At 37.9% G+C, this 144,179-nt stretch overlaps 2 protein-coding genes and 1 long non-coding RNA gene across 23 annotated transcripts; 2 read left to right on the forward strand and 1 right to left on the reverse strand.

Annotated features, from left to right (window-relative positions):
- The first annotated feature begins 3,592 nt into the window (after positions 1 to 3,592).
- EPB41L2 (erythrocyte membrane protein band 4.1 like 2) lies at positions 3,593 to 107,098 on the forward strand. 21 transcript variants are annotated; one of them, XM_071806546.1, is made up of 25 exons: positions 3,641 to 3,680; positions 4,639 to 4,677; positions 7,680 to 7,757; positions 45,146 to 45,627; positions 46,962 to 47,174; positions 53,939 to 54,043; positions 58,642 to 58,684; positions 67,584 to 67,659; positions 69,145 to 69,363; positions 69,825 to 69,912; positions 71,477 to 71,629; positions 72,771 to 72,868; positions 76,964 to 77,136; positions 80,350 to 80,531; positions 84,920 to 84,982; positions 87,753 to 87,899; positions 89,261 to 89,365; positions 92,262 to 92,405; positions 93,434 to 93,487; positions 93,696 to 94,259; positions 96,133 to 96,255; positions 96,756 to 96,854; positions 97,907 to 97,987; positions 101,642 to 101,780; positions 105,840 to 107,098. In XM_071806546.1, exons 4-24 carry the CDS (start codon positions 45,160 to 45,162, stop codon positions 101,747 to 101,749), a joined length of 3,306 nt encoding a protein of 1,101 aa, XP_071662647.1. In that variant the 5' UTR covers positions 3,641 to 3,680; positions 4,639 to 4,677; positions 7,680 to 7,757; positions 45,146 to 45,159; the 3' UTR covers positions 101,750 to 101,780; positions 105,840 to 107,098. The 21 variants fall into 21 exon arrangements, with proteins under 21 accessions (XP_071662651.1, XP_071662646.1, XP_071662655.1 ...); XM_071806547.1 differs by lacking the exon at positions 3,641 to 3,680 and adding an exon at positions 6,008 to 6,235; XM_071806550.1 differs by lacking the exons at positions 4,639 to 4,677; positions 84,920 to 84,982 and adding an exon at positions 84,671 to 84,703 and having other exon boundaries at positions 3,593 to 3,680.
- Positions 107,099 to 113,336: 6,238 nt separating this feature from the next.
- On the reverse strand, positions 113,337 to 117,802 carry SMLR1 (small leucine rich protein 1). The gene is made up of 2 exons (XM_065835628.2): positions 117,561 to 117,802; positions 113,337 to 114,174 (listed from the first exon to the last, which is right to left on the reverse strand). Exons 1-2 carry the CDS (start codon positions 117,691 to 117,693, stop codon positions 113,978 to 113,980), a joined length of 330 nt encoding a protein of 109 aa, XP_065691700.1. The 5' UTR covers positions 117,694 to 117,802; the 3' UTR covers positions 113,337 to 113,977.
- A 20,276-nt stretch (positions 117,803 to 138,078) lies between these two features.
- On the forward strand, positions 138,079 to 143,932 carry LOC139827583 (uncharacterized). The gene is made up of 2 exons (XR_011738385.1): positions 138,079 to 138,166; positions 142,413 to 143,932. It is a non-coding gene; the product is annotated as an uncharacterized lncRNA (long non-coding RNA).
- Positions 143,933 to 144,179: the final 247 nt, after the last annotated feature.

Raw genomic sequence — 144,179 nt, forward strand, 5'->3', positions numbered from 1 at the left:
AGTCACAAAGGCCCTTAAGGTGTGCTTTTTCTTCCAGCGATAAAAGCGAGCTTCTTTTCTTTAATGGTATGGTCTGACAATCAACATCTCCTTCTTTAGAGGCAACATGTCTTAACTTGAGGACAATCCTCAAGTCAGTATAGCAGTAACCAGCAAGAATCTTTGCAATTCAGAAGGTGCACTCACAAGAAAGAGTACTTTAACCAGTAGTGTCTGCAAGAGTGGAATCCTAGTAATTCCAAAACCCCACAATTACATTTATCAGCTTATAATCACCATATAAGAGCTGTCAGAGAAGGATTGCGGCATTTGCACCACAGCTGGAGTGTGAGAGAACTCATGCCTTCACACTGCAGCGATATCAATTGTCTCTTGGTTTGGGCTGTACCTGATGGTTCAACACCTGAGGCTGGATTCAAAATCTCTAAAATGGGGAAATACTTGCATACAAGAAGGTAGAATGAGTATTTTTCCCTATGTCTTGTTTTCTTTCAGCATCAAGTAGTTTATAATTACAAATGGATATTCTCATCAGAGGTGTCCGAGCCTGTCTAAGGAAAGGAGCAAAAAGAGACAAGTCTCAAGCTGTTTCTTTTAAAGTCTTCCTGAATTTTCTAATCTAGGAAAATGTCACTATCGGCATTTCCACTGGTTTTAGCAACACAGGGAACCTTATTGAAGACAAGATTGTTGCAAGCGCAGCTGTTTTTAGTCCTGTGCCAATTAAACTTGCTCAGGCCAATGGTATTAAATACTGGCAGCCACACAAGTACTAGCAATAAGAAAAAGCAGTTTGGATGGTGCAAACTCAGGTATGCTCAGAAAGCTTCAGACACCAAGTGTCTCCTGTTGTGGTTGTATATGAAGCCTTTAAAAGTAGTAGTTACTGTTTTTATGAAGGCATGTGAAGCTGCTCTATTATTTTGGTTTTGAGGAACTGGCACATATTCTGCTGTCATTCCTTCACGCTTAGAGATGTTAAAGCATCTGAGGAATGAAACAAAGAATATCATGCATAGAGTTTTAGAGACTGTTCTGCATATAAAAAGCATCTAAAGGTAAAATCCTAACCCCGTTGGTGCTGTGGTAATTATAGCATCTACTATATAAAAGAAAGAACCACAGTGACTGGTTTCGCTGAAAAGAAAAGTGATACTCCATTTCCTCTGTGAAAGAGTTGAAGGTTTTTAAAATGCTGGGTTTGAATGTGGAGCAACAGATACTGAAAATACTTCATTAGCTCTCTTTAAATAATACACTATAATAAATGAAATGTGAAGATTACAACATCAAGCAATATAGCTAGTCAGAATTAAAATTGTTTGTGCACATGCATTATAATTCCTTCTTTAACGATTGGTCCCTAGCCTCTTTCACTGGATGCAGAATGAACAATGCTGAATTAAGCACAGATATCTAATACTGCCCGCTTTCTATTCATTGCCAACTCATTGCTTCTCTGTGTGCTTACGTTAATTTCCTTTAACAGCACTCCCATGAGCTGCGGGCTTGTTTTTACTTCTGAAGCACCAAGATTAAAGAAGATGTATTCATCAGTGTCAAACAAGACTTGATTTCTTTATCTTACACATTATGAAATACCCAGAGTATTTATGTGATACTGCCTGTTGACTTCATTTTCAGTAGTAAGCTACTCTAAATGAGACCTCAGCCTCTTAAGACTGGAATTATGAAAACATATTCCTCAACCCCTTCACAAAATCAGATTCAAGCAATGTAGCGCATGGCATCACACATTTTTAATAAAGAAAACATAATCTCTTACAATTTCATTAGAATTCTGTAAAGAACACTCAGCAGCCTCAGTCATGATCCTTCCCTCCCTCCCCCTTCTAATTTTCATAGAAATGACACAGGGCTTACATGGAAAATAGCATATTTTACTGCACAGCTCTGCTCCAAAGTAGAAAAATCTATTCTGTGCACTGAAAAGGCATGGCTTAGTGTGCATGTGACAGTGAGACAGGAAGTCTGTAGTTAACTTTAGGTTACAATGTATAAAAGGGATGAACTGAACTTATAACTGAAGTTATACTGCATGCTGGATTTTGCAAATTCAGTATGACTTCATGTAATATAAATAATTTTCTTAATGAGAAAAGATCAAAGCTAAAAGAGGCCTCACTTTCTCAACTAGACAGTTGTTTTGTTGTTTTATTGTTGAGTTCTGGTTTTTACACCTGTTAGTACTACATTTCTCTCCCAGCTTTTTCTTTCCTTCTTGTGCATACACGCACAAATTGCAGGTCAGACCATCATGTTGTGGTCCAAGATTTGATACACCTTTCATATGCTGGAAGAAAAGTTACAAAGAGAATGAAAAGGCTAATACATGGTTTAAAGGAGGGCACGTAGGGTTAGGGTAAGGCGGTTGCCCCTGGGTGGGGAAGGTGTCACACAGCATTCCCAGGGCCTACAGCCCGTGCAGCACAGCAACTGCCCTTACACTCCGTCAGGTTTTTCGTATCCAGGCCTTTCAGCAGTCAACATCTGCAATGGCACCTGAAAGGTCTTTAGCCAAGTGGAAGGCAACCCCCATCAAGATGGTCAATGGTCAGAAAATCCAGGCTGTAAAGAGCTCTCTGGTCCAACCTCCTGCCCACAGCAGGGCCAGCAGCATGGTCAGGCCAGGCTGCTCAGGGCTGTCCCCCCTCACTTGTAGAAAACCCCTGAGGAACCCGCACAACTGCCTCAATGTCCTCAGCATGAAAAAGCTTTGTCTTCCACCCAGCCTGAACCTCTCAACTCAAACCTGTTGTCCCTCAGCCTCCCACTGTGCAGCACAGTGAAGACCCTCGCTGCGCCTTCGTGGCCACCTCCCCATGGGCTTTGGGGCGGTTCTGCTAGCCCCCCAGTGTGGTCTCTTCCCCAGGCTGAGCCAGCCCTATCCCTCAAGCCGCCCCGCACAGGTGGGGTGGCCACCCCTCTGAGATCCCTCCGGTGTGTCCGTGTCGTTCCTGAGGGGGGCGGCCCGGCTGGGGGCAGCGTGAGCTCTGGGCTGAGAGAGGGGGAGTCTGGGGAGCTACGGGCTGAGAGAGGCAACCGCCTCCCCGCAGCTGCCACTGCGCTTCCCGCCCTCAGAGTCGCGGTGTCACCGGGCTCCTCCGCAGCTCGGCCAGCGCTCCTCCGCGCAGCACCAGCGGGTCACGAGTCTGCGTGGAGACGCCGCTGCGACAGTCGCTGCAGGGACAGCGGCATTTCACCGCCCGCACGGCCAGCACCGTGCCCGGCCAGCTGTCTCCACAGCAGCGCTCCCAGGCAGCCACCCCTCCAAAGCGGGTGCCCCCAGGCCCACCCGCCACTTGGCTGCAGCTGCCGGCCAGGCGAGAACCCCGGTCCCTGGAAGGCAGTGGCGGTTGGAGACGGCTCAGGAAAGGGGGACGGGGGCGAATCGCCCACTCTGATTATTGACGGCTGCTCCAGCCAATGGCAGCGGGGCAGGGGTCGGCGGCGACAGCGTGGGCGGAGCGAGCAGCCGACGGGCCGGCGCCGGGGAGGCCCGGGCTGAGGAGGTGATGGGGGCGGGGCGCGGGGGCGAGCGGGGCGCGGATTGGCTGAGGGGCGTGGCCGGCGGGGTTTTTCCCGGGCTGGGCGGAGGGCTGCGGTTTGGCCACTTCAATTTCGTATGTGAGCGCGAGCGGCGGGTGTTTGGGCGGCAGGTACTGGTGAGGAGCGGGCGGGAGGGAGGGAGGGAGCGGGGAAGCGGGTCCCTGGGGGAGTGTGGCCCGCAGCGAGGCGGTGGGGAACGGGGGTTGCTCGGGAGGGTGGTGGGGAAGGAGAAGGCGGGGGGCTCCGGGCCACCGCAGCGCTGCGGGGGCGGGCGGCCGTGCGCCGAGGGGGCCGTTTTTCACCGGACCCGTCCGGCGTTTTCTCCCTCTCTGCGCTGCGGGCGGAGCCGGGCCGGCCGGTTGTAACTGCGGTCGGAGCTGCCGTCTCTCTACCGGCCCTGAGCGGCTGCTGGGCGGGCGGGAGGTCGGTTGGGGGCTGTCAGAGCCGGGGCTGGCCGCGGGAGGAGCGGGGACGGCAGGGGGCGGCAGCGGCACCGAGGAAGCGTGTCCGGAGCGTCGGCCGCTGCGGGGGAGATCCCCTCCCCGCCGGAGCCCCTCGGGACAGTGAGGCCTTTTTCCTTCTCCTCGGGCGGGCAGAGGTCTCTGGGCGGCTGACTCCTTCCTCCTTTCCGCGGGGGTTTGTGCGTTGGTCTCGGCGAGGCGAGGCCAACCGCCCGGAGCTGCTTCTCGCCGCCCCTCGCCGCTCAGTTTCAAATGTCCCTCGCGCGGCGGCCGCCGCGGGCGCTGCCCACAGTCTCCGTCCGCCCACCCTGCCGAGGGGCGGCTCGGCAGTGCGCCCCGGCCGGGGCTGGACGTGCGGTCACCGCGTCTTCCGCGCTTTTGCGTCTTCCACCTCCTGGTCTGAGGCGCGAAAGAGGAGTGCTTTTCTCCGAAAATCTGCCCTGATTTCTGTCGGTTGCTGTCCCGCACCCGTCGTGTGAATGCTGTACGAGGAGGGGTTGTTGTTGTTACTGTGTTTTTTTCTTTCTTTTTTTTTTTTTTGTCTTAAAGCACCACTTCTTATTCTGATAACTTCATCTGTTTGCATCTTGGGCTGTTTCTTTCTTAGAGCTGGAAGTGAGAAACGGCAGAAAAATGAGCTAAATAGGTAAAAATAATTTTTACTCTACTGAAATATGCACGTAGGAAGCTAAAATGTAGACAATTTGTTCTTTCAATAAGTAGAGTTATGCTGTATACCACAGATGTAACCATTAACAATCTAAACAATTTAGATCCCTTTCCTGACACTGAATCTTTCAATAGCCCCAAGTACCTGCTCTTGTCTACATTACAGGTACATCTTTGACCATTTCATTTTGTTCCCTCCCATTTTAATCCTTAAATATACCTTGCACAGAAGTTGTCAGTAGTCAGGTAGGGGGTGAAACTGAGGAAGACTGTATATTCCTAATTTCCTTTCTCTTCTGGATTAGAATAAAAATAATTGTAGAATCCTATTGTATGTTCTTTATCTGCTATTTAATAAAAAATAGTCTACTGTTTGAAATGGGGTGATCTGGCCTCTGCCTGAACACTGTGCACAGAAGTCTTTAAAAAACTTGAGATGTTATTTATAACTTTAAGCTCAAAGTTCTTTTCCTATTATTGTTCTTCTTAAAGCTTTGATTACAGTACTATGAAGTCTGAATACTCTCAGAAGAACTGTTAACACTGTGGTAACATTTTTAGTGCAGCAGCTCTCCACAGGTGAAGATCCCACTAAGTTGAAGATAATCCCTTTTGATGTTAACAGTATTATGCATACATGTGTATGGCTAGAATGGACTTAAAGGAGGTTATGTTGTGAATGATTGCTGATTGGCATAAAGGGAACTGGCTAGAGAGTTTGTCATCTTAATGATTATGATTTCCAGAAACTGCCACTGAAATAAATCAGTGCCAGAGAACAAGTAATAGCCAGCTAGGGAGTAAGTTTAGGTTAAGGTGCTTTGATACCAGTAATGACTAGTAAGCAGTTCAATGAGGATGTTTTTTCTTATAAAGCTGTCTCAAGACCCATTTTTTATTAGAAACATGTAATTTATAGATTTTTTTCATTGACATATAGTGCTTTGCTTAGCATTACTGCCTTATTTTCTTGTCTGCTAGCATGGGTGCTTCCAGAGTGTTAGTGAAATGCAACAAGGACGTAATTTTGCAAAACCTAACCTTCAGCAAATTCTCATAAACTTGCATATTTCTAGATTTGGAGAGTTTAAAATGGCAAAGTACTTTTTAAACAGGAACTATCTAAAAAATAAAGCTGGATCCTTTGGTATAATAGTTTAAAGTTTCAAACAGCACATAAATTTAGTCCCTAAGCTACAGAGCCAACTGGTTATAGAACAAACCCAATTCAAAACCTGTTTTGTGTCATGTTGGGTTATGCAGGAGCCTTTGGGCTTAGAATATGGCCTTCCATTCTGTGTTTTCAGAGGTTATGGATCTTGAAGATTATGTCAACAGTTTGTACCTGTGAAAAACAAGCTTGACTTTAACAATGTTATTTGGAGTGATCTAGACAAGGCTTTCAAAATGTACACATTCTGTGTACACATGTGTTGAAGAAAAGAGTTCAAACTTCTTAACAGCCAAGGCCACATGGAATAGACTTCCAGGCTTCATTCCTTTGGAAATTTACCTTTTGTTCCACTTCTAATTTGGTAAGTCTTCAGCAATTGCAGTCAATTAATAAGAAATTTTGAATTTTGTTACCACTTTTTGGTATAACTTAGGAAGTAGGAGCAAACAAGGGCAGGGCTCTGAAGCTGGTCAGACTTGCTGATGTCTGTTATGTGAGTTTTAGGTGGCAACACTATGGACTGAATAGTTCTCATTTGGGGAGGGTAACCTGAAGAATAATTGTATTACTTATTGGATTCAATCTGATCTGAATCATGTAGTGAGTGTGGACATAGGCAAAATATGCATTTTTCATTTGGGCAACTCCAAAGTCGTATGTTTAAGGATGAAGAATGTGGATCATAGGCGCAGAATAGAAAAATGTTCTGGGAAGTGCAGACATTTAAAGGAGGTATTGTGGATTGTTATTAATAATAATTTGAACATAAGTTGTCTTTAAGTTGTCCAAAAAAAACAAACTAGGTTTATAAACAACATAAAATATAAGATAAAATCTTTCTGTAGTTGGGGCTTATGGAATTCCTTTTTGAATTCTGTGTTAACTTTCAGCATTTAACTTTATAAAGCTGATAGTAATAAACTGAAAACATTTAAAATGTTACAAGAACTGGGAAGCATGTTTCACTACAAAAGATTGATTATTTAGGGACTAAAAGGAGAGGAAAAAAAAATTGTGACATATTTACCTGTAATGTGGACAAGGGCAGATAATAGTGGCTATGAAAGGATTCAGTGCCAGGAAAGGGATCTAAATTGTTTACGTTGTTAATAGTTATGTCTGTACCATACAGCATTACTCTATTGAAAGAGGACAAGTTTTCTACATTTTAGTTTACTATGTGTAAATTTCAGGAGGGTAAAAATTATTTTACCAAAGGTGGTTGTGTGTAGCCTATTTGCCATTATATATTTTTAAAGCAAGATGGAATGCTTTCCTAAGATACGCTATTTCAAATGGTGGTTTTGTTCTGGAGCTGATCATAAGTTGGAGGGAGCAAGAAGAGAGAAGGTGGGCTTGCTTCCTCATCACAGGCAAAATTAACGCAAGCAAAGCAGTGTTGGAAAACTCTCCATTGTATTCTTGCACAATGGTTGGACACAAGAAGGGATGGGAGCAAGAAAAGGGGATGTGAGAGCGTGTGATTGTGTTATAGCCTGGGTTATACGAGAAGTCAAACTGCATTGTAAGCGGTTATTTCTGGCCTTCTAAATTGGAAGAAAAGACTCCTCTTGACTTTAAGAGTGTTAGACTTTGCTATAAACAGCAACACTTCTACTTTTTAAAAAGAGATAAAATCAAAGTGTAATTTAAATGATTGCAATTTTTTTTTCTCCTATTTGGAATGGTGTTCACATTTAAAAATATGTTACTTGTGTAAGCATAGTTCAATTTCACTTACCTTTCTAAATTTACTTGGATAATTTTTGGTGTGATTTGACTTCAAATTTATGTCTTTCTTATAGGTAAAGAAGATATTGTGCTGTTATCCAGTTGTAGTTGGTTGCATTCTACTAATCTTCAAGACTTCCATTGAGTGAAAGGTAACTCGTGATTTTTTTTTTTTAATAACAGAAAATTCACTGTAGGAATTCACTACATAGGTGGAGTTCTGTGTTCTGTTTCACCTTCTCAAAATATTTTTGCTGTTGATGTGATAAATTTGCTTTATATTACAATTTTGTAATATTATGCAGGAAAGAACATACTGATACAGTAAGTATTTTTACTTTTAGCAAGTCTTAAATTATTAAAAACTTTGTGATATGAACTCTTCTGTGATGGTAGTTTTACTAGTAACTCATTTCTTTCATAGAGTTCACCTTGTCTTTAAATGCTTTGTAAAGATTTACTGACTAGGTGAAGGCCGTGCCAACAGAATATGGGTTAATTACTATTGGGTAATTGAAATTAGCCATTGTGTTTGGCTAGTGAAATGAGAAAATTATGTTCTGTGTACGGTATGAGATTATAGACTTTCATATAATGCAAGTGGGACAGCTCAGCAAGAATTCCGGCTTGTTTATTTTAACAGACTTGGGGAAAAAGAAGTTTGTTTCTGTTGCAGTAGTGTCTGATGTTTTAGTGGCCCTATACAAACACGGCATTACAGCAACTCTGTAAGTACTGCTACCTCCCCAACAAGCTTTATAGGCATTGTTGACAGTAATTCTGGATAGCTTTCTCAAATTTCAGTTTACAGCTCATGGCTTGGTTTCTCTGTTTTATATTCTTTATGTAGTTCTCTACCTCTGGCATACTACCTTGAAAATAGAAATAATCTTAAGAAATCTATGGACTTTATATGTAAAACTTCAAAACCCAACAAAACTGGAATCCTGTTTCTATTCCCAAGTGATTCGCTTTACCTTCTTGTCTCTATAGTCCTGAAACCTGGTTTTTTTTTTTTTTTTTTTTTTAATTTTTCCCAGCTCTGGAGGAAAGCTGAGGCTAGGTCTTTTCTCATTCTTTTAAGACTAGAGGACTCAATTATAGGTAATGTTTATGAGGTCTCCTAAAGGAGAATTTCAGATGCCTACCCTTTCCCCTCTGCACATCAGAACTTTCTTTGATGGCATTATGTTTTGTGGCCGGACTCAAGTATGTGATGCTTTGAAGGCCTGACTTTGGTTAAGCTGGCCTTTTGTATAAAAACTGATTAGCTGGCTCTGGATGTTCTCAGAAGCAGATAGTAGTGTTTTTCGGGGAGTTTTTTTGGCTGGTGATTTTTTTTTTTCTAATGAAGATAAGGTACTACTGCTGTTCATCTCTGTGTAGTGCTTTTATTAATAGTAGCTTGGCTCTTCAGAGACCTTGTGAAGGAGCACTGCAGGAGGATCTTCTCTTTAACGCTGGAGGCTTCTTTGTCAGTGTCTAGGACATTGACTGGATGTTTTACTTAACATCTGCAATGGTGCTTGTATTTGTCTTTGCCTTATTTTGTCCTCCCTGGATTCTTGCTGAGGGGTGTGATGTGACCTGTCTTTTAACTTACCTTGCTGTTACTAAGTGATGCAGCCTGTGCATTCTATAAGGTCATTGTTAAAAGACTTTGGCACTGTATTATAAAATAGGGTTAGCTAAGGACAGTTTAAAGGAATCTATGGATTGCCTCGGTGCTCTAGGTTTGAATCTTTCTTTTTGCTTCTGACATTGTCTATGTGGTTTGCAGTTCGCAAAGCAGTAGTTCTGGAGAAATGTTCTGTAGGAAAAGATGTTCAGTTACTGGAAAATAAAAATAGACTCTAAAGAAGAAGTGTGGACTCTCTGAAAGATCAGTTTCATCTTAAATTGCTTGCACTGATGACAAAGCAGAGTTTAACCAAATATTTATTGTTGAAATTACTCTGTAATTAGTAGTGTTGTACAGCTAAATGTAACACCAGATTTTACTGTAAATTACTGCTATCCCATTACTGTGGCTTGAGAAGTATAGACTATAACTGTGGTATTCTTTTTAGTGGCCTGGATAAGAATTTGACTACAACGTTTTAAGAACATAGGTTTTGTATTTTTAATAACATTCTTCAGTATGTTTTTAAAATGCATCATGTGCTCTCTTACCACAATGGAAAATAAGAACAGCTTTCTCTAATTTGAAATACTCAGTTATCCTGTATATGGGATTTAAAATATATATTCGTATTGCAAGCCTTTGAATTCATACTAGGCAGACCTTTACATTCTGGTTGACTCAAACCAAAATTAAAATTTTATTATAAAAATATGCACTTGGGTTTCACATTTGGTGGAACATTTTTATTGCTTCTAGCTACTCCCAAAAGTAAGGATTCATTAATAAAATAATTTCAATATACTGTGTATGTCCTGCAAAGTCCTGTGAGTTTGAACAATTCAGATTTGGATCTGAAAGTTCTTGTTCAGTTTCCAAATATATTGTTTTGTCCTTTGTAGACATAGCTTATAAATGAACTATTTGCTGTTTCCTCAGCTGAAAGAAGCTGTTTTATCCCATTTGGCTTACTCCTTTTGAAATTGTTCTTAAATGCGTTACTTAAATAATACTGTAAATGTTCCATCATCAATCAGTTAAAGAAACGTGGCAAAATAACAAGCCTGTGTATCATTGACTTTCCCTTAGAGGACTGGATACTTTTTTCTTATATGGCTTTTTGGGTGCTTTTCCTGGTAGGATATTGCATTATTGGACCATGAATCTGAAGCAAATCCAATGTCCGGAGAAAAGAGGAGGCGGGGGAAAACCCAAAGAATGTTGTAGCATAAACTTTGTACTTAAGTCCTTGTTTGGTCTGAAGGCTGCTTTGTCCTCTCTTTGGTCAACGCTTTTGTATTGCAGTAATCTTTTGTCAAAGAGACAGGTTAGCTACATAATGGTCAGAGGCAGCTGCTCACATCAAGGCTGGGATTGCTATACATCAGTGCTACTACTCCTTTTTTCAAAAACTGCAATTGCAAATGACTGTAGTATTAAACCTGGTTTGGACCTCTAGTTATGTCATGTTAATTAACTTCAACTGTTGGATATTTGGGCTTACTTTCACAGTGTAGTTTCTCTGCTTATAGTATTCTTGAGGATATCTTATAGAAAGCATTAATGTTTAATGAGAAAAATTGTAGAGGAAAAAATTGTCAGATAGGTGAAGGGTTAACAACTTTCCTGCAGTTCAGAGCGAACAGGAATGTAAAAAAAACCAAAGTATTAAAAATCTTTTGTATTGCCTATTTTGTGGGTTGTCATTAGGAGAGATGGTTAAATAATATTTTTATTTAAGAACTTAAGGGTAGTTTGGTTGACACAAAAATGGTGTTGATAAAAACTTCTTATAGAAGATGCAGGAAACTTCATAAAGCTTTTTTTTTTTAAAAAAATTGTTATTGGGGTTCTTTTTTGCTTTGTGTTGTGGTGTGTGTGTTGTTTTTTTTTTTACTTCGCATGGTCATGTTGGAGGTCAATTCTTTTTCCTGACAATACTCTTCTGACATTTGATCAACTGTTACTTCAGAGCTGAAATTGCTGTATTTTTAGCAAAGGCAAAAATCAATGCAGAACTGAATTACTTGGATTTAGTGTGTTAGAATTTGTACTACATATTATATGAAGAAGTGATCATAGTATTTGTGATAGGAAAAGTGCTAGGAGCTAATGTAAGATGTTGTTATAAAATCGATGTAGTCATGGTTTTTTGTTGGCTTCTGACCTTAGTAAAGATGTATATCTTCTTTCATTAGGAATTAATTGTATTTTCCTTGAGTGCTATTTTCTTTTTTCTACCTTCTGTTTGTTTGTTGGATGCTGTTTTCTGTTAAATTTGGTCCCTTTTTTAATTGAGTTTTGCAGTTTCTTTTTGTGAGGTAACTTTTTAGTGGAAAAGGTGCTTGTTTATTTGTTTGTTTGTTTTCCTGTGTGTGTGTTGTGTTTGGTTTTGTGTGTTGCTTTTTTTAAAAAAAATTTTAGTAAACTTAGGTGATTGTTAATATGTACTTAGTTGAGCTGAAACTTAGTAGTGTAGCAGGCCTACTGCACTTTTAGAGCATCTTTTAGAATAATACCCTGTTTTTTATAAATCCTTTTGAATGACACTGTTAGGTAGTACTAATATGTTGCCAGTGGTTTCTGCGGTTTGTCACATCTTGCTTGTTCTTCCCTCACCCTTGTTTTTTTTTTTCAATATAAAATGGAATAAAGGAAATAAAGGAAACAAAGGTGGTGTGTATGATGTGTCTTATGTGTGTGTGGTGGCTTTTTTTTTGGTGGCTGTAGAGTTTTTAATTTCTTGCAGAGAAGCACAGATTTTGCTGACTAGCTTCAGGTTCTACCTGCCAGCAGTGTGCTGGAACCAGTGAGTTACCTAGAAGTCTGTTGCTGCTCCGTGTGTGTCTGGGGAGTGTTTGCAGGATGGTGCTGGTTTGTGATGGTATCTGTTTGCTGTCAGATGACACTTCAGTTCTTGAAAGTATCTTGTCCTAATTTGAAGTAGAGGGTTCCTCTATTCTTGCGCAAAGCAATGGTGCTTCATAACAAATATGACTCAGATGGGTCTAATTTTCTTACACAGATGCAAAATGTCTGATTTTGTGCAGTTAAGTCTTTTTCCCAGATGTGTTTAGGTATAGTATTATTCCCTGATAGTTCAAGAATGTAACTGGTACTTGAATAATTGTGTGGAAATTCTCTTACTGGAGATTCTTGTTGTAGGGGCTTGAGTAACTTTCTTACATGACAGAACAATATTAGTTTGATTTCTATACAGAAACAAAGTTGGAAAGTTTTGCAGTGTGTGCTTCCTGTATAAAATGAAAAATGAAACAATCATAGCATAGCAACTTTGAGTCAAAACAAAACTTAGTGGGTATTATATATTTTTATTAGAACAGCAAGATTCCAGTATAATGAGAGTTTCACCTGTATCATTGTTATTGTTGTTTGCTATTGTTAGGGTATTAGCAGTTATCTTTTTATAGATATGCCATTAGATTTTCTGCAGACTTGATATTATAATTATTTCTACTTTTCAATAACATAAAGTAAAATTACAGAAATTTGTTTTCTTTAAAGATATTTTTGTGGAGCATTATTAGTCTGAAATGGTATGTAAACTATGATGGCATGAGGGGAAAATGTACCACTGTGTAGGAGTGCATTAGATCTGGAGATACTTGAGACATTTCTGGCTGTGATTCATTATTTCTTTGTTCTGGTTTGGTGAGCTTAGAGAGTAGAGTGTGACTTTTGTACCTTTGATCATATGTATCTTGTATGTGCAAACCTTTGAACAGCAAATTTGGCCAGTAACTAGGTTGCTGTTTTTTTTTTTTTCTTCAATACAAAATTTGAGCTAATTAAAGTCATGGTATCAGTGGGCAACTCCATGGATCATTCAAGGACACTACTTTTGAACAATTGTTCCTATTGTGGGACCTTTAAATCAAGAATGTACTTACAGCAATGCCTTTAAAGTAGGAGGCTGAGTATCTGTAGTCTGTATGGAGGTTAAATTAAGCAACTGAAGTCGGGCTTCCATTTTCAGCAGATGTTTTGAGTATGATTTCTTTTCCCTCTGCTTCTTTTCAGTTTATCCTCTGAAGGTGTGGTTCCCTGCATTTTTTTCTCCTCTTCATCCTTTCAGCTCCAAGCAAGCCCTTTGTAACTTCTCCTCCCCACTTCAGTTTCTTCTGTTCTCTTGTCTTTTTTGATCTCCCCTTGAATTAAGTGTAATCACTACAATTGTTTACAAGGTTTCGTACTACTGAAGAATTGAAGACAGCTAGTCATCACTAAAGAAACATTTGTAGTGAGTTGAAAGTGGTCTGATGGTGATACACTGCAAAGGTATGCAAAACTTTTTGTCTCTGCTGTAAGAAGGAAAATGTTACCTGAGCCACAGCTGGAATATTTAAATGTTACACTACTTCAACATGGAAGGCTTCTTGTTGCTTTATATGAAGGTGATCACATTCATGGTTTTAGCAGAAATTGAAGCAGCCACCTCAAAATTCTGTGTTTAAAATAGGCAACGTAGCTGTTACTGCAAATGAGGTAGTCTCATATAGATCTTACATCAACATGATGACTGTATAAAGATTATTCTGCAAAATCAAACTAAGCTGAATATGCTCTCATGCAGTGCTTCTAACCTTTTGTTTTGAAAAGAGTTGTTCCTTCTTTCACCCTGCTAGGCAAAGGGATATGCTGTGTTGTCTTTTAAGGTATGTCTTCCTTTGCCTGAAAAACCTTTCCATTTACTCAGCTGTCTCTATGCTCCAAAAGCACTGCCATAGGTTGCACTTACTTTTCAAGAGTATGCAGTCATTCACATGATAAAACTGTCTTTGATGCTGATACCCTGAAGGGCTGGTCATTCTGCAAAGGGCTAAACTGTTCTGCAAGAGTTTTGCCAGCAATTTGGTGCTTTTCAGTCAAGAGAGCATGTATACTACATTCAGTTTTCCAGTTTGATCAACTGATTTGGTTGTAGTTACTGTTTTGAACCATTTCCATGTTTTGTTGTTTTGCTGCTATTGTTCAAAGCACACTTACAGATTTTACTGTAGAAGTCTGGAGGAACAGAACAGTAAGATCCAGCTCTTCTTTAAATTTTTGGCTTGTTGCTGCATAGGGAGAAGTGATAGCAAGAGAAAGTCACTAATGCATGTGGAGTGCATAGATACAAGCTCCTGGCTTTGACTTCTACTAGTTTTCAGTTTCGTATTGCTGTGCTAAGGGAGGCATAACATTTGGGGTGAGGAGAGAAAAGGAGGAATCTAAAAATGCATTTTTTTTTTTCTTCTGTTTTGTTGTGTGTGTGTTTGTGGTTGGTGATGTGTTGTTTTTTATTTGTTGTTGTTGTTGTTTGTGGGTTTTTTTTTTTAATTCGAAAGTCACCTATTTTTTTTTTTCCTCCAGCTTTTCTGCCCTGTAAGGATAAGATGTATTTGTTCTACCTCATGGGTTAATGTGGCTACTATTTTCCTTCTTACAGATAATGCGCTTTGTGGCTATTTGTCTAGCATCGTAATGCAAGTGGTGATATTCAGAGGTCTGACTAGCAGCTAATTCCTAAATAGCATAAAGTAGAAAAAGTGAAGAGACTTGCAGTCTGATGTAATGCAGTGACTCTGCATTATTGTGGTTTTGTGTTCATAAGATATTTGAGTCAGCATAGCAAAGGATGATCAGTAAGATGCTACTGTTTCCTGTGAGTGGTTTTATTTCCTCTTAAGTAGGAAATTTTGACTTAAACATTTAATTCAATCTATAAAGCTGAAATATTTCTAAAACATCTTCACTGACTGTTGCTGTTGACTTAAAGGATGTATAATAAATACAGGAACATTAATTAACAGAACTAATCTCTTCTGGTTATGATAGACTGTCATTGCCTACAGTAATATCATATTTTTAAGATGTGTGACTTCTCAGTTAAAAAACTTCTTGCATCAAAATGGTTAGTTACGGTGACTTTCTAAAATCACTACCAACAGTTTGCACAAGAGAGGGTGTTGAAATATAGCAATCCTTAGGCAGAAAATACCTTTTAGGGAGGGATTTATTGTAGTGAAAATTATGATTCTTTTGCATCTTGAAAAAGGAAAGACAGATGTATTAAGAGATTTCTGAATGTTTTCCAATGATTTTATTTTTTAGTGATCTTATGACTATTGTATCTGTGGTATTCTGTAGCTTACATAATCATTGGGAGTCGAGAGCGTTATTAAATATGAGGTATCTCCTGACCTTTTGGAAAAGGTTGACATGCTGTTATGAGAGTTCTAAATCAGATCTGCTGAGTTCTTGTAATAAGATGCCAAAGACCCTTCACATTTTTCTCTTCCCCATAGAATCTCAAGTATATTGTAACTCTATTTATACTTTTTTTTCTCTTCTTCCAAGTTAAGAAACTTCAGTAAGTAGCTTAAGCTCTACACAGGCTGCAAATGAACTTCAGATGTATTTTATGATAGATACCTCTAACATACCCTACTGAACTTGGTATATCCTTCAAAAGAAAAATACATGGAAGTTGGTAGAGTCAGTTCCCTGGGTGAGACCGAAGTGCTTTCGATTTTGGCTATATGTGAAGATGTCTGTGTCTAAACCGTCATTGCAGCTTGGAACCTGTCCATTAGTGTTCAGATCAGAAGTAGACAGACCACCCAGCTGCGAATAAAAGTAACCTTTTGTTTTGGGACTTTACGCTTCTGTTTCCATACATGGTGGTTGTGCTCTCTGCTTCCAGTGCAAGAGGTCACCATGCCCAATACAGTAAACTGCAACAAATTCTGTGACCTTGTGACAGGGGTACAGAAATGATGCCGTGAGTTATTTGTAGTCTGAGGGACTGCCGCTGCCAAAATTCCTAGACGAATGTAAAAAGTTTTGTGAGATTTGTCAGCTGTAACTGTTGAGATATGTTGATAATCAGCATGAACTCTATTTGAATACTTGCAAAACCATAATGGATATATGGCCAAAATTATCGAACTCGCAATTCAGGAGACAGGTACTTTTTAATCTACATCATCCTCTCTCCATGATCAGTTCAAATACCTGCAGCAGGCAGAGATTCTAGCTCTTTTAGTGCTTTTATCATTAGTTAACTGTCCATGTGTTCCTGAGTGCAGTTTCTTTGGGTTAAAGGCATAAATCAGTTTGCATTCTGAGTGTAGTGGTGGATGGGGAAAGGATGGAAGAAACCCAGAAACTCATGATGAGAGTCCTGCAAGCTGAATAAATTGGATTTAGAGACCTCCTCTATCTAATATCAGCTGAAATCGGCTTATGTTGCTGGATTTCCTTTTGCTAACTTATTTCAAAAACTTTTTAATGAGTGTGGTAATAGTATGGTTAATGTAGGACATAAGCAGTAGAATTTCTGTGCAATCAGTTTTTCATGTATTTGAAATATTGTTCCCCTCGTGTTCTTTCTCCTTTTTCCTCCCTTCTCTGCTCTGGTGCTCCGCTATACAATATTCAATAGCAGCTGGAAGTTAGTAATATGGGAGTACTGAAATACTAGTCTCTCTTAGCTAGTGGTGATAATATATATTGTTGATCTTCTTGTAATCCTCCTCAGAATTAATTTCAAGTTTATCTGAAAGCATCAGGACTTCAGATATTTGAAACTAAGTTCTAATGGAAGAACTCATGAGACATGCTAAAGAGTAAAGTTAGGAGCCTGAATTTTAGGAAAGCCATCTTCCAGATCTTTACGGAGTTAGTCAGCAGGATCCCCTGGGGAACAGCCCTCAGGAACAAGGGAGCAGAATAGAGCTGTCAGATCTTTTAGGACACTTTCCATAGAGCACAAGAGCTCACAATCCCCAGGTGTAAGAAACTGGGTAAGGAGGGCAAGAGGCCAGCATGGCTGAGTTGAAACCTGCTGGTCAAACTAAAGGGCGATAAGGAAATACACAGGCAGTGGAAGGAGGGACAGGTATTCTGGGAAGAGTATAGGGACATGATTGAACCTGAAAGTTACTAGAGAAGGATAACAGATTAACAGGCAGTATTACTGCACAGGTCTTATTTCTTTAGGAAACCAGGCCAACGATTGTAATGTTTCAGTGTTCTTGTTGGAGTTCAAAATAGTCTTTGTCATCCTGTTCCTAGCTCATCTGATGATGGTCAGTATCTCATCTCAGTTTGGCTAGATTATTAGCTGGGTTGAGGTAGGGATACTAGTTTTATTTTTGTGAAATACTTGGCATCTGTCATAGGAGAACATAAAGATACTCTTGTCTTAACATTTCTTTATTTCCTGCTTCCCTTGAAGAGCATGATTAGTCATTTTATTTGTGCTTGGAGTTACAGAATTGTTGAGGTTGGAAGATGGAGATGGCCTGGTCCAATTCCTTCTGCACAATGTGGGGTCACAGAACCTTGTCCAGTCAGGTTTAAATACTTCAAAGGATGCAGACTCCGAAACTTCTTTGGGCAACCTGTTCTTGTGTTTGATGATAGTCAAAGTAAAGGATATTTTTTTCCATCTCTTATGTTTAAGTAGAATTTCCTTTTTTTTTTGATTTGTCCATATTGCTTCATATCATTTTACTAGGTACCACTGTGGAGAGCCTGGTTCTGTTTACTACCCTCCATCAAGTCTTTATACACTGTGATAAGATCTCCTGACCCCAGACCTTCTCTTTCCCAGGCTAAACAATTCCATCTTTCTCAGCATCTCCTCATACGCCAAATGCTGTAAGCCTTTAACCATCTTTGCTAGATGTGTTCCAGCACATCCTTACCTCTCTTGTACTGGGGAACCTAAAACTGCATGAACCTACCAACCATAATGCGCAGCAGAGACACGGTGCCATTCTACCATGAATCCATAGGCATCTGTTAGATATGGCAGAGAGTCCTACCAGTCTGTCTTGTAATGTTCTCTCACATGTGGTATGTGTACATTTTGCCAAAGATTACCTTGGCAGTCATTATAAGAACATGAGGTTTGTATTTGATTCTGGAGACCATCTTCCAGGCTTGTATAAGGTACTTCAGATGGTGGTAATAGGGTAGGAGAGGATTAATCAAAAGAGTCTAAATACACAGGATGGGTTTTACTTTTAAATACGTATGTATGTACATATGAAGTTTGCCTAGCTTGTTATTTATTAAACTAATGGTTAAAAATTAAATGATTTAGCTTATAAAGCAAAGGCAAGAAATTTCTTCTCTTTTGTTTGATTTTGATCATTTATTTGTTCAGATGCGCATTGAGGAGATGTTGGATGGGGCTTAAGTTCTGTATGTGAGGCACAGCAGTTAGACTTATGGCAGTCATGGAAATGTTATGACTGGGAGACAGAAGGTAGTTTCCAATTTCAGTTGAGAGTTCTGATTTACTTTAGCAGGCTTTCCCTCCTCTGAAATATTTTACACTTTAGCCTGCTTTTTACTTCAATAATGGTTAATACTACTTGTAAAACTGAGTATTTGTAGACTGCCTTTTGGTGTTGGGTGAATCTTGCTGCTGGACAAACTTACTCTGTGTGTTGTTGACTTTTGTTCCAAAAGCCACGTCAACTTTTTTGTGATATCCTCTGTAGGCTTTTAAGTGCACTCAGCTGCATAGATCGTACTTAGCAACTGAAACCTCTGACAGCTTGTCATGAGTAAAAGGTCTTATTTCCTCCTTTTTTTTTGCAGATAGGAAAAGATGTTAACTAGCAGAAGGATGTTGCAAATTGGGGAAAATAACGTCATGATCTCTACCTTAGTAACACTTAAGTCATTTGCTTGGCATCTTTCTGTACATGGATGACTCTTGTGTGTTAGAACTAAATGACAACTGATTCTTCTTCTTTGGAAGCCTTATTATGAACGTAAGAATTTTCTTAAATACATTGAGATTACTTTTGACACAGGGTTTTAACATGGTTATTAATACCTTCTTCATTCTTGTTCTTCAACAAGATCTTTTGAATTTGTTAGCTATCCTTAATTTTTCCTTAATGAGGACTCTTGAAACCCTAGCTTTGGTTTGTCTAGTGCTTTACTTGTATTACTCATATGGTGTTATACTAAATTAATTACTAGAACATTACCATGCTGTAATAGTGAAGCAAACTAAGTGCCTAGGCACTGTAATGCTGTCTGTTATTTGATTCCATGACACATGTATTTTGCTTTTCTGCTTACTATCTTTCTGTTGCTTTTTTAAGCATTGCAAGCTATCCATCAACTGGTGTGTATCCTGTTGTTTAATTAAAACGTGTGGCATGGAAAAATTGTAGCAAACTTCCTTTTCCCATGACTCAAGTGTAAAACCCATAGTCCTTCACAGGTATTCCTTTGCTGTTTCAGACCAGGAGAGAACCTACTAGTAGACCACTCAGTAGAGTAGGCCTGACAACAAATGGGGCCATATTCACCAAATAATTATAACCCTGCAACATGTCTTCAAATGTTTAGTGAGTGATTGGAGACAGAGACTGTGTTAGACTCCAAAACTTGACCTGGTGGTTGTCATCTGAGTTAAGAAAATATAGAATAAGCTTGATCAAATGAAGTGAGTATTCCATGCAGAGAATTAACTGAGCTTCTTTAAAATGTGGAAGCTATGCTGCTTCTTGTTCTCTGACCTTAAGCACGTGGGAAAGAAGATTCTAAGCAAAGGGAAAAGGAAATTGTCTCATATTTATTAAATCCTTTTCCTATCAGGAAGTATGCATCAGGATTATATGCTTGGCAAGCAAGAGTACATATTTTGGCACATAGTTCTCTCTTTGTAACTTCAACAGCCTGCCAGCATTGCAGGCAAATCTAGCAGCAGCCTGTGTCCCAGACAGTTTTGATTATAAATCCCACTGCCTCCAGCAGGGTAGAAAGCTCCATGGGGATGGGTACTATTGAATCTCCTTAGCTCCTTTTCCTTCCCTAGTGCACGGGGAAAGAGAGGGTAAGGAATAGCTGGAGAAGGCAAGAAGATGGTCATGCTGGCAGTTACCTTCTCTGCATCCCAGTTAAATATCCTGGGAATATTGCCTAAATTTGAGGATGTTTCAGGCTTGTGATGGAACTAATGGTCTGCAATCTAATTGTATCTGAAAGATCTTCTATAAACCATTGTTTGAGTGCACCAACCCCCAGAATTACAAATGCCATTGCCTACACAGGCATTCCAGAAATTTTGTAAGCAGTTTTTTCTTGCTTATAGAATGTCAAGTTGGTCATTATTACCAATTTGTAAGAATGTGGCTACATCTTTGGTAAAGTCCCTCTGGTGCCAATCATAGTGTCCTTAACTTTAGTCCGCGATCAGTGATCAGGTGTGTATTGATAACAGTGCTGTTAGATGGGACAGTGGCCTCCCCATTTGCACAAGAACAGGAGCAAAAATAGTTGAGCATAGTTATGTTTTCTGTTAAGATTTTGTGACAGTGATGATGATGCTGTTAAAATAGCTAGACATTTAAATGAAGTAAAACTTGTGTGTAAAAGTGTGAAGAGAGGAAAATGAAGAGAGTAGATGCACTTGTATGGGAAAGATTCTGAGGGAAAGCCTTGATGTCCAGTATCCTTTGGTTTTCAAAAGGAGTTTAGTACCAGTTTAGCTTAGTACATGGAGGCTTTTATTTTTTTAGAAACTTCAATTTGTTAACATAAATATGTTTAATAAGGCTTAACAAGGTAGCTAAAGTGTTATGTTAACACAATTTGAGTATTTTATGTAAATTTTTATAATCCTTCTGTGGAATGAATATGAAGAGCACCAAATAATGGAATGGTGTATGTCTTTCTAACTTTATATCTTCAAGCAAATTGTATTTTATTTGACTTGCTTTAAAATATGTAAAGCTTACATCTTAAAATCTAGGATATTCCCTTTAATATTAAAGCTAATTATTTGGGGGACTGGAGACAAATGTGCAAGGAGTATTTTGAATAACTTGTTTGACTGTAAACTGCTTTTAGGGAGCAGTTAAAAATTTTTCTGATTTTGATTAAAATGTGTTTTTTTGCTTTGCATTTCTTAAGGAAGATTTTTAAGGCCAGTGGATTTTCTCGAATACTAAGAAGGTATTTAGCTTTTGAACAGTATCTGAACTTAAAATGGAAACTACTGACTTTCTTTTAAAATTCATGTAAGTGATGTAATGTGGTACATTTTCATGGCATGTTAATTCTCTATCTACGTATTTGGTTGTGTGAAATGTCTGACAATAACAAATTGTTGGTGCTCTTAGCTCAATTTTATCATATATCTATTAGTCTGTGGTTTGATATCAAATGTAGCTTTTTAAGTCTGCAACAAGGAAAGCTGAAGCTATGCAGAGTAAAAACTTTGGTTATTGTGTACAGAAGCTACTCCATTATTCAAAGGAATTGGATTAACACAACAATACATTTGTTAATCTTCAAGGGAGCACTGAAGTGCTGCCAATAAAAGGACTGTTGAAATAACTGTAGAGTCTTCCATATTTTCAATTATATCTACCACATGCAAAGTGTTTTGTATCTTATTATAATCAAGGTACTAAATGCTACTTAGTATTATAAAGATAGATAAAGGAGAGGTTGTTTTTATCTGGTGTGAAGTGTGAAAGTTGAGTCCATAACATCACTAATGTATCTGTTTCCTGAAGATATTCATAAGACCACATTGCTCTGTACAGAGATTAAAAAAGTTGATTCCCAAAGCCAGGACCACAGATTGTGAAGCCTTGTCTTTTGATACCTCTCCTGAGTTAAGGGTCCTGAATCTCAGTTCTGATGACTTGGTATTTCACAAGAGATCGTAGCCATAGACAGGACAAAAAATACATTACTATTAGTACTTGTGTTAACCATATCATATAATTAATTAATTAAGTTGGTATTAATTAGCAGAAAAGTGTTATTATTGATTTTTGTAGATAAGGTCTGTGTTGTCTTCATAGCATAAAAACAAACAGAAAGGTTTGATTACTTGTTATAATTCCTTTGGCAGCAATTCTTATTAAGGAAACTTCTGCCACTGTACACACTCTTCCTGTATTACCCTTTTCCTGTACCACATAAGCAAGTGCTTCTTCAATTTTCTCCACATAGCCTATGAAGACAGAGACGTTGTCCCTTGTTTATTTTAGTTAGCTGTATAGGGGGCTTCTCCCTAAACCAGGTATGTGACATTGTTCATTTTAGACATCAGCTGGAGAAGTGCGTCTTAAACCAAAATCATAATGAGTAATTGTAGCTTTACTAGGTGGTACCTAACATCCTTCTTCCAGGCATGGAACTGGTGTTCATTCAGTTTGTTAACATTTAACTTGGTTAGGAATGGGCACACTTGATGCATGATGTGCACTGCAATGAAAAGTTGAATGAAAGAGCATTGCAACTTTTTTTTAGGGACACCAGATGGTGTAAGATTTAACTGGATGAGTATCATAGTTTAAAAAATGGTGCTTTCTTACTTACCAGAGCAATGATACACCTGTTTGGTATTCCTTAATGGAAGTAACAATGCTTGTTACTTTACTAAGATGCAAAAATAACTCTTTGAAATTACTATTCCAAATACTTATGGCATAATTCTGACTAAACTACAAAGCTCTTAATGACTGACATTGTGGAGAATAGTTTTTTTAAACACTTAAGAATGAGCCTACGACTGAGAAGTCCTGGCAAGTTACAGATATTGCTGATACTAAGAGCAGTATTGAATGGAAAATGCAAATGTCATAAAATATATTGCTTCATTCTGTGTAAAATGTAGGTAGCTGATGGCAGCAGTTCAGTTAGGTGTAGCTGTAAACAGAGGGACAGCTGTAAAGGGATGAAGAATTTATAGTATAGCTTTGTAGAGTTAATTGCAAACTTAATGCAGAAGAATGTCTCCTGAGGCACTTCAGGAGGTTCCAGTGAAATAATTCACTGTAACAATTTAGTTATAACTGGGAACAAACTCATTTCTTTTTGCTTCAGTAGTATTGTTAGCCTGATTTCTTTCCCTACCTACCCTTGTCTGCTGACAAATGTAGTTCAGCTGAAATGCTGAATTTAAATTCACCCCCTGTGAGAGCTGAACTGGGCAGATACCTGGAAAGCTGTCAAAGGCTGGAAATTTGGACAGAGGAGCCAGGAGCCCTGTATGAGGGCAGCGGGGCTGGAGTCAATGTGCAATGAGCTGAGGTGGGGGTGGTCACTGGGTCTCCTAAACTATGGGAAGAAGGTGGAAGTGGGACCTACTACTGCTGCTGGAGCAAACATGAGTTAGACTGGAAAAAGTTAGTCTTGTCAGTTCTGCTGAGAAACCTTGAATTAGCACTGCTCTGTCCCTAAACTTTCAAATGAATTAAATGGTTAATAGGTGACATGACTGGTGCCTTTTAACAGAACAGACAAATCTTGAACAACTAAATATCAGCTATGTTTAAAAGCGTCTTTGTGATTTGCTTTCGAAAATGTGCTCATAGTAAGTGATAACATGTACCTCCACTAATAGCTTCACTTTTCTTTAAAATGTTTCCGTTTAATTCTTTGGCATATCAAGATGCTAGAAATAAGAGAAAAGGTTGAAGGAATCTTGAAAAGCTTCAGTGTTTCAATAATGTGTACAAAACTTAAAGCTAAGGTAATCTGAGAAATGTGGTGCTTGACCTATGCTACTGCTTTAACTTGCTGTTGGAATCAGATGAACTAGCCAAACCAGTAAATCCGCTGTGTAGAAAACAGTATTCTGGAAAAAGACCACCTTCAACAAATACTTTGCAAATCAAATAAATGTGTTAAGTAGCATGAAAGTCTTTAGTTTCTTGGAAGAAAAGAAGTCAATGCAGAGTAACTAGTTTAATACTAAAAATTTCACTTGTCAAATTTGTTGCTTCTTAATAGTTCTGGATTGTTCACCTTTAAAACACAATTTATTGTGCCTGTTGTGGTAAACAGGGTTAAATTCAATTGGTAGCCAATCACAAATGGTGTCATATCTAAATATGATTGCCGTATGCTTAAGTCCAGAGACATTTCTGAAAAACCACATTACAATTCAGATTTAATTCTGAAATTCAAGACTTCTGTAGAAGTGGCAGCTGGTGGTTTCTGAGATCTTAGAGATAATCTATATTATATACTGCGTTAAGGTGTATATAGCAAGATACAGAGTCTGGCTGCCATCAGGTGCTTTCTGAAAGGAAACAGCTTGTAGATCAAGGAGGTAGCATGGGCACAAAGTTAAAGTTAACAAACAATGAAACCCCACCTTTTTTGAAGAGAAGCCTGATAGCCTAATTTTGTGTATGAGAGTCCTTGGGCAGATTTTTGTGTTGCTTTGTCTTGTTCAGAATTTATATCTATTAATTGCCAGGTGGCAGAATTGTATTTTCAGTGCATGAGTCCCAAACACGTTTCTGAATTAGAGATTCTAACCATGGTAAAATCTTGATGTGTTTACTTATTGAGGTGCTAGTGTGTCTGACTTAATTGGGTAGTAAATTTGAGCTTTAGTTCTCAGCCTTTTCTGAGTGCTCAGCAGATTTTAAAACTGAACACTGCATGAAAAATTCTTATTGACTCCTTTGGAAAATTCAACAATAGTAACCTTTGGAGCCTGAAAGGTTTCCTGTAAAATATTGTCTTGAATTCAAGTTACCTCACTTCCTTCAGGTAGTTGCACTGTTGCTCTATTGCTTTACAGTTTTAAAACCTACAAGTTGAATGGTATAGTGATTTGTTAGCTTAGTGAGAAAGTAAGCAGGAGTTTTGCTATATCGATCTTTTTTGGCTTATAAAGAAATAGTGTTTAATTTTCAGTAAACTGGAGAAAGTAATTTCATGATATCAAACACCTCTAGAGGTCAAATTAAATCTCTTTAAATGAAGGAATGGGCATGATGCTCTTGATACCAGTTTTGATGTGTATATGTATTTGCTTAGATATCTCTGACACACTATGGATTTCTTATGGAAGTCACTTACTAACTTTCATTGTGAAAGCAGTTGCAGTCAAAGCAGGTTTTCTTCTAGCAGCCAAAAATTCACTTTAAGACAAGAAATACCTAAGCATTTGCCTAATACATTGACTCAATTAACTGGAGTGCATTGTATTAAGTGATTGAGTGTCTGTGTGGAAGATTAATTATAGTCTGGCTCATAGTCAAATCTTAATGCTATAAACAAGAAACTTCCCCTGATTTGTCTGGGAATCTTTTCTGGCAAAGTTAGAGAAATATCTGATATCTGAACACGGTAAGAACTGCATTGTTGTTTTGATCAGGTATGTTATGGAAGACAGTGTTATACAAACCAGTGAGAATTCCAAATGGTCAGCATCTGCAGTTCTTCTGCAACTTTTCTCCAGTTAAGTACGTGGGGCTTTGGCAGGATGTGCAGTGACATCTGCCATGTCTCTCATGTAGATTACGCCATAGCATCATAGAGCTGCCAAAGGGATGGGTGGGTGAGGCCTCTGTAGTCTGCCAGGGACCTTCAGTGGCTGAGCGCTCACAGTGGTGCTTCTTTAGCTGGGTTTCTTTTTAAAGTGGTAGACCACTTCCAGATTTATCTGCATATCCTGACTGAAAATGTTAACACTGAAAATTTGGGCTTTTTTGTGTTGTGTTTTTTTTTTTTTTTTACCACTGTGTTTTTAATTATATGCTCTTTTTAAAATGGTAGACATAAGAGAACTTCAAAGAACAGGGCATTGTGCAGGTGTTCTTCACCAGCCAGGATTCAATTAGTTACTTTGTGTGAAAATATTTTTAACCAGTCAATTTCAACAATTATCATTTGAAAATCTGTGCAAAGCTTTATGGTGTATAATACTATGAATGATTTTCTGACCAGTCTCTGTTATTAGAGCAATCTGTTTGGTGTCTCATGTAGGAAGATATTTCCTGATGAATCCTTTGCTGGTTGAGAGAGATAAGACTATAATACACATACATGTGTCTGCAAACATTAAAGTGTGTAAGCATGTGTTTCTTGTGCATGTAGCTTCTGTAAAACTCCTCAGTCTGTTAGTTTGGATTTCTTAGCACCATCTCATAGCTATTACTTATATTACTTGCATTACTTCATTAACCTGTGTGAGTTTGGCTTGTTAAATGTGTGCAGGTGTACTGGTCTGGCTGCTATTTTGCAACTCCTGATTGTTGCTCAGCGTGGTAGCTCCTGAGCCTGAGTGTGCCTGTGGCATCTCCAAAGAGCTCCTCCACTTAAACTGGCAGCTATGCTTTTGGTCTCTCAGCACAAACAGCTATACTGATTATATCAGAGGACTTCTCAACTACTATTAGGATATCAAGATGACATTTCCTTCCATGAGGACCTGATTTGAATGAGATATTATTACTGTAATTTAATGTTAAAATTTGGAGTTGTAATTAGCTTATTGTCAGTGTAAGCATGTGTTAAAGTAAACCCTAGAACTATCACTTGAAGGCTTTCCTTTGTTTCTCCTGTGAAAGTAATATGAAAGTCTGTGAGACTTCTAGATTTAGCCTATGGATAATCAGAGCAAAGCAACTTGGTTGTTCACAAACTTTCCAGCAGCTCTGTAATAGATCTCTCGTGGCTGATACATGTGACTATGTTGCTCATAAATTGACCATGCTTGAGTGCACTCATGATAAAAGAAATGAGTGGATTATTTTTCACAATAGGCTGTTATGACTGACAGTGATTAAATTATGAGAGATTGCAGAACACATTCTTTGGGTGGCTACAAAGAGAGTTGTCTGTTCAAAGCAGCAGAGAAAGTACATCGCGTTTCTGTGTTCCTGTTCTGAAAGAGTAAAATTGTGTATAAAGGAGATGCCGAGCACTGTGACAGCAACGTAAGTCATCAAAGTCCTAGTTTCAGTTTTGGTGAGTGTTAGGATGTTTGAATTTTTAGTTGTTAAAGACTTGGAATAGGTTCCCTGGGTCATCAAATTGAAAGTCAACACATCAATTGTTTCAGTACCTTTGCAAGTGCTGTTGAAAGGGTGGTTTATTCACCTCACTACTTTTTAGGGAAAGTGGCCCCAAAATCTCATCCATTTGTTGTATGAAAAAACAATTAACTTTTAATATAGTTCAAAAATTTTTACCCATTAATTTTTTGTATCAGAATTTTTCAATTAAATTGTTTACTATTTCTTTTCACTGTGGTGTTATTATATAGTTCGGGTTTCCTCATTCAGTGATAGTGGAGCTCTGAAAGCTGTTGTAGCTTTTGCATTCCCACAAAGAAGCAATTGTAATGCATGTGCGTTTATAATGTGCTTTTATGGTAATATAACTTTTATTCAGAAGTAATGTGATATAGAATATTCTGTAAGTCAAACATATTTAGAGACTTCATTAAGAATTAACATTAGTTGCTTTAAACATCTTGAGTTATTTTGATTTTTTTCCCTCTTGTTTGCATAAATAGAATTTGCAGTTTATTTTGGGTACTACAATATATAATCTGCTAATTAATACTGATTGTTGTTGTGGTGATTAGTGGAAAAATAACATGGCAGTTACCATTCATCCTTTACTTATATGTTCTTATTTGCTTTTCCCATGAAACTTATGGAAACAGGGCAAATGGAGTTCTGCACAAAGTGGGAAAACATTGTATCCTGTTAGTATTTTTACTTTGTAGAGTATTACATGGGCTAGGGAGTAGACGTCTAAGTTGGTTGGTAAAGGTTTACCCAGAGTAATAATATTGGAACAGATGTAATGTAGTTTGTCTTCTCAGTAAGCATTTATAAAATCCTTTTCCTCTACTACTATGCCCAGTAACCTAGAAGATGGGAAGAAACCAAACAGTGCTTGCATACGTTTCTATGCAAAAATGGAGGTATTGACTAAAACATGAAAAGGACTTTCTTCATGGGGAATTGCTTCTCCAGTGCGTTTTCTGTCAGAGTGAATAAGCATGTTTTATGTACAGTTCACTTTCTCACAGGTCTTTATCTGCTATTTTATAGATGCTGTTTAAGCATCAGGCTTAATGTGTTTAGTGAACATAATATATTACTTTTTTCCTGTACTGGATCTTGTGCAGACTGACACAAGATGTGCCTCCTGAAATAACTATTCCAATTTATGGGTATATATTCAGTTCAGACTTGACCAAACAATGTGGGTCAGGAAAGCACGCAGGCCTGGCTCAGCACTCCATGTGTTGCCTTGTGCTGTGGGTCAGCCTCTGCTCTCCCCAACACCTGACTTTTCAGCTCCTGCAGCAGAAATGATGAAGCAAGAAGTGGGCTATGCTGCCCCCACCCCTTGCCTTTCTGCTTTCTCATGTTCCTTAGCAGTAGAGTGTAGTTGTGGCAGCTGGTGAAGTGCAGGGGCAGAGCGCTGCGGTGCGGAGAGGGGCTGCAGCCTTGGCAAAGGTTGTGTTGGAGTCAGTATCTCAGGATACTGAGGTGATGTGAATGGAGGAGGGGAGTATAGGAAGGAGAAAGGAACACTCACCTTAATGAATTTTTTTGTCTAAAATGTTTGTTATTGCTAGTTCTTATGTTTTTGAAATATATTTTGATAAAACTGTCAGGAAAGACTTAAATTTTATTGCACATTGTTAGTAATCAGGGGACTAATCTTTGTGTTTTTCTGCACTGTGCAGAGCACTAGAACAGTGAGGTTGCTGATTCTTCTAGCTGTGACTATTTGATCTGCAAAATACCCAATAAATCTTAATGGTAGTGAGAACTGAGAAAATACCAGCTTAAAATAAAGGGTTGCTGTCATCTAGGCTAAGTTCATACTGTAGTTACGTAGCTCCAGTACAAAGGGAGTCACTTGTTTATGAAGTCTTCTGGCAAGATGGAAATACCACACACTTGCTGGTGGACAAAATCGCTGCTGATTTACCCCTATGCTATTCAGCTGCACAAGTTGTATAAAAAGTTTACTTAGAGGGTTTATGATCCTGAAATAGTAAAATACAGTCTATAAGTTAGAAGTTTTACTGAAACTCCAACCTACGTATTGAAACACTTTCAGAATGGATAATCTGGTTCAGTAATGGTCTAGTAATTGTTTCCTTTCACAGTTTGCCTGCTAAGAGTGCATACCTGATTTCAAGTATGAAACTAAATCTACCACAGACTTTTCCTTAAAGTTTGGCATAGAAGAATACTGAGATTTGATAATGTATCCTGTAGGGATCAGGACTCACTGTATCTTTTTTGGCGTACATAATTTCCTACTGGTGATATCTAGGCTAGAGCTAGGCAGGGTGTGTTATCTGTATAGCAGTCATGCTTTTTGTTCATACTGGAACAGATCTGCTGGCTCACTGAGGACATCTTTCACTCAAGATTTGAGTCACAATAATCTTATTTCTGCCTAGAGTTAATCTCATTGCCTGTTTGCTGATTACATATTTGTAATTTCACAAGGTCAAGGAATATTATCTAAGTTATGTAAGGGGAAATACGTTTGACAGAGCTTCTTTCCAGTGGCCATGTATACACTATTTTTGGATGTTTTTAGAATGTGTTTACAGTCAAAACTCTGACTGCAGCTGCTATTGATGTAGTTAGGTGAATTGACTGAAATGCCAAAAATGCTGAAACTCAGGCTACTGTCCCCAAAATGTAGCAGTTGTATCAGAGTTTTACAGTTCTTCCTTTATAACCATTGTTAGCTTCTGAAGTAGTTTGGGTGTATACGAGCACATACTTGCTGATTTGAGACACTGGAGAAAAACAGCTATGAGAATATATATTTTCTAGAGATCTATGATTTTAAAAAGGGAAATTTTGGATAAGCAATCTTTGGTTTAGCAGTACCTTTTTTTTTTTTTATTTGAGATATGCTTAGGTCAACAAAAAGTGTGTGGAGCATTGGTGCTGTTCATCTAAATACAAGTGTGTTCAGAATTGTGGTGTAGCATTTTCTGTCTGAAACCATATGTAGTTTAGTTTGGGAACTAAGTGGTTGTTGTCAATTATTGACACGAATATAGATACTTGGGCACAAAACTTAATTTCAGAAGAGGGATAGCTCAAACTCCTTTTGGATACATCTGTACCAATAAGCCAACCCATGTCAAGCTTCTACCAAAACTGGTAGAATCTGTAATAGTCCATCTTTTTACCCTTCAAAATAGGGTGACAGGCTGTTAGTGCAGTGCCAGGGCTGTAAAGGAGCAATGGAATTACCTGAGAGGTGTTCAAGAGACTTGGAAAGTAGGAATGGGGAAAAGACCTTGCTGCTTTGCATGCTGTAAGTAATTGTATATTAAAACACAATCAGCACTTCCAGTGTTGCCACTTTTTAAAAGCATGCTGAAAAGTTCAGAGAAGAAAACTAATTTTAAAGCTCTTACATAATGGTTCTCAAGGATTTGACCTGTTGAGTTTATCAAAACTAGTTTACCAACAAGACATTGAGATGACATGATTTCATATAGAAGTATGTTAACAAGGGAAAAATAGTGAGGGCCTATGGGCTGTGTAATTCCTGAAGAGGAACATTGTCTTCAGAGTCTGGTTAGAAGCTGCATCTGACACACTTAAATTAAAAAGCTGGTCGCTGTTTTCTAGCAAGCATGGTTGGTTTTGAAATCAGATTTGAAGATAGCAATGCATTTTGTACACACAAAGTCCCTAATCAAACTTGAGTGTCTTTGCAAAATTTTTATCTCACTGATGTAGTTTTAGTGTTCTGTGCCATGTTTTGAAAACAAATTGTAACTTCATTCTAAATAGTGTGAGGCATTAATCACAAAAAGAATTATTGCCACTCAATGTCATAAAGTGAAAATTAAAAATAAGTATATAGTAAGATTAATAATAACTTGAATGTGTGGGTAATTGCTTGATTATCACAACAGCAATGCCAAAGGTAATATTAGCCTTGGATTCTGCTGAAATAAATCCATTTTAACAAGTACTGAACAAAAATAAATGGATGTTTCTTGAGAAAAATCATGAAAACATCTGTGGGCAGGCATATACACACACAGCTGAATAGAGCATTACTGACAATCAATTGAAATCAGATATATTATTTTAAGGTAGTTTTATATTGAAATTAGTAAAACTTGTGTGTTTAGTCAATCCTAAGAAATAATGCCCTTCCACAGGCTGTGTTGACTTTGGAGATAACAAGTTTTTCATCCCCTTATTGATGGACTTGAGCAATGAATAATGGCTCCAGGGCAATTGATTTAAAAGTAGGATGTATAATATATTGGGATACTTGTTCTAGTTGTTCAAGAAATAAACAATAAATTCTGTTTCAGTCCATAAAGTAGTCAGTTCTAGCTCTAATTAGAACATAACTCAAAGTTGACATCTAACCTTGATTTTTTTCTTGCTTTGCCATGCATAGAACTTTATGGTTCCTGGTTATCCTTTTCAGAAAAACAAACAACAACAAAACAAAAAAGCATACCACTACAACAACTTTATTCTTCAAAGATTAGACTGAATACTTTAGAAGGGCTTCACAGATGTCTCAAATGACAGCTTTGAACATTTTTAGAAAGTGGCTTTCCAGAATCTTATGGTCACTCCATTAATGAATTTGGAGATTTTAATATTTTAAAACGAGCTGTCAGATCTGTTTGAGCACCTGTGACTGAAGCAACCTAAAAGAATTTTAAAAACACAGATAGAAACAGAGCTATTTCTTAAAAAAACCTTTTTTTAAAAACATTCTAAACAGTGTTCATAAATATTAGCTTTTTTCTATCAATTTAATTTTTAAATTTTAAGGGCTTTTCGTGGATCACTGTCAACATAGTGCTCAGAACTTCAGAACAAGAAGAAAAGTTTGTTCCAGCACAGCTTCTTAAAATTTGTTTGCATTCCTCTTATTCTTGCTGTGTTTCGTGAAGGGATTAAACACTAAGTGGAAGAAATATTGCAGAGCTTACAAGAGACTTCAGTATTCTTTCTTTTTCCATAGGCCCGTAATGCTAGGAATTAGTGAAAAGACAAATGGTGTCTCTCCTCCTTACAGTTTTTTTTTTTTCATTTTAATTGATTTTTGTTTCTGCTGGGTTTAATTTCATTTACTAAAGTATATACTAAGGATTAGTCAGAGCCAATTCTTGAGATAGTGTCACAGTCAAAATTGAGAAGAAAAAGCATGTGGTAATTTTACCATTTCTGCATGAGGTTTGTAAACAGTAAAACCTGCTCTGAGTTGAGTAATGCAGAATATATATTTATTTCCTGAAACCTTTATATTCATTCTTTGAATTGGAAAATTTACTCCTTAAATAAACACAGTCCTCAATTAGAGTGAAGATGAGGGATATTCTTTCCCTGCTGGGCATGAGCAGATTGCAGCTTTCCATGTATTTTGACCTGTAGACAGATTAATGTAGCCCATGCAGCACAGCCTGCTGCTTAAACCCTGGCTCAGATTGAGCAGTCATAAAATGGATTGGTGACTTAGGCTATTCATCCCAGCCATGACAGTTTAAAGGAGGTCACTGACAACGTCAACAGAGCGTACAATCCTTTTCTTCGAGATAGGCTTTGCCTTGGGTTTTTTGTCAGGCAAATTCTTTCAGAAGTATTAAGGTGTTCCACTTTCATCTCCATTAATCAGGGGCTGTTCTGGAAGAGATTCCCTATGAAAGGAGCTCTAGTGTTGGTTTTTGCCTCTAATCTCTTCAGTTAGGGAATGTGGAGCTCTTCATAGACTATGGATCGGTAGTGTAATCAATCAGTGTTTTTCAGAAGATGATACTTTGGGAGATTAGAACAGAAAAATCTTGTGGGTTATACCTCTTTCAGATTTGATTATATCTTAGTTTTAAAAAGAGTTCTGTAATTTTCCCAGTTACTGTGTGTGTTGAGAACATTAACTGGAGCATATGCTGTGATGCACAGAAAAAGACCTGAATGCCCGATATTTCAGCCTCCTAGCACATCTTTGTGATGTACTGCCTATGTTGGTTTCTAGTTGCTTTGGGCAGAAACAAATTCACAATACTAGCTAGTTGTATAGTTCTACTTCAAAAAACTAGCTGCAGAAATGCATTCTCTATTTCTGAAACTGTTGAATTCATATTAAATATTTGACTATGGCATAATTTGTGACAAGTTGAACAGCTTTTAAGTACTACCTTTGATTTTTTTGTTTGTTTTCATCAGCAAATAAAGACATTTACATAAATTTGTAAACAGCTTATTTTGTCCTCATGTGGATGTGATTTGAAAGAAAAATCCAGCTTGCATATTGAATTGCTTATGTTCTTTGTTGTTCAGGTGAGATGCTAAACCATCTGGATGTAAGCCAGGCTTTTGACACAGTTTGGCACCCTGGCTTTCTAGCAATGGTGATGGAATTAAGAATGGAAGGCATAGGACTTAATTGATAATCAGGAAGATACTAAAAAAAGTAAATAAGATTAAGTGGAGGTACAAGAGGGGAGGGAGAAGAGGATGAAAGAGATGTTTATACATGAAACTAATATGAAGTGAGAAGGGTATCTGTGTGTTGCCAATAGTGAAGCCCACACATCACAGCTTAAAACAGCTTTGTTGATATGTCTCAGGAGTTTTAGGGAATCTGTTTCCCATTACAGGATTATGGAACATTGTGCTCGACGTAATTCTCTTTTCACAATTTCCATCTACATGTCTCTTTAGCATATGGCTCTCTCTATATATTTAAAAGGCTTATCTGTATATCTTAGCATGGGGTAACACAAGCTGGTAATACATTTTCAGAATAAGAATTACATAAATAGCTGTTCAACTTTTTGGAAGTATTTTTGAAATTTTATTTGATAGCTTAGCATACTTTACATTTTATCTGAAGTATGATACAATATTTTCATTCATATAAGCTTTGTTGGATGAAAAATTTTGTCTTTTCAACCATTTGAAACTCTTATTTAATAGTCACACCAAACATGCTGTATTATGTATCTGTATATCTTTAAAAGGAATGCCTTAAGCTACATTTCTCCGATTTACTTTTCAAGTAAACTTACTTTAATCCTCACAGTTTTTATCTCAAGTGTTGCAGTGTACTTGGTAGATACGTGCAGTCTAAAATCCATTCTCCTTTGTTAAAGAAGACAATGAAACATTGCTTCAGTTGGCATAAGAAATGTATGAGAAATGCTGGAATTTTTCTTGGCAAAGACTGCATATTCATTTTGCTTCAAATATTGAATTGTTTCTGTATAAATGTGTTCTTGGTGATTAATGAAGTTGCAGAGAATCACTTGATGACAGCAGTACCTCATAAAAGGAATCTGCCAACACAGAATTCCTTCTTTACCTGATGTGGATAAGAATTTGGTTGATTTGTGCATAACTGTGGTGAATTCTAATTCTGTTGCACTGGAATATATAGTTAGTGGTGTCTGTCTCCTTCAGACTCAGAGTTGACCTCGGATTTTAGTCATGTTGTACAACCATGAATTAGCTTGGATTGTTCAACAGGAAAATATTACATCACTTGACAAGAATAAATTTTAGCTTGTATAATAGTTATTTCAGTGGAAATTGAACTGGGACTACTTCTGTTCCAGGTTATGATTTTAAAAGCAAAAAAGCTTATTTAATAACTTTTTGCGGTTTTTGTAACTCCCATGTAGCCCAGATCTGACACTCCAATTTTTCAGTCAGTCTGTTAGACAATAAACCCCAAGCATTTGCTGCTTAAAGATAAATACAAACATAATTACAAGTGCAAAGGAAGAAGCACTTTGTTTAAATCTTATAGTAGAGGAACATGTCATGAAATTAACGTACAAAAATGAATAAGCTACTGGAAAAGTCTTAAAAGTTTTGCGTCTTGTGAGACACTTGATTGCACAAGAAAGAGATTTTAGGCTCTTGAAAAGAAATTCTTCTGCGTAAACAGTATGTCATAAGGGCAGTGGGTTCAAGGGTTTTGTTTTTCCCAGTCTTACAGGTGTTCGTGTGCCCTTTCTTGCACAAATTCTTCTGTGGTTTAATAACTTTACTGGGCAGGATTTTATATGAGGAAGAAATGGTAGTTGCTGAATCTCCTGCGGCCTCGCTCTTGAAGGACCAACACCTGGAGATCTTGTGTTCTGTCTGGTGGCCTCTACAATAGAACTTAGCCCGCACCACAATTCTGGTGTCTTCCCACCCTTCCCCCGTCTCTCCTCACTGCAGTTTTTTAGCTCTTACACAAATCATGACCTTTTTTCCTGTTTTGTCTTCAGCTCTGTTTCCTGTTTTCTCCTTCCCGCCCCCACACCATTTTTTTTACTCCTGACTTTCTCTCCAGTGCTGTCTTTATCTTACCATTATTTGTTCTTCCTAAGCTTTTTGTTCATAATAAAAGGAAGAGAGAATTGAGAGCTATAACATCAGTCCTTCCCTTTTAATGTGTTTCTGCATCCACCCTTGTTAACGAATTTACTGAACATCAATTTGCATGTTGTTCATACTGTATCTCAAAACAAGTCTACCGTATGGATGTGTTTCTCTCCTCCTAACACAGTGACACAGATGTACGCATTTTCTCAGTGCTAGGAGTTTTCAGTTTTTGAGGATCATTTGTTTAGGCAGACTTCTTAGAGTAGCACATCCCAGACTTATATGGACCAGAGCTCCAGTTCTTGGTCTCTGACATCTCACTTTGGGAACTATTGTCTAAATGATCTTGATTTCTGAGAGAACATGATGTAGTTTTAAACAAGAGTCTGAGTTCTTTTTGTTTCTCTGTGCTTTGTATGGCTTCCACACAGGAATATGCTCTTGCAGAAAAAAAAAAAAAAAAAAAAAAGTACAGTTGTTAACCATTACAATGTGGTCAAGAAAAATAAGTTTGGTCTGTTTATATGCTTATGCCAATTTTTCTCATTGCTTTATATTTCTAAATATTTCAGTGGTGAATCCAGAGTTAAGGAAAATTTAGATGGTATGGGGGGAGTCCACAACTGTGAGCTCAAACGTGGTCTTGGATCTAAGTTTAAAAGCAAAAGAAGAATAACCATAGCGAACAGCAGTATACTTGAGGATAAATATGCGTTCAAGCATTTGTTCTGTCAGCACCTAAACTGATGAGCCCAAAAGGAGGCAAAGAAACCCGCACACCTATGCAGATTAGGAGTTTCATTTGAACAAATAAGTTTTTGGCATGGAGTTTATAATATTGTGCTCTATGTGTTTGTGTAATAAAGCTATGAGGTGATAAATTGCGGTCAGCTTGGATTTGTGTTTTCCTAGGACTGTTTCAAAGCTTTCAAACTTCTCTGGATATATAGGATGAGAATGAAAATGTGGCCCAAAAATGCAGAATAAAGCCTCTACTTGATTTGGCTTGAAAGCTTACTGTAATAACACACCCTCTCCATTTGTATGTGGTGGTTAAAAGGCTTTTCTGCAATGGGTGAGGCTGCTTTGGTAAACTGCAGTTTGTGATGTATATTTATATGGGAATGACATTGCAGTTGTGGTTTGGCAAATCATTGTGTGTTTTTCCTTGTCTGCAGGACAGTTCGAAATATTCCTCCTCACCTCATTCTTGGTCTTCACAAATGAATTATTCTTTTAAATCTTTCTTATCTGTCATCTTTTCCTAACTCTCCAAAGAAAACTTCGTTTAAATAGTTTCTCCCTTGGGACTTTCATGCATATCCTGTTATCTGTTTTATATTACAAACTTTCATGCTGGGAATGTCCCTCCAAAAAGCACAAAACAGCTAAGGCACTTAGATGACTAACAAACATGTTGAGTGCTGAAGTCCAGGCACAAAACCAGCATTATTAACATAAAATTATTTTGCCGTTTTGTTTTCCCCTATTATATTTTTGTACTTGTTCCTGCGTTCTAGGGCATCATTTCACTTCGTGTAGCCCAGAGATGTCACAGAGATTGAAAGGGTGTTAATGTTGAAACCATTGCCACAAAAAGCAGGAAACTTTTAGAAAGTTGCCGATATTTTCACTCTTCTGATCAAATAGCAGCATTCAGAAGAACCCATGGGAGTGATGAAGTTTTGGCTGCCAATTTTATTTGCTCAGCTAACAGGCATCTCTCTTTCACTAGTTTTTTTTCCTTTTTTTTCTTCAGGATTGGCAATGTTATTCTCCCACAGGAGCAGTAGATGCATACTTTCCCGAAGAGCAGTATTATCTGTAGTTTCAATACATTGTTATATATTTAACTAAACATAAGTATGTAGGAAAATGTTTGCAGTGTCCTGCTGTACATGAATCATTTTAGGTGCATTATAATTATTTGAAGGAGGGGAAACACTGAGCAAATTGGTTCTGCTCTTTCAAGAGAATACGTCTGTTCTAGTAGCATACGAAAGACTCGGCTAGCTTGTGCTATCTGGAAACACAGGAATTGAAATGCCAACACAAGGCGTCTTGAGTGGCTAACTGCTGAGGCCTGTGGAATGTGGGGATAGCTGGCCGGGAAAATGGGACAGCATTTATTCATTGCAGAAGCAGTTGTGAATTATCATGGTTTTAACTATTCTTTTTTTGTTTGTCTGTTTTTCATAAAACATGCTATACAATTAATAGCCAGGATTTATTTACTTACATGTGCATTGAGATTTCTGCTGTTCCTTCAGCAGTTGATTAGCTGGTAGCAATGCACCTAGTAAAGCGACTACTGCAATTGACCTGCAGATATCCAGCAATACTTCACTGTATAGTTTGAAACTTCCTACTTATTTGGAACTTGGATTAAGCTTAAGGTTAATTGCCACAGATGGCATTTAACCATGTATTTGAAACTGGCTTCATTATCAGCAGGAAGTGGTGGCAGTATCAATTTTTGTATTTCAACTTGCACCCTGATTCAGGAAAATTGATGTAAAAAAAATAGTAAAAGAAGATTCTACACCTGTCACCTATATAAAATAATTTTTAATTTTAATGTCACTTTTTTCCAAGTTTTTGTTTCCCTCAGTAATGTGCAAACATCAACCAGTATTGTTAAACTGGTTCGCTAAAGAGAACTGTTCTCTCTATAGTGCATGTATTTAACAATAGCAAAAATGATGAAGTGCACTTTATAGTTGAAATGCAGAACTCTTGTTGCTGACAGAAAAGGCACTTGTGTGGCTGTGTTTACAGCCTGAAGCTTTGTAAACAACATTTATCTATTGAACTCTGTTCTTGTATGTAACAGAGCAAACTGTCTTAATGGTTTCTGGCCATTGTTCCTAAGTTGGATTAACTAAAATAAAAAGCTAACGAGTATTGTCAATGTGATCTCAGTAGTGCCTGCACCCTTATGGCATTCAGCCACAACATAGTGGTGAAAAAAATTTAATGGTTATATCTGCTTATGAAAATTACTTGCAGATTTGTTTGTTTCTAGTGGTCTGTGACTAGTATTCTACCAAAAGCACAAGTTAGTTGTCTCTTATTTCTTTTTCCTGACATAGAATGCTGGTATTGTGGTTATTTCCTTCTTTTGCATGCCGTTATACATTTCCTAAACATGCAAGATGGTAATAATTCTGTATATGACTTCCACTGAAGAGGAAATTAATACTTGTCAGAACAATGATGTGTGTCTGCGATTCCAGTATCCAGAAGGTTTATTACACTGCGGACTCTCAGTTTGCGGTAAAAAAAAAATTGTCGTGTACTAGCTTTGATTAACCATGTTATTCTGAGTGCCTTGGAAGTGTACTTTATGCAAGAATCAACTTAATGTTCAAATTATGAAGAGAAACTGGTTTCAATCTTGTCAATACATTATAAATAGGCAGAATGAAGGTTGGAAATGAAAAATTTATTGTGGCATCTGGAAATCAAAAACTTGCAAATCAGAAGAAGCTGAATACTTTACAGAACCCAAATAGATTTCCCTTTCCTAACCAAAAAAAATGAAATGTTTGCCTGTGCTTCAGTGGAACTGTGGCACTGTTACAGAAACAGTGATTTGGTGATGTCTCGGATGGGGTGTAAGGAAGGTAATGGAGATTGGAGGGACAAGGTTTCCCATAGCAAATGATTGGTCACTGCTGTTTTTAATCTCTAAAATTGTGGTTATTTTGAGGGCTTAATATGAACAGTTGAAACCCTCTGTAAACTTGCAATGTTGATTTTAAAGATAGGGCAGAGATTTTTCTCAAACTGTGTTGTTCTTAGTTTGTTGGACAGATAACAGGAAAACAGAGCTGTTTCTTGACCCATGTTCATTTTCTGACTGCTGGAATGAATTTGGCACCAAATCCTGGTTTTCCACTGAGCATGCCCTTCTCTAGCAGTGTCAGGGCTTGGGTGGGGTCACTCTTCTTCAGTACAGCTTTTCAAAAAGGCGCTTGGATTCTCATTGGCTTACAACATTTTTTCAGTGCTGAGGAACAGAACAAAACTACCTTCATAGAAAGATTATATGTGTGCATATGTACTCTGGCAAAGTGTTTTCTCAATTTGAATTCAGTTGTTCTTTGAGATTCTTCTTTTTTTTTTTTTGCCTGGATATATCAGAGTATTTGTAGATTGAAAATATAGGAGGAGCGGATTCCTGTCATCTCTGGATATGATATAGATAGCATTGAGAGCGCTGCAGGATGTATATGTGCTTAAATGTAATCTTAAAGAAATGTTGATGTGGGCATTACACCTTGGCTATGTGTAGCACCTGAAAGGTATTTCTGTTCTGATTTTGTTGAAATTTTGGGGGTTGTTGTTTGGTGTGTGGGGGTTTGGATTTTGATTTTTTTCTTTTTTTTTTTCCTCTTTTTTTTTTTTTCTTTTGTAGGGTGTTACACAAATGATACAATCCTTAATGTGGTCCATTTAGTTTGCAAAACAGCACTTGCTAATATTATTTTTGTTTTACTATACGTTTTTAGGCTGCTACCTAGTGTCAGGAAAGAAATTTTAACAAAATAGTGTTGAAAGAATTCTCACTTGTTTTCATATCTCATAGTATTTTCTTTCCTTTCTGGAGAGTTGTATCCCTTCAACTGAATTAGCCTTTAACACTAATCCTTTTAACTTGTTTATGGATTTAAAGTTATTCACCAGACAAATTAGAGATCGCCTGCAGCAGGTGTTTCATGAAAAGCTGGGAGCACTTGAGTCACAGAGAGTAGATATGTGGTGGTGTGCTGCTTTAACAGGTAAAAGATTTTTGGGAAGCAGTCATATTCCTGGATTCTGTTTTGACTTTACAAAGAGTTGAGGCAACTTCCCCAGAGTTGCTTTACAGAAATTTGTCAGCATAATAGTTTCATGGTGAAAATATTGTCTAGACTGCATGCTCACTTTGCAGTTCTAGACAAATAGATTTCTTGGTCTCATTTCATTTGTTGTCTAAATCCTTAATTTTACTTATTTGTCTTCACAGTGATCTTCAGAATTACTCTAGTATTTGTCTTATATTGTTGTTTCAGAAGTATCTTTAAAGTTTGCACCATCTTATGTGTAGGGACTTGTCAGTGTTTTTTCTGGTGATTCCTGTATATATAGTCTGTGTATTGCAAGGACTGATGACACGTTTGCAGTAATTTTCTAGCACTGCAAAAGATAGTTCTAGAGACTTGATATTTTGGTATTTGTGTAAGGACAAAAATGTTTTCCTAATAATGCAGGATGGGTACTGCATTTGGGAGGGAGGCATTCTATGCTTGCAAATATTCAGCTGTGTGACAACATGGATATAAACATGAAGCCTAACAAAATACTTGTTATTTTGAATAGTGATTTCACTATCTAGGTAGAAGGGTGCTTATGTGTATAGTTGCTGTTAACTGAGAGTTTGCTAGCCACCATTATGTTCCTGGAATTCTCTGGAAACTGGATTTGAACCATTTTGTGCCATTTCTGCTCTTGGAAATAAGCTTAGATATATGTGAATGTGTGTATATACTTAGATACAAACATGTTCATGTATACATGTAACTAATTTTTATTGTCATGGAGTAGTAATTCACTGTCTGGCTCTGAAGTTATATTTATAAAATTGTTATGGTAATACTTCTGTGAAAACATCCAATTACTTGGCATAACTTGGGAATTACATTTCAAATTTGAATATTGTTGCAGTTTAAAGTTTGACCTTTGAAAAGTGCTACTGAATTTTAGAACTATTATGGCACCATCTGCTGACCAATGTACAGACTGGCAATGACAGTTTGCTCACCTGGTTACCTCCTTGCAAATGACCTTCCAGTTTAGGAGGCCCTTGGGACAGAATCCTAAGGAGAAAGGGTGATTTTTAGTTGGATTGTGTTTGTTGTGTTTGCAATAAATATTTTTAGCAGGGACACTATTACATTGGCAAAAGTCTGCATTGTAGCACAGCTTTAGTTGTCTAGTTACTTGGATTATTGCATAGGGCTCTTCCACAAACTGTGACGCTTTATTTTTTTTTTCTATATGTGGCATAGAATTATTCTTGGTATTTTGTTTATCAATGTGTTAACTTCTAAGCGTACACAGAAGAGCTGTGACATCATGAGATCAGTTCAGGCCCTGGCTCTGGTGGCCTTGTCACAGTGTGGGGAACTGATGGGCTCTGACAGGCCTCTGCCCTGTGGCTGCTGTTGAGACTCACGAAAACACAGAGTCTGCATTGACTTTAGTCTCATCTGTTTTTTCAAGAGTGTGCTTAAAAATGAACTTAATCCAAATTATTAGATTCAATACTCAAAGTATATCTGGTTTTATATACAGTCCTCTGGATGTATAAATACAGAGAAGGGTGCAAGTTCCAATGGGAGAACTAGGGCTTTCTTGAGTTGATGTTTGACTGCAGATGAGTTTTATTAGAAGGTATAGAATGTAAACGTTGTGGATTGATGTAACTAGGACAATTTTAGGGATGATTTTGCTTCCTTAAGGATCTCAAAGTTGAAAACTATATTCTTTAGTTATTAATTTATTCCTTTGTGTTCAGAGAGTTTCATGTCATTGTGGGTGTAGTAATCAACCTAAATAATGACTAAAAGGTGAATTTGGATTTACATTATTTTTGTCTGCTAATAGAATGTGTGCAGGTTATATTGGCACCTTCAGAAAAATGATGCAGCACAGAACTATGTGATGCTGTGAGTTTTCTTGTTTACATACTGATGATAAAATACAAGTTTTAAAATTTAATGGAAATGTAAAAGTAAGTTCTTTTTTGTAGGTACACTTAAGCATGATTTGGAGTATAAATTACTGTAGTCTATAGAATTGATTTATGCTTTTGAACAATCTTATGGGGGTAGTACCATGTTCTTCAGGTATTACCTGATGGTTAAACCAGACCCTTTTACACTCCGTAAAATTCAGATGACTGTTCCAGCTAGGAGTTTACTACTTCATGGCTTTCATGTCAACAAATGTTATGTATTGAAACCAGCAAGCATATTGTTTGTAAAGGAGCTGTTCTAACCAACTCTGAAATTCAGAGCAGTCTTTTGTGCTTCAAATCAATAATACATCAAGAAATAAAACACTTTCTTCAAAGCAAACCCACAACAACTCCCAAATAAGTTGTTCAAGTACATATGACCTCATTTTATGTTTTCATGTATATTTTTAAGAAGTTTTTTGCTCTCTTTCTCTTTTTTTTTGTGTGTGTACTTCATGTGAATTTTAGTATTTGGAAGTACAAGTGAATAATTGCTTAATTTTTAAGAAGATAACAGTTTAAATAAATTATTAATAACATGGTGATCCAGAAAATTGCATGACTTGTACAGACACTCATGTTGCCTTTAGTGCACTGAGTTGTAATTTATTTCAACAGAAGTAGGATGATTTTTTTTTTTTCTTCTATGACATGGTGGTTCCTTTGTGAATTCTAGTAGGGTGATGGAGATTATAAATATCAACGCAATTTTGATTTCTTGAGTTTTCTGTGAATTTCAGTGACAAACTGAAAAAGAAAAAAAGTTTAGGATCGCCTTTTCTGACTTTTAAATACTCAGAGCCTTGAATCAGTGAGTATAAGGGAGGTGAGTGCAGGGAAGGGCAGGTATACCTGATTGTTTCTTAAGGAATGCCTGATTCTTGTGCCAAAATGAAATTCCAGAAAAAAGATATATATCAAGCTCATGTGCTACAGAAAGTAGATACTTTGGGAAGACCATCACTTACACTCTTGGTCAGTGCCCTTGTTCAGTAATTTCATCCATGTCTAACAACTCATTCAGAAGTGGCTGGGAGTATAAAGCAATCTAGAGGCTTAGGGAAGAGGTGTGTTTTGTTTTGTAGGTTTTTCTTCCCTCATTCTTTTTCCCTGGAAAAGCACTGAAGTTACAAGCTTGTGGGAAATGGAGCTTATGAAAGAAATCACCTCCTGCTGTGGGCATCAAATGAAGGCATTAAATGAACGCGCACAGACCTATTCAAACAGGGTCTGTTACAAGTTTCCCTTGCTTTGGCAATATAAAGCCAAGCTGTCCTTTTAAATATAACTTCAGTTGTGAAAAACCTGGACACTTGGCGGTGCAGATCCTTTTTTGTTTCACACTGCGCGAGTTTGTACCACCCACTGCTATCCTGCCTTAATTTAATCAGTTAAGATGTATAACTTGGTGTCCTCAGTTCTTTTTATTGTTAGAACAGTATAATAGGAACACGTTTACAGGGCCATTTATTTCACTCAGTACTAAGGAATTTTCTGGAGAGGCCTGCTATTTGACTGTATAAGCAAAATATGATCTTAATTTTAAGAATGGTGTATCATTTTTATTAGTATGTACATGTATTTCATACATTTCTGCAGATTTTGAAAAGTAAAAGACACATGCAGGAAATATAGTGATTTTTTTGTTCCTGTAGCTTCTTTGAAGATTATAACCACCATCTCTGTTAATAATGAAACCTCCATTTTGACTTTATTAAGCAGTGTGGATCGCTATTCTCTGATCAGCAGAATTTTGTGGATTTTTCTCTTGCAGAAAGTTGATTTTGGTTTTCTATATAGTGTTGATTTTGACAATAAACTTTTACATTATTACTAGGATTCATACCTACCATTAGGAAAGAATAGCAGCAATAAGATAAGGTGGTAGCAAAATGTAATTTGACTAGTAGCAGCTTTAAAACAAACATGCCAATATAAGGCTTGAAATAGCAAATTATTTAATCTCAACAGTCAGTCAAATGGAAACCTGCCTTTCAGAGGTCTTTTACTTCTAGGATAAATAATACATAGATAAACATGAATACTCTATCACAACAAATTTTATTAAAAAATCAAAACTTGAAGGTTTTATGAGAAGTGAAGGAAATAGCTGCATAACTGTAATATTTGAACTTGAAATGTATTCAAAAGTCTCTTGTATAGCAGCAAAGAAACTAACTTTTAATTTCCCCATTGGTGAATGTTTAGGTTTAGGTACTGAAGTTTAAAATAAAGAACAAATTACACACACAACGTGTAGTTACTTTTAGTCTCAAGATGCTTTCTTAGTATGAATTTGCTTGTTGATAGTTCTAGTCTCTGTCAAGGCTTCTTACTAAGACAACTGTCAAGTTGTCTCCTTCACTCTTTATTGCCCACCTCTTTTGCCAGACAGACTTCTCTCTTGGGCATTTATTAGTTTCCTCTTTTTCTTCTTCTTGTCCTTGGGAATGGCTTAGTTTAACTTTTTCTAACTAGGGGCATGTGTTACTGCTGCCTTGTGATGTAAACTAGTTTCTAGTTGACTTCAATTGCATTTTGAAGTGTTGTGGGAGTTCAGTGCATCAAGCCTGAACTAGATGACCTTCTCCTTGACTCTTTTTTTTTGAGCAGGGGTGTGGACAGCTGTAGCTGAGTTCAGCAGGAGTCCTGAACTGTTGATAACCTCCTGACTCTAATGGCAGGCATTAATGGCATTTTAATGGAGAGGGCCCAGTGTTTTACTTAGAAATGTGATTGTAACTAACCTGCTTTTGTTCAGGCCAGACAAACAGGCCATCAGTTTAAAACTAATTGTTTTAAGAAGGTTGTAAATAAATACCACTGACTTCTAATGATATCTAACCATTTTAAACCAGTATTTCTTTAACCCCAGTAAGTTTAATTTAGAAACTCTTGTAGATTATTACTACAAATTACTGCAAAGATGTGTGAGTCGGTAAAACCAGTGATGCTACATAATAAAATTTTTGTTGTTTCTTTTAGTGTAAATTGTGACAATGACAACTGAAGTTGGATCAGAGACTGAAGTAAAGAAAGATTCTGAGCAGCTGGGACCAGACAAAGCCAAGGACAAGCCTGAGGAAGCATCAGAGACTCCAGAAAATCAGAAGTCTACGGAAACATTCTCTGAAGAAGCTCAAGATTCTTCCTCTGTCCCAGCACCAACTAGCCAAAGTAGTCTAAGTAGCCAGAAGAAGGAAAAATCTTCACCTGAAAGGAAGGGTATTTCTCGCTTCCTTCCCCCCTGGCTTAAGAAACAAAAATCATATACCTTGGCAGAGCCCAGAGATGAGACCAAGAAAAGGACCACAGGGGAAGAACAAGCAGTTCAAGAAAGTGAATGCCAGACGCCAGAGGGGGTGGCTCAGCCAAAAAAGAGTGTAAAAGAAGCAGCAGCTGAAAATCAGCATAATGCTAAAGCAGATGACGAAGAAAAACACTCTGTTAGTATTGCTGAAACACAGGTAGGTGTGGGAAGGCTAATAAATGCTTTGGAGTGATTTTAATGAGACCTGATTTATGTAATTCATGTAAAACTTGGGTAGGATCATATCAGGGAAAATATGACAGCTACTGTCTGGCCTTTTGTGCAGTTGGGTTGATGTAGTTATGAGTAGCATAGCTGCTTTTCAAAGTTCCTGCTCTGTGACAGACCATTTTTCACTCCATTCATTCTAGATGTCTAATTTTAGTGTAACCTCACACTTTGGCATAGCTCAAAGGAATGTAGAACTGTATTGTTGTAGAAATGAGCAGGGGTAAGAGAAGCTTCTGAAGTTAGATTTATCTCTGAAGGCACTGGAATACCTCCTTAGTGACTTAACCACAACAAATAACAAAAGGATTATCTCAAGTCTTTCAGTACTCAATTTTTGTTATCCTTTATCTAGAAACCATGCTTGTGGTCGCTGTCCTTATTGATTCATTCTAGGAGGTTGGTGCCAAGTTTCAAGGTGAACACCACCTACTGCAGTGCTCCAGAGTCTTGGTTTTTGAAAAGATGCACGCCAGTTCTTAACACTCAAACCTCACGTTCTAGGCTGATGCAGATGATTAGAGGAATAGAGAATCTTTCATATGAGGAGGGGCTGAGAGAACTGGTACTGTTCTGTCTGGAGAAGAGAAGGGTCAAGGGAAATTATCAATATTTATATACACCTGAAAGGAGGGCATGAGGAGCCAGACTCTTCTCAGTGATATGCAGTTAAAAGACAAAAGAGAACAGGCACAAATTAAAAACATGAAATTCCATCTCAGATCACCAAAAAATCTCTTTTACTGTGGTTGGTGGAACAGGTTATCCAGAGACATTGTGGAGTCTCCATCTGTGAAGATATTAAAAACCCAACTAGATAAGGTCATAGGCAAACTGCTCTAGGGTGGCCCCAGAGGGGCCCTCACATCATTGCACTACATGATCTCAGGTTTTCCCATCCAACCTCGGTCATTCTGTATGGCTTGAGTTTCATAAACACTGTTATTTAGTTTTGTATAAATCATGGAGCTTCTTGTTAAATGTGTTTCTGTTTGGGGGGATGGGGGGAGCCAATAAAACATTTACAAAAATTATCTCATTTTAAGGAAAGAAAAGACAGACACCTTCTGTGGTTTGAGAGCAAGAATATCTGGTCCTCAGAGGAAGACCTTAATGGTTACACTGTTTATTATGCTTCCAGTATCTGAATAACTTTAATGAAAGTTTGATGTTGTATTTATTAGAGGCTTATAAAAGAAATTAACAAGTTAAAAATATCTACCTTCCTGAGTTTCAATAATTGTTTAACTGTATTTTATACAGCCTACCAAAGAAGATGGTAAAGAAACAGAAGTAGAGAAAGTTCTAGAGGGAAAGGAGGAGAAACAAGAAGAAAAAGAAAAAAGGGAGACAAAAGAAGTGCAGACAGCTGAAATTAAAACAGAAAACATTCCTCAGAAGTCTCCCAAGAAAATTAAAACTGTGCAGTGTAAAGTGGTGCTTCTGGATGGCACAGAATTCAGCTGTGACCTAGAGGTAAGGCATCAAGTCTCTAGTAAATACCTGTCTATATAGCTGCTTTAAAGTAAGAGTTCTGCACTTTAATGTTAAAAGACAAAATCATTGTTTAACACACATTAGTGTTAAATTTGGGGATAAAATAGAGGTTTGCCTGCAGATGATTCACATGAATATTTTTTTCCCAAGCATTTTCCTCCGAGACCCCAGCACAATTAGTCAGGTTGACCTTCAAGTGCTGGAATAAGAGTAATATAATTTGCTGAGGGAAAAGTGCAGTAAGTCTGTGACAGTAACTTGTAGACAGAGACAGTAAGTATATTGTGGTTGTCTTGTGAGCTCTTCTGTTCTGTGGTTGATTTGTTTTGGTTTTGTTTCTGTAGCTGAGCAACAATTGCAAAGATGTTCTGGTATTTGGTTTGATCATGGAGCTTCACAAATACATTGTGAACGCCAATGTAAAACTTATTCCCGTTTACACAGGAAAAATAAGAGTGCTCTAGGGCTTCTTACCCCAGTCCCCTGTAAGCAAGGGTTAATACTACATTATCATCAGCTTAAAAGGGTGGAGGGAGAAGTAGGTTTTGCATAAGGGCATCATGTATGATGTCACTCTGTCACTCTACCTTGGTTTTTTTTTTCCCTTTCTGGAATCTTCAGAAAGGAGTTGAATGTTAGGAGCAAATATTTATACGGAACCCTGAATCTATGCACTGGTCAAAAACAACAACAATGAAACACACACACAAAACATGAACAAACAAACAAAAACAAAAAAACCCCAAAAACACAAAACAACAACAACAACAGAAAACAATAAAACAAAAAAAAACCAAAACAACTCACAAGTAGAAGAAAAAAAAGGACAAAAAACCCAGCAAAACTTGCAATGCAGTTGTAAACTTGGTTATATCAGTACAAAATTTACATAGATGTGTACTTGGTTCAAACTGGAATTAATTTAGTTTATTTTGAGTGGATTAAGGACATGTGCAAATTTAGCCTGTATTATACTAATAAAATTGGGATTTTTTTTTTTTTACAGTTTAAAGTCTAGTTAACATTAAATTTTACTTAACTTCTGCATATCGTTCTTGGAATCTATATATTTATATGTGACTTGCAGAATGCACAGAGATATTTCAGAGTAAAGAAGAGTTCGTTTCCGTGACAAAGTATTTCTGAAAGCTAATTCCTGTGTCTTCTCTTTAACTTGTTGTGTCATTTGTTGGTGAGTGCTACAGGACAGAAACTGATAAATGCTCAGAGAAAAAACAATACCTTTAACATACTGAGACAGCAAGCTTATATATGAAATTATATGGGGGGGGGGGAGGGAGGCAGTGGAATCACTCCTGGGAATCAGCATGTTTTTACTGTAATATAGAGGCATCTTGGCAAACAAATATAATTGAATGCTGTTCTTTTATAGTTCAAAATTTGTCATCAAATGTTGCTGTAGGATTACAGGTACATTTGTACCCTCCTTGTTTTTTTGTCATTTATATATTTTGTATATACTTACTTTAAGTTCTGGGTTTTTCTTGCAGCCACCAAGTGTTGTTTGACCGTGGAATTATTTCTCTGGCTTGTTTTCACATGTCTTTCCCATTGCCCCAGGCATGCCTGCCATGGCTGATGTTTGGCTTCCAACATAAAGCACATCTCAGATACGTCTCTTTTTTGAGAGTTTCTTTGTAAATTAATTTATCACCTCTGAGAGTAATCTGTTTGTTCTTTTGCCCTTAGAACTCTTTTATTTTGCCTTAATAGGTCACCTGACTGGTGTCAGCTTGCCAGTTTGAACTTTAAGTCAATAATTCTTTTTCTACAGGACTGTTTCAACAGATATGTCATTTTCTTGTGATTATTCCCGTCAGGTTTTTTTCTCATCTGTCTTTGTACGTTTATTGCTTTGCTTTTGTAAATGCAAATTCGAAAGACTTGGTTTATTGTCCTTTCCTTGAGCATAGCTTCTTCCAAATATGCTTGCTCTGAATGCCGATGTAAATGCAACATTTAAGGTACTCCTCTGTTGCCCAGAAAAGTCCATGACCTGTCTGCAGAATGAAGCTAAGCATTATAGAGAGTGAAGCCTATTTCCTCAGTTCATTGTAACTTGAAATTCTTACTGTAGTGTTTCATGGCGGATTGTTTGTTTTTTGGTGGTGTTGTGGGTTGTTTTTGGTGGGTTTTTTTTTTTTTTTTTGGTTGGTGTTCTTTCCCCTTAAATGAACTGTAGTCAATTCTGCCATCAGCATCTTTGCATTGGTATCTTGGATAGTTGATAAAATATATATTTGTTGTCTGTAAGTGATTCCTCTGTATCTTGGGTAATTGCTCTGAGAAATTAAGAACTTTTAAATGCTAGTAGTGTTATGAACTTTGATACCAGGCACTGTTCAAACTTACTTGATTTTGGTTTGAGGGAACCTGGAAAGTTTCATAAGGAAGAAGACTAACCTCCAGTGAAATGTTATATTTAAGCCCTTTAACTTTTAATCTAAAATGTATAAAGTTCTTTAAGTCCACAGGTTCCATATTAACAAAACAGTTTTCTGTGTTCTGTAGTTTTAAAGTAAAAACATTCAAAGCTCTTTATCTCTAGGAAATTTCTGAAATATATTATGACATAATATTTTATGGATTATACCAAAGGTGAGTTATGTGTACACAATATGCGCATACATAGACAACATGAGCAGTTAATTCAATTAATTAATTTTAACCTTAAAACTGCTGTAATCCTTAAAGTCCATGTAGGCTCATACTCTTCAGAGTAATGTGTGAATGCCTGAAGAGGAAGAAACTACTGTTTTAATAGTTCTGGAGAAGTGTGACATAGAACAATTTTAACAGGCAGTGAACTGTTAGGAACTTTCAGTTACATTTTATTGCTTACTTTAAAGAGAGTTCAAGTCACTTATAGGGATAACAACATGTAAATGTATCAGAGAGACTTGTCAAAATATGTGAGGATGAAAGATGTTGACTGGTATTTGCCAAAAATTGTAACCGGCTGGATCTTTGTTCTTACTTGAAGTGACAGAACCATGTTAAAGGATAAAATAACTTAGGTTCATCATTCAGTAGTGTAATATTTCTGAGATGTAATGGAAGTAGAGTTTTAATAGCCTGAATGAGCTGACTGTTGGAATGTTTGAGATTTAATTTCTAGAATAATTTTTTCAGTTTTTTTAGCACAGTGCAAATCATGTAATTTTGACCTACTCCTTTCCTTGTAATTGACACCTGTGGGAGCAGGTGTAAGTTATTAATCTTCTAGGGTGATCTACATGTGTGTCTTTAATGAATGGGAGTCAACTTGTTTTTTTTCTCACTTTGTTCTGTGGTTTCTTAAGTAGTTGAGAGGAAATGTTGTCATTACATTTGGGATCTGCAATAAAGACTTGTTCAGATTTTCTGCTTTAAATATAATCTGGGTTTTAGTAGAGGATAAACACAGTTTAAACAAACAAAAAAGTGCTAACTGCATAATGATTACTAGTTAGAAGCAAATGAAGATCCTGTTGGGTTTGTTTACTGCATTCAGTCAGTGGTCTAATTAAATATTTATAACAAAAGGCATTTAAAGGATGCCAGCATTGACTGTGTTTTATGCACGTATGAACAAGTGAAATATATTGGAGTTGACTTAGGTTCTGTGGTTATTTACAGTTTGCTAACACAAAGTAAAAATGTTTACTTAATGTACAATTAAGATCAGTTTTTCACACTTAATTAAGAAAAATCTGAATGAACTTGATACAGAACAGATGTTTAATTGTAGTTGGGTTTTGATTTGCAAGTCTTTATTTTTGATTGCTCAGTTGTGTAGACTAATGCTTGAATAAAGCTAAGTGATCTGTTTAAAGTATGGCATACTTTATTTAGAAGAAGAAAAATAAGTATGACATTAAATTGGACATATCGAAAAAAATATTGGTGCAGACTGAATGTACACCACTGAAAATAATGGTTGTGTGAAGTCCTGTCAAAGCCTAAAGATGATCTCTGCATCTCTGCAAACTTCACATAGAGGGAATCAAACCCCTTTCTTTCACGTCTGGTATCACCACAACTAAATGTATATGGTATAAATGCCCTTATTAACATAGTCTGAATGTACCTACCAATTTTGGCACCAGCATACAAAATGACAAGAATAGTACCTTCCTTTTTCTTTCAGTACTCAAAATACTAAATCCTGAAGGAAAAAGAGATTTGCCAGGGTTCTGATCTGAACATTTTCCCAAAAATTGAAGTAGGCAAATGACTCTCAAAAAGGTTAAATACTTTTGCAGATTTTTAAAGCTATATCACATTATTGAAAAATAATGAAAAATTAGGAATCTTTTAATTTTACAAGTAGGATTTTATAACGAGAACTGCTGCTGATACCGAGAGGCTTCTTTTGGTTTTGAATCTGGAACAGAGGTCTGTAAAGTGTAAAAGTGTTCAATTTGCAAAAACAAACTTCTCAAGTGTAATTTCTTTGTAATCCCTTTGGGAACAGGGATTACTATTCAGTTTAAATTACATGATAAAACATGCTGTAACTTCTTTGTATTGTCCTGCTGCCTAGAATGTAGACTAATACAACTTGGCCTTCATGGCATAGTGGTGTTTTTCTGTATGTGGAAGAGTTATAAACTTACCAAATCTTTAAAGATACAGTGGATGTTGCCAGTGTATCCAAATTCTGTGTAGACTTTGAGTTCCTAAGAAGAAAATGTGCGATATTTTACTGTTATATTTGGAAAATATTTCCTGCAGATTTGGCTGCATTATCTTTCTGTATGTCAAAGACTTGATATTAACTGTAGTTTTTAGTTTATGAACTTCATGAAAAGCTACCTAATTAGTACTGACTCCAGATATGGCCTTAATGATAGCATATATTATTTCTGCAGTACTCTGTAGGTTTCCTTTACTGAAATATATACCTGGAACTTGGCTTTGCAAGGTGTGATCCCTGATTTATGGAGAAAAATTAGATCTATTGTGTGCATGTCAGCAGTCCAAGGTTCTTCAAACCCTCTTTTGCTTATACTTTTCTGCTTTCAGTTTAGCTCTTCTCTATATTGCTGGTTTTTTTTTAACTGAGCTGAAAGTGAGGCTGTCAAGAACAAGTGGCTACTTCACACTCTTGGGGGAAATAGTCATCTGTCTTTCGGTAGAGTAAAATTTCTGAAAGTACCGAACAGACTTAAGATTCCCAGCTCCCCCTTTCAAAAGTGACTGACTTTCAGTTTCCACTGCCTCACTGTGATGCTCATACTGTAAAATGTGCTCATTTTTATCAGTGTTGCTTTGAAAATTTTCTGATCTTTGGGACTGTAACGCCTGCTGAACAATGCGATCTTGAACAAATAAAGCTTTGGATTCTTGAGGAATAAAACAACAATGCCTTTACTATTTGCTCAGTGCGTACCTCCTTTTCACCCCTCTCCCCCCCCGGCCTTAATGTTCTGTGCCATGGGGCTGAGCTGCAGGCGAGCGCTGAGCTGGGGCACGTTGCGAGCACCCTGTGCTGTCTGTGGGGACAATGGCTGCAGTGTCGCGATGGCCTTTCAGTGGAATTGCAGTGGTGTTGGTCATCTACTGAAATCTGTAGGATAAGCAAATGCAAAAATTCCTTTAAGCTGCCAGGCCTCTGAAAATGCCATGTTGTGGCCTCATTGATAAATGCCACAAATAGTAGAACAGTTGTGAAGAGGTTGGTTCGAACTAGGAGACTGCATACCATTCACGTTCAAATTTTGGCTGTGGAAAGAAATTCTCATCTTCCCCATGCTTGTGTATGTGTCATGAGCAGTCTGCTCTAAAACTTTGTCTCTTGTCAGCTGCCATCTCCAGTACAATAAATCTTTTCCCTAAAACCTTGTGCATGGAAGCAGGGCCTTGGTCTGCATTTCATTACCAGCAATAGGAAGATACAGGATACCCTTGTTTATGTTCCCTGTTCCAGGTACAAGAAACACAGATAAAAATTCAGGACTAATTGCCATTTGCTTCAGCTGCAGTAATACTGAGCTACTGCAATCAGCCTTTTTAGCAGTATCTTTAATTACTTCTATAAACTAGCAGACTGCAATATTAAAACTAACCTTAAATTAAAATGTGATTTTTTTTTTTTTTTGTTACTGACTTCCTCGAATATTATTTTGAGGAAAACTAAACTTCTTTAAGACTGGTTTTTATTTTTGAGTATTTGAAAGAGTTCATAAATCTACAAATAGAGGGCAGCTCTCTTATTTTCTGCCCCTCAGAACTTCTGCAGTATAGACAGCTTGACATGTTGCTTTTGCTCTGCTTACACTGTTATGCTACTTCTGCTGGTCTGAGGACCAGCTTTAAGTGGTCTGCTTGTTCTTTTTGTCTCTTGAAGATGATAACGTGCTTTATTTTTCTTGGAAGTTCATATCACATGATTCAGATGTATGCCAAAATGCTAGAAATGCAAAAGTTAACAGAAATTAACACTGTTGTAGGAAATATTTTAGTCTTTAGAAGATAATAATATAGAAAAAATTGGATTACATGAAGAACTCCTGTTATTTCAAAAATAAAGATACAGAAAAAGCTAAGAACTATTAATGGCGCAAAATATTTCAATCACTTTAGGTACTGAATTTTCCTTGTGCATTCAAGTAAACTTCTTTGATGAATTTAAAAAAGTGGAAATGTCTTGTTGGTTGTTGTGTTTTTGTTTGTTTTTCTTTTTTTACATTTTCCTGATTTACTGATAGTGCTTTAATTTTTTTTTTTTTTTTTCCTAGAAAAGAGCAAAAGGCCAAGTGCTGTTTGACAAAGTGTGTGAACATCTCAATTTACTGGAGAAGGACTATTTCGGGCTGTCATTTTATGAGAATTCAGAACAGAAGGTAAGCCTGTAATGGGGGGGGGGGGGCAGTGAGTTGAATAGTTTAGTGAGGCATGTTGTATTAAATGTACACCATTAGAAACATTTGGGTAAAATATTGCAAAATATCAATTCTAGTCTGCTGTAAACTAACAATAAGTGCAAGATACTGATGTGTATGTTGAGATACCTAACAAAATGTTCATTTATTATTTAGAGTGGAGGAATATTTAAAATATCTACATTTTTGAGAAAGCTAATTGAGTATTTGCTAGGCTTTATGGTAAAACAGTAAATATCCCTGCAAGTGAAGACAGGGAATTTTAACTAATTTCTTTGCCTTAGATGTCTGACAACTCCCCAAAGTTCTGGGTGCTTTCATTTTTCATGTTTTTTTAAAGAAACAAACAAAACAGACTTTGGATGGTAAATAATAATAAAAAAATAACCTCCTACCTGACTTTCCAGTCATTTTACTGCCTTTTCTCTTGTATTTGAAAAGGACCATGAAGGAAATCTTGCCCTTAAGTAACTATTAGGCTTCAGAGTTCCCTTTTTCATTAATTTTAAGCTTAAAGAAAATTTTGGCATTTGTAAAGATGGAAGTCTGGATTGGTGCAGAGTATGGTGAAAGGCAGAAGCTACACAATTTTGAATGCCAGTGGCCCACAGTGGAGTAGGGGTTTATTTTAGATATTTCCTGGCTATGTAACCCATATGCTCTACGTTGTACCCAAAGTGCCATTATATAGGTGGTACTATGTCCCTCCTCCAGCTCTGAGCTGTGATGACCAGATGAGTGGGAATTGCCAGGTTTTTAAATAAGAATTTGAAAATAGGGGCTTTAGCATGAACCACTCACTTGCTTAAGCACTTACGGGCTTCTACGGGTTGACAAGTCTGTGATGTGCACATTTGTGTGGGCATGTTTATTGCTATTATCACTCAACATATTTTAGAGCTATTGCTTTTTTACAACGCCATGTTTGGAAGTTCTTGCACCAGTTATGGTAGTGTGAATTGTAGCTGCTGCAGTGTCTTAATACAGCAAAATGACTGGCTGTGCGTTGAAAAGGTTCCACTTCCCCAGCTTCCATGTTTTTGTGCTGGTGAGTTTGAAATTGTGTAGCTACACAGGATGTGGTCAGTAAGACTGGAGTGCTCATCTTTCTTATTTATGAGATTTATTTTAATACATAGATGAAGAACACTGAAGTTGTTTTTGGCATGATAACTATTTGTGGTATGTTTTTAATGAATCCTGTGCTTCTGTATTAAGACTTTTAAGTGTTTCAACCTTTTTCATTCTTCTAAAAAAAAAAAAAAATCAACATTTGATGTTTTGATTTAATAGATAGAGGTGTACTGGGTTGATCAGTTGTTTTCAGCAATAGCTGCCAAAGAAAGTCTGGGGACTTCGAACTTTTGGTGGTTTTAGGGCCTTCTTTTTTATTCACCTCTGCAGTAAGTTTGAATTCTTCTTCCATATCAGTAGCAATCTTTTCTGATGCACTTTTTTTTTCTCATGTTATGACTGTTGACTCTTCAGATTAAAATTCCACAAATCTCTGACCTCCAGGCCAGTCAGTTCTAAATGCTGAATGATGTGTTTTTCTCATTCTTGTGCACTCATCACAGCCACCCATTTATAAGCCAGCTGTTGAACTTGGTGGCAGCTGTGGGGTGTGGAAACTGAATGCCAGGCACATTTTTGAATTAGAGCTGCTCCCTAATGCACCATCGGGGTACCATTGGAGGAGGAGTCCCATTAACTTTTCTCTATGGGTGTTCTGTGCAGCTGTGAGAGATGTTATGTCTTCAAATCAGACTGAATTTTTTTGTTAGCTTTAATACACATTTAAAAACTATTTGGGTCTAATTACTCATTAATTATTTCTTTTGTGGTTTTGCAAATGTGGAATTTATTGGTCTAGAGTACAGTTAGTGATTTCATTGCATTACACCCTCAGAAGTCCATGAATGCTCCATTCACACTGTAATTGGTCTGCAGAAGTGTTAGAAAAGTTCTACTCTCACATTCTGGGTGCCAGCTTGGAAATGCTGCTTTTCTGGATTTGCACAAAATACTTTTGTACTGTTAGAGAACATTTTGTTGTTCTTTGACAATTCATTACTTTGTCTTATCTGTAACCTTACCATTCACAAATCAAAGGAATAGATTTTTGCCTACTGGAACAAAGTTGTGTATATACACTTAGTCTTTTGTTTTGAAAGACAGACCTGTCTATTCTGCATTAAGAGGTCTATTTCAGGGTAGATTCTTCCAATAGTACTTGGTTTATCTGTAACAAAAGGCAGAGATGCAAAAACCCCCACCCCTATCACTATGCATTTAAATAGAATATAAGCGTCTGATTTTTTTTTTTTCTGACAGAAGAATAATGGAAGTTGGTGGCAAAGTCTGCTTCAGATAAGCTTAGTCCAGGTTTGGAAAATCAGAGAATGAACTGTATAACTCCTGTAAAGAAAGGATTATTCTTCTCATCTTGCAAGATATTGTGTATTATTTTCTCCTATTTTAGAATGGTAAAAGATAAAGCACTGCAAGTAACGTACACTCACGAATCCTAGTTTTCCGCTATACTTATACCGTGTGATAGTCTATACTTATTTATTTACTTTATACTGTACTGCATGTAAAATTTAAGAGTTTGAGCTACTTCTGGTTATCTGTAACTGGAAGAATATGGCTGTGTATGATTTCAGAGTGGAATTAATGCCAAAACAGAAAACGTAGAATGATAACTGTAACTGAAGTGACTCTCAGCTAAATTTATCTGAAGACTTCTGTTGTCTTCCAAGGCATTTCTACATCAAGGCTCATCCAACAACTAGCAGTTTTTCTGACTTAAACAGTGTAAATGGTATCCAGATCTTTTGGAGGAGTGTTTTTTTGTTTCTTCCTTTGTAACAATGTTATGGACTGTGCATCTCTGGAAGAATTATAGTAGCTATGAAATGCAGAGTTCACAGACTTCTTAAAGCAAGAAATGTAGGTGTTTTTAATTACATCTATCAAAATGATAATGCATTTAATTTGTAAATAGCATTTGTCTAATATATACATATTGCATGTCTGTTGAAGTCAACTTGGATCAAGGAAATATGAAACAGAGAACTTAGTATTTTGGGTCATATTCCTAGAAGCCACATCCTCTATCAGCAGAGGTGCTCTACATTAAAGATTTGCTATAGTGCAAAAACATGTAGTTCCACATTCGCCTAATCCATACAGACCCATAAAACTATAGCCTAGCATGTTTTGTCTCGTTGAAGGAAATTTGACCTTGGATGGAAAAGCCTGTAATAAAGACTGAGGGATGTGGTATTGGAAAACAATTGTTGCGTCTGGAGTTTGGTACCATACACTGAAAGCTGAGTCACATTATACCCATTATCTACTATTTGGCTAGGTTAGGCAAGCGGCGTCAGTAGAGATGTCTTTAGCAACTTCTGTGCTGGAATTGAGGGTCCCTTCTGACCTTAAAGCTGCTAATATGTGCAGTGATTTGTGGAAATGCAGGTGTTGTTGTTGACCTTACTAGTTGCTAATTCTGCCCTACTTTGCACAACTCTGCCTTTGAAGTGTGCTGAATCTTGCTGGCAGGCTGTTTGTCTGCATGTGTGCTTGTGTCCATGTATATGCATCTGACCACGGGAAATAAAGGTTTAAACACTGTATAAAGCAAATTCTTGGTAACTGCACTTAAAAGGTTTGTTTCTAGTCTCTCAGTGTATTTTCTAACATTGATGAGTAAAATTAGTAAACAGGATTGTCTAATTTACTGACGAATGTACGCTACTTATTTCTTAGTCTTACTTCCCAAAGTTATATTCTTGGATGATCGGTCACAAATGTCTTTTTGCATGTATCAGTAGTAACTGAAATGCTATGAGCTCTTTAACTGGTTGCACAGATTATAGAAAATTTTTTTTTTTTTTGCATTGAGAATGTAACACATTTGATAGTGAGGCATCTAAATACAAAAAACTGCCTTTATTTGCATCGTCTAAAATAGAGCTGAGTATGTAGATTTAAACCTTGCCAGTGTATCAGTGTTAACATAATACATGCTTATAGAGGAATTTGCTTTCAGGGAGGTCAGGAAAAAGGCATGACATTTCATAAGGTTTTTCCAAGCATCTTTGAGCCTTGAGAATAATAAGTCTCTGGAGCTGAAGAGAAATACCATCTTAAGTAACTCTGTACGGCTGTCTAGCACAGACATGTAGAGATTACGTAGCTGTTCCTGAAAAGTCTGCTTATGTCAGTAAAGGGAGCATGAGAGAAAATTGCATTTGTCAGATGTAATTAGCTAGACCACCTCCACTATGAGATTATCTACTTTTTAAAATTAGAGGCATAAATAGTCTAAAGCAATAAGGCAGTGGTGAAGGCCAGTGGCATTACACAGTTTCATTGATGTGCATGGGAGGTGAGACTTGCTAGCGAATTGCAAGTTCAATTTTAGAATTCTGAGTTATTTTAAAATAGAACAGAGGTCTGAACAATATAAACTTTAACTGCACTGTATGAAATTACTTCACCTTCTTCAGTTTCAAATGATTTAAAATGCCTTTTTTTTTTTTTTTTTTCAGAACTGGCTAGATTCTTCAAAGGAAATTAAGAGACAAATTCGAAGTAAGTACTTCTGTATTCAGATGCTATACTACTTTTATTTCCTCACAGAAATATGCTTCATAAGCTTAGTAGCCTGGATGTCAACTAAATTGTGTACTTCTAGCATTAAAAGAATTTTTATCTGATAATGATATATTCAACCTTAGAACAGAAAGCAAAGCTTGTATTTCTGTCCCATGTCCACAAAGGAAACAAAGAATCACTCAGCATTGTCTGTAGAAGTTGATCATTGTACTGGCTGCTGCCCCAAAATTTTCCTGTGTTGTATGTGACTTAACAGTTGATTTTTTTGCATCCTGAAACAGTAGGTGTTTTTCTGCTTTGCACTGATACTTCGGTTATAGGATGGAGAATGTCATCTTGCAAAGATGGTCATGATTATTGCTATAGGACTTCTAACTCTGAAGACTCAAAAGCATGAAATAAGAAAAATATGAAACTATAAAAAGAGAATCAACATGTCTCACAGAAAATGTATATTTTTCAATCCTGATCATGATTTTTTGATGTGTCCATCATTTGCAGAATGGAAACAGAATAGAGAGCATAATCTTTGAATGTCTTGTTACAGTGCTTTTCAGACTGAATCCGTGTGAGAAGTGTTTCTGCTTCCTATACTCAATGCACAATGAGTAATTTATTTTACTCTGTTTGCATAAAACTCTGTCAAAACTCTTCACTAGCCAGGTAGCTTTTGTAGTAGACAGGGGAGTGAATGGAGAGTAAATGCAGGAATTACTATTTGTGAATATACATCTCTCAAAATAAGTAGCCATGGAGAAGTGTTAGACAGCCCTTACTGAAATTCTTCACATTAGTTTATTATTTGTGGCCAATGCAGGGTGTGTGGTTTTTTGTTTTGTTTTGTTTTTTTTTTGTTTTTTTTTTTGTTTTGTTTTGTTTTTGATGGAAATCTTATTTTGTGGGTGCCTCTCAGGAAATATAAGTGGGAGGAGATGATGATGATAGTAAGATATACATGTCTATAGTTCCAACACAACAAGAATTTAAGCAATACAAGAAACTGACTTTGAACTCTTTTGAGGAATGTGATCCAGTGGGAATAAGAACAGCAGTGTGTTGTTTACAATGATAAGCAGGTGGTTTCTTTACTTTTGTTAACTTCCTGTTTTAAGGCAACACGTTTTGCCAGAAATCGTAGTGGTGTTCATTTTGCTTTCATTAAACCTTTACCAATTGATGCAATCCCTTACTAGGAAGATGTGCTTTATGTTTTCAATAAAGAAATGACAGTTACAGAAGCTTACTTGGAAACTATTTTTTAAATCTAATGTGTTCTTGTATAAGCAAACTAGACCTATTAAAATAGTGAATGTACTAATATACTTGTGCAAGTAGAGGCCATCCTTTCAATTAAGGAAAAGTTACTGGTTTTGTAACTTTTCGTTGTGCACGTCTTCAGTAAAAACTTGTTAGTTGTCCAAACGTGGGCTAAAGGCTGTTGTGTTTGGTTTGAATATCTGACAGAAGACTGAGGACATTGATACTTTTTATATTGTCTTCTGTAGTGATCTGCATGCGGCTACAAGTGTCATTAGTCTGAAGTGTAGGAAATTACCTGAAAATTATTTGGACACATTACACAACATTTTTTTAATAACATGTAATATGTCCTACAACAATCTTTTAAGGGGATGTGATTTTTGTAAAGCATGAAGACCTACATTTTATATTGGAGATCCAGTCCAGTTTCTTGAATTAAACATCATGACTGGAATTTTTTCTCTGCTCTGTAGCATTTCAGAGTTGATAAGCATAGTGTATAAGGCAAACCACCAAGTAAGCCATGTTAAGGATTTTTAAAATGAAACTTGATTACACCAATTTGCAAGTAATCAGTATACTGTCAGTTGTGTTCCTTCTAATTAGTATATTAGAGTCTCCAGATATTGGAATGTACTGCAAAAATAAATTTTACCCCCTAGCACCATGATTATCAAGTAATGAGGCTTTTCTTTGTTTCAGTCTTAATTCTAAATATATTTGTCTTTGAATCCAGAATGGAAATCTTCTGTGTACAAAAATACTCAATTATAGTAAATTTAAGGTACCTGTAAAACCTGCTGGTCCATTTGAACATTTGAGATGAAGAAACAAATTTCTTTTTCTCATGTAGAGCACAAACTGAAGCACTAGCATGCTAGGTAAGTGGATCTGGACAAACTCATTGATCTGAACACACAAAGATGACAAATTTGGAAATTGAGCTCAGCATACCAGTTTGCAACTTAATATTTATAACAAACTGTGTCACTGTCTTACGTGCGAACAGTACAAATACTCTGCACTTTGGGCATGTATGTACTATCTGTGACTGGGGACAACAGAAGGAGAATCCTGTAGTCTCCCTCAAATCATGTTCTGCATCAGGCTGGCTCTTGCAAAGTCAGGGTCCTTAGGCCCTCTATATGATCTCTCATTTGTTCAGGTTGGCCTTCAGCTGGGCAATTATGTTGGTTTTCAGCAATTATCAATGTTATTTTGGCTAATGAACTTGATCCACAAATTACTGGCTCTGTTATCACAGCTATGAAGGTGGTAAAATGCTTGTTTGCTTTTGGCTAGCCTGGTCTCCTCAGGAAAATTAGTTCTTGACTTTTTTTTTTTAACTCATGTAATTGGATATCCACTGGCATGTGTTAAAACTGCTAATTAATTCAATCAGGTGAAAGGTGAGGTAATTATATTTCTCTCTCTATCTTCTTGAAAATTGCTGCACCTGAAGTGGATTCAGGCTTTTGCAAAATAGAGAATTTCAGCTTGAATAAAGTGATGGTACAAGCAGTAGCAATTGTCCTTGGAGCAGTCAAATCCCAGACTTCATAAAGAGTGTGGTGCTTCACCCTTGTATAAAATCTAATTTGAGAGTTTTTCCATGTGAGATGTTGTATGCACATTTAGTATAGAACATGTGATGTTCCACTCAGTTTTGTCTGTCAGGATTCTTGTTACTCTCATACTCAGTGTAACAGTGTGGGAAACTATGGCGGGGGGTATGGGAACAGAAATTAGCCTTGATGATATTAAGGCGTACCCATGAGAAAGATGGGAGTAAAGGAGTATCCAGAGAGATCAAGGTGTACCCGTGAGAAAGAAGGGAGTAAAAGAGTAACATTGACATTAGCAAAATTAGCCAATGGTATGTTATTATTGCAGCCTGTAACCAATAGCAAAAAGACACATGAGCTGGTAAAGACTATATAGAAAGGTGTTTGTGGCAGTAAATGGAGACTGCTGTTCGTACAAAAGAACTTCGTCTATGTTGTTTGTCCGTCCCAATCGTGACATAACAGGGTTGAGTGAGTAAAGAGAACCTGGTTTCATCGTAGTGTTAATTGCAGTTAAAGACTAGTCTTTCATAAGCAATTTAAATGTTCACAGTTATATCATGGGTAAAGATTAGAGATGTGAGTGTATAAGCCATCAGTTTTGGGAAGCCTAATTATTTGCTCTTCTTGTTTGTGTAATTTAAGTATATGAAACTGAGTTATAGACCTTCTCACACATTTTGAAACTATTTTTGGGCTACGTCCAGGTTTTGGTGTGGATATAATTTATAGTCTTCCAAATAGATATTTAATTACCATGCTGTATCAAATAGTTGCTTAAATTCAAGGTAATGGTCTGTCAATTAAACCTATTTATAGTGTGTGGCATGATTATTATTTTTATTGCAAAAGTAAAATTCTATGATAAAACCTAGAAATTTCGTATGTCATATCCTGTCTTTTTTATCTTATAAGGAATGGGGAGGATTTGTATATTCTGAGAACAGAATGGACTGATATACGGGTTCTTTTTTGACATTCTCATCTGATAAAGGGTAGATTTAACTGTTTTTGCTGTTGAAGTTAACTGCAAAGTTGTCTTATTCTCTTCTCTCAGGAGAATTCTTATTTAGCCAGAAAGATTCTAGAAGCTCACCACTGTACCTAGATGGTTAGTCTGATCTAATGTAGGTTAACTGTGTCCGCCTAAGGTAACTGCAGTTGTTTTCTGAAGGAGCAGGCACTTTGAGGAGGTTAGTGCATTCTGAAGTAGGGGGCTGAGAGAAGAACAAAACCAGCCTTTGCAAATGCCTGGTTTTGCTATTGCTTATAAAGAGAGTCAGTGGTGTCTTATGTACATGACTAAATTTTGGCAGTCCAGGGTAGGATTTAGTTAGATCTACTGGTATCAAAAAAAGATAATGGTTATGGTGATAGAAGAGTTATTTTATGTTTAGAAAGGAGAGATTAATTGAAGGAGTAAAGACAGAAAACTTAATTTGGTTGTTACTTGATTCACTTTGTTGAGGGGATTAAGGGAAATCCTCTGTAATTCTATGGAAGTGGATTAGAACAGATGAAGTAGTACAATAGGTAAGGCTGCTCGTGGCAAATCTTGGGCAACAAGTTTAAACCTTGCTCCTTAGTCATGTTGAAGACTCTTCTTAACATCTTTATGTGTATGAGCATCCGATCATTCAGATTAGGGAACTTAAAAACAGCCAAACAGAATACTGGGCTTGTCTTTGAGATGTATAGCTGTCATGCTTTAATCCCAGCTGGCAGCTAAGCACCATGCAGCCACTCACTGTACCCTAGTGGGACGGGGGAGAGAACTGGAAAAGTGAGAACTTGTGGGTTGAGATAAAAGCAGTTTAATAGGTAAAGCAAAATTGTACACACAAGCAAAGCAAAACAAGGGATTCAATGATGACTTCCCATGGGCAGGCTGGTGTTCAGCCATCCCCGGGGAAAGACGGGCTCTGTCATGTGTAGTAGTTACCTGGGAATACAAACACCATCACTCTGCATGCCCTACCCTTCCTTCTTCTTCCCCCAGCTTTACATAAGGAGTATGACATCGTATGGTATGGATGTCTCTTTGGCCAGTTGGGGTCAGCTGTCTCAGCTGTGCCCCATCCCAACCTCAGGATCACTCCCTGCCTCCTCATTGTCAGGCCAGTAGGAGAAGCTAAAAAGTCCCTGACTGCTCAGCAACAACTAAAACATCAGTGTTTATCTAAACATTATCATACTAAATCTAAAACACAGCATTACACCAGCTATTATACTAGGAAGAAAATGAAGTCTATCCCAACCAAAACCAGGACAGTAGCCAACAATTAAGGTAATTTAGGGATTGTTGTGGAGTTGAAATGGATTTTTGACATTGTTTCTATGGTATATTCTGTAATACAGCCTAAGCATCTTGACTGCTCAGAAAAGAGGATGATATGGAAGGGTAATGATATGGTTAAATATGTATATTTTCAAATTATACAGTAGAGCAAATGGTGATAAATTCATAAATATGATTCTCTGAGAGTAATATAGCATGAGTTTAGAATTTCACAACACTATACTAAGTAAAATACTTAAGAAATTAAAAATTTGTACTTGAAGTGCTAAGGGAAGTTAGACTTAGTTAAGGTATAGGCTTGCCTTTTAAATGTATGTCTCTGCTTTGATTTTAGTGCTAACAAAGCATGGTTAAGCTCAGGCATCAAAACATGGGTATAACTTTATGCAGAGTCACTTTATTTTATATCCGTCTCTTTTATGTAAATAACCATGTATCTGTGAAAGCTGTGGCTAATTTCAGTCTAAGCTAATTATCCTAGAGTCCATCTTATAAATCATGAAGAGAAGTAAGTACCTGGACCAGGTACTGCCAGTTATCCTGCAGAAGTGCTTCTCTATGTTTACTAATTATAAAGAATGCTGTTGCTGTTTGGAGATGTCTGAGTTTGTGAGCTGACTCTTGTTAGTCCAACTAGGGCTGGCTGGACTCTGGTTTGTGGGGGATTGTGTGTTGTGTGGGTTTTTTTCTTTATTTTTTTAAATGTATTTTTGAAAATATAGGCTGGATATAGATCTTATGTGTTCAATTTTCTTGAAAGTAACTTAAGTGAAATTGCTACAATTTTCTAAATTTTATGGGGCTTTTTTACATCTGTCTGTGAGCAGTGTATCTGTCCTAGTCTCACAGTACTTGAAAAATGTTAGCTGAGACACAGAGGTATCATCAGAAAAAGCCTTTACTGGAGAAAAAAACCCCACAATTCACTGATTTCCAAGTTTGAATGGGATGAATCATGTTAATTGTATGCTACTAGCTAATTGGTTACTTTGCATTCTTTTTCTCTAAGAATGTGCCTAAAGTTGCCACAAAAGCATTTTTGAGGTAACAAGCTGTCTAGAAAAATTTTTGACATTTCTATATCCTATATTATTAAACATTGAAACAGAGAGCCTTATCAGGGACAGAATGCTAAAGATCATTTTAAATATCAGAGTTGTTTATTCTTTTTGTCTTGGCCACCAATTCCAGATGCCTGTAATAGCGTGCATTATTGTGTGAAGACAATTATATTTGTATACATCCATTATATGGCTCTAAACAGAATGCTCTAGTGAGAAGTACAAATATAGACTGTACGCATTGTAATATACTTGCTAGTCTTTATTCAGGGGATAGATTTGCTTTCAGTCATCAGGCAAAATATAACGTCACCAGCTGTCCAGAATATATTTAGTAGAAAGTCAACAAAAAGATTTTTTTCTATGATTTAGTTATGTGAATTACTATGAGCAGACATTTTTCACATAGTCTATACATTCACAGGATTTATGCTCTTTTTGGACTTTATGCAAAGGAGTGGTTTTTTTCTTTTTCTTCAAATGATGTCTAGGTCTCCTGACTACAGTGTTTTCTGAAAGCTAACTGTAGAAATGCTGACGAGAAGGAGAAATAGGTTAAACAGGAATCCATCTGTGACTAGTTTAACAGCAATTTTAGACCAGGAAAAAATGCTTCAGACCAGGAGACATTGCTTCATTCCAGGAAAACTGGTTTAGTACTTGTGTTGGAAGGACACATCCTTCGTCTGTCCCTCCCCATCTCAGAGCCCTGCTAACATGACAACTCTGCCTAAACACTTTTTTCATAGGCATTTTGGCCCAATTGCTTCTTTTCATCAGTTTGGCCTACTCAAAATCAGTGGCTTTTCATTAAATGATGCTGCTAATTCCCTGGGAGATAAAATGATGGAAGCAGGCTATTCCAGCTTTAATTCCATTTGTTTATGCTATATGTATTAATTAGTGTTAGACATTTTTAAAGGTGTTTTTGTCTTAATTCTATCTTGCACTGGATTGCAGTAGATGATGCAATGGGGCACATTTTACCTGATTCAGTAGTCTGTGTACTGCTGATAAATTAGGCTTTCTATTTTAAGGAGTTCTACCTTATTTTGTAAGCAAAGGTATCATTGTTCTAACAAATAAATAATCACTGGGAAGATTAAGATATGTTAAAACCCTGAACTCTCAAAAGGAAATAGTGACTTATGTGCCAGGTGGAGAATGATGTTCACATTTAAGCAGAAATTGGAGTGCTCCAATGAAGTCATGTCTGAAAACTGAAATAATTTTTGAAATGTTGAATGACATCAGAAATTTTGACACAAAGCACCTCTTCACCTTTAACAACTGTGAAATTTTAAAATATGTTGTGTGGGGTATTTTCCCCCCCCTTTTTGAAAAAAGAAAATAACCTTAAACAGAAATGTCAGCACTGTTTTCTAACATAATGTTGGAAATGGCATTTCAGTCTTATTAAAATACATATTTTTTCAGAGCCTGATTTATCTGTGTAGGACAGATTTTAAAAATATTTTACTGTCCAAAATTCATAATTAACAAGCTTTATAAAGTGATTACCATGATTACCATGTTTTACCAAAGATTATTTGTGCTAGGTCTTTCACCATAATATTTTTGTATTAGGAGAAAAAGGGCAACAGGAAGGCAAAAAGGCTGCTTAATTGTGTTGATAATATCTTGATTTATTTTCCGATTTTCTTAATTTTGATCAGATCCATGTTGTAGTGTCTCTTTCAGTATGTTTGGCAAGATACGGTAAAGCTCAGCTACATTTGCTTTCAAGCAGCGTGCAAAGCAAAACTATTAAATTCTTTTCTAGGCTCTTATTTTGGGATTTTCTATTACATGTCCTGTATTGTACTTAATAAAATCTGTTCAAATTAGGGAAGTTCTATGTCTTGTCAAGTTATTAGTACTTTCCACTTAATGTACTCTTGCACAGTGTTACAATACTAGTAGAGTAACGTTCTGAGAATGTGTTCTGTTACTTCAGCTTTCAAATCTTAAAGATTTATTTAAAATTAGAGCTACGAAGAAAGGCAACAATTTATACTTTGTCAATCTAGTTTTAAGCATGCTTTTGCTTAAAAAATGTAGGTGGTGTTAACAATTCTAACGCAAGAGAATTTAAGCTTAAAATATCATTGCTATTATAGTTGCTAAAGGTGTTGTTTCATAAAATATATTTTGAAGGAGGAATGGTTAATATTTTGTTTTCCACGCATTTTGTAGGAACATGAGTAATTTACACATTATCTTTGTTACATGCAGCACAGGCCTCATTTTGATGTCTCATGTTCAGAGCTAATGTAGGGTCTCTCAAATCAACAGTCAGTTTAAATGGGGAGACTGTTATCTTTGGAGGAGTTGGAAATAAATACAAATTCATTGCAAGTGTCTTTGAACACAATATCTTAAAAGCGTTAATATATCATGGTAGTTTTCAAATTAAAAACTTACTCTCATATTTTTATAACTTATTGTAAAACATGTTTTGAAAATAATTTTTGACATGCTATTCTTTCACTGTATGTGTATATGAGTTACTACCTGGTAAGGGAAATAATGTATGCTTCTTACTAATGTACTGTAAAAAGAGGGGAAAAAAAACTTACTTCAATATTTCAGTGATACAAGATTGATATGACTGCCTAACATTTTTCAGTGAGGTTCTTTCTTTGCTTGCTTCAACTTGAGAGTAACAATCAGACATTTCCCTTGTTTAGGTTTACCTTGGATATTCACCTTTAATGTGAAGTTTTATCCTCCAGATCCTTCACAGTTGACTGAAGATATCACTAGGTATGCATAGTTCCTAATTTTAAACTTAAAAACTACTATTAGTGTAATCTGAAGGGCATATAAAATTTCTTCTTCAGTTTCTGGATGCTGTAACAGGTTTGGCTGTTACTCTAGAACGCCATAGATGTTCTTATATCAGCTGCATTTTGGAACGAGGTTGAAAAGGTAAAGTGAAAACTTCAGGAAGAAACCTCAGAAAAAACGATTTAATGATGAAGTGAGGATATGATTTGGGCAGGGGTTGAGAATGATCATGTTTGAAAGAAGGTTTATTGTCAGACTGCTGCATTATATAGCAAATGAGGGTGTGAGGGTATTGATATTAAGAGTGAGGCTCACAGGATCCAAGACACTTCAGTAACTATCTAGGCTAGGTTGGTAAAAACATAGTTTTATACATATGCATTAAATAAAACATAATAAAACCTGAAAATAATTCTCTTCCAGATTTCTTACATAGAAAGTACTTAGAATGAAGTGGATGCTAGACACCTAAAAAGTAGCATTGCAAGACTTAACATAACCAGTGAGTGCAAGGAGCTGATGCTCATTTTTTCGGGAGTGATGGAAAACCTGAACAGTTTTGATTTGGAGTTAGCTGACTGTGCTGAGGCAGAATATGTTACTATACATCACATCATAGCAGTCTTCGGCACAAAATAACATAGCTACACAAGTCTGTAGTTGATATATTACTACAAATAGTCTAAGACATTTAGTATGCAGTATGTTTGAAAGAAGCTGTCTGTATTTACTTTGAAAGTTTCTAGTGAGTTGGTTGAATTTTCAATTGTGTATTCAACTGATAAAAGCATTTTAATGGTTTTAGCTTAAAGCTAAATTCCTTAAAATGTAAGCTTCACTTGTAAAACTTTAACCTTTTTTAGTTTACATGAAAAATCTGTGCAAGGGTAAGATGTCTATGGATTGTTAACTTGTTAAATTGGGTAGAAGACTGTATGCAGTATGTAAAATATTAAATTCTAATACAAAGACGGTTTAAAGAAGGCAATTATGAGTTTGGTACTAAACTGGATTTCTTTTGTGTATTACATGACTTCGTTATCTGAGGAACTGCATGGGATAGAAAAGTTAGAATTTTAAAGCCAAAGGGAAATTTCAAAGGAAATGCTTGGGGGTTTACTTGTAAACCTTTAGAGACCTGCAGGCTAGAATGTGAAATGAAGTAGTTCCTAAGTCAGCTTTTGTTACAAACTAGATACAGTTTTTCATTCATTTATATTGGGAATCAGAATTTTTCCTGCTTTTCAAGTTAGTTATGAAAGTAATATTGACTCTTAGAAATGTAAGTGAAATTCACTGTGTCTATAATGCTCAAACAATATAAAGCCTAACAAATTATTAATGCATTGACTTAATATATGCATATGTGATGACATGCATCTTGATAAGTTCTGCCATATCTCTCATAAATTTGCCGCTGGTAACACTTTTTTTCTTTTCCTACTTTCCTTTGTCCTGCAGATATTTCTTGTGCTTACAGCTTCGTCAGGACATTGCATCTGGTCGACTGCCGTGTTCTTTTGTGACTCACGCCCTCCTTGGTTCCTATACCCTGCAGGCTGAGCTGGGTGACCATGACCCAGAGGAGCACCGCAGTGACTACATCAGTGAATTCCAATTTGCGCCCAATCAAACCCAAGAAATGGAAGAGAAAGTAGCTGAGCTACACAAAACACACAGGTCTGTCGGATACAGGGGGATCAAATGAAATCATCATGCTTTGTCATGTTTATGTGAATTCTCTTAGGAGTATATGTGAGATTGCTAAGCTGACATTATTGTTACTTTGGAAATCTTTTGCTGTGTAGCTAGAACCTCTTACTTTTTGTATGTTTAAAATTTTTAGTTTGAAAGTAGTAGCTTCATTAAGATCTCAGAAGAGAACTTTTGGAGAAAATATTTTTATCTGAGCATATTCTAGTTGTATGTTGCTTAAACTCATGTTTTGAAAGAGTGAAGGTGGAAATCTCTACTAAAGGAATATAAATATGCTCTGAAAGAACACTTTTCCTTTAGGCCTAAAATGCTACTGATATCTTACGAAACTGAGCTTTTTCTATTTGTCTGAATTCTAGGATTCCACTCCGTTTTGATTCTCAGTTTTTTTGTCAATAAACTCAAGGCTTATTCAATGGTTTTAGGGGCTTGACTCCAGCACAGGCGGATTCCCAGTTCCTAGAAAATGCTAAGAGACTCTCCATGTATGGAGTGGATTTACATCATGCCAAGGTATTGGGGATTGGTTTCGTTTTATTTTAGGATCGATGTGTTCAGTATTAAAGGACATAGTATATATAGATAATTTAAACATTTTCATACACTCAGTTCTTAGGTGTAAGCCTTTTATCTCTTGGTCACAATAATTACTCTGTTCACAGCTCTAATATCCTTAAAATTTATTTTAAATCTAAGTTTATTTAGTGCATAGATGTGTGTGAAACTTGGAAATAATATTTTACTCATAAGAGCAGCAGAATACATTTAAATGTCAGATTTTTGATGCCAAGGAGACATGGGGCTGTAAAGTAAAACCTAAAACAACACAATTGTTTTTTGTAATACCATGAGAGTTAAATGCAGAGGTGGGGGGAGGTTTTGGGGGAGGGTGTTTTTTCGGTGCTCTTTCTATTCCTCTGGATAGCTCAAATCGAATTTGCATTTATAGTGGGAGTTTTTTTTTAGTTAAAAGCCCAACAAACCAACTAACCAACCCCCTTCTATTCCCTCACACAAATCCAGCATCTCAAATCATTAGGAAAATTAATTCATTGTAAGCATATCAGAGCTATATTTAAAAAAGAAAAGAAAGACCTTTAAGTACTGGAGAAATGTTTAATTCTGTTTCATATGGAAACAATGTGCACTTTTCTGGTTTTCCGTAGACTATTTCCTGTGTTCTGTTAGAAGCACTTGAAAGAAATATACTTCCATTTTTATTCACATACATTAACCATGTCTGTAAAATTCGTTTTTTAATACAAGTGCAGTTTAGCTTTTCAACTGGTCTGTAGTGTTTGAATGAACTTAGATTGGAGCTTTCTTTTGCTGTAGTAAAGTAAAAGCAAGTGCTAGACCTGCTGTTTGCCAGGATCCACTTGCAGCTGTTAGTTATGCCAGTGAAGCAACTTTTTAATGACAGTGTTGACATTTGGTATAGTTGACTCGTTGCTGGGGCAGACATGAGATTTTGTTGTACTGTGTAGTGCTACAGCATATTGAAGCCTTATCAGTAACTGATTAATTTTGTAAAGTCTAAAAATTGCACCAAATGCTATCAGTGGAACAGAGTGCTTAGAAACCCAGCCTGCCAGCACTCTGAAGGCATTATGTTGATGTTTTCAGCCAGCTATCCATTACAACCTATGTCTTTGCTGGGATAGTAGGTGACTGTAAAAGATCACCAAGTCAGACTTTCACTGACTGTTTTAAGTTGGAAAGGCTTGTTTTTAATTTTTCTTATTTTAATATTTGTTGAAATTATTGGTAGTATACCCACCATTTCTTTCCTTGCTTATAAGTTGTTGACTTAGTCCCTCTTGCCAGAATGTTGAAGAATTTCCCAGAACTGTGACATATGCAATGGCATATGAGTGCCCAATCCATTACCTTTCCATAGCCTTTCCTATAAAATTAATATACTTGGTTATTTCTGCTTTAAGCATCTCATTGTCAGGGTCTTTCAAGTTTGAATATGAAACAGTCCCAGTTGCATTATTCCCTCAAGGTATGCCAGCAATAACTACTTCTTTGGAATGTTGAACTGATGTCTGTGAAATTGTCTCATATGTGCTAGGATTCTGAAGGTGTGGATATCATGCTGGGTGTATGTGCTAATGGACTGCTCATTTACAAAGATAGACTCCGGATCAACCGCTTTGCATGGCCAAAAATTCTGAAAATTTCCTATAAGCGAAGTAATTTCTATATCAAAGTCAGGCCAGCAGAAGTAAGTAGTACCTTTCTTTCTTTTGTTAGATTATTTCTATCCAGCAGCAAGATAACATCCTCATTTTTTTTTCCCCAGATGTCCTCACAGGCTTATATTGGATTTGAGGAAAACTTAAGAGGGTTTTATTTTCCTTTCCAAATTCTACTGGTTGTTTTAAACACTTTTCTTGATTAGTAAATGCAAACTAAAAAGAAAATATATTTTCTTTTGTTAATAGATTTTGTTAATAGATGTAACTTTTTGTTGTGAGGGAAGCGAGTTATACGGGCCATGATCTTACTGTCTATACAAACTTGCAGCCGCTCTTCCTCCTTGGTTATAATTCCTCACTAAATGTCAATGTATCTGGTTGTATGAGTGTAACCAAAAGCTTGTGAGTTGTCCTGTAGGACATTATAGTTCTTTGCTGCTCTGGAAATAGCGAATTCAGCTTTCTTTTCAGATACCACTGTAAGTTTGTGGGAGTTTCTAAAGAAGATGGGGTGGGGTTTTCGTACACATTGTAACCATAAATTTCACAAAAAAAAAAAGTCAAACACTATAATGCTTTTTAAAATTATACTCTAAAATGTTTAAGGTAGCTTTTACTGTGTGAATAAATAAAACAAAGGGGAAGTATAAATACCAACAGCACAATACAAACATTGTAGTTTTGTAAATTTTGGAACACAGATGTATTGTTCTTGCACTCACTGATGGTGCATAGATATAATATTTTTACGAAGAATTTATTATATAGCAAAATGCATCAGGTAAGCTTAACACTGCAGTATGGATTTCAGATTTTTTATTAAATCCAAGGAAAGTATTCAGCACAACCTGCAGTGCAATTACTTCATAAATACATTGGGCAGGTAGTCAGAAAATTAGCAAGGAACACTGAAGTATTATTGGATTCCTCAAAAGAGTCATTAGTACAGCTACGAAGTGATAATGTGATTATTACCTGTCATATCTAGCCTGCCAAGTATAATTTTATTAAAAGGCTGGAAATTCTGATTTTCTTTTTTTTTAATCTTATGAAGTCTTATGAGAGGAGAGTTACAGCTTGTTACAGTAATGGAACTATCTGAATTCTGCCTGCTAGTTAGTAGCCAGCTTAAGGAAATGGGTTAATTGATTTGTGGATTCTTTCCAGCTGGAACAGTTTGAGAGCACTATTGGTTTCAAACTGCCAAACCATCGAGCTGCTAAGAGGTTATGGAAGGTTTGTGTGGAGCACCATACTTTCTTCAGGTAAATGGTAATTCTCTGCTTCCCCCACTTTGCCAGGTATGCTCATATCTCTCTTTGAAAGAATGAGGAAAGTACAGATTTCCCCCCTCTTTGCCACTAATTTCTCAGTACAGTAACACAGACAGAAGACACTCTACCAATCATTGACCCCAAATTATCAATTCTGAAGATCTCAAGTACAATTAACTGTAAGAGTGCTAGCAGTAGGGAACTAAACTAGTGATCAGAGGTAAGACCTGCTGAGAGACAGACTCTTCAGAGTGACCATATAAAAATCCGCTGTATTCCTTCAAAGAAGCTCTCAGGGCTTGGCAGTAGTAATTTTTATTCACTTCATATTCTGCTGACTGTAAATGCTTACAGATGAGTTTTTGCTTATTTATAAACTGGACTGAGTCCACAGTCATTTTTTAAATAGAGAATCACTTTAAAACACACTACTATTTGTTTTTATTGTAATCCATAACTTTCTCAGCATTTTTCCCCCAGTAACCAATAAACATAAAATTCTGAATTGGTCACTGAAATTGTGGCCTATATGTAAATGAGCACTTTAACAATGGGCCACAGAGTTGTTTCTGTTTCTACTTTCTCCATTGAAAAGAAATTTGAAAACATCTTCATTTGATTTTTTTTAATAGCACAAACTCCACGAGTGAGTACATGGGCCCCTTGCAGCCTTGCAGTCACAGGTTTAGGTTGAATCTGTTATGCATTGAATAGGCATTGAATCTGAGTTTCTTGCTTTAGAATGAGCGCAGTAACTAGGGCATATAAAAGGTAAGCTTTCCCCTTCAGCAGCCTGTTTGTTTTGTTTTAGAAAAAGCAACTGTATTTGAAGGTAGATGCAATCCTGTCTCTGCATACTAGTGTAAGCCAAATATACTTGTTAGACTGAGACGTTGAAAGAACTTGGGGAACATGAGACCTAAGCAGTTCATTATGGGAACTCTCTCACTGGATGGTTTTCAGGATTTAGATTTTCATTGAATGTAGAATATTCTTGAATGCAATATTAGAATTTGTGCTGAGATTGGCAGTCTCAAAATGGTTAATTTAGAAGCACTTCTTTTTGAAATCCTGATCAAGGATTTTTTCCTCATGTTTGATATAATTCATTGGTTAGGTTTATTAAGAAACCTGCTCCACCATTCTGTTCTTTAAAATTTGAAGTCTGTTTTGGCTGATGACATGTGTTACCACAAACAGCCTGCAGTTCTGTCTGCAATTAAAAGTTTATCAACACTCTTCAAGAAACTCATGCAGTGGTTTGCTTTGCTGGGAAACTGTACTTATTGGTTTTATAGTAATAAAACGCACCTCAATAGGGAGAAAACCGAAATCTTGTGGGGGTTAAAAATCCTAAACTGAGCACTACCATTTGCAAATACAAGTTTCCAGGGGCATTAACACATATTAGATAATCTTCCTACAGAAATTCTGACATAATAAAAATAATTGGATTTTATTCCAATCATAAGTGGATTTTCCTAACCAGGAATGACATTATAATGAGAATTATGCAACAAATACTTGAACTATTCTGTAAAATACATATACCCCACTGATGTCATCAGAAAATCCTCAGAACCTCTCATCCTGTTTTAAAAACACTGAAATAAATCCAGCTCTGTTTTTCTCCAAAGATAAAAAGCAGAATGTAATTGCTACAGTCCAAGAGACTGATGCTCTTTCAGAGCATGTGTAAAGCATGTGTGATACCACAGAAAATTGTGCTCATGTACATTTTTAGCTTCCAGATCTCTTAGCATGTCCTACATAACATTGTAAGATTCCTTGTGTTTTCTTTTCCAATGCTTTGCTTTTTCTCAAATAATTACATTAAGATTCATCTTCTTACCATGTATGAGAAATGCAGCCAGAATATGAAGTTATAGTTCATTACAGATTTTTATAAATATTGAAAATGACAACAAAAAGGTATTGGGTTCACTCAGCATTATAGGCTTCCAGTAACATTTTCAAAGATCAACAATCTGCTTTAAGAAATACAGACTATTTATCGACATAATTCTTTTGAGGTAAGCTTAGTGTGCAACTCTGGATCTTATCCAGTGGCTGCAGAAACCTGCTCATAATTCTGTTTTATGATGTTTTATCTGAAATTTTCATGATTGTTTTGTGTTTCCCCAGAATGTCTTAAAACAGTAAAAGCATAGTTTTCAGGTATTTCATGTATTTAAGCTTGTAATACAAAGAATCTACTCAAATACCCTTAATCAGGAAGTAATTAGTTCTCTTGGTTTTTTTCCCATATTAAAAGATTAAAAGTTTATCTCAGCAGGGTGAAAGATAAAAATGGCAGTTAATGCTGTAGCCTTGCCAAGACTGGAAAAGAACAGAAAGAACCTTGGAAAAACCCTCTTGGCCTTCTTCCTCTTAGAGTATAATGTGCTCTCTCTTGGAAATAATGTGGAAAAATAAGTTGACACAAAGATTGCATAAGGTTGTTTTATAGAAGAAATGAAAATGAGGCTCCAGTTACTTGTAATTTAATATAATAGTCAGCCTTAGTGCAGAGAGGTGGATTAGTCTTGAATTCTGTTTTCTTAAAAAATATCTTGAAACAGATAAGGATTCAGGTGTGTGCATCTGCATCTTAGGCATGCAGGATCGGATCCTCCTGGCTCGTGCTCTGGCAAAGCCATCAACATCCTCCCTTAGAGAAAATGGTAACATTCTGTCTTATTCACCATTCTTTTTGCTAAGTATCTGAAAACTATTCAGTTTTGCTGAAATATCTTTAGAATAACTGTCAGTTCTCAGAACCTACTGCTGGATACTGTCTTAACGTGTTTGATTGGGTTCTACTGACACAGATATTCCCTGGGCAAATGCTTCAGAAAAGGAGAATGAAGTCAGTGTACTTTTAAGTCTCGCTTGCCTGTCTGTGCCACCCTAACTACAAAGGGTACAGTAGTTGCTGGTTCTGCTTGAAAGAACCTGATGTTCAGTGAGCTTCTCATCCTTTGTAGATCCTCAGATCAAAAAGCTCTATCTGTAATATTCTGATGGTTCTATGCAGAGGGAGAACAGGACATGGAGACTGCTATGCTGGCTGAGCACATATTTGCAGCACTATGTTGATCCAAGGAACAACATCGCAGACCTTTCTAGAGGAGCTGAGACTGGGAAGAGTTCCTGCAGTGATGATTGTTTATCCTGTCAAAAAGGATGGCACTGGAACAAACAGTACCCCCTCAGTGTTGAAGCTGATGATGTAGAATTCAAAAACTAAGTACATGCAATGAGCATTAGATGAATAAGAGTGTTGAGTCCTGATACTGAAAGTAAGTCAGAGAGGTGCAGAGGACCTGTCTCTTCAAATTCATATGGTGTCAAAAACAGGTGGAACAAAGCAGTATCCCTCTAGCAAAATTGTTACTGGACTTTCTGACATTAGCTCAAACACTTAGTTACAAACATACATACCCTTCATTAATAGTACTTGTAACTGAATCCCTTTTTCACCCTTTTCACACAATATGCTTTTTTTCGCCCCTTCTGTATATCCAGCAAGCATCAACTTATACAAATCTCTAAATGACATTGTAAAGAAACATGAGTCTGAATCTAGCTTGTTAAACTTCTTACTATTAGGTCACAACTCTCTAGCTGTTTGAGGTGCTGTTCCCTTACTTGGAGGAAGAGCAGCGACTGCATTGCTATCTCAGGATACAGCAAAGACAGTGGAAGTGAGATTTATATTACTACTAAAGTAACTTTCTAAGGAGAGAGAGCTGAGAGGTATTCTATATGCACCCATAATGGCCTCAGCTTTCTAGAAAAGATACCATTTGACCAAGATAGCACCAAAAGATAAGGATCCAAGATGCTTAGTAATACCGTGGAAAATGTGGTGGTTATCAACATCGCTTCAATTCCAACTGTAAATAATAAGTAACATGCATTGTTTTAGAAGTTCTTCACAGAGCTTATGGTAGAGTCCTGTCTTGGAGTGTGTAAATCATGCATGATGAACCAAAGTTGAAACCTAATAAGTAGCTTTAAAGTACCTCATTAAATACATAAAGTAAAACCTGTTTAACTGACTTTCTCATATTTCCTTTTTAGACTTGTGTCACCAGAACAGCCTCCAAAAGCCAAGTTTCTAACCTTGGGTTCCAAGTTCCGCTACAGTGGACGTACACAAGCACAGACACGACAGGCCAGCAACCTCATAGACAGACCAGCTCCATACTTTGAGCGCACTTCAAGCAAACGTGTTTCCAGGAGCCTTGATGGAGGTATAAAATTTGACTTATTTCTTTGGTGTGAGGATTACATTATGTGTTGTCATTCTGATCTGACCAGTATTCCAAAACGTTGACATTACGGATGCCCAGAATGTCAATTGACAAATTTATGATTTTCTGTTTCTGATGATTGATGTGAGGAGCAGCTGGTTTTGTTACCTGTCAGTTTTAGGTGACCTAAGCAGTAAGTTAAGACACTGTCTAAATTGTGTGGCAGTGCTGCAAATATATGGAGGATTCTATATTGGACATACAGTGTTGACTACTTGTATTTTTTTTACAGGTTAGGCATGCACTATATGCTGTTGATTAAAATTGTTTGGTTAGTGGCATCTTTTGGGCTCTGTGTTGGTCTGGGTGCTACTCTACGCCAAACAGAAAAGGCAGAACAAGTTCTTCTAGTTTTGTATCTATTTGTTCAGTTTATTGTTCTTCTAGTAGATTTATTAGTTACTTCTGTGTTTAGTTAATGAGCTTTATGTTGAGGTCGTTTGAACAGATACAATTTCTGTGTCGTTACTGGTGTTTGGTGTCTGAGCAGGAATACCTTCTGGTTCCCTTTGTTGGAAACAGGCATGCTTTTGAAAGGTAGGTATAGCAGCAGTATGTGTGAGAGATGTAGAAGCACGTTTTACACTAGTTCACTTCTGAAATATAAGGTAGAGAAATTCTTCACAAAAATGATGTGAAGCTTGACTTCTAGTGAAGTTGCATATGCCTTAATCTAAGTGAACTGTGACAATGGTATATGACTTAAGTTACAATTCAGCTTTTGACTTTACCTTTTTCTCCAAAACTTTCTTTACTTAGAAGACTTTTATATCTGAGTTGGTTTTAATGTCTGTGCTTCTACTCATTAGAAACAATTTGCTTTTCTGCACAATTCTTGGAGATAGTGTCAGGAAGCCTTTCTGAGACCCCTTGTGCATCATCTGAAGAATACAGAGGTGTATGCGTGTGTGGTCAGGGCCAAACTTTCACTTGTACAGAGCTATCACAGTCAAAATTTTGAGCATTATGAAACATTACTCTTGCTTTTCCTTTTTTTTCCCCTCTTAATCATCTTTGATTTAATCTCAAATGAAACCAGCTATTCCTGGCAGCATTTAAGGCAGCTTGCTGGTGTTGCTATCTGCAGGCTATAATAGTTTTAAACTGTGTTCATTCAAAGTCAAACTTAAATATTATTCTTTCATCAGGCAGTAATCCAGATACAGGTTCATACTGTGCGTGAACAGCTGAAATAAGAATCCTGTAAGGGGTTACTAACTCTCCTTTGTGAGCAACCAGTCCAGTGCCACTGTTTCTCTTCAATACCTAGAGCTGCATATTCATCTTTGTAGGGGTTACTCTTGCTCTGCTCCCACCTCACCCTCACTAGAGGGGCTGCAGAATGGGCTGAAAGGAACCTTATGAAATTCAACAAAAATAAATGCAAAGTCCCATATCTGAGAAGGAGCAGCATCATGCACCAGTACACACTGGGGGACCAACTGAACTGAAAGCGGCTTTGCAGAAGAGCATCTGGGGACTCCTGCTGGACAAGTCGAACATGAATCAACAGTGTGCCCTTACAGCAGAAGCAGCCAACTGTATGCTGGGCTGTATTAGCAAGAGCAGAGCCAGCACATTAGGAGAAATCATTAATCATCTCTATTCAGTACTTTGTGAAGACCATATCTGCAGTACTTGTGTGCATCTTTAGGCTTCACAGTATTAGATGGCACTGACATATTGCAATGAGTGCAGTAAGGACCACCAAGCTGGCCAGGGGACTGGGGTTCATGGTATATGAGGAGAGGCTAAGGGAACTGTGGTTCTTTAGCTTTAAGAAGAGAACACTGTAGTGAGATACTACTGTCTACAGCTACCTATGGGGAAGATATAGAAAAGATGGAGCCATGCTTTTCTCAGAGGTATCCATGGATAAGGCAATGGGGAGTGCCCACAAGTTGAGATACAGCAAATTTCAGCTAGAAATAAGAATAATTTTCTTGTTGTTTAAAAATACATTAGATATGCTCAAAATTCAACTGGACAAGTCCCTGAGCAACCTGGTCTAATTGGACTTGATCTGAGCTGGGGGTTGGACTAGCTGACCTCCAGATGTCCTTTCCAACTGAAATTATGCTGTGATTTGTCAGAAGTTGCTTGTGGAACTTGAGAGACATATACCCAAGAAATACTTCCACCCAAGAAATACGCTATTTGACACCCAAGAAGGGATCGGAAGCTTAAGTTGGAGAACATACTGTTTAGGCCCTGAAAGCCCAACATCCCAGATCTCACATTTGCCATTAGCTGGCCTTGGCTTCTCAGCAGCTTAAGGGAGTCTCTGATGTGGAGCTAAGACTGTTCTCAAAAGAGGACAGCCCTTGAAGGTACTCCAAGAAACGCCTCTTCCTCTCAACTTTCTGCACCTTGGCTTTGTAAATTCAAGGCATATGGAGGTATTACAGAAGATTGCTAAGTTTATATCAAAGTTGTGTTTATTAAAGCTGCCTAATTAAAATTCTCCTGTATTTCAGTACTATTTTGACTGAGCCAGTCATCTTGATTAAAAAAAAGAGGCATCCTATTCATTAATCCTATTATGCTGAATCAAATAAGAGAAAAAACTAATTTAAGGCCTTTCACTCTCTTGTGCTTTGACTGTATTCAATATACATATTCAGTATTTCCCCCTTCCATTTTTTGCAAGCATCTAGGGAGAAAGTCTTACTTGCACTGAGCTATTGCTTCTTCAGATTTGCTGAGGTTCCAGAATAAAAATACTGTGACAGATATGTAGCTATTTCTAGATTGCATTTAAACAGTCCTCTCAAAGTAGTGAATTTCCACAAAACACTGTTGCTTATTTCTCTTTTGCTATCATGATTTACACAGTCACAAGAACAGTACCTTCAATTTGCCTTCCAAGATGAATCAGAAAGTTGATAATTAAATAACTACCCAATACAATGGGTTTTTTCCCTTGCAAAGTAATTGCACACTACATGATAAGGGTACATTGCGGTTTCTGTCAGTGCAATGAGAACCATAGACCTTTTTGCAAAGTCAAGAAGCTTAAAAATATTTTATCACTTGATAACTAGCCTGTATTGCTCATTGATTACATCACCATAAAATCATTTTGTTAAGAAGTCTTGAAACAAAAATATTCCAACTTACCTGATTAACCAAAATTATTTTCTTCATTAATAGCTCCCATGGGTATCTCAGATCAAAGTCTGCTAAGAGACTTCCCTGCTACTGCAAGGCAGGCTGCTGGAGATAAAATACTTGACCTTGACGCTGCTGGTCAGGCCAAATTAAAAGAAGGTGGCAGAGAAGAAGATGGAAGCCCAGTCAAAACTCCACAATTAGAATTGACTCAGGATGGAAAGGTATGGCTGACTTTTACATCAAAATTACTTGTTCATGTGTTGTGTATCCATTTGTGGTTATTTAGTGCCTATCATTTCTAAGCATCATACAGAACACCATATTAAAATATTAAAGGAAATTTGTCAAGTGCTTGCTGTCGGTTTAATTTAATGTGAGCATAAGCAAAAGAAAATACGAACTTCTTAATGCTATTGACCTAAGGTTTCTTTTATTGCTATAAATTTACTTCGCTTGCAGGAGTTTTTGAAAAAAAATATTTAAAAGGGTAAATAATGTTTTATTCATTTCCTTAGTTTGTTTAGACTTAAAAAGAAATTGTTAGTATATCCACAGTTGTGTACATTCTAGAAAATTGAGTATGTTATGACTGTGTTTAATTACCATAGGTAACAGTATTGTTTTAGTAGCCATTGCAGAATTACTTAATCCTTTAAAAACTTGTATGTTGACTGAGGTGTAGATTTCTGTGAAAAGTTGAGTACTTTGGTCTGTTCCTGTTGCAAACAATCATTTACTTGTCTTGTTTGTTTGAGCTACTGGGGGAAAAGGTCAAAAAATTAAATTTATATCTTGTATGAGTTGATGTAAAAATTTCTTTCCAAAGTGTCAGCTGAAATCTGCTGCTCTTCTCTCTCGGAGCTAGTTTCTTTTTCTGGCAGTTCTCCAGAATCTTCTTTTGTATTTGAAGAGTAATTTTGTTTTCAAACATTTTTGCAAGTTAGCTACCCGTTTGATTCCTAGGAGGACTGCTGAGTTTCTCTGTGCAGTTCACAGGTTCCCAGTGCATTCAACTGTAGGAGGGGAACAAATACCAACAGTTGCTTTTTTTGTTTCATTTGCTGGCAAGTAGAAATAATTTTGAATTTGCCTAGGAAAAAGCACACATAGTGTTTATGGGAGAAAAATGGTAAAATAAATTACTATGTTTGGACTTTGGGCTTGGTAAAATGGTGATACTCCCTTGTTTTCAAAGTGGCAGTATCTGTCAATATTTTAACCAAAAGGAAAAAAAAAAAAAAGGAAGTTGTTCCAGGAAGCTGTTCAGTAAGGTTTTGTTACACATGCCAGTTCTGTGAACAGCTTGCTTTCCCCTGTAGTGCAGATATTGCTTTTTCTTTCTGGCTCTCTTTAAGTCCTAGAGGAAATGGTTATAAACCCAAGAATCAAAGTGCCAGCTTGTCTTTCGTGTACTGCACTGTCCCTTGACCTTTCTGCAAAAGCTTTGAATGTCTGTCTGCTTCCATCTGTTGTGACTATTACAGTTCAGAAGTGCACAGTTCTTTACAGCCTCAGAACAAAACATTCGTAATGGGTTCCTTTTGTAATCCACATAAGTAAACAAGTTGGCTGCTTGTAAAACACAAAGGGATTTCTATTTTTATTTGCCATTTCTATCGCATTAGTAGAGCTATCCCTGCTTCTAAGTAAAAATTTTCACTAACTAATGATTTCTTTTTTTTCCCCTCTTCTTGTGCCTTCAAACTTGTTTTGCTTTCATTTTCCACTGTGCACAGAGTTTTTTTCTTCAACTCACTCACGTACACCCATCATCACTACCCATCCATTCTGTGTCATCCCATCTCACAGACCTGTCACCTGTCCCCGAGATGGACATGCTTTCAGATATTTCAGAGGAAGATACCTTCGGGGAGCCCCTTCTTAGCATCCCAGACATCTCAGAGTGTAGTTCCATGAAAGAAACACCAAACCATAATAAAACCGAAGTAGCTTTACCAAATAATATCTTTGAATCTATGAGACCCCTAGCTAGTCGAGGCTCCCCTGCTGTGGAGGGAAATATCCATAAAAATGACTACAAAAGCACCGAGCTGTGTGTCTCATTCAGCTTTATCAGATGCTTTTCTTTTAGTTTCCGTTCGCTGCTTGATGAGGATGGTTATATTACATTTCCTAGCCTTCCTGATGTTTGTAGCTCTTTCCTCCCGCCTGGCCTTCAGCACTATATTCCCATTACCTCTCCTTCCTTCATCCCCTCTTTCCTTCTTATCTTTGTCCTGCTTCTATCTGCTTTCCAGTCTATTCCTTTTTCACTCATGTTTTCCCTTCCTCTTGCTCTGTCCCTCTGCTACTTGGAGCCTAAGGTGACTTCCTTTAGTGCCTCTAATGACAATGGCCTGAATGACAAAGCAGAGGAAGAGGAGGTCTGTAGTTTTGTTGCTTAAATGTTGACACTTGCACATAGCTTTTGTGCCTCTTCTCCCAGAGGCTTGCTCAGTTTTGCACGCTTCCTAGTATAGGAATATGTCTACATACATGCCTGTATATTTATAAATACACACACACATATAACTGAATCTTTCTAACTTTTATCGTTTATGAAAAATCGCCATTGTGGGATTTTTAGTCAGTAGATAGCTGATGGTTTTTCTGCTTGACTTCCTACAACATGCACGATTTCATTACAGAATCACAGATACAGAGCTGGAGGTAGAGTTGCTTTCTACTTCAAAATGTTTGTAAGCATAGAAATCTGAATACTGAAAGTGCTGTGTAATAACAAATATATTATTACTGTATACTATTTGCAAGTTGTGTGACTTGCAGCATGGGTTTGTGTTAAAATGCACATCTCTTGCGTGCATTGACTGGAATGCACCACTCCAAAGTTCTGTTGAGATCCGAAAAGTAAAATTCCTAAAAGCTGATTTCAGGAAACTCTGGATGCTTTAAAACCAGCAATTTTTGTTGTTCCAGATTTCAGATGTTTCTGCTCTACAAGGGTGTGTGCAAAGTTGAGTCTGTCCAAGGCACTGTGTGCTGTGTGTTTTTTGGGTTCTTTTTCAAGTGCTGTGATTAATCTCTAGCAGCAGTTAAGCTGGAGATTGATTTTGTTCATTAGCTGGAATTGCAGGTTGTATCAAACTTGCATCACTGGATTCTGAATATTCTTTGAAATATACTGTTAAAATTGCTATACAGAAGCCTCAGTCACACTAATACATGTTGCTCTGATCATCTGGAGTGGCTGGCAAAATGCTTCCTTTCCTCATGTCTACTATGCATGTTACAGCAATACATCTAGAAAAAGGTGGTTTATTTTGACGTGCAAAGGAAATATGAAACCAAATATTATAGAATCAAAAAGGGGGAGGCACTGTTCAATGTTACATTAAACAAAGTTAACCCAGGTAAATCAATAGAATGTCCATATTAAAAACATGCTAAATAAGGCACAGTGCTATTAAAACACCCATCGAAGTTTAAAATAATAAAAAAAAATGACTTTAAAGACTTTCTCAATTTTTCAGTAACCTGATTCAACTCATCATTTTTAACAAAGTTGCAGAAAATAGAACCCCAGATAAGTGAGAAATGAATAAAAATGCGATATGTACCACATTATGTGTGCATTCACATAGAATTGAAAATACAACAGTATGTGCAATAAGTAAAACCCGCTTCAAATTTATGTACTCACACAGTGTTGACTTCTATAATGCATCTTTTCCTAAGTTTAGCAGTTGGTATTTGTGGCTGTGGAAAGACTGGCAAGTGGTTTGATTGCCGTTCTTTAAGAAATTCAGAATACTAGTAGGTAAGAAATGAAGATTAGCTATCATTTCCAAGAGAGTGCATTGCAGTTAGAGGAAGACTATATTCACCTAAAAAGGGGGTGGGGTGCAAATAACTCAGCCTGGGACAGAAACATTCTTAAAATAATTAAGACAGTCTATAAATACAGTATTCAGGTGTTTGCCTTGAAACTGAGACTCTCTTCCCAAAACAACTCACACACTAGATTCCGTTTTCCCATCAACTTGTGGCAGAGTTTAAGGAGCTTAACAGAGAAATCATATGTATCATTGTTTTTTTCTTTACTCATTCTTAAATTTCCATCTGGGAAAACATTGGAAAGTCCAGCAATAAAGGGACACAGTGAAAAACTTCCATTTTTCATGCCACTTACACCAAATATTCCTTCAGCCATTCTACAACAATGTAGGTGAAGGAAGACAAAAGTCGCTTAATGATCTCAACAACATCTGGGGCCGAAACAGTAAAGGTCTGTAAATATAGTGCGCTTTGCAGCATTTACAAAGAGCTTAAGCCTCTGTGTTAGTCTGTAAGCGTATGTTAACGGTTCCTTTTCTTGATAATTTGCCACGTGCTCACATAGGTGGACTCTGAAGAGGAGGAAGCACAGCAGAAGGTGCATGGTTTTTTTTACAATTAAATCTGGCTGTAGCAGCTTGCCTTGTTAGCAACCTAAACTTTCTGTGGATTTAGTCTGAGATAGTGCCTTTTCACCTTACCATTTTATTTCCTTTATTTTACTGTCTGATTCTAAGGGTCTTTTTTTATTTAACTGGTGGTACATTTTATGTTATTTTTTTTTCCCTTCTCTCTGTGTGGCTTAATTTCACAGAGCAATTCCTTGAGAGTAGACGGGGAAAATATTTATGTCAGACATAGCAATTTAATGTTGGAGGTTTGTATATAATATAAGAAACACTTTCCCTTCTCACGGGCTGCCAGGCTGCATGGGATGGGAGGTCACTTGCAGGCTGTTATGGTCACAGTGCATGAAGTGCATGGGGGAGAAACAGCTTGGAAGTTCTGCATGTTATTGTCCTAGATTCTGAGTTTAAATTTTAAAAAATAGAAAAAAAATTCCAACCAACAACAAAAAAATCCAATAAACCAAAAAAAGCCACCCTCAGCTTGAATGTTAAATGTACATTTTGTGTATTTTTGATACATGTTTTCAAGGTGGCAACTGGGAATAATAGCCCTATTTAGATAAAGTAAATACATGAGGCCAATTCATAATCCTAAGTGGGATTTCTATATTGCACCTCAATGTGTGCATCTTCTGTTGGGCAGGGTTTCTAGTTTTCACCAGTTTGATCATCCTTTATCAAATTCATTATCTGAAATAATGTAGTTAGTAAGACACAAGCAGTGATAGAAGGATGGATAAACTAATTCTGGTTCTGACACTTACTGATTTTTAGGAGCCTTGAGAAATGTGGCAATATATTCCTAAAGGGAATGTTTAGATATGCTTCTGAAATCTTTGCCTTACTTTCTCAGTTCTTACATGGAAGTAATTCTTGCTTCCTGAGGGTTGTTTTTCATTGAAGATGAGCGTCTCTAAAGAGCTTTGAACAGTATGTTAATACCTAGTGCTTTGTCACAGAAGTAGGGATTTTTATTATAAGAATTCGTATATAGTCTGTTAATCTGGGTTATTTTTATCCAAGATTGTTTTTAGTTGCAATCAGTGTCATTTAATTGATGGTTAATAATATAAAGTAGTAACTGAAGAAATTTTAGGAAGTCCTACTGCCATTTTTTATTTTATACATCCAGATGGGGCTATAAATAATTCCCTTTGTCACAAAAACTGTTCTTTAAAAATTATTGGTCTTGTTCAGTAATAAGGAGATGTATGGATCGCAGTAACCCAACTAATACAATTTTTTTGGCTTTTAGCAGCTTTTGATCACTATTGAAACTTTGCTTGTATGTAACTTACTAAAGCATTGAAAGTGTGCATTGCGTAACTGTGCTTTGATCAAGTCCAAGAAACGTGCCTTGTGTCAAGCCAAGACAGGTTTTAAAATTACGACATGATTGTTGACAAGCTTCAGTTGGGTAATAGAAAGCCTTCGGCATAAGGTTTTACTGCACTCAGTAAATACATACCTTAGGGGGACATATTTAATGTCTCGTTAGTTAGTCCTAGATTAAAAGTGAAGCTTTGGTCCTGTGACAATATGGACCTACTGAGCTGCCAGAAGGGGAGAGGTTCTTAGTGTTCAAAGTGCATGTGTGAATATTTCCAGAATTAGGAAATAGATGTGCAGTGCCAAACTGTTACTGGTGCTGTATGTGCAAGTGAAAAGAAATGAGAAACTAGTGAGTTTGTATTGGGTTTGGTTTTTTTGTGACTAAAGATGCGATGTTTTTGCATTGTGAACACTCAAAAATTGCAAACATCTTTGTAGAAAACACAGATGCTTTACCTAAATTATTGTATTTGATTACATTATTTCTATAAAACGTCATTAATAATTATGTCTACATTGATACTATTCAATCTTCAGTCTTTTAATTCTTTACTAAAAATGGATCTGAGGCTTAAACTTGAATTTCACCACAGAATACTGAAAAATATTCTTGTATTAGAGTTTGCGTAACCAACATAGTTTTTCTCAAGAGCAGGCATGCTGGGAGGAGGACAGATTATGAAAGCAGAGTGAAATCTGTTCTTCCCATCAAAGCCCAGCATTGTATTTAAAGGATAATGAATTTCCAAGAGAGCTAAGCAGATAGATTTTAGCCTACTGACCAGAACAGTTATGTTTCTGCATAGCTCCTGATAGTTACATCTGCTCCTGCACCTGGTATAAAGTGAAAGACCAACTTGTAGTTATTTGATCTGAGGTGCTGCATCTTTGCTTCCATGGGTCATCACAAAATCTAATTCCATATTCACACTGTGGTGTCCCCTTTGGCACTTGCCTATGTAGGTGCAATTTAGGGAGAACTTTGGTATTGGTGTGCACAAGAACTATCCCTACTTGGCTGCTGTGTCAGCTGTCAGGTTCTTAAACATGGAATTGGCAGATACCAGGTTTTAAGTCTTAAACTCACTGGAAGAATCATATTTAAAGCCTACATGACAGGCACAATGAGTAGTTTTTCTGAAGTTAAGCAAGTGTTAGTTGTTTGCGCATTTGGCCCTGTAGTATTGTTTTCACAAAAGCAGTATTTTTCATGGAGCTTGTAGTATCGAGAAAGTTGCCTTTTTATAATGCTTCTTGGGTTAGACTATTGTTTCTTGCACAACTAACCACTTAAGGCACCTATAATATCCCAAAACGCTTGATCCTGTGCTTACAAATTTTAGATGAAAGCAAACAGCTACTGGAAATTATTATTGTTTCATAGGGCTAGTAGGTTTATGGATGAAAATAACCTTCTGTTAAATAATAATGCACAGCATTATTTTACCTTTGCCTTAAAATATGGAAAGAACAGTCTATGAGGGGCCTTTCATTACAAAAACAAAAGCAAAAAAATCTTAGTTCCCTTATAGCCTTAAACTTTATTTGAAGGCACTCCAAAGAAGAATAGTTCTTCAGACATAAGGCACTTTCCTTGGTTTGGTTTCTTTTTTTTTTTTTTTTATAGTTAAGTTTGCTTTTGTTGTCGTGTTTTGTCCTACTTTGTTTTACGTTGCGGGTTGCTAGGACCTGGATAAGACCCAGGACGACTTACTGAAACACCAGGCTAGCATTAGTGAGCTCAAGCGCAATTTCATGGAATCCACACCTGAACCACGCCCAAATGAGTGGGAAAAGCGGCGTATCACACCTCTGTCCCTACAGACACAAGGGGTATGTCACTGCAGATGCTTCTCTGCATGCATTTCCATACAGCCCTGTATGTGATATAGTAAATGCAGTTTGTCCTTTAAATTAACACTATATTTGGCTCTTTGTTTATACTAAATATACATTAACTTTTTACAGCTTACCATTGGATCTGACTTTAATGTTTGGAATTTTATTCTACAAGAGCAACTGAATTAGAAATCAGTAAAAAAAACAACCAAACAAAAAGGAGGTGATGGCAGTATTTTCCTGTGTGTTGGCAGCTTAAACTTCACTCTGACTTACGCAGATTGGAGTTAACTTTAATGACAGTAGAACTTTTCCCTCAGTTTCCATCTCTATAACTCTTCATAGACAGCTGATACATAAACACACAGCCTGTGTGTTGTTTAGAAGGACCTTACATGATCAGTTAATTTACAGTGGTGACTTCTTCAGGACATATCTAACATGGTTGTTAAAATTTACTCAGATTAATCTCTAAAAGTCTGCAAAATGAATTGACCTACTGTTTCTCGATACCTCCTTCCTGAATTGAACTTTAAAAAAGCAGTTTGTAAAACAGTTTTCTATAAATATTCTGGATGTCTGTGGCAAGTAAACTACACAATTAATCTTCTCTTGTGAAACTTTTAGTTTTATGAAGTTATTTGCTACATCTTTCTTAGAGTAGAAGAGGAAGTCAGTCTTTGAAAGCAATCAGTTTATCTTCTGTTATTATCCTTTTCTTCCACCAGTGTTCCTACCCTTCCCTCCTGAATGTATTGTCCTATCCCATTAAACTCTTCAGTATTCTCTTCAGTCCCCAGAGAGGTGAACTTTCAATTAAGTTTGCTTGATGCTGCCTAATGGTTTTTGATAATAAGACTTTATTTCAATAACATACTTAAGCAATCTGAACTATATGTGCATACAGAGTATACAGTCACTGACTGTATGGATCACTTCTTCACTATTTTGTTAATTTACGGTTACTGACAGGATATTATTCCTAAAATTTCTGAGTAGTACCTGAATATTTCTATGCATAGTGGTATATGCATGCGTACAAATGCTGATCAAATTTTCAAATGTCCATGACACATTGGTTCATTTAATAGCTATAAAGGTATTTTTGGTTAAAATAAGACATTTATGTAAAAGTGTAATTTAATTTTTGTTGTGGTTGTGAGTGTTTTCTGTGTTGATTTATTTGTATTGAATTTGAGGACACTCCAAGTTCTTTTATCTGTGTGTTTTTTTTTTTTCCCCTCATCTAGTATGTTGTGTCACTTTCAGATGGTTTGGGTTTATGTTAATGTGTAGTGTGTGTCTGTCTCATTGCTTGTTGATTTATATGGTTTTATAAAATGAAAACCAAATAGAAAAAAGGAGACCACATTTTCCAAGTGAAACCTCTGCCTGGGAAGGAGAAGCAATGGACTGCAATACCATGGATTGCTGGAGCAAAACCAGAGGAAACTGATCAGGTGGCTGCCCTGAAACCTACTGCCTTTTTGCTGTATCTGCTGTGGGCTAGCTTGGGCGCTTCTTTCTTGTTCTTTTTTTTCTTGTCCTGATGGAGAAGCCAGTACTGAGGGGAGAAGTTTGAGTTGTAAGCCCAGGATCTCTGTGTGTGTATATGTATGTATCTACACATACATGAATGCCAACAACATTCTGCTTAAACACCAAACTACCTGTGAAGATCTGAATGGCTACTGTTTGAAAAGAAAACCAGATTTTCGGGGGAAAATTACTATGTTTTATGGGATTAGGATGACAGCAAAACATGCATTTCCATTCTATATGGAAATAATTGTCTGCAGTTATTTGACACTTCACACAAAACTTTTGCTTTACTTTTTCACCATGTAATCATTATTGAAGTCTATAACGCTGTAGAAGCAGCTTCATTTCAATGACAGCCTGGTTCTGAGTAACCTCCATGCTTCTGTACCTCTCTTTTCATCCAGGAAAAGAGGGAAGTTTTCTCCCCCATAAGCTGGTTTAACACCTGTGCAGTGAAAAACACTATATAACCTGTGGGACTACTGGCAGTGTAATTGTGATCATGGGTAGCAATCATGATGTTGCTTTTTTACATCACTTTTGGACTATTTCCTACCACCTAGTAACTGGGACAAAAGTAGGTTAATGTAAAACTGTCAGTCTTATTTCATTAACATATATTAATATGAGGTTTATGAAACAGTATATTTCCATCCCAATTTGTTTGTTGAGGGATGTAGAGAAGTTCAAGTGTTCCATTAACCACAATTTATAAACTTGCTGGTATTAGTAGATTAATACATTGCTCAGTCCTATTTCTGGACTGTATGTGCTTGCCTATCTTCCAGGTTAGTTGGGCAATAGACAAAAATAAAGCAGGGATACCACTCCTAATACTCTTTCTTTTCTTCCTTTTTTGCTCCAGTTAAAATATTTTCGATAAGTAATTTTCTGTGTATGAGAAATGTTATTTTGGGTACATCTCATTTGTGCCTCTATACTTCTGTATGACTGTACTCCCACAAACACACAGCATCTGTGACTTAATACTAACAGAAATTGTGACACGTTGATATGTATGTCACAAGTAAACATGTGAAATGTTGTTATGCTATCAATACCTGCAGTATTATTTCTCTAATCCATCCCCCTGCCCCCGGCTTGCAAACAGTATTTCATATTACTCTACATGACTATGTACCAGAAGGGATTTGCCAGGAATTTAAACATCTTCCCAGGCTGATACATTATGGTAACTACAGTGATTTGATGAAAAGTGCCAATTCTGTCTATATATTTAATCATTTTCACTAAATGCCACCTCAGTGAACAGGAGTTACCTTATCAAACAAATCATATGATTGGGGTTTTCATTTTAAAAGATTGCAAGACCTAAATATTTGAAGGTGCTAAAATGCAAAAAGATGGGTTGTACATGCCTGTCTTTAATTATATACAACATGTGTGGGGAGAGAGAGATGCACACAGTCTGACCACGGAGATTTTTTTTACCTTTTTTTTCTTTTTACTGCTTTGACTGGTTAGAAAACATGTGGTACCAGAGTATGGTAGAAGGAGGATCGTGAACATTTTTGTCTTTTGATGTAACCTATTAATAGATGAACATTTATTTGGCACGGTGAACTAGGGAAAGAAGTGGGAGTGAGGAACACATGGCTGTGATGGATACTGAATGTTGCATGAGGCACACTTAATAACTTGCATTCACATTAGCTTTTCTTAGCCACCTTTGAAATGTACTTTAAATTTTATTGTAGGGAAAAAAATATAAGGATTCTTTATCTTTTCTTTCTCTGTTCCTCTGCATGGCATGTGTGTTGTAGTATATGCTCAGTAGCATGGTGTAACTTATGTCAGTTCAGATTCTACATCATTGCTCACACGGTGAGTTCACAGGGACTGCAGTTGTCTGCATGGACCTTGGCTTTCCTCTGGCGTGTGCTTCTGCTGCGATCCTCTGTAGTGCCCTCCTAAGGCAGAAATGCATCTTATTGAATGTTGTCAAAATGTGTGTTATGTCCATGTTAGGTACATGTTACATTATTGGCTGCTTAACTGTTTTTATTTCTTACTTAATACTGGAAGGAAAACTGAAACAAAGAATTATAGCATTTTCAGAGGCCTCTACCCATGTGAATTTTAAATGTTTGCTTTACCATACAGATTTATAGAACTACAGAAAATAGACCAGACTATGAATGTAATTTATGCTTTAAAGCAGCACATGCTTTTATGTATGTTTGAATAAAACAAGTTTTTTCCTATAGAATGGGAAAGGCTTTTTGAAAAAAAGGCTCTTTAATAAATATGAATTTACTAGAGTCTTAAGCATTTGAAAAACATATGTATAATAAATAATATAAAATACATATATAAAGAATAACATAAATTATTTTTAGCATTGTTGGTATATATAGTTGAAAGCAAATGCATCTGGCTGTCCTGAAGCTCTGAGCGAATTAGGAATTAGAGTGTGTTAAAAATCAATTTTTCAAAAGGGAAAACTCCCAATAGTAATTAAGGAATTACTGTCTAAGCAAGTGTTATGTTTGTAAAAATCCGTGGAACTGTTAAAGTCTTTAATTTTTCTTGTGTGAAATAAGGAGCGAAGGTGTGCATAGTGAAGAGCTGAGTACGACTGTGTGTTGTCACAGCAGGTTTGTGTCCCCTCTGTCCTCATTTCACCCTGCGGGGGGAGCCTGTGTCCCCCCCACCCCGTGCGCCCGCAGCCTCCTCCCAGCCGAACCCCTTTCTGCGTCACCTGTCTCTCTTGTCAAACCTTTCCTTTGTAGGTCTCTGCCGCTTCGTCCGCCGCTGTTTAATTCTTTCCTCTCCCTTTTCTAACTCGTCTAGAGCCTAGAAGAGGAGATAACGTCCATTTTGTTTAGTAAGGAGGGCTTTGGCGCTGGCACCAGAGGGCCTTTCGCCGCCGCCGCCAGCTCGCGGCCAGCAGAGGGCGCTGCGGGGGAACAGAGCGCGGCCGCGCCGCCGCCCCAGGTGCTGCCCCATCCCCCACCCGCCCGCCGCGCGGCACCGCGCCGGGGTCCGGCACACCCCCCGCAGCCTTAAGTAGGCCGCTGCCCGCGTGCCAGAGCCGGGGACATCCAGCCACACAGCTTAGTTCTCTATTGGCAACACCCAGGAAATGTTAATTAGTGCTTGTTTAAGCTTCACTGGGACTGCCGGCTTATGCTGCGTAGGTGCTTTGCTTGGTAAACAGCAGTAATAGCTAGGATTAAGTCACAGATGATGTGTTTTGGTTGTTTCGTTTTGATTTTTTTTTTTGTGTAGTCTTTTAGCTTGAACTCAAATTTCACTGCAAACCATTCACTAAAAACACATTAGAACAAAAAAACTACCTAGTACATAATTCGCAATGGGCTGTCATATCCATCCCAGGTCATTTTGTTATGGAACAAATACTAATATAACTGCTTTAATCTCATCATTTTGGCTCCAAACAGAATCCTTATGGGATCATCTTGGTAACCATGTATTGCTGTTCTGACAACATACCACCCTAAACTGTCCCCCATCTTGTTACCTATTAAGTTTCATAAAGTGACAGACCAAAGATGAACAGCCAAGAAAATCTTACAATAAAGTTTTTTTTAAATTATTTTTTATGCTAGTAATTTCATAGTAGAATGCTAGATAGGTTTTGGGTTGGTTTTTTTGTGTGTGTGTTTTTGTTTTTAACTTTCCCTTAACATTATTCTAATTTCTGATTTAACTGAGAGAAGTAACTGCCTCAGTAACATCACCGGTCAGTGCATTCATGCTTTTATTTTCAGCCTTTCATAATTAAAATCTTATTCCAATTAATAATGTCCGTATTTTTAACCTAGTTTTGAGTGATTTCAATGAAGTGGAAGGAAGGGAGCATAGTTCTTTGTGAGTCTTGCAGTGAATACACAGTGTCTGTCTAGTGTCATGTATATTCTTAAAGCTTGCTTGGAAGGTGTTACACTGTTGAAAAGGGTTGTGCATTGATTTTTGTCCTCTGATTGCTTTTTGTTTCACAGAGACATGCTTCCAGAGCAGAAGTGCCTTGTACTGGAGTCAGCGATGCTGATAAGGTTCTACTGATTTTTTCCATAGTTAAATTTAGCTGTAACTCTTCCAATCCATCTTCATTCTTTCTTTCCTTCCTTTTTCAGTTAACCATCACAACCATCTTTTGTCTTCTACATGACATGAACCAGCCATCAGCTAATTTTGCTTCCATTATTTTAATTTATTCATATACTCTACTTTTATTTTTCCTCATCCGTGTTTTTTGTGCAGAGTTCACATGAGACTCTGGACATAGTGGAGGAGAAGAAGCAGGCAGAGGTTGGGATAGAAGAAACACTAGTCGTAGACGAAACCAACAAAGGGAAAATGCAAGTTGCCACTGGTGCTGGGGAAACATGTAAGGTGGAGGAGCATCTGTCAAAAAAAGACTCTTCATCATTGCCTTCAGATAGTAGCAGCAGCAGCAGTAGTAGTGAGAGTGAGGATGAAGAGGTGGGAGAATACCAGCCACATCATAGGGCAACTGAGGAAGTCATCAGGGAAGAACAGGAAGAAGAGGAAGACATGAAAAGGAAAGAACATGAAGAAAAAATACAGCATGTGGAAGCCACACCAGAAGGCAGTAAACTAAATGTACCAGTTGAGCACACACAAGTTAAAGCTGAAGATTTGGTCCAGGAAAATGCAGTTACCATAGCTACAGAAGAGAAGAATTTGTCAGAGGAGATTAAGCAAGATTTAGGTGAAGAAAAAGAGGAAGAACAGCTCAGACTCAATGGAGATGTGTCTCATGTTGACATTGATGTTGCACCACAAATAATTTGTTGTTCTGAGGTAAATGGTAGAACAGTTTGACAACTAGATTAAGCAGAGATATTTCTTGGGGTGAAAATATACCTGCCTTTCTTCTTCTCCTATTTCTCCAGCTCTTCAGGCATCCAACAGGATTCAGATCATTTGGAAGGTGAAACCATTGATGAGCAGTGAAATTCTGTCTCCTTCAGTTATGGTTTCTGACTTTTTGCTAGAACTGAGTGAGAATCACCAGTAAGGCAAACCTTCCGAAGACTGCCGTCTCCCTTTTATCTCCCCCTTATTTTATATGCACATACATAACCTATATTTATTATTTACGTTTCCAGTGTTTTAAGTCTTGTCTTGTCTATTAGTCAATTGTTTTTGACACGTCCATGATGTGTAATTGTGATTGGAAAATTATTAGCAATTGAAATCAGAAAACACCCATCACAAATTTTTGTTCCTTTTTTCCCCCTCATTACTCACTGCTTTTCTTGCCTTTTTTTTCCCCTTTTAAAAAAGTTATGAATTTATAGACTAGAATAAGTATGGCTAGAAATTGTGTAGGTGAGAGCACTGCATTGTAAAGGGATGAGACAGATACCATCATCTTATTAGGAAGTCTTCTCGTGCAGTAGATATTCAGGGAAGCACACATGGGTTCCAGTCACAATCAGTTATTTTAAGTTAAAGAAGGTTGAAGGGTTCATTGCTGGGCAAACTTTATAAAGAAGCAGAAAGGGGAAGAGTGAAGCACAGGGCCACATCTCTTTGTAAAGCTGGCATGATCTCCCGCTGAGTTTTTAAACTATTAGGTGGGTTTTTTTCTAGTTGTCTACCTGCTTGTTCTTTTAATGGTGACAATTTATTTTCTTTGCACTTAAATTCAAACAGCTTACCTTGGGTTTTTTTTGTTCTTTTGCATTCACATCTATTCTGATTCATGATGTGAAAGAATTCGTTTATAAGACCTTTACAAGTTGCAGGCACCCACGCTTCTTCAAAACGTACCTGGTTTGGAGGAAGAGTAGAAGGGCTGCTGTTTGTGCAAGTGTGTGTGACGAAAATAAAGGATTTTTTTTTTTTCCCTGGGTTTTCCCCCCATGTGCATCCAAAATCAATGGGAGATAGCAACTGATGCAGCTGAAGGCTTTACTATACTTTTTTTTAAAGTTCTTAAATATACTGAAAATCTGCTCAAATAAGGGAAGTCATAAGTTCACTGGCTTACAGACCCCTGCTTAATTGCTTTCTTTGTGATATTGCAGAGAATACCACTAGTGAACTCAAAATGGTTGAAATGTCTTTTTAGCTTCCTGTGAAAAGAAGCTGTTGATTACCAGAATCATTACCTTAAATGCAGATTGCTTAAAATCCAGTTATCAAAGTTGTTTTTCTATTCCAAATTAGTACAAACTAAAAAGCTAAACTTTTACATAATTTCCTTGGAATTTCTAGTCCTCATGTGTAGTTTGACTGAGCAATGATAGGTATTTTCCCAGATTATTTCTAATATGAAGTTCCTCCATCTCAGTTAGCCATCATCTTCCTTATGCAAGTTAAGATTTTTTTTTTTCCTAGATACTCTTACATATTTTCAGTACGAGTCTTGCAGCTTTGTTTTAGCAGTTGCCTTCTCCTATACGTGGTGTTGGCGGAAACACAGAACTTTGGCAATGTTATTAATAGTGGAGAGTAAATTTTCCTACCAGTTTATGCAGATACTAGAGGGCTAGTGTGTTAGACTTCATTTCGCTTTGCTTATTTATTGCATCCTTTCTGAATGGGAAGACAGTCAAATACTTATCTTACTGTTAAGATTTTCTTGAGTTTATGGGTGTGTTTTCTTGGTCTACTTTACAAACCAACTTCTGTCTTCTGAATTGATTGGTTATTACTTGCACCACAGCCTCCAGTAGTGAAAACAGAGATGATAACCATTTCGGATGCCACACAGAGAACTGAAATCTCCACTAAAGAAGTTCCAATTGTTCAAACAGAAACTAAAACTATCACCTATGAATCGCCACAGGTATGGTGACTGGGTTACTGTATTGTTTGCAAGCTGGTTTTTATTCCAGTTACTTGTATATCAAAATCGATAATGTCCAAAAAATGCTTTTCAAAAACCTATCTTTTTTTCTAAGCAACTAAATTTATACTTTGCCTATTAATTAAGTGAAATGTGTGTAGACAAAGCCGTGTTACTCCTGAAGTCTACGTGGTGTTTGGTTGTTTTTAATGTAAGAATTTTGTTGCTGTCTGCAAATGTACAACTCATTTTTAGTTTTGAAAACTTGATTCAAATGTCTCATTGCTCCTGAAAGGAACAAGTGGCTTTGATCATAGATTTTCCCCAAGAATGAACCATAACAACAGTCTTACATGACTGGGTAAACTCAGATGGCTTTTGTTTAGATAACAGTTCTAACCGAACTAGACAGTGTATTTAGTAAGAAAATGATCCCTTTCTCCTGTGAAAACAAAGCTTTAAGAACAAAATACAAAAATACCATTCTTTTTTCCTTACAGCTTGATAGCAGTGCTGGTGGCAATGCTGGTGTGCTGCTGAGTGCACAGACAATTACATCAGAGTCAATTTCTACTACCACAACTACACACATTACAAAGGTAAAAAATAATAATGTTTCCCCAAACTAAATAAAAATTTAAAAAGAACCCTCAAAATAAAGTCCTACATGAATTTTCTCATACAATTTATTTAAGCAAACTGACTTGAAATGGATTGGGTTCATTCCAGGCATGTGTTAATTTTTCTGTAATCAGATGATGAACAGGGAAACCTTAATGAATGAGCAGGAATATCTGGGACCAGTGCAGGGAAAGGGTGAAATATATGATTAGCTTTCTTAGTACTTATATAGGTCTTAGTTCTGTTTGACAAATAAGCATATACCTAAATTTTTACAGTTTCAGCCTTATCATGACTCACTGATAACTTTATTAAGGTAACTGATTTGTCTGTGGTCTGCAGTAGCTCTGCCAGTGGCATCTGAGGATGAACTGCAACAGTGTTTTCTCAGTCTTAGTGTTGATGATCCTTATGATTCTAGGTTTAGAGCATATTTATAAACATACCCTACCACTAGAATACTTTTCAATCATCTTTTTGTGCTGAATTATGTGCTCTGCATTCCATGTTTGAAAAGGAAAGGAGAACTTGGTGGTTCATCATTAGAGTAAGAAATGAAGAAACAAAGCACAAAGTTGTTTCCATCAGCAACGTGAAATATGTCAAAAATATCTCACTAAGGTCCACGAAAAAAAAAGCGAAAACCAGATTATCTTTGTATTTAATGGCTTGGGATTCTTCAGAGTCTGCAAAGAGGCCCAAGAAAAGACTCTTGGAATTTCCTTGGTGCCAGATTTATATGGTGGAAGAAGCTGGAATTCCAGCTTGTCTTCATATCTAGATCTGTTCAAACTTGGGCTCCGATAAGAGGAGGAATTATCTAGTTGTTTTTTAACAGGCTTAGCAATTGCTAGAGTGTGACTAACTGCATAGCTGAAAAAGGACAGGATGATTTAGTACCGTGAATATTTACTACTAATGGCAACTCAATCACAAAAATGTGTTTGCTTCAGTGTGACAGAAAGGAGTGCTTCGTAGCAATATGGAATAATCACAAGGATGTTTTCTTCTTGTTTTGTGCTGCCTATAGATGGTAAAAGGTGGGGTGTCAGAAACAAGAATTGAGAAGCGCATTGTCATTACTGGAGATGCGGATATTGACCACGATGAGGTATGTAAGCTGTTGACATTCACCGTGTGCTTTTTCTAGTCCAGTGCGATCTAGATGATATTTCAGAAACCTGAAATAAGAGAAAGAGAAGTTGAGTAAGAGGACATAGACCCTGAGACTGTTAATTGTGACAAAGTTGTTAAGTGATTGTGTTTTATGAATAAGGAGCCTTTAGAATATAACTGAAAGAAAAACAGCAGTTTTAACTTTGTGTCATAGATCATGTGAATGGATTTCTTACTATTTTTAAAGGGATTGCTTTTTTTGGAAGAGACCAGATTTGTTTAGTGCTGGTTTTGCCATTTTAGAGGGAAGGCATTACTAAAATAATCTTATTTTGATGCATTAGCCTGAATAGATGGGAGTCCCTATCGCATTGTGTCAGCAACATCTGAATATAGCAGTCATTTTCATTGAAAGATTTGAAATACATTAAAGCATAAACTGCTCAAATTTGAAAAATAGGTTTGGACTTGTATTTATAGAATTCTGTATAATAAAAGTAATTGATGACCTGTTGGAATCTTATGTAAGTACCTTTCATCTCTGTCAGTACTAAAACAGTATTTTAAGATGTCCTAGAAATTATGGTTCAAATCACTTCTACCGGCCCAATTAAGAAGGCTGAATTTATGCAGTAGACAGAAAAAATAATTGAGAAAATGTAACTATCTTTTCTTTCAAGTGCTATTTACACAATTTTTATTGTTTTTCATCTAAGAACATATAGTAACAAAGTCGATCAACAGTTACTGGATAGTACAAATGGAAAAGCCTACCTTGTACATAAAGTTGCAGCAAATCCAGTTCTAACTTTATGAAAGCTACACAAATCAACATAACAGGATTTAATGTAGAGTGCTCTTGGGGAATTTAATTTCACATTTTGATCTGCCTTCAGAAAGTGGCTCATGACAAGTTGAATCTCTTCTTGAAAGTCATAATTAAATTGAGATGGCTGTTCAGCATCAGGCATCGCTCTTGTTTACCCTGACACACGTTCAGTGCACTTCAGATGTCTGGAAAGGTCACAGAATATGTTTAGTATACCAGACAATGCTTTAGTAAAATGGTTCTCTAAGCTCTTCTTTGTTTTTCAGATAGGTGGGTAATGAAGTAAAAAATGAAATTATAAAAAGGGAAGTACAAAATACAAATTAAATCACTGAAGTTTAAAGCAGCAGTGAGCAGCCTTTAACAGATTTAAGAAATATCTACCACTTTTTCTTCAGTGGATATGGAGCTTTTTAGGTGCACAAACTACATGCTAGCTGTTTTTACTTCTGTCTTTTAGCTCTCTACATCACTAGAACAGTTTTCAGTGGGGAAAAAAAAATGTTAATTTTGAGTCTCAGAATACAAACGGTTGTATTAGCTGTATTAAACAGTTAGAGATGTAAGGTTTTTTCATTGTTTAAGGTTTGGTTATGAACACTGCTTCTTAAATCTCAACAGCTACTTTTAAATCCTCATTTGTACTACAGAAATTACACTTGCTGTATTGTAAAGGGAAAACTAGAAAAAAGTTGTTAGGTTTAATACATCAGCAAACATCAGTGTTGTTCCAATGCACACTGCGTGTTCTTCTGTACGTTATTTCCTTAATAGGACTTCAAATTCATTATCATATGATAGTTAAGGTGGCTAATGTTGGTGTTTCCAATCTCTCTTCAGAGTTAATTATTTCTTCTCCCATTTACCACTTACGGCTCAGGAAAATTTCACTTTTATAAATGAAGATAAGCTTTTTTTTTGCATTATATTTTTCTTGTTTCTTCCAGTGTATTTGGTTTCTTTGCTTGGGTTTTATTTTGTTTTGGATGTTTATTTTTGTTTTGAGTTTGTGTGTGGTTGTTGTTTCAGATTTGTTTGGTTTGGTGTTTTGTTGGTTTTGTTTTGGTTTGGTTTTTGTGTTTTTGTTTTTGTTTTTTCCAGTTGTGGTTGATACTAAGGTGAGTAGTGAGCTTACTGTTGCCTCAGAATGCCTTCCAGTTTCTTCTTTCTTGTATTGGGTTCCAGCAGTAATACAGCTTGTCAAGGTTTAAAGCAAGGTGACAATAAACCATGGCAGATGCCCTCTGTTAATCCCTCCCACCATAAAAGGTGATAGAAAGATGAGGAAGAGGGACTTCAAGTTAGAAAGAGTCTTGCAAGTTGGAAAAGTTTTAAAGGCTTTACTAATGCTACTAATAAAGAGAGAAAATGATACAAAGTACACAAAACAAAATCTTGACTGCCCCATACAGAGTTGGCATCACTCCAGCGGCAGAGCTGGGAACTGATGTGACTGCAGCAGCTGCAGGGCTGGCATCCCAAAGTCATGGGTGACGCTTTACAGCAAACCAGAAACTGGATTTCAGGGATGCAGGGCCTGAGGCCTATAGATTGCAGGCAAACAGACGAAGTCCTCTCTAAATGCTGGCCATGGTCAAAGAGGGACAAGATCCTCATGGTCACCCTTTTATGTAGGGGGATATGACGATTATGGGATGGAATACTCAGTTGGTCAGTTTTAGTCACCTGTTCTGTCTGTCCCTCCTTGCAAGCACACCCCCCTCAATTATGGGATGTTATCAGAATTCTTAGCTGTCATAGCAATAAATCTAAACATGAGCTTCCTCAGCATTCCATTGGTCACTCTTATCAGTTTCGAGCACATGGTCCAAAAAACATGCAGGCAAAAATTCAGAGAAGTGCAGTTCCTTAGAAGGCGCTTAGAAGAACTAAAAGAGAAACTGGTCTTGTTTTTAACAAAGCCAGGACACAGCTCCACTGAAATGAGATTGAGATCAGGGGAAGGAATAGAAGGTCTCAGGTGCTCTTTCGCCTTTTCTGCCTCAGAACATGCTCTTATGTGGTTGATTGTAAAGCCTCGTGTAGAGTAGCCTAGAATAATTTCAGTTGGAAGGGACCTAAAATGATCTTCTAGTCCAGCTGCCAGTTGTATATATTGGTATATTTCTCAAGAAGATAAAATTTCCTAAAATGCGGAGGAGGGATTACAAGAAACTGAGTAATATCTCTATGTCCCTGAGTTGAACTAGAGAAAATCCTCTTGAACAAGAAAAAGGAGATTCTTGTGCTGAGAAACTTCTGACGATTATCTTCCAGAATTCCAGTACCATGTCAGTGCACATTCCAAAGGATCTGTCCATTTTGTTCAGGAAACTAAAGGGAACTCTTATTTTTCCGTACCGTCTACGTTCTTGTGAAGTCTTTTATTTGCTAGACCTGTTGCAGAAGTTCAAAAACTTCTGTGATATAAGAATATTTTTGTCTCCTGGAATGAGCTAGAAAAGTTACAGGATAACTTCATGGTTATTTGTTACTTCCCAGAATTTGCAGTAAACTTTTAGCATAGTAGGGTTTAGGGTTATTTTTGATTGAGTTTTATTGTTTGAGGGTTGGTTGGTTTTGTGTTTCAGTTGGGTTGGGTTTTGGGTTTTTTGTGGGGTTTTTTTGTTTGTTTGTTTGGTGTTTTTTTTAGGTTTTTGTTTGTTTGTTTGTTTTTCCACCCCTGAGCCCTCTCAAGTTCAGAAATTTAGAGTTTCAAAAACTTATAACCAAAATTTCCAATGCTAGTCTCCCATTCTGTGGTCCCATGTGCATGTCCTTTTGCTGTTGTTAAATTACTTACTTTGAATACATTTGCAGGCCCTGGCACAGGCAATCAAAGAAGCCAAAGAACAGCACCCTGACATGTCTGTCACAAGAGTGGTGGTGCACAAAGAAACTGAGCTTGCCGAGGAAGACGAAGAATAAAGTCATAAAAGCACTTGAGCAAATACTTCAGGTAAGCCGATGTATATAATTAACATAGAGAAATGTAGCATCAGTTTCTTGTTGTATTCTGTAAAAAAAGGCTTGAAAAATATGGGATGTCTTTGATATATGCTGTCACAAAATGGTGAGTTGAAAGAGGTGCTGATAGTAGACTGTTAGTCTAAGAATTTTTAAGTCCAATCTGACATTACTTTTCATTGCGAATTTTCCTGTATATGTCTCCCAGTTTTGTCACAGTATTCTCGTGGCATTTCCTATGATGTTTGGTCAAGTTGCTTTAGTTTATATTGAAGTGAGTTTGGGCTATTTCTGCAAAACATGGAGGATGTGTCACATTTTTCTGTTTATGTGTACAATTAACAATCCTTGCTGTACAACTTGCTCGTTTAGTCAGAACACTGTGTGCAGTTGTCCGTAGTGAAATGACACACTTGGATATTTTAATTTAGTCAGCTAATTCTTAATCCTAAGAACACTGGAATATTTAATTTGTTATTATTTTCCCAGGCAAGGAGTTAAATTCATTGCAAACTCAGGTTTTAAAGCCTCTTAGCAGCTGAAAAATGTATTTGAAGGAATGTCAGTTTATTAGCCCTCATTTCTAGGATGACAAAAAAAAAGGCGGGGAGGGCAAACAAAAAATCTTGCTCTATGTGATATTTTCAATAGAAAGATCAGGATGAACGTAGAATAAATGTGCTGTTGCACTGGTTGTAGGCCAGTGTCTTACAGCTTGGTAACCATTCAAGTGCATAAAGCTTTGCATTTCCTTTGCTGGTCGATGTCATGAAACTGAAGCTTCAGATTTTTCAAACTTGATGGTTTTGTTAACTGTAGATTCAGATTCAAGGAAAAGGTTTCATTTGGGAATGGTTAAATAACAATGGGAGAGATTTAAAAAGAAATAAATTTTTAAAAGCAATGTTTTACGCCTTTGTTGGGAGGCATCTTCGTTTCTGCTGATGAGTCTGTATGTAACTGGAAGAGCAAAGGTTTCACGGGCACCTCAAGAGGGAGAACTGGTTTAGTACAACTGGAAGCTTTAAATGTACATTTTGACTAACATTAATGTAGAGGGAGGCAAGGTAAAAGAATACATTTTGTATTTTTTTAAAGATAGGAGAGTTGTCATGATTCTTGTTTCCTGGCTCAGTAATTTATACAACGGTGTTGTGGCCTGTGGAGAAGAGAGCTCTAGGTCCTGCACAGGCGTGCTTTTTCATAGTATTGAATGGAGTTTTACCAAGGAAATTACCTGTCAGAAACTCTAGCTTCAGGAGACTTCTACATACCATGAGCACTATTTGTGAAGTGCCAGGACTGTATAAAAAATGAGATGCTGACTTGATTAGAAAATTGATGTAAGCTACTGTAGGAGTATGTATTCACATGAGGAGGCTGTAGTCATATAAGGATGATGTATTTCACATAATGCTGATATTTTTTTCATGTTGAGAAGATGTTTTATTCCTGTGCCCAAGTGTCCCAAGAGCTGATGATTTCACTTTTAAGTATCGCTTCTGTGATCCAGAGGAGAAAAGATTCAGGCGTCAGTTTGAGAGGATATGAAGTGCAGCTGCTTGATGCTGCTCTATGAAGGATGATTATTATCAAGGAATCAGAGTCTTCCTGAACTAGTCACTGATCGCAGATGCATATTTTCAGCTGAAAGACACAGGCTAAAGCCTTAGTTTATTTCATCTACCTGCAAGTGTCTAGCCATCTGGGTGGCAGTGGAAGGGCCTATATCAGTGAGGAAAGAGAGCTAGTATATGTTTCCAGCTGTTGATGTGTATGTGATCAGTTCAAGGCTGCATATTGTGAGGTTTTCTTTATTACGAGGTATCTGTTGGGAGAATTGTTGGTTCCCATCACTTCAAACATCAGCTCTTCTGGGAGTTTATCCTGAACTCCTGCCACCTGCAGCACTGGATAAAGTAATGGTGTTGGATGCTGTGGAGAAGTCTGTGAGTAGGATGTCTGCCCTCTACCCAAAGACACAAAGTTTATCCCTCTTCTCCATCCAAGTGGTTCCAGTTGCCTCTCCTGACCTCATACAGTTTGTGCTAGATCTACCCTGTTGTTTTTTTTTGTTGTGTGTGGTTTTTTTTTTTCAATTAGCTGAGTTCATAAATTACCTTTTGGCCAGTTTTTGTCTGAGCTGGCTGAGAACCTGGAGGTTTTGCATCAAAGTGGAGCTAAGTTGGAGCTGCCCCCTACAAATTTCTTCAGTTTTGGTCAGGTTATTTTGTGTTTGAAAAAAGAATGGATAGTTTTTGCTCATAACATGACAAACCAGGAAAGCAATATGGATCAAGTTTGGAAGTGCTAGGTCAACACTCACCTGGATGTTAGTGTTGTAACATTAATACTTTTTAAATTATGATAACGTTGTAGAATGTTATAAACTGTGAAAATAAATGTTGCTTGTGAGGGAGGACTGGAGAAAAGTCACCAAAACTTAGGAACTCTGAGGAAATCTCTATGTTTTTTTGCTGCACCTTTGTTTCAGTGTTCAGTTGGGTTTGCTTTGTAGCTTTGTTGCTTAGTGACACTGAAGATGGGTACAGCATGAGTGCTCCAGCTTTATTTTGAAAGCATGGCAGAGGACATGGAACTGCTCTGAACTGTGAGATAGGGATGTGTGAATGAGTCCTCACATCACATAAATGCTTCAGGAAGGGCTCAGAAAAATCCACATCACTTTTGAGAGAGCTGTTGGTTTGTAGCAAGGAGAATGCCTGCAGTTTAGGTAATTTCACTGGTCCCTTAGTACACAGCAACATTAAACATGCATGCTTAAAGCATCCTTCTTGTATTTTCAGTATTTACATAGCAGGATCTAAGGTAGAAAGATACACTGAGACCACAGAACAGATAATTTTGATTTGCAAGGAGTTAGTATTATAATACAGGTTGCCATTCACATATTCCATTTATTATTAATCAGTGTGAATGTAAAGGTCCTGGGAGCAGGGATATTACCTCTTCTTTTACATTTGTACAGAATGTGCTGGTTTCTCCATGCTACCTTAATCCAGAAAAGTATCTTTCAAATGAGTGTTCAACATAATCTATCCTGTATAAGTAGTTACAATGTCTGTCTTGAAGATACTGTGTCATGGGAGGAAGAAACAATCTTGGCAGGTTTGAACCACATTTCTACATTAGTGACTAAGTACGAAGATGCTTCTGTTCCTTTATCAAATATTTAAAACTTGGTAAAAAATTTATTAAAAAAAATAAATTCAAATAATTCCTTCCATCTGCTAAGGATGGAGTTTTGATTTTTTTCTTTGAGAAAGACATAAATTGTGGAATGATATTTGCTGTGCAGCTCTTGGTCTGAAATGTTTGTGAAAGTAAAAGAGGACTAATAGGAAGACATTTCACCATGTTGCTCTTGTATTTGGGACCTGGTGACTTGTTTGATGATGCCTTTCAGTTTAACATTAAGGAAAAAATTTAGTTGTCTAAACACAGGCTGTCTGAAATGCCTTGAATATGTTTGCAGCTTGGACCATCAAGAGACCTGTGCCCTCCTGTAGCAGCAGCTATGAGGCAGGTGGGACGGCAGGAACGTCTCTGGACACTTGTGTTTAGGCAGTGGAGTCGTGCCACAAATCTTGCTGAGGTGTTTCTAAGGCAGTGAAAGCTCTGCCCTGGTTACTTCAGCAGTGTTATTTGTGTAGACTTGATTACTCTAATAAAAGTGAGAGATATTACACTATGATTCTGAGGGATTATTAATTGAACAGGTATCTTTTTTGTTCTTTATTTATGCACTAGATTGTGGATTAAAATTTTCAGTAAATGTGCAAGAGGTGACTTTTAAAATACCATGAGAATTTTGGGAAGGGGAAAAAATACACTAAGGCAAGGAAAACATTGATAGAAAATTAATTACTGCTTACCTCATGATTGAAGGGGTACTATAGTTAATGCAACATTTTTTAATGAAATAGCCTTCCCCAAAGTAAGCTATGTAGGAAAAATGACATTTTGACTTTGTGACATTCACACAGTATCCATTACGAATACTCATAAAATCTTCACCTTTTTCTTCCAGAGGTAAAAATGATACCGTGATCATGATCATGAAGAACTGTAATCATTCCAAGTCATCACTACTCTACCGAATGCACCGAGCCTAGCGATGATGACCATATGTTCAAGACTTAAATGCCAATACCAAACTCCATTTTAACACCTTTGGTCTATATTCCCTTACAATCTTTCTTGTTTATTTTTTATAACCACTTCTTAACAATCTTAGATTTTTTTAAAATGAAGTTTTAGAGGGTATGATCTTCTTTTGCACACATACTTGTGTTTTTGAAGCTGAATCTTAATTATATGAAAGTGAACCAAAAAGTCTGGAAAGCATTGTTCACTGGAGCAGGTAGTAATTGTGCAGGAAGGGGGATCTTAACTAATTTAGATATAGTTTTTCCAAATATTTCAAGTGAAATATCTTACTGGAGTAATTTACAGATTTTTTTTTTTTCAGATTATTCAGGTAAATATATGTATCACATAACAAAGATTTTTATAAAAATACAGCATTTCCTAAAATTTGAAAAACTATATTTCTTTGAATAAATTTTATACTGCTATCTCTGTAACTCTTTCTGCTCTAAGGTTCTCCTCTCTGTGGAGCAGAGATGGTATAGCAGTATATAGAGGAGAAGGAGTTGCAGACACATTTGTTCTGACTGAGCACTGTGTTCTTTTTGCACTTTGGTGCCAACACAATTTTTTGCAGGCGTTTTGCTGTCTGCAACATTCCAGATAAGGAGAGAAGAAGGAACAAAATATCTTTCCCTTCTTCCAACAAGAGGTGATCTAGGCAGCTTAAAACCTTAGTGCTTTTCTTCTTACTGTGTCCAAACTTCAACACTTCCATTATCTGAATACATGTGTAGAATGCTCGCTTTCTACTAAACCTCACTGTCTCCATGTTAGAACTGACATTTCTTGAGAGGTTGTATGTTTAAGATGCTTCGTCTAATGGTTAACGCAGGTTTTTAGCATACTGAGTAAAAGTGTACAATGGACTCCGTTCATAAAATAGCAAGACAGTACCGTTATTTGAGACTGCCATTGAGAAAACCTGTTAATTGTTTTGAATTTTATTTTTATTTTGTTCTTGAAGGGGAGTGGTTTGTTTGGGCTTTTTTTTGTTGTTTTGGTTTGGGTTTTTTTTTTTGCTATTGACTCTGTGTATAGTTAAAATGCCAAATTAGATCTATAGCAGCTTGAAGTTGTATTAAGTGATATTTTGCTTTCTGTAATTCTACTACAAAATAAAGTTGTTTATTCTCTGTATGACTTTTGACACTCAGACATGAACTTGGAAGATATTTAAAGTGAGCAAGTCAGTTATGAGAACTGCAATTCTAGAGGCCATGCAACTTTGGAAAGTAGGGATTAGTACAAGTAGTCCCCATTTCTCCTGACCGGTGGCAGAATTGCCTGGCTCCTAATACTGTTACTAAAGTATCAGTGTTTCTTAGTCCTCTTCTGATAAGCATACTGGTTTGTGTTGTTCAGAGGAGAGATCTTTAGATGCCAAAAAAGATGAGATTTGGACAGCACAGCACAAGATAAAATGCCACTCAACCTGCAAGTGATTCTACTGAACTCATTGAGTTGGGATGCACTATGATCTTCAAGTAACAAAACAATCCGTAACATTTGTCAGTACATTCTTTTCACTTCTGAGCAATATATTTTTGATGCTATTCTCAGTTTAGATTGCTGCCATCTGTCCGCGTGCATGCTCAACTATTAGTGTTGGCTTCATACACTTTGAATAACATAACAGTAACCAAGATGTTGATTCATATGTGCATATAGGTTTTTTCAGTTACATCCCACCTTACTCTGAAAAATAGCAGATAACATTCTGACCTGCTTTTCTTCAAAAACAGAGGCATTCTGCCTTTCTGAAAGGGAAGAGAAACCCACCTGGCCTAATAACATAAGGACACTACCACAGCTGTGTGCAGGAGGAGGGAGGTTGTCAAGGAACTGGCAGGTTTGGCATATGAAAGTGGAGGTCAAAATGAAGATATATGCATTTAAGGGAATGTCTTAATGGATTTTTCTTAGGAAAGTGTGTAAGAAAAGGTTTTATAAAATCGTTGAGGTATTTTTGATATGGTGTATTATTAGTTGCAGAACTTGTTTGGTGGGTGGAAAGCATATTACTCAATTCCTCATTGACTTGGATCTTTCTGATTTGTTAGACACTAGATCAATATTGTTTTCTCTTGCAATTGTATTTAATCTTTAACGCTAGAAATGTAATATTCTTGAAAACAGTATTACTTTCCTCGAGAGCTGTGTTTCTTCAAATAGTGATCAGAACGCGTTGTCAAGGAAAGGTTAATAGTGCTTTCAGGTCAGGTCAGTATAGCTTGTGCGTAGCTATCCCTTCTGTTAATTAAACATTTACTAATTAAACATGCAGAAAAAACTTCAGCCCTGAGTGTGATTCTAGAATATTGTGCAAGTCTGAGTCTTCATTGTTACTTTTTTAATATATCTGTAGCAAAAACTGTAACAAGCAACAAAAGAATTTGTTCTTGAGGCACTTCATGAGCTGGTTTTGTAATACATAGGTAATTTCAAATGCAATTATGGGCCTATTTAATAAGAAGATATTTCAGTACCTGATTCTGCTTAAGTATGGGGAAAAGTGAGTTGTAGATCCTGCACAAAAATACTTAATACAGATTTTTTTTGTAATCATGATCATCTAAGGGTTCATAATGTTGGAGTTGTTCTACAGATTGTTTCCTAGATTAAGGTTTCATAGAGGACAAGCACACAGCTATTGGGACAGACTGTTTTTAAAAGAAAAGAAAAAAAGGATTGCCCAAAGCGATAAGGAACTACAATACAAGGTGTTTCTTGAAGTATTCTCTTTGACAACTTGAGCTGAATAGAAACTTTTAATTTGGCCACAGAATAGATCAATAGATGGAATAAAAGAAATACTGTAACAGAGTTGGTGAGATTTGATAGTGATCCCAACAACTACTAACCGTACCTTTGGCCAGGGTGCAGTGGGAGCCTCTCATCTTCTATCCACCTGTGGAAGTGGGCTACTTGGAGCAGCTGGTGTCCCATGCTGTTGGCCTCACAGTGTGAAACTGTTTTGATTTTCAGGCTGCTCAGTTGTTTGGGGTTTTTTTTTGTAGTGCACTTGAGAAAGATACTTGGATTATTAATATTAATACAAGTGTTAGTAATGCTGCTAATACCTGTAGTGTTAATGTACTACATGGAGGAAATCCTACAAGGGTGTTTGGAGGTAAGTGTATGCAAGTGCCTGGACTGGGCCAGGATAAATGACTGACACTGCCAGAATCTTGTTTCTGGCTAAGGCTACTGATAGCTGCTTGAGATGTGTGTAAGAGTAAGTGCTGTACTAGAAAGCAGTACTTTTCCAAACATTCTTCCAGCTTTCAGCAATTTTCAAAGACTGGTCTGTCAGTTTTTCATATTTATCTGCCTCCGTGGATCCTTGTTCTATACATTTGCTAATTGCTTTCTAAAAAATTCCCCTGGCAGGCATGTTCAACACCTCCTTTAATTTCTTTTGAACCTGCTTCTGCCAGTTTCATGTGATAGCACCACTGCAGATACAAGAGACCCCTAACAGGCATTCCTTCTCTTCAGTCATCTCTCAGCCAAAAGCTCTACCACAATTCTTTATCATTCTTATCACCTTCCTCTGTACCTTTCCAACTTAAATGTTTGAGACTTTAAATTCTGTCTTGGGAAGTGAAGAGGAAGGTGTCTCCTATTCACAGAGAAGCAAGAAGTTTTTGAACATTTTGAACAGTTCCTGGCTGTAGAGGGAGTGGAATCCCACCTTCACATTGTTGCTAGTGAGAGGGCTCCTCAGTGATAACTATCATTGAAGACAAGCTATATCCTTGCAATCACTGTTTTCATATATATTTAGAGAATGCCTTTATAATTTATCCAGACAGAGACTTAGTTCTATGGTGATACTTAAATACATGTTTTTCCGTTTCAAATGAATGATATAAGATACCATGCATGGTGTGTTTCATGCCAGTAGCGTGAAACCAGAGAGATTTCTTGACACTATTCATAACAGAACTGAAAAGAGCAAGGCCTGAGGATTTTCACGATGTTAAAGTCTCGAATATCAGATCCTAGTACATGTTAGCAATTACAGCTCAATAAGTAGTTGTGTCAAAGGCATCCAGTGTTTATCTGTTATAATTTTTATCTAATATCTATATAGTATTCTTTTCAGTAGCCATACCACCATTTTACAGTGAACTACTGTTTAAAAATTATCTCATTTTTCAGCCTTTTAAATCTCTCTGTTCTTAGTCATTTTGTGAAATCAAAATGTCATGTTGTGTTAAGGCTTGCTAAACTTCAGTTTTGTGTTTTTACATGTGGCCGATCTTTTCTTGAGTGGTGGAGGAAGTGGTGTTTGGAATTGGGGGGGAGGGTGTGTTACTATTCCTGTAACCTCTGATCAGTACCCACAATCACTGCTTTTCTATTGGCAGCATCTTTCTTACATGTAAAAAGTCAATTATTTGCAGCAGCTGTCTCAAATTACCTGCAAAGGATTGTGTAGACTGTAGTTAATAAGAGAAAAATATTTATTATAGAGGGTATTTAAAGGTTTTATTGAAATATATTAATGTCACAAAAGTTTACTCAGGTGAAAAATAGTTCCACTGGCATGGCTGAAAAATAGACTTTTTACTTCAAAGCTGCTGGTCCTCTTAGAAATCAAAAAATTGTTATTTAAGGATTATGTAGGGAATCAGGAAGTGTTCCATATTTCAGGATATTGTATCACTTGGCAGTATGTGTGTTGGAAGCATCTCTACCAGCTGCTTCTGAGGAAATTGTTGGACACTTAAATACCAAATTTTGCAATTACACCTCTGGAGAGGGACAGAGCAGGGTCATGGCAGGAGGCCAGTAGGTCAGGCTCATCGATTACAGATCATGTGTTTTTTCTAGGTGACACAGCGGTAAGCAGAATGGGATCATTAGAATCAATCTTTCAGATCCCTCTCCTTAGACACCACCTTATACTTTACTCCAACTTTTGGATCTCTTCTATTTGTGGTGTGTTTGATCTTCCACATTATATCCTATGGGAACACTGGCACTCAACCCACATTATTTGTGTAATCAGGATAATAAACCTTTTTATCTCTGTATGACTTAAGACCCTTTTTCTTAACAATCTTTATCTATTACTACTTAGCTTCTTGATCTCTGTGTCACATAAGTATTCATAAATACACTTCTGACACTGCATAATATGTGTCTTGTTACTTTTTTTGTGAAATTTAAATACTTTACATAATGACATAGATCTAAGCTTAGAAGCATTAAAAATGAAACAAAGCATCACATTGTTTTCCATCATCACTCCTTTCCTGGTATCATGATGGATCTTTTGATGACAACAGTATTACTTTGTTTAGTGTCAGCGCTTAAATACAAGAGTAGAGTTCACTGGAGGTAGGAGTAGGCCAGTACTAAGAACTTTTGAGACTCTTTCTGGATGTACAAATTACAAAGAAATTGTATGCTACTTCGGCAAGGCAATGCCAGGCAATGTGAAAGTCCAGGTGTGAGAGGGAGTCAGGGAGCTGGGGCTCCCCAGTGTCCTGAGTAACCATGGATGTAAGGTCTTCTTGAGCTGGGTGATAAGGACGTATCATAATTTCCCATTTGAGAGCTGCCTTTGAAGTACTACTTTCCTTTTGCTGTCTGAAACACATCATGTTTGTTTCTAGTCAAATGATATTTGTGGTGTGAGGTTTAAGGACTAGAGGAGTGTACACTTAATTCTTACTGGAAAGAACAAGTTTATGCAAAGAGCAAAATCAGAAGAAAAATATATTTTTCCTTTTGTGTGCGAGATACTGGGAAAGTACTTTGGCATGATCACAAGTGGAGCATATTTACTCTTTCTATACAAATGTACAGCTGACTCTTTCCATATAATAAATAATTGGCTCTTCACCTGTTCAGTGCAATGTATCATATGTTACTTGCACAGAGTCATAGCATCATGGAATGCTTTGGGTTGGAAGGGACTAGAAAGGTCCTGGAGTCCAACCTGCCTACAATGAGCAGGAACATCTGCAACTAGCTCAGGTTGCTCAGAGCCCTGTCCAGCCTGACCTTGAATGTCTCCAGAGATGGGGCATCTACCACCTCTCTGGGCAACCTGTGACAGAATTTTACCACCCTCATTGTAAAAATTTCTTGCTCATGTCTAGCCTGAATATCTCCTCATTTAGTTTAAAACCATTACCTCTTGTCCTGTCAGAACAGGCACTGTTAAAAGGTTTATCCCCCTCTTACTTATAGACCCCTTTTAAGCACTGAAAGGCCGCAATAAGGTGTCTGTGAAGCCTTCTCCAGGCTGAACAACCCCAACTCTCTAAGCCTTTTCTGATAGGAGAGCTGTTCCAGCCCTCTGATCATTTTTGGGGTCCTCTCTGGACTTTCCCCAACAGGTCAATGTCCTCTTTATGTTGGAGGCTCTGGAGCTAGACACAGTACTCCAGGTGGGGTCTCACCAGAGCAGAACAGAGGGGCAGAATCACCTCTCTTGACCTGCTAGTCACATTTCTTTTGATGCAGCCCAGGATACAGTTGGCTTTCTGGTCTGAGAGCACACATTGCAAGGTCATGTCCAATTTTTCATCTGCCAGTACCCCAAAGTCCCCAAAGTCGTTCCCCACAGGGCTGCTCTCAATCTGTTCATGCCCCAGCCTGTACTGATACTGAGGGTTGCCCTGACTCAGGTGCAGGACCTTGCACTTGGCCTTTTTGAACCTCATGAGGTTTGCATGGGCCCACTTCTCAAGCTTGTCCAGGTCCCTCTGAATAGCATCCTGTCCCTCAAGCGTGTCAACCACACCACTCAGCTTGGTGTCATCTGCACACTTACTGAGGATCCCCCTGTCTATGTCTATACAGATGCAAACCAGTGTGATGAATTATATGTTTTTAAAAATAGGATGATTAATTAAAGTGTGTTAGAGGACTGTTATATATAGTAAAGGTACTTGATGTTTGACTCGTATCTTCTCCTAGACTTTGATAAACTACAGGGATTCTTAAACCTGTGGTCATGGCCTCATTAGTGTTCTCATAAAATGTATCAAAGGAGTTATTAAAAGTCTATGAGAACTGAAATTGTGCAAAGCCACACATAATCTCAGACAAGGCATTATCCACTCTGTTCTTGCAGGGTGGGTAATGACAAACAGCTGTAATGAAAGGTAATTGCAGACAGCAGTTGCTAGCAGATAGGGACAGTAGATATCAGGGACAATAATGATAGTGACTTGTCATTCTTCATCAACTTGGGTTTAAACTTGAGCATTAGAAACAGAGAATCCAAAAGGCAATAGTGCTTTCAAACAATGCGAGTTGTGTTTTTTTGGGCCATCTGCCACAGCTGATCTGAGATGTATTAAATAATAGGGGAAAAAAACAGGGGTTTTTTGTGTGACATGACACACAAAGATTTCATAATTTTTTTTTTTTAATTTGAAAAAACATCTGTTTGTCATTAAACTAGAATAATAATTGCTTTACAGAGTACTGGTTTAGTGGTTGTATGTTTTCAAAATTCGACACGGTGAGTCCGCAGACAGAAGTCCTTTTGTTTCCCAGCGCTGTTATATTTTGCTTCCAGATTCTATGGAAACCATACTTCACAAAACGTACGATCTTTCCCAAAGTGTACAAACTAATAAAAAAAGTCAGTTCCTCTTCATCACCTTTCTCATTTTCCTAGATACTGGTGCTTGATATGAACTTTCTATTTATGTATCTTCAGTTTAATGAGGCTGCCTTCCCTGTATATGCCAGCTCAGCTCTCTCAGGAGCTTGTTACAGGGCTTTCTTCTCAGTGGGCTAAGGAAGGGCTAGTGAACAAGATGTTTTCTCTTCCCCCCCAAATTCTGTGTCGTGTAAGGGAACTGATACAGGACATTGCAGGTAGTCTCTGGTGTCCAGTATGTCACATAAAGTACTTACTTGGCTTCATGTGAGAAAGCAAAACTATTGCAAGACCTTTTTGAATGGCAGCAGCTGTTTCATTTGTATGACACAGCACTGATTTCTTCTCTTCCTTTTGTTTTCCTCTGTAGTATTTATATACAGCTAGTTATTTTTAAGCCTGCAGAGCTGAGCACTTAGTACAAGTTTAAGTTTGTTTCCTGAGATGTGAGACTCCCTTGAATGTCTTGAGCTCTTGCATTTGTTCTCTGTCTTCCCAGATCTCCTGGGTTTCTGCCACTGGCTATAGTAATTCAGGATCACCTCTTCGGTGTCTTCTGCCATGGCCAGTTCCTCATTAACTGAAAAATAAAACAAACCCCACAGAATTACGTAAGAATGGACTAATTTCCCATGGTGAATTTTTATAAATAAAAGGAGGTGGCACGTAAGTACCAGTTTGCCCATTCTTCTGGAAGAAAGTCTTCTGAGTGTGAGATAAGGACTGGGCCTGCACCCAGTGAAGCACTGACACAAACTATTGACAGCAACAGAAATACTCTATTCTCATTTGCCCCCACCAACTTTCAATCAGAATAAAATCCTTAAACAACAGCAAGAAGAGCAGTTAGCTTGTACTGGCAGTTTGCCTTCTCCTTTACTGTGGCAGCCCCATGAGAGCCTCAAATTGTCCTGATCTTCCCAATGCCACCTGTGCTACGAACAGAACAGAAAAACTATCTCTGCCACCATAACCTGTCATCTTCAGAACAGGATAGTGTGGACAGAGGCCTGGACAATAGTTGGAGTGTGATGGGGAAAGAGAGAAGGAAAAAAAAGGGCAGAAGAAAATTTAAAAAAAGCTCCATTAGTATAAAACGCTTTGTCACAGGATACTTGCTTCCCTTGTTATTGCTAGTTGTTCACGAGAAAGGTATGCTCTTTTGTTTGATGGGTTTATTTTTATTTTTAAGGAATTTGAAGGTATGATACTAAGGTGGAGTTTAGTATATTTACATGGATCCTCTCTCTTGCTGCACAGAGAAAAAATGTAATGCTTATTTGACAATGAAACAAGGCAGCCTTGCTTTTAGTCATGCAAATTTGTTTGTTTGTTTTAAAGCAATCCAAAGAAATTGTCACTGGTACCAAAAGCCTGCTGAATTTCTGAGGTTTTGCCAGAGAGGAAGCGTGCACGTTTAAATGAGTCTGTTCTCAGACTTATCTATGGTTAGTTGTTTTGCTCACCTGATGGTCTCAAGCTGAAGCTGGCCCCACCTGCCTGTGCAGAGAGCTGCTCCTAGTGATTTGTGTGAGCTGGCTGGAGGCCTAAGTTGTAGTTTGGACTCTGGCAGTCTCAGATTAAGCAAAAGAAGTGCTTGGAGGTAGAGCTGGAGCTGCGATGCCCAAAATATTAAGCAGACAGGAATTCGTCTCACATGGTCTTGAGAATCCCAACCAGAACACCTGTGAGCTGCAAATTTCCCTGGGGCACTGAGCAGCCAGGTGATTCCTTTCAAGCACCCTTCTCAGTTATGAAAGGCAAGGGTACAGAAGCAATATTGTTTTGGCAGATTGGTCTGACAACTACTTCATTTACCTCTCTCTTAAAGCCTTGATTGCTAATCTCAGAAAATTTAGAAAATCATTACTTAAACTCACTACAAATCCAAAGTTAAAAATTCTGTGCTGTAAGAGAAGGAGGATTTAATGTCTTGTTCTGCGTATTATTTTCAGACCTGCAGAAAGTGTAACAAAGAACGATATGGGCACAGTGAAATAGGTCAGGCCAGTTGGGTTCAGCAGTTGTTCATGCAGCGTGAATGTGAACATCTGTAGGGTTTTTCAGGTGGGTTCTTTTGGCTTAAGGGAAGCTGGAATAGAAAAACCAGAGCATCACCAGCTAAGAATAAGTCAGTAGTATTTCGGTATCATTTCGTAATAATAATGCCTAACTACCGCAGATGGACACGGAGATGACTATTGCTCTAAGGGAGAATCCTCACTTTTATCTGAACTCCAAAGCAATAATTCTGTTAGCTTTCATTTCAACCTTTTTTCAAGAAAGAACTCAATACTTAACCTTGCTATTCCCTCATAGATATTGAATTGTGTAATGTTTTGGCACCACACCATTGTTTGATGGTTGTTTTCTAGTGTGTGAAAAACTGTCAGCAATTTGATCTAAGGTTAATTTATAACCAAAGGGTTTGGCATGCGGAACAAGCTTCCCTAGCTGATTAATTCAGCATCTGAAAAGCACATCTTGAACAGGAAATGTTTGAGTTTTAGCAGCCTAAAGGCAACTTGTGGTATATGCTTGTATGCAAACAAACACCCTTCCCCTCATTCAAAGCCTTGGGTCTAAATGTCTGGAGATGTCATACAAAGTAGAAAGTGAATTCATTCTACATTTCTGAGTATGTGTGACCTTTCTTACTTTTAGAATTGTGTTAAATTACCCGGTGTTCAAGATTTCAGAAGGCTGCAGGGCAGAGTGAGCTTAATGAATGTACAAATTACAGATGATTCAGCATCTAGGTAAGGGTTCTTCCCCTGCCTTGCACTGGTGGTTAAATCTTGCCTTCTCCTGTGGGGCTGATGCACCTTGGGCCAGCTCTGAGTTAATGTCTCTGCTTATCTGCTGATAAGGCCTGTGGTTGGAATTGTCCTGCCTGCCCTGCCCAAGACTCTGCTTTTGAGACCATGGGTGGGCTGCTAGAGCCAAAACCTGTAGCCATGTGCGTTGTGACCTGTTGTCCCAGGCAGGGGGTTCTCACTAAGCTGTACCAAGAAGCATCTGGAGTTTATGGAGGAAATATAGGATATTGTTTTAGCTGCCCCAACAGTTCCTATGGAGAAAAGGTTCAAAAGGCAGCTGATTTGAGGAACAAGCTTAGTCCAGTGTCTACAAACGCATGTATTGGAAGGACTGAAGGAAAGAAAAATTGAGGACTCTGATCTGAACATGCGCCAGGCTGGGCTTGGCAGCTGGAGGACTGAGACAGGAGCAGCACATGGCTTAATCTGCATCTCAGATTCAGCCTGTGGCTGGGACCCAAACCTGGAAGGTACAAAATAATCCCATTAAAACTGGATGGTCTGACATACAGGGGTTTCACTTCTATGAGAAACTCTCTGTCTGCTATGGTTGTAGCCCAGTGTCTTCTGTGTTGGACCCGTCAGGCTCTGTCAGCAGCTTCATGTTACAATACTCAGGTGCATTGCGCTGACTCTGCATTTATTTGGGTGGGGCTGTTCTCAGTTTGGTTTTACTCTGAAGATAGATTTTTGAAGTACAAGCTGATTTTTAAATTTAAAAAGTAGCATGACAAACGTGCTTTTAGGTACAAAGTAAAAGCAAATACGTATCTTTGAAAGAACACAGACACGTACTCAACCATCACCGAGTCACAGGGTGTAACTGCTGTAGCTTGTTTCAGTGAAGACTTGCAAGGTGAAAGAACAGAGGAAAATGACTTGTATATTAGCCAACCTACTCTTTTTGTCCATTTTGGCTTCCTCTTCTATAGTGTGGCATGTAAAGCTACGGAGTTCAATCCAAATTCTAAACAGATTCTTGTAACATTTTTCAAATAGAAAATGGCCTAAAATGCAGTACAGCTTTAGCAAATTGTTTATGATCATTGTTCTCTTCAGTTTAGTTAATGGTGCAAGCCTGATGGTAGACTGTTGAACGAGAAGTTTTGTCTGCCTACCCACTTGTTTCCCCCAAGTGCTCACTCACCTTCTGACAGTTTGATCCTGAAGTAGGCAATTAGTAGCAGGAGGAGTAAAGTCACAGGCATAAAGATCCAAGCAAAGAGAACAAATCCAGGCAACTCATTCATAAACACCAAAAAATAGTAATGCATGCTCATTTTCCTGACTGTGCTGAACAAGATCCTTCAGATCTCTAAGTGTGGATCGTGTTTATCCTGGTTTCTTGCTTTTTTTTCCCCTGCATTCACATCCTGCCCTTTGCTCAGGCTATTATCTCTTTTTGGACTTTGGTTTGTTTGTGTAGGCCTGTGATTCCTAGTAGGACTGGAGTTCACTTGCAGAGTTACTCAACCACAAAGTTTAAAAGCGTAATGTAGGGCTTCGAAACCTTTGGATATGTTTGGCTGGGCAGGGCTCAATATGTAAGGCTGCTGCCTTTTGAGTAACATGGGTTCTGTCATCTGCTAATGTTGCACAGGGCATTCTGAATAATAAGCACCTTCTTTCTAGTTATATTATTAATTTCACAATAGATGTAAAATGCTCACTCAGGGTGAAGACCCTGTTATACAATCAAATTGAGCACACAGGCATATGTGTCGTCTCTGCTTTGAAGACTTTTCAGGTCAGACCATTGAGGCAAGCAGTGGATGCTGTACCAATGGCATTTTTTTCCAAAGAGCAGCTGCACAACAGTGAAATTTAGGAAGGTTTATTTTTTTTAGTGAGGTTGAAAATATGTGATTTTGTTAGCCAAATGTGCTGAAGAATTGAAGAACCTTTAAAATGTTCAAGCGAGTATAATCTGACCAGTGTGTTTTCCAGTCTGGTCACCAGCCTATGGTACAACTGTGTCTAGGATACATGGATTGGTTGGTTTAAAAGTAAGATTAGGCATTATATAGCCCTTCCCTATACCTTTAGGTTTCTAAAAACATCCGGTGAGTAGACTTGACATCTTGTTAGTGCTATTGCATGCAGGTTGCATTAACTTCACTTGGGGCCAATGCAGAATCTTGCTGTTTGACCTGCCTGTGTGCTTTTATTCCAGTAAAGACATGTTTCAGGTTGCTGGAGATCAGGTTAGTCTACCTGAACGTTAAGTCTTTGGCTTATCAAATCTGATTCCTAACGAAGGCATCAGGTAACATTAAACATTGTGGTTTTGTGGGTTCAGCAGCTAATTATGACCTGAACAACAACAACAAAAAATCTGACTCATTTTATATGCATTTGCAAGACAGTAAGGATTTTATTTGTTTAATACCTGCCAGACCTAAAATGGGACCATGAGTGAAAACTAGCATTTTGACAGCAGTTCTCTCTGGGCATCCAGAAAGTACATACTTCAGGATTTGTTTGACTAATTGGGTAGGTGGGTAGGCTGGAGCTAATGGGACATGCGGTGGATTTGTAGATTTTCAGGGGAAAGAGGTATTTCTATGTTCAACTTGTTTTCTTTACCTTCTGTGTTTGAAAGGCAAACCACCTCATCTAATTATTTTAAGTTTGTAATTTTATTTGAACTATAAGATATTTGGCATGAGGTCCTCCCTTTGTGACAAGAAGTGATGGAGAAAATCATGTTTGCAGGCAAATTCCTGGTTTTGTTAATCATCTGCTGTTGTGATTGATAAAAGAACAAATGGAGTGTGCCTTATTTCTTGCTTGTATTCATTTGGCTTCAGCTTCTAGCCATTACATCTCATTCTGCCTTATCCCACTAGATATTTGACCTCATTCACAAAGTGCTTTATGATCTGCTGATGAAAAGCATGGATTAAAACCCAGGTGGCGAGGTTATTAATATTATTATAGGCCCATCTGTTGCCAGATAATTCTTTCCTTGCATAGATACCTGTGAGCTGTGATCAATAAATTCCTTAAACTTTTGTTTTTGCACATAAAAAGTTAATTAGGATTTTTTTTTTTTGTTAGGCTACCATGAAAGTTAGTGTTCCAGTCTGCAAAACAGGTGCAATATTTTGATGAACCCTCTTCTAGATCTTTTTAATAATTCCTTCACAACTGGTGTTCTTAAAAAAATCTCAAGCAATTGGATACTCGATCTGCAAGAGTAAAGTCTGTGACCAAATTCCAAGCACTGTGACATTACAAAATGAGCCAGGGGAGTATTTCTCTTTGAGACGTGTGCATGCCTCACAGTGATGTTAATGGGAACTAAATACCTGCATACAAGGGCAAAACAGTCACCTGGATTTTTTAATTGGTTTTCCTTGCGCACTTGAGATATTAGTTGTTGCTGTCAAGTGCGAGTCAGGGGAGAAGATGAAGTGTGTCACTGCCTTGCTTGTCACACCTGGCTGTCGTGCGGCCAGACAGCTGATGGACGTCGGGCAGACAGATTGAACGTGGTTCGTTTCTGGCGAGGAAGAATAAGAAAACTCTCCAACCTCCACATTTGTACAATCTCCTTGTGAAATGGCAGGTGTCAGGTCTGAGCACAAGCAGAGACACAAACAAAACTTGGCTGATGGCTGTTCAGTGCGGCAGGCATGTGAAGCAGGTTTCCGTATTGAAGCAGGACAAATGCAGGTGGAAACAAGGTTAAGCATATATTCACACTGAGGGCAGTTCACGTTCTACCTGGGTTGTCTGGGATGGCGATGGGTGTGAGTAAAACTGAGGGGAGCTGGGTTTCTGCCCCCTGGCAAGCTCCAGTCTGCAGTGGCAGTGCCCTGCCTGTCTCTGCTGAGCAATTACTTCCACCACGAACAAAAGAAAACTGGGAAATTTGGGCAAGGCATGGATTAGTAATGCAGGAACATATTGTTTCCTGGATGATCCATGAAGCTTGGGTGTATTTGGGAAAATAGATGGATTCATGAGCTTCACAAAAATGTCAGTGACTTCTCATGATTCAGAAAGAAGAAACCAATTGCTCGGCACCCCCCAGCGCTGCCAGCCCTGTGGCACAGGTTGGACCTGCCAAAAGCTCCCTTTCTGGCCATTTCAAAATCTCCATGTTGGCTTGAATCAGAAACTTAATTTTCTGTGAAATAGAATTTAAGGAACATTAATTTTAAAGCCACTAAAACTCTTATTTCAGCTATATAATTTTATTTACATAAAATATGAACACAAATGAGTTCATTCAAAATTCAAATTACTTCTATTTCCAAAACCTGCCAACTAACATTAGAAATGGTGAACATCAAGCCTACCTTGTTGGAAAGAATTGCTTCTCATTTTTTGTGTGTGTGTTAAGCAACACATTCTTGTTGAATATTTTGATTCAGAGTTTCCAAAGGAAAACTTTATCTTAAAATTTCTAGATGGCTTTACTAAGGAATATAAAAAAAAAAAGACCTATTGGAAGTGAGGGGAAGAAGTAAGATGTGCCTGTGAAGACTAAACTATAGTAAACAAAAAACAGCCCAGTTATTGCAGGCGTTTGAGAGCCTTTTGGGCACTAACCCAGATGTACACATTCTGTACAGGTGAATTGCCAGTGTGCCTGGCAGCTGAACTGGTAGAGGTGAGTTTTCTCAGGGAAAACACTGAAAAGGTTGCTGTAAGACTGAACTTAAAATAAAACAAACAAACAAAACAATATTTCTCTAATTATGCTGGAAAGTAGGAGGTGGTTAGATCTGGGCTCAGTAAGGACAGAGACTTCCAGCACAGACCAGCAGGTCAGGAGCAGACTCCTGTTTGTCACTGAGCCAGGGTCAAAACTGTCCCCACAGGGATGGATATTCCCACAGGCATCCCCTGGCACAGGAGGGGTGTTGGTAATCTGAGTCCACTGTTCAGAAGACACATTTTGAATGGAAAAAGTTTGTTTCCCTGAGCAATCAAGCTAAAAGGCTTCCTGAAAAGTGTAATAATATTATTAAATGTAAATGATAAATGAGCATTTAGATCTCATCTTTCTCTTGGATCTTCTTGCTGCAACACCAAAATCCTTTATTTTCCTGTTCAATGTAAATTCAATAAAGGACATTAGATCAGGTAATTCGATATCTTTATTATTACAGGCAATTTAATTTCCTTCCATGTCCTTTGCAGAATCCAATAAATTGATTGAATTGATTTAATTGGCTGGAGCACCTCTCCTATATTGACAGGCTGAGAGATTTGGGGTTGTTCAGCCTGGAGAAGGCTCCGGGGAGACCTTATTGCCACCTTCCAGTACCTAAAGGGGGCTACAAGAAAACTGGAGAGGGTCTTTTTACAATGACATGTAGTGATAGGACAAGGGTTGATGGCTTTAAACTGAAAGAGGGTACATTTAGATTAGATATAAGGAAGAAATTCTTCACTATGAGGGTGGTGAGGCACTGGAACAGGCTGCCCAGAGGAGCCGTGTATGCCCCATCCCTGAAAGTGTTTAAGGCCAGATTGGACGGGGCTCTGAGCAACCTGATCTAGTGGAAGGTGTCCCATGGCAGGGGGGTTGGAACTAGATGACTTTTTAGGTCCCTTCCAACCCCAACCATTCTGTGATTTTTTTTTTTTTTTTTTAAGGCATCTAGCCTTGTTTTGAAAACATGAAGAGATGAAGAATTGTCCCTTTTTACAGCTTTTCGTGATGTAAAGCACTCGCCTTGTGTCTGGTTTAGGACTTGTCACACTTCTTCCAGCCACTTGTTCTGCTTGCCCTTTCCTCAGTGGGGACCTGATATTTTTTTTCCCCATCAAAATACTCATGCCTTGCAATGTCATTTCTCAGTCTCTTTTTTTGTTAAACTACACACTCTGGTCTTATAAATTCCTTATAGTAAGCATTTTTTTTGCCCATCCTTGAAACAACCTTGCAGGTTTTCTCCTTGTTCTCCCGTTTTTAAAGATTTTGGAATGTGGGCATACCAGAAGCTGAATCTCATAAGTGTCACCTGTGAAATTTCTAGAGGTAATGTTGTGTTGATTTTTCCCCTGCTTGCTGTTCTGCTGTTTACTTATTAGAAGGGCTTGTAATCTATGATTGCGTTCAGAGGCACTTGCTGCATTTTGTACCTGCTCTGGCTCTCAGTCATCTTCAGGACTGTGGATTCCTAGGACAGTCTTTAGGGATGACCTGTTAATCTTGTTTCCATATGTAGAATGTTGCTTTGGAAATGCTGCAGTGCTTTTTCCTGTAATAACCCCAGCTTCTCACAAATGATCCAGATCTTACAGCCTAACTGCTGTTTTCTGCTTGTTACTTAGAATCAAGCCTTTGATCATCTGCACATTTTACAAGTAGTGGCTTTATATAAATTTATCCTTTGTGGCTTTTTTTTTATTCTCACTCCTACTTTGTCTGTTTTCTACTTTGTTGCTTTTCTAGTACAAGTATTTGTGTCTTCACGTGGTAAATAGGTTAAAGTTATTGATCCTTCTGAAAAGCTGCATAAGCTGTTTCTGTGCTTTGAGGGAAAGGTATTAGCTAGACTATTTTTAACCCAGATTTGTTTTCTGATTGAATTTATTGTGTGGGCATCCACCAGGGGCCTTTGCACAGCCTGTAAGTCGGACAGAGGTGGTGATGAGCAGCCCTTCAGGATGGAGCCCCTTCCCCAAAGTGGGGCCGCAGATGGAAGAGGCTCTGTTGCCGAATGCCCTTTCCCTCACCAGCAGCACTGCAGGCAGTGACTCCCCTGTGGATGTGACTTTTAAGATCCCTGCAGCAATTCCTAATTCGTTACTCGTGTGCTTTATTGATATAGAAAAGTGATTACTTTTTAATGAGCACATTGTGTGTTACTAATTCAAGTGCCTTAGGACATATAAGTGTATTGAAGCTGTGGTTGCTTTATCAAACAAACTTGTAATCTCATTAACGAAGTAACAGCTATTTTGCATAAACCATGATAAATAGCTTATTTGTATTCCAATTCTCTATCTGTTTGAACAATCTTTGCATTCTTATCGCCTTGCATTTATTGCTCTTACCTATAACTAGGCCTGACTAGTTGAGCTTTGGTGTGAATATAATGAGTTTCTAGTCCCGTGGATATTATGCTTAAGATTCAAGAAAAATTAGCATCAGTGAAATAAAAAGCTGCTTGGCCAACTTCTAGCCCTCTTCAATGCTGCTTCATTTTCAAAGTGTTTCTGTCCAGTACAAGTTACTTAAATTTTTGTTTTGTTGTTAATCACCTGTACAGGTGAGTATTAATATACCTCTGCAGAAGCATCTGTTGGTGGTACCAGTGGATGAGCCTTCTTTCTGAGTACAAACAAAAAGATTTATTGAGCAGTAACACTTCCTACACAGTATTATTTAAACCATCTAGATATGGGCTGCTATGAAGAGATCTCTTGCTTCCAGTATGATTTTAAAAGAATGACCAAAAAATCCAATTGTTCCTCGTCCTTTAACCACAACTTTTTCTATGGTAAAAGGAGTTGATAGTGTCCATATTCTGTATTCATGGCTTCAGATGTGTTGCTTACAATTCTACTTTTTTTCCCCTTTTCCCAATAAAATGAGTTCGTGAAATTACAGTGTTCAACCTCCCTAATAACTCTTAGCCAACTTCAAACACAGTTAAGAGAAAACTCAAAGCAAGATACTTACCAGTAATGTGAAAATTCGTAGCAGAACTGCCGTCAGAGCCCAAACAGAAGGGCAGGAGAGCAGAGTTCAGCTCCCATGTGTTCAGTCACTCACCATGGCCCCGGTACCTGCCAGCCACACCACCCCAGCACAGGTAGCCACTCGCCCCATAAGGGCACCACAAGGGATCTGTGTCCAAGAGTGAAGCTGTTACAGTGGTGAGGGGTCCAGCAGAAAAGGGTACAAGCTCATAGAGAATGAGGCTCAGCTACTTGTGCTGCTTGTGGGGACTGAGTATTTCTAGCCACTGCCTTTCCCATTTAACCAACAGGGAGTTTTATTCAAAGTTATGCTTGCCCTCGACTGGACATATGACCTTACGGAGAGCCAGTTTCCTTAAGAGTTCTTATTTGGATTTCTGTTAAACAGAAATTTATTAAGTATGTTGAATGTTTTATTAAATTAATAAATATTCTTTTCCATTAAGCAATTTTGCTAAAAAATTTGGAAAGAGGCTGATTTCTATTACCCATTCCAGTGTGTGTGCATAGTTTCTTGTTGGAGTTGCCCACTCTTCACCTGTGTCTAATAAGACCAGTTTCCAGTGACTGCTCTGTAAACAGCTACTCTCCACTGGTCCCAGTGCATGGGTTGTTTCACCTGTACCTGGCATAACCCAGTCCTCCAGGATCCTTCCCTGCAGGAAGAAGAGCATAGGTCTTTAGAAACCATCTGATGAATGCTCTCTGCATGAGACTTCAAGCAGCAGTGTATGAAATGGAAAGGTATCTTTATCTTTTTAAATCAACACTGCAAAACAAACCCTCTTTCCATCTCATCTCTTGGACAGCTCACAGCTGCCTCCTGGTGTGCTTGTCTCCTTGATTAGTAAAGTGGAAATCAATGTAGCATTTAGACAGTGTAGATAAGTGAGTGGTGAAAAACGATGCTGCTCTGATATCACAGAAAAGCAGAGCAAGGTTGCACTGGGAATAGTTGTGTGGGGGTAGCACAGTGCTGGCTTTCTGTCTTACCTGTGACATACGGTCCCAGCTGTGATGGCAGTTTTCTGTATTAGTGTTTGCTCGCTGACAGGTCATTTTTCACCTAGCAGCAAACAAAGCAACAAGATGTGCTTTGAGAAACTGGGACAGACTCGATGTTCATCTGGTGCCTCAATTTGTAACTGATCCTCAAATTGCTGTGTAAAGGTCCACAGAGTGATCAGAGCAATTGTAAAAACTAAGCTGATTTTTTTTAGCTGGCCCGATTTCAAATGTATGATGCCATTTTCTGCCTCTTGGTTAGCTAATACTTCTTGACATTACTTTGCAACATCACTGCTACTCTTGTATTGCTACCCTATTGTACCTCAGACAGTTTTGAGTCACTGTGTAGCTGTAGTGCAACGCAGCTTTTCTCTTTGCACTTTGCAGCAGTCATTGAGGATGGAGCGCAGACTAGAGGGGCAAGATGTACAGCTGTGCCCTGCTAACTCAAGAGGCTGAACTGGATATGCCCTGGCCAGGAAGATCTGATATGATGCCAGCACCCCTCCTTGGGAAGCCTCATCCCAACCTGGGTTAACCCAGGCCAGGGCTGAGCTGGTGCGGTGACATCTGAGTGGGGCAGCCACAGCTTTCTCTTACCTCTGTGCATAAGCTGTGCTGGCTGGCACAACTACAAAAGCCACATTATGATCAGTGGCTAAATGTGCACAGGTATGTGGCTATATTAGGCTTGAGACATAGCTATGCAAATTAAAGAAAGTGGCATCTTCCAAATCAAAGTGCTTTTTAAGATGTTACCTATTTTTGCTCACTTGTGTGCCATAAAAATGACTTGAGCCATGATGCCTTAGTTGCTTTTCAGGATATCTAAGGATTTTGCCGTATCTCAGTTTCAAGGTCCTTATTGGACACACTTGAAAAAATCCCAGGTTTTCATAGAGTTGATAGAGCTGTAAAAAACTCCGATCCACATGAAAAGGGGCCATGTTGCTTTCCCTAATAACCTTCATAATTTAAAGTTATTCACCAAAGATGTGACAGACATTTCACGTAGGTTTTCCCTGTGAGATTCCCTCATAGCAAAGCAAATCATCACCCCCTGACTGCTCCCTGGAGAAAGAGAGCTCCTCTGTGCAGCCAACGCCAGGGAGAGGAGCTGATGGTTAAATCAGGAACTTATTGGGCTAAGGCCTAATGTAGCCTTGGGTGAAAATAACTTACAGTGAAATGAACAGTATGGTAAGTTAGTAAGTAATGCCAGAGAGGTGCGTGTGTGTGTGCACAGCTACGTCCTTTGTCACACTGAAGGGAAATAACATCTCTGTGTGAGAGAAATTTTCAGCTTGTCTGCTACTACTTGCAAGAGTTATGGTTAGTTTAACGCATTTAGTCAGTTATGCAGTACTCAGTTAATGTGACATGAAATAAAATGGCATGAGCACATATCATTCTCTGTTATGGATTCCTGACAAATGCTAATTAATTTACCATTCCACTTTCCATGCTGTACATTTACACAGTAATGAGTTGTAGCCATCTGCTGACATGAAACGATTTTTTTTCTCTCCTCAGAAAGGAGAAAGGCGGACAGCCCTTCATGTTTTTCCTTATACTGTAACATATCCAGAAAACCTTATGCTTAACCCTGACACTGGCATCAACAAATGCTAATTTACACATGCAACTATGTAAGACCAAGGAAAGAGTTTTTAACCCTGCATTGCTCGATGATTTAAAATAGTTACTATGAATGTTTTGCCTCGAGGAGCTTCATGTAGTGTTTTAAGAAAGCAATATCTAGATTTTTTTCCTGAATGGGGAATGCACTGTAAGGTCTTTTACTCATTAGAGTGATAAGGTAAATACACTCCATCCTCATCATACGACTGTGCAACAGGCAGCAGCTTCTCTGGCAGGAATGTTAAACCACATAGAGCTTTGGCAGTAGGATAAAGGATCTGCAAGCTGATAAAATAGAAAGAAGAGGAAATAATAGAGACAAATGTTTCCTGTCTGGAAAAGGTACTGCTGCTTTGAGGATCTCTTGCCCCAATTTTCTACCTTTTCAGATTGTAAGCCCAGTTTATATGGAAAATGCTGATAGGCCCTCTACGCCCTGATTGATATAATAGCAAATGTATCTGTAGTGGAGGCAAGACTATTTATCTGATTTGTACAGGTGCTTCAAGATGTTAATTAGTTGATCCCAAAGGGTGAGAGTGAGGGGAAATGAGATCTCCTTTGCTTTAAATTCCAAGAAAATGCTCAATGACTCAGGACTGGGGAATGATGAGGACATAGTTTTCTCAGCTCATTGAATCTCATAAAAGCTCATAAATACTCTTTTTTCCTCTCATTTTAATGTTAATTTTAGACTAGAACTAACCAATAGCCTAACGGTGATGTGAAGATTCATTTGTGATAAAATGCTGAGGCAGTTTGGGTTGACCAGAAACTCAACCTGTAGGGCTTCAGAATGTCTAATAAAAACCTCTTGAATTGCTATTGGCTTTGGCAAATTGACATTTTCCGTTAAATAATGTTTTAACTAAAAATTTGCAGTTCACCCCTATTTTGGTCTTCCTTCATTCCCTTCATGACTTTCTACTGTTGTCAAGCCAGATGCTTAGAGCCACTGACTTGGAGGTCAAGCGGAAACTGGGAAAACTGTTCTTATGATCTTTGTTTGGTCACTTCAGATGTTTGTAAGAGAATATGTCCTTTTGCAGAAACCATGCTGGCTCTCCAAATCAGGTTCTATTTATCCAGGGATTGAGTAATCCTATCCTTTTATTACTTTATTATTGTTTCTACCTATTTACCTGATACAGACATCAACTTTACCAGTTCTTTTACCAAGGACTTCCCAATGTCTCTCTTAAAATTCAGTGTCTTTTTTGTGCCATCAAGCCCTGAGATACCAAGGCAGTTTTAAAAAGTTACCCAACACTGTTGGTATGTGAGATATTTAATCCTTTATTTTTCTTAGAACCTCTTAGGGAATGGAGGGGATGTGTTAGTGTTTTATTTTTGCAGTTTGTTCAGTAACTTCTTCACAGGAGAATCACAGAATGGTTGGGCTTGGAAGGGACCTCTGGAGATCCTCTAGTCCAACCCACAGCCGCTTAAAATTTCAGATAACAGCTACCCTCTTATTCTCCATTAAGGAGTTTGCGTTGGAATTTCCACAGTTTCTTACAGAGTGGATACTCACAAAAAGAATTCATTTAGCTTCCCAGCTGTCGCTTGGCCAGGGGCTACCCTCATGGTGGTGTCTGATCTTTATTCAAAAAGTACCTTAAGTATTTTGACTCCTCAGAGGAATAGAAATCACAAATGTCAAGAAGATCAAACAAAAAGGATGGACAGGAAGAGCTGCGGATATGTTTAATGTATTAAATGCACTGAGGACTCTGACAGTCTGCTATCAATGAAACTTTAGTTCATATGAACAGAAGAGGGCATGAAAGCAGAGTAGCACTCTGGCTACTTGATGGGTAGGTGCCCCCAGGCAGATTTTTACCTGCCCTGTCTGCTTGTGGTGGCTAATCTCTCTACTGGTGAGCATATGCCTGGGTTGTAATCAGAGAGCAGCCCAGTCTAACTGGTGATATATTCCTGTGTTTGTGTGCATGCATGCATGGGTCTGAAGATTGTGATTCATCAGTTCTGAGTGTCTGGGCAGTTTTATTGTTTACAAGAACAGAAACAACATGGCAACTGCAGAGCTACAATCATCTATAATTATTGTTGCAGCATGTGTCTTTTCTGGTAGATTGAAAGGCTAGAGAGAAATTTTTAAGTTTACTGATACATTTTCTTCCCCTATCACCTATACAGATCTCTCTCCCACACACTGTTTCTTCCATTCCCGTTGGTTTTATCTTGGTAGCATTATCAGATTTCACTTACAGTTAGTTGTGTGACAGCAACCTGCTGATTTTTCAATGGTTTCCAACAGCGTTTATTATCTAGCACTCTTCTTCAGTCAGTGGATTGCAGAAGCACAGTGCACTTGGGTATACTTGGATAATGGGTCACAATCAGTGACATTACAGAGATGCGTTCTCCTGTCTTTTTGTAGTGCTTATTTGTGCATTTGGCAGAGAGTCGTAATACCAGCATTTGAAGTTGTAATAGGGCTTTCTATCTAAAGGGTCCCCAAGCATTGTGCAAAGCCCCAAGAGATTCGCTCTCTTAGATGTGCTGGGGACTTCAGTGCCTCCTGGGAATTATGGGATTAGCAATTCCTATTTTACAGCCACAAAATGAAGATTTTTACCTTGTCTTAACAAATTCATAGTAAGAAAGCAGATTCTGTATCTTCTAAGCATTTTTTTGAGATTCCCTTGATGGAGGACGCAGAGGACACCTGCAGCTGGCAGATTTCCCTGGAGCTGGTTGGAGGCAGAGATGAATCTCATTTAACTAAAGAGGCATGGTAACTTGGTTTATTTGATCATACCCAAAGAACTAAGAAACACCTCCCCTGTCACAAACTGACGTGGAAAAGGTGGGTTGGCATGTTGATAGAAGATAACAGGGGCTGCTTCTGGGCTTTGAGCACAAGTGAAGGCAGTGGCTGTGGTTTGGTGGGCCTGTCTGAGGAAGAAACAAAAGCAGAAGACAATCCAGGGAGATGGAGTAGAAGAAGATTCAGTCGCTCAGGCCTGAGAGAAATTCTGTTAATGGCAGTGTTGGCTGTTGAAAAGTTGGACAAGCACTGAAATGTCCTCCTATTGTTGGATAATTAAACAGTCATGATTCTTGGAAATAGACACTGCTTTCCTTAATTCAGTTCTCTAAATAACAGTGTACATTGGATATGTTCACTAAAAGCTGAGGAGCAGAGGGGACAAAAGAATAGCTAACCCTCTGCTTGCTAGAAGTAGGAAAATAAAGTTTGAACACCAGTAGCCAAAATTACAAGGAGTTAATTGTGAAAGCAAATCTTAAATGCTCACCTTACTGCTCTAGACATAATTTGACATCATTGGGAGAAGTATTGTTAAAAAGAATGCAGATGGACTACTCTATTTTAGATATTAGCAGTATTCAGCATAATTTAAGGAAATTTGCCTCAATACCGAGTCTTCTGTCACTGTTGATACTGTTTAATGAAACCAAGTTAGCATCATCAAGCTAAAAATAGACTTAACTGAAGTAATTTGCTGTACCTTTAAAAAAAAGTTCACAGTCTGTTAAGAAGCTTTCAGGCTAGAAATGTACCTTATAGGAAAATCCTACTCAGAAAAGTCAGACTCATTCTAAAACACTCTTAAAAGGTGATACTGTTACCTTGTTGCTGGCTTGTCATCTTGGTGAATATGAAATGCCCTTTTCTATTTATAAATTCATTGTTTGTGCTGAAATGTAGAGAAAGGGTTCCTTCCCCTATTACATTGACCATTTTATGCATGTAACTCCTCAAGTAGGCTGAAACAGACACTCGGTTTCTCTGGTAACCATTTGGAGTTGTGCTCTTTTTACTTGGTGAATTATTATTTTTCTCTGCCTAAAAACATTTTTTCCTTTAACTCCCCACCCCAGGCCTTTTGGCCTTTGCCACTCACTGTCACTGTGCTTTGATGATCATTTAGGTATAATCCCTTGGCAGCTGTAATTCTCACGCTAAGTACTGTTGCCAGTGTTCAAGAGTTATATTAAGAAATCAAAGAAACGACGCTGGAAAAGTTTTCCGGAAACTATCTAACCAATAAACGTCCTCTGAGACAGGGTCAGGAGCACCTGGTTTTCTTGAACATGTCAAAATAACCTATCATTAAAACCTTCTGAGACCAACATTCCAGTAACCTCCCGAGGTATTGCCTCCCTGAGGTACCATGTCATGAGTGGTATGCTGAGACTTACTATCTAGCCTGTCTGTTCTGCAGATTAAGTGAATTATTGTTCTATCTATCTTTCAACAACAGTTGGTAGCCATCCTTTTTTGACACACTCCATAACTTTGCAATCTACTTTACATGTCCTTTCATTCCAGTTGTAGAAAAAAAAAAGTTTTATTTTTTTAAACTATTTGTATACCTCATTTTTGACAACTTTATAATGGTGACTATTCTTCTGTGAATTATGCCCAGCCTTTCTTTGCCTTTCTGAGAATAAGCTGCTCAAACTCTAACTGGAGGCCTCAAGTACTCTCAAGAGTATAATAATTTTATCTGTCTTACAATGTTTTTTGCTCATATAGACCTCAGCCTGGCCAGAACTGTTCATTTAGGTGTGCCGACCACATCTGGCAAGTTGGTGGCCTTCAAAAACAAACCTGATAGTAGAAAACTGGCTAAGGAGGATAACATTTAAGTTGATCCCACAAGGGGGATCAAGAGGAACCCTGCAAGCGGGAAGTGATCTGGATACTAAGGAATTGCTAGAGGGACTTAAACTGTCTGGGAAATCATGAGGCAACAAAAGAGAGTGGCTCTGTCTTCAGAAAAGGGGATCTTGAAGGCTTCAGAAAGAGGATATGTCTTTGTAACTGGGATCATCCCATGCGAAGTGGAAGAAAGACAGCATGTTCAATAAGAAGTCAAATAAGAGACAGCCTAAGGAATTGGTGGGAGTCTTACACAAACCCAGACTTGTATAAATTCCTGGGAGGAGTCTTGTGGGGATTGGTAGGTTTCTCCACGAACCTTGAAGAAGAACCTCCCATTGAAAGTTTCATATGGAGAAGAACAATTGGAGAATTGTTGTCTGGGGGAGAATTCATAGAGTTGAGCCTTTTTTTTTTTTTTTCTTTTTTTTTTTGGCAACAGTATCTCTTCCTTTCCCTTGCAGTTTTTGGGCAACAAAAACGCCCAACACTGGAACATCGCTTGGCTGTTCTGCGTTTTGTTTGTGTGCCTTTGAGCTTTGCTTCTTGTATAGTCCTTTGAGTTTTATCATATTCAGACTATTCCTCCCATTTTTCAAATTCATTTTAAATGCTAATCTTCTCATTTCGGCATGACCTATATGCTAACCCATCACCCAGGTCACTGATAAAAATATGAAATAACTTGGTCTTGGGACAGACTGTGACCTGACTTGAATGACCTTCTCATTTGAAGCAGATAGGCTGACATGTTGATGTGTATTTGCCTTATAGGCTTTCTTTCAAGCTCTTTTCTGAGAACAGAAATCGGACTGTGTCAAAGGCTTACTAACATCAAGATGTGCTGCATCAGTAGTTTCTTCCTCTACATGAGACTAGTCATGTTTTCAGAGAAAGAGATGAAAAGATTTCATACAGCTTGTTCCTGACAAATGCAGTGTTGCTGAGGAAGGACCTGCCTTCAGGGTTGGAAACTGTGCAATGGCATCACTCAAAACGGTGGAGCATTGGTTTTCTTGATAAAATGTTAGTAGCATTTTTCCATTTGTATCTTTGGACATATGTGGTTTTGACATCCCCTTTCAGACGAATTTCTAGTCAATTATGTATACTAATTGAACTACAACCATTTTCTGAATATGTTAGCTACCCCAGTGACATTAATGGGGGATTTTCTATTGCCTTAATTGGTGAGGACCCTGACTGCAGCCACAAGTAGCTGAAAGCACGTTTCCATGACAGCAGGAAATAATTTGCTCAGCAAGTATTATATACTGGCATTTACAGATGACAATCTCTGAATCCTGCGGCTCAAGCCTATTTTAGCCTATATTGATTCACTTAACAGTTATTTTATTTTGCAGTAACTGAGGTGGCTATAAAGCTATTTTGTTTTTGATATTAAACTGCGTAAGTAATACAAATGAGCCTGGATCATAGAATGTCCTGAATTGGAAGGGACACGCAAGGATCATGGAATTCAACTCCTGTTCCTGCACATGACAACCCCACAGTTCACACCATGTGTCTGAGGGCATTGTCCAATCTCTTCTTGAACACTGTAAGGCTTGGGGGTGTGACACCTCCTTGAGGAGCCTGTGCCGGTGATATTCAAGCAATAAAAACAAGTAAGCAAGAAATTAAAGCATCTTTTCCATGCCTCTCCTGTTTTCCATTAGCACTTACACACAACATTACTCACTGTCCGGTTCACTTGGCAAGATGTAATGTGAAAGTTCATGCAGCTTTTAAATAATTTCCCAATATGTGTTCTTTCTCATTTTTTCCCATTCACTACTTTGTTGGTTTTTTTTAATAATTTTGTTTCACTTTCCTTCTCCTGTGTTCTCATCCTCTTGTTTTTCAGTTAAATAGTTTGGCTGTGGTCCATTCCCAGTCTGGCACTGTGGAAAGAAGGAATTAATAGGAGCTGGAGGAATGACTTGCTTGGTGGTGAGGTACTGGGTTTTATACTACACCCAGTGGAGGATGGAAAAGCCCCAGTGCCCTCTTACATGCTGCTGGGGTGTGCAGGCTGCTCTCAAGGAGGTGGTTTCTGCCTGGTGCAACTTCTTCTGCCTGTTTCTGGTGGAGGAGCTGACTCCGGGCAGGGGCTTTCTCATTCCTGGTGGGCACAGGAGCCAACTGAACAGGGCTCTGTGTTGGAAGAGTGAGTGAGTGGACTGGAAGGATCTGATACAGATTGTTTTGCGCTACAAATCAATTGTATTTCTGCCCAATCTCATTCTGACATAAAATACAAATTCCACGGTGTGTTTGTGTGCTTTGAAGGGCAACAATGTGTATTTTCAATATAAATCTAAGGGCTAAAGCTTGGGTAGCCCATGAGCTTTTCTATGCAAGGCTGAAAGGCAGGTATTTTCCAGAGCAAGCCTCTATGCTGCTTAGACTAGCTTTCATATTAGTAGGTTTCTCCTTTCCCAATGGGCTGTGCTACTATTATGTCTTCCTGCATAATATTTACCCTTTGTCTGTAATCACATCTGTTAAAAGGGACATTACCCAGCCAACAATACTTTTGATGGCATATGGTGCTCTTTAATTAAATGTAAGTATTCACGAAAGCATGGAGTGTGCTCTAGTTTTCAGGCTCCCAGCTATCCCCCATGCCCCCCTTTATTCGGTTAAATGCATCATCAGAAAGTTGGAAGGCTTTTTTTTCTAATATACTAGGCATAAAATATCAACCTGAAAGTGTAATAATGAAGCTACATGGTGCAGCTTCCAAAGCTCAGTGAATTTGAATCTTGCAGTGGAAACCCACCTTTCCTTGTAAATTAAAAACACCCTGAACAATTAGGTACTTTCACATAAACAGATGGTCGCCTGCTACTAAAAACCAAGTGTGAGACAGTTGTGAGCTGAATCATGACCATGATATCAAACATCTGGTAAAACTGTGAGCAGTAATGTAGGAATTTTTTTATCTCTGAGTTTTCTTTATTGGGTTGTTTTCTGTGCATGAAGTGATTCCCTTCTCAATTTTTGTTTTCATTTCTTCTTGAAATACCTGCTGTGGAAAATGAACTGGTTTAGTTTTGTTTTATAGTACGACAAAGAGAAGGATTACCAAAATCACAGTATCACAGTATGTTTGGGATTGGAAGGGACCTCGAAATATCATCTAGTCCAATCCCCCTGCTGGAGCAGGAACGCCTAGGTGAGGTCGCACAGGAAGGTGTCCAGGCGGGCTTTGAATGTCTCCAGGGAAGGAGACTCCACAACCTTCCTGGGCAGCCTGTTCCAGTGCTCTGTCACCCTCACTGAGAAGAAGTTTCTTCTCAAGTTTAAGTGGAACCTCTTGTGTTCCAGCTTGATCCCATTACTCCTTGTCCTATCATTGTTTGCCACTGAGAAGAGCCTGACTCCATCCTCATGGCACTCACCCTTTATATATTTATAAACATTAATAAGGTCACCCCTCAGTCTCCTCCTCTCCAAACTAAAGAGACCCAGCTCCCTCAGCCTTTCTTCATAAGGGAGGTGCTCCACTCCCTTAATCATCTTTGTTGCCCTACTCTGGATCCTCTCCAGCAGTTCCCTGTCCTTCTTGAACTGAGGGGCCCGGAACTGGACACAATATTCCAGATGGGGTCTCACCAGGGCGGAGTAGAGGGGAAGGAGGACCTCTCTTATCTACTGACCACCCCCCTTGTAATACACCCCAGGATGCCATTGGCCTTCCTGGCCACAAGGGCACAGTGCTGGCTCATGGTCATCCTGTTGTCCACCAGGACCCTCAGGTCCCTTTCCCCTACACTGCTCTCTAATATGTAATTTCCCAACCTATACTGGAACGTGGGGTTGTTCCTGCCCAGATGCAGGACTCTACACTTTCCCTTGTTAAATTTCATCAGGTTATTCCCCGCCCAACTCTCCAGCCTGTCCAGGTCCTGCTGGACGGCAGCACAGCCTTCTGGCGTCAGCCACTCCTCCCAGCTTGGTGTCATCAGCAAACTTGCTGATAGTACACTCAAGTCCCTCATCCAAATCGTTAATGAATATATTGAATAATATTGGCCCCAGTACTGACCCCTGAGGCACTCCACTAGATACTGGCCTCCAACTGGACTCCTCACCATTGACCACCACTCTCTGGCTTCTCTCTTTAAGCCAGTTTGCAACCCACCTCACTACTCTATTGTCTAGACCACACCTCCTCAATTTAGCTATGAGGATGCTGTGAGAGACTGTGTCAAAGGCTTTACTGAAGTCAAGGTAGACCACATCCACCGCCCTGCCATCATCCATCCACCTTGTTACATTCTCATAAAAGGCTATGAGGTTGGTCAAGCATGACCTACCCTTGGTAAAGCCATGCTGACTGCCCCTAATGACCCTCTTATCCCTGATATGCCTTGAGATGACACCAAGGATAAGCTGTTCCATTACTTTCCCAGGGACAGAGGTGAGGCTGACCAGTCTATAATTACCCGGGTCCTCCTTCTTGCCCTTTTTGAAGACTGGAGTGACATTTGCTTTCCTCCAGTCCTCGGGCACCTCTCCTGTTTCCGAAGACTTGGCAAAAATGATGGAGAGCGGTCAAGCAATGACTTCAGCCAGCTCCCTCAGCACCCGCGGATGCATCCCATCTGGACCCCTGGATTTATGAATGTCCAGACTATTTAATTGCTCGCTAACCCAGTCCTCATTGACTAAAGCAAACTCCTCCATTGACCTGGCTTTGTATGGGGTCTCAGGGCTACAGGGCTCCCCAGGACAGCCTCCAGCAGAGTAGACAGAGACAAAGAACGCATTCGGTAATTCTGCCTTCTCTGTGTCTTCCGCCACCAGGGCACCCACCTCATTCATCAGTGGGCCTACATTGCCTCTGGTGTTAGTTTTATCTGCTATGTATTTGAAAAAGTTCTTTTTGCTGTCCTTGACCCCTCTCGCCAGCTGTAATTCTGAGGAGGCCTTGGCTATCCTAGCTGCCTTCCTACATCCTCTAACAGCAGCCTTATATTCCTCCCACATGGCCAGTCCCTGCTTCCATGACCTGTAAACTCTCCTCTTCTACTTGAGCATACCCAACAGATCCCTATTCAACCACACAGGCCTCCTGGCTCCCTTCCTCAACTTCCTACGTGTGGGGATGCTCTGATCCTGAGCATGGAAGAAGCAATCTCTGAATGCAATCCAGCTCTCTTGGGCGCCTTTTCCTTCAAGCAGTCTTGCCCATGGGATTTCCCCCATCAATTGCTTGAAAAGCCCAAAATATAGCAAAGCTTTACTGTTCAAGATCTTCGTAGGTGGGTCGTGCTGCTTTTTTACACCAACAGTTATAACACAGCGTGAAATGTTAGTTGAAAACATTTTGTGGTGGTGTGTTGCCCATTATGGAGTATAAATACATTGTTCTGGAAGCTTTAAATAGAGCTAAATAGAAAAGCCTGCCTCAGAGACTGTATAACCCAAGTACACAGCAAGACAACCAACAGGTACAGACAAGGAAACAGAAGACCACAGTGGTCAAAGTAATAAGCAACAGACCTTGCACAGTAGCCATGGCTTTCGGTGGTTGTCACAGCAGAGAAAGTTTTAAGAATCTGAATGCAGTTACTGAGGCAATTTATAAGGTGCTACGTTCTGGTTCACTTTCCATATATGAAAGTGTAGTAACTTAAAGTTCCATAGGTATGTGGTACAAACAGGCACCATGAGCCTATCAGTCTCTTGATATGGTTCAGAAAAACAGGTCAATGAGGTGGGACAGAATATGGGACACCTGGAAGAGAAAAGAAGTACCTGAGACTGGGTGGATTGCAAGATGAGACACCAAGTCAATGGTCTGGGAAAGCATTTTTTGCAAGTATGCTCTGGATGGGTGAGAGCAGACAGGGGAGAGGGCACAGTTATGCTTGTCTGAGCCAGGGAGGAGGATGCTGTACAAGCAGCTGCATGGAGATGGAAGCCTCACACTCCAGTCCTGCACACACACTCACAACTGCCTTGTTAGATTTCCATGGCTTAAAGTGCAGACTTCAGCTGTCACAATAATTTTGCATGGATTAAACCACTGTCACTGCAGAGACCATTAAGGCCAAGAGGAGCTCACAATGTTAGGTTTACATTTTACTGTTAAGTCATACACAAGTTGAGATTTTATAGTAGCATATTTTAGACTTTACCCTTAATTGTAAGAGGTTCATGAAGAAAATCTCTTGAAAAATCTTAATTATGTGCAATTTCTAAATTGTTCTGCAAAACAAATGGCAAAGTTTACTCTAGCTTTCTGTGTTGTAGACTCAGTTTTCTCCAGAAGGTACAAAGTACTCTGGATGAAGTCTGGTGACAAGATGGGGTTTGCGCCCACTTGGGAGTAAGAGGGGTTAATTCCTAATTGCACTTGTCCCATGAAAATTTGCCAACTACAATGCTGTGTGGTAGGACATAACATAGCACTCTCTCTCTGTTGCTCATTGAAGCTGCCCAGTCTGTTAAAACAAAACCTCTCTTTAAAATTCTTTGGGAATGAAAACCTAAAAATGAGAGGAAATTTGATGTTAAGTAAAACTTCTGTTTAAATTCTTGTTTTCTTGTTTTTATTTGGGTAATTTTGTCAGCTCCCACATGATGTGCATATTGCTTTCAACCACCAACAGAGCTTTCCATTGCCATGCAAAAAAGCTGGCAATAAATTATAGGTCTCTGGCAACATGCTTTTTTTCTTTATTCCAGTGACATCAACCTGCTTCATTACCTCTAAGTGGAAAATGCACCGCAGTTAATACAGAAATTCAACTTGATGCAAGTAACTGGTAATGAGCTGGGGTTTTTTTTATTTTTTTAATTGTGTTTTTTTGTTTTATTGGTTTTTTTGTGTGTGTGTGTGTGTTTGTTGTTGGTTTGGTTTAGATTGGAGAGGGGTTTTTTTCTGATTAGTTTGGGGTTTTTAAGGTCTTGGCTTCAAAACAAACATGTCTCTGAAGATCTGTATTGACTTGATTTTTCTAGGTATGCATTTTTGAATGGATACATATCCTGTCTAGATGATTGACCTGGATACAGTATAAAACAGGTGTTAGGAGCTGAAATTAATGACTTTACTTCATGGTAACCCTACACCAAATCCTGAATACACATATTGGAACAACAGCTGCTCCCATCATTGCTACATCAGTCTTAAAGAACTTAATATCAATCTCTCCTCTAATGAGTATTGGAACATGTATCAAATCAAGAGGCAGTGTGAAAACTTGCTGTAAGATCACAGAATCACATAATGTTAGGGATTGGAAGGGACCTCGAAAGATCATCTAGTCCAATCCCCCTGCTGGAGCAGGAACACTTACATGAGGTTACACAATCACATCAATTTAGTTTAAGTTGGTAGTTCCTTTGCGTTGGTTTCCAAAGCACTTGGAATCTTTAGAACAAAAAAGTTTCAGTAAACCTTGGTAGTAATCCATTGAGTGAAGCAAATTCAGTACAGACGTCTTCTAATTGATGTTCTCAGCAGTCAGACATTCAGGCCAGTCATTGGACTTCTCTAAATTTTTGGCATCCACCACTTTTATTTACATATGAGCTTGCATGTATGAAATGATCAGGTTAATGGAAAATATATTATACAATCTAGTACCATTTTCCTTAGCATATTTGGTGTTTCCTTTTCAAAACATCAGTGCTCAAAATTGTCAATGATTTATTCCCACCAAAGCTTTCTAATTAAATACTTCTGTCCAAAGTCTCTACTGAATGGCTTAATTACGTAAGTTTTGTCAATTAAAAGTATTTTGTAAACAAACTTGGGAAGGAAAAGAAGGAAATTCCCAAGGAAGGGAATGGGTTTGCAATATCCAGCATTACTAACTAATTATATTTTTAATGTTCAAGCAATGTCTTGGGGCCCAACAGAATTAGGGAGTTCTCCATATTAAGCTGTTAACTGCTGTCCCTATACTGGCTGCATTAGGAACAGGGAGCAGAGACCAATATTCTAAGGAAAAGGAAGAATTTCTATCTCCGTTTCACACACAGCGAACTACTGGAGGGAAGCTAAATAACTGGCCAAAGGTCAGCTGGGTGGACTTTGTTAGAGTTAGAAATAGAAGCATGATGGCTGAAGCACTTAGTCTGAAGACCAGCCCCGCTCTCTTACATCTCTGATTGCAGTTAAGATGCTTGTTTATAACATGAAAAACCTCAGAAAGTTTGGTTCTGATAAGCATTAATTCTTCTGAGTGCTTATCTTAGCCTAACTCAAACTCTCTGACTCCTCTGAGCCTGCAAAATGGATGTCTTACAAGAGCTTTTAAAAAATAAGTTTCTCTACTTTAAATTCCAGTTGGAAGCAAGCGCAAAGAGGGATGAAAAGGAAAGATAACACAAAGAGAATAAATTAACTTGCAAATACCAATATGATTTGATCTGGAGGGATTTGGTGACAGTCATTCTGGTTCATCTTTTTACTCCCTCTGCATTGGAAAAATCCCAAATTCAATTACTTTCATGTGTACTAGAATTAAAACAGTCAGAAATAAGATATTTTGTGTGGACTGTGTGACCGAAAAACTGCTGGCAGAGAACTCCGTTCCCCATAATCACTGAAGTGACTGAAGTGCTTGTTTGTGAATGTTTTATAAAAGTATTTAAGATTGTATGTTTATGACAATAGATATAGTAACTCTTGTGTGATGTTTAATAAGTGACGTTGCGTTTGGCAGTAGAAAAGACACAGCACTTTCGTTAGGAGCACAGATACTTAGTTTGGCTCTGGCTTCTGGGAAGACTTATCTTATATTGGATGTGCTTAGAGGTCCAGTGTAGGTATTTGCAGTCTGTCTCCACATTAAGTTGTAAGAGGCTGGTGCTACTGTTCAGTGTTAATGTCACTGAGAATTTCCCATTACACAGACCCTGTTTTCACTTGCTTAAACCTCACAAAACTGAAATGGTTTGGGCTGTAGATGTTAGTCTCAGACGGAATAGCATATGGAGAGAATAAAAGTTTTCAAGAAGTCTGGAGAGGGTCAGCTGGCAAGAGATGGACTTTAGAAGAACAAGTGGAAGAATCTCTTCCCACTTGAGCTGTCCTCTCCCACAGCTGGAATGAAACCTGAGGTTCCCAGTCTGCAGCTATTTGAGCTGTGACCTGGCTTAGTATCTATCCCTCTGAGAGGCTACACCTCTAGTCTCATCAGACTCTCCATTAGTTCAAGTAGCAGAAAGAGTTCTGCATATGGTAACCTGCCCATAGATGACCATTTGGAAGTTAGATTGCAGCTCTGCAATTCAGCTCATTTCCTGAAACTGGGGATAACATTTGGCTGCCCCACATGAATGCACAACTTGTACATAGAATATGAAAGTTATTAAATCCAATGTGCAGGGATGAAGATGTACATGGAATTTTAATTAAACCCTGTGTGCCCATTATGATAGTCTTTAATCACTGCAATTCTGAGTCTTCCTTGGTAAAAACAGAGCAAAGGTACTTCTTGATCTTAGAATTTCACTTGAGACAAATATGTTGGGCTTGAGAGTTTCAAAACAAAAGCAATATACACAAATTGTTTTTTGAATGTATGTTCATGTGCCAAGCCTAGGCATACAACACCTTGACGCAAATTGCACCATAGCCGAGCCTAAGGACACCTACATAATTTTTTTAAGGTTGTGGAAAAAATACCAAAAACATTTGACATAAAATGTTGTTTACTAGTAAATTAGACCATACAGCAGACCAACCTAATTTCCGAACCAAACAGACTTTTGGGAGAATTAGCTGGGCTTCTAAGGTGGTTTCAAGGCTCCTGGCATCTTTTATTACTGTGAACCAGTTCAGGCATTCTTTCCACTTTAATAATTGTTTTACTCTGTCCAAACATGTCATAAAATTATTCTCTTGTATTGCATATAGTATATAAATGCACCTTAATAGTTTAACTCATGAAACTGTCAGACTTTGAAGCAGTACTTTTACAGATACAAAAGGTTTTGTGTTTTAAAAAATATTTTTACTTCTAAGAAAATTTTTACAGAATATTTGATTATCAAACCAAGATTTAGCAATTATATTCACAAGGGCTTTTGCCGGTACTTTCTTACTAGAGCTGCAAATAATCCACTATTCAGGCCATGCCAAGAATTTAATCCTCAATGCTTTTAATTTAGAGTTAGTTGTCTGCTTCTGTTTCATCACTATGTGTTTGTTATACGGCTCCTGTTAACCAAAAATGCTATCTCCTGTAATAAGACAGAGTTTAAGAATTTATTGTCCCTGGAAAGTCAATACAGATAAAATAATTTCACCTTTTGGCTCCTGAGTAAGTACATGGGAATCCAGAATAGTCCCATTTATTCAGGTGGAGGAAATATAGAATTATTAAAGAGCAATTCTGAGCAGAACATAAATCAATGATTTGATCTGATCCAGATTATCTTTTTAGTTTTGACAACTTCCAGTTCCGTGTGTGTGTGTGTGTGTGTGTATTATGCATGGATATATAGAACTATTGTTGGGTGCTGACATCTACTGTGGTCCAACTTTAAGCTGGTTTGATCCCAGTCATAGCTTCAACCTCTTGTTGCAAATTGTATGTGCAATTTTCCTGTACCTATAAAATTCACTGAAATTTCAAGGAAAATTACCATTTTACTTATCTAAGGCAATGAATTGGCCAATGTGCCTCAATTGAAAAAAGGTGTTGAGATTATTTGTCAAATGGCATTAAATATTTATCATAATCATCACATACTGAAGGAAAAGCTATTGCTGGAGGTCTTGGATACTTCTGTGTGATTATATAGTGACTGCAGATTTCTAAATGGTGACAAAAAATTGTTGATAACTTAGATTTATGAATTCCCTGTGAGAGAGCAACATCAGAGACTTTATGAAAAGGGAGGAGAAATTTGTGTAAGCTCTGTAGAAAATCTACTCTATGTTGTAATATTTTTGATGATTATAATATTTCTGAAATTTTTGAAAAGACCAAAACATCAGACATCTCTGAGTTTCTGTGATACTAACTCTCCCCATTCTCACCCTTGTCCTCCAAGGACTGGAGTTATGGCAACATAAGAAGAATGAGTGAGAGCCCCGATGAGATTTAATTAGGCTTTCTTCTTCAGAAGCTAGAGCAGCTGGAAGCTTTTAAATATTTCTTGAGCTTTGACATGAAACAGTTTGAAAAACTGCAAGAACTGTTGGGGCTTCAAAGGATACATCTTCACATCACACACAGAAAAGGAATGCATATATTAGAGGAAGATCTTATGCCAGTTCAAGTTCATCTGGAAAATATTTTTTGTGCTACAGAAGCTGGTGCACCAGCAAATTTGCCCTGGAAATTTGCCCTGGTGCCAGGCAAATCCTTTAACTGAGCTTTGGTTTCTGTGTTGTATGATGTGTATGCTCAGGTTCTCCCCTACTTGTACCCACAAAGCAGTGGCAGAGAAAAAGGACACTGCGTAGAAAAACTGGGACTCTGCTTTGCCTCTTGAAACCTTTTCAGCCTCTGACTACAGTCAAATCATGGGCTGTGTGACCCTTCCATCCAAGCCATTTTCCCAAAGGCGATGACATCCCAGCCAAAATCTTGAGCATTTCCCCTAGCCCAGACCCTTTTTGGTGAGCTGTTGCCCTCCTTGGCTTGTGAAGAAGTGATGACTGCTGTTGTTCAAGATGTCCTGGTGGTTTGAGGGAGAAGTTATTTCACCACAATGAAGTTTCAGGCCAGCATGAGCTAGCAAGCAGATACTGCTGCAGGATGCAACCTCCGGAGACCGTTATTTGCTGAACCTGTTGTACAGATGAGTTGATACGTTTGAGAGCAGCATCTGCTGTGAAAGGCTGCTGCCCAGTATTAGCCATTCATTTTCCACTTCTGTTGGTCCTTTTCAGCTGAGCTGTTCCTGGCAGGACTTCCCGAAGGCATGGAGCACGACAGCATTGCATCCCTTCTCTCGCAGCCAAACTTCAAGAAGAACTGGATATCCCTCTGTGACTTTTGGGTAGCATTAGCCCTGAAACTTTCCTGCCTTCATCCATGTTTGGCTCAGTTTTTATAGATCTCTTCCGCTTCAACCACTCTTTGGTTTTGCCTCGTATTTTGTGATGGCTACTAGGAGACTGTGTGGTTTCCTGGGCAGGGATGAGACTCTGAGGTTTTATTGTCTGCAGGCCTATCTTAGGGAAGGTGCCTGGGTCAGATATGGGTTTTATATGTGCAGAAACAAGAACCTTCCTCCACAAAGCCTTTGAGGATCTAGAATTGGGATGTTCTCTCATGGTCACTTTGTCTTTACTATCAATGTTGGACATTTGTCCTAATACTAATATCAAGACTTGTGTGAAAAGTGACTTATATCTTCATCCTTATTATATCTTCTACAACTTCCTTAGCTTTTCTGTCCTTTGAATGTTAAAATCTCCTTTCATTGTTTCTGAAATATCTTTTCTTCACAGACATACTTCTGCGTACAGACTTGTGGGGTATTAAATGCTCTTGGTCTGTGGTCCAGGCCCCATGGGTTGCTGAAATACAAGTACATGTAAATGAATAAAACCATAAATTCCTGCCTCTGACACTGTGTAATTATTTATGAATGTTTAAAGGGAAATACAACCCTCTTTAGCAGTAGTATAACTGCTACAGAACCCTTCTCACCTCTATCACCTCTCAATTTTTAACATGTAAAGAAAAAATAGTATTTTCTATGCTTAATAAATACTTTTTGCCTCAAGCATGCATTAGCCATTTACACCAGTAGCGTATCTCATTCTTCTGGTGTATGTCCTGAAGAGCAAGCAAGGTTATTCACAGA

The sequence above is a fragment of the Patagioenas fasciata genome, chromosome 3 (genome assembly GCF_037038585.1).
Source record: "Patagioenas fasciata isolate bPatFas1 chromosome 3, bPatFas1.hap1, whole genome shotgun sequence".
In the NCBI taxonomy this organism is placed as follows: domain Eukaryota; kingdom Metazoa; phylum Chordata; class Aves; order Columbiformes; family Columbidae; genus Patagioenas; species Patagioenas fasciata.

What these genes read in the sequence shown, in the direction of transcription:
- EPB41L2 (XM_065835168.2), top strand. Translation starts at nt 45,160, where the DNA reads ATGACAACTGAAGTTGGATCAGAGACTGAAGTAAAGAAAGATTCTGAG. An exon ending in GAGCACCATACTTTCTTCAG is followed by an intron (nt 72,869 to 76,963) that starts GTAAATGGTAAT and finishes TTTCCTTTTTAG; the next exon opens with ACTTGTGTCACCAGAACAGC. An exon ending in AACCAGAGGAAACTGATCAG is followed by an intron (nt 89,366 to 92,261) that starts GTGGCTGCCCTG and finishes TAACTCGTCTAG; the next exon opens with AGCCTAGAAGAGGAGATAAC.
- SMLR1 (XM_065835628.2), bottom strand. Translation starts at nt 117,693, where the DNA reads ATGAGCATGCATTACTATTTTTTGGTGTTTATGAATGAGTTGCCTGGA. An exon ending in CAGGATCAAACTGTCAGAAG is followed by an intron (nt 114,175 to 117,560) that starts GTGAGTGAGCAC and finishes TTTATTTTTCAG; the next exon opens with TTAATGAGGAACTGGCCATG.